This window comes from Macaca nemestrina, chromosome 12 (genome assembly GCF_043159975.1).
Source record: "Macaca nemestrina isolate mMacNem1 chromosome 12, mMacNem.hap1, whole genome shotgun sequence".
Classification (NCBI taxonomy): domain Eukaryota; kingdom Metazoa; phylum Chordata; class Mammalia; order Primates; family Cercopithecidae; genus Macaca; species Macaca nemestrina.
In genome coordinates, this window is record NC_092136.1 from 82,122,594 (window position 1) to 82,266,772 (window position 144,179).

General features: G+C 39.4%; 2 protein-coding genes and 1 non-coding gene across 9 annotated transcripts; 2 read left to right on the forward strand and 1 right to left on the reverse strand.

Moving 5' to 3' along the window:
* Positions 1-3,925: 3,925 nt before the first annotated feature.
* Positions 3,926-86,913, reverse strand: PRC (prolylcarboxypeptidase). 3 transcript variants are annotated; one of them, XM_011719217.2, is made up of 9 exons: positions 86,816-86,913; positions 39,250-39,390; positions 32,769-32,870; positions 29,875-30,056; positions 29,454-29,611; positions 28,602-28,771; positions 18,730-18,894; positions 17,851-18,038; positions 3,926-4,681 (listed from the first exon to the last, which is right to left on the reverse strand). In XM_011719217.2, the coding sequence occupies exons 3-9, from the start codon at positions 32,862-32,864 to the stop codon at positions 4,465-4,467; spliced, it is 1,176 nt and encodes a 391-aa protein (XP_011717519.1). In that variant the 5' UTR covers positions 32,865-32,870; positions 39,250-39,390; positions 86,816-86,913; the 3' UTR covers positions 3,926-4,464. The 3 variants fall into 3 exon arrangements, with proteins under 3 accessions (XP_011717519.1, XP_024644580.1, XP_011717518.2); XM_024788812.2 differs by having other exon boundaries at positions 86,791-86,893; XM_011719216.2 differs by lacking the exon at positions 86,816-86,913 and adding an exon at positions 85,474-85,710.
* Positions 23,395-23,495, forward strand: LOC112424484 (small nucleolar RNA U13). Its single transcript, XR_003015236.1, has one exon. It is a non-coding gene; the product is annotated as a small nucleolar RNA U13 (small nucleolar RNA).
* On the forward strand, positions 86,780-119,330 carry LOC105468828 (DNA damage induced apoptosis suppressor). 5 transcript variants are annotated; one of them, XM_011719221.3, is made up of 6 exons: positions 86,780-87,044; positions 98,722-98,825; positions 100,469-100,597; positions 113,721-113,882; positions 114,801-114,918; positions 116,391-119,330. In XM_011719221.3, the coding sequence occupies exons 3-6, from the start codon at positions 100,485-100,487 to the stop codon at positions 119,010-119,012; spliced, it is 3,015 nt and encodes a 1,004-aa protein (XP_011717523.2). In that variant the 5' UTR covers positions 86,780-87,044; positions 98,722-98,825; positions 100,469-100,484; the 3' UTR covers positions 119,013-119,330. The 5 variants fall into 5 exon arrangements, with proteins under 5 accessions (XP_011717523.2, XP_011717521.2, XP_011717522.2 ...); XM_011719219.2 differs by having other exon boundaries at positions 98,726-98,825; XM_011719220.3 differs by lacking the exon at positions 98,722-98,825.
* The last annotated feature ends 24,849 nt before the right edge of the window (positions 119,331-144,179 follow it).

Here is a 144,179-nt window from a genome sequence, read left to right on the forward strand (position 1 = left end):
CTCTATAGCCAGAGTAGTCCTTTTAAATGAAAATCTGTTCGTGTCACTCCCCCGATTAAAGCCCATCAAAGGTTTTGCAACTGTATAATTCTACTTGAATGAGCATTCCCCCTGCCCATGTCTTCATATTCATCTTACGTTACATTCTCTGTGGTTGTTTGCCTTCCCATTGCAGTGGCCTTCTTCAAGTTTCTTGAATATGCTACACTCAGGGCTTTTGGACATGTCATTTTCTGCACTCCTCTTCCTAGTATAGTTCCCATTCATCATTTAGATCACAGTTAAAATGTAGCATATCAAAAAGACACTGCTATTACCCCAGACTACCTCACATTGTTAAATGCTAAACATTTAACATTTAGTGTTATGACGAGTCGAGGCCATTAGATTAGAACATTTAGCAATTAATCTCTATTTTCCTATTAAATTGCAATTAATGTCCTAATAGCCTCAACTCTTCATAACATTTATAGTTGTACCAATTCACTGTATAATTGACATTTTGTGTCTTTCTCCCACCAGAACATAAACCTTATTAAATTAGGTGCTGTGTTTGCTTTTTTGCCATTGTATTTTTCAGGTTTTAGACCAATGCCTTATGCCTAGGAGATGCTCTGTTAAGAACAGAAAAAGTTGGCCAGGCACAGTGGCTCACGCCTATAATCCCAACACTTTGGGAGGCTGAGGCGGGTGGATCACGAGGTCAGGAGATCGAGATCATCCTTGCTAACATGGTGAAACCACGTCTGTACTAAAAAAAATAATAATAAATTAGCCGGGCGTGGTGGCGGGTGCCTGCAGTCCCAGCTACTCTGGGGGCTGAGGCAGGAGAATGGCGTGAACCCAGGAGGCGGGGCTTGCAGTGAGCAGAGATCACACCACTGCACTCCAGCTTGGGCAACAGAGCGAGACTCCGTCTCCAAAAAAAAAAGAAAAGAAAGAGTTGTATTCTCATCACCATTTCAGAGAGTCACATACTATTTACAGATAAACAAAGCAACTATTCAACTTCATTTGTCCCATTATTTTCCACACTTGTTCAACTATGGGTATAGGTCTTTCTACTACACAAGTTATTGGCATTTTGTTGGATACCTGTGCTCCAAGAAACACTGTGTGATAGATGTCGTGTGATTGAGTTGCCTGAACTGCTTCCCCAGTCCTAAGAAGTACACTTTTGTAACCATGTTTTCATGACCCTGTCCTTCCCTAACCACCTGAGAGTTGTGCATTTGTGAAGCATTGCTCCCTCAGGGGGTTGAGGACACCATTCTAAGAAGTCCTTATGGGCCTTGTGAGTACAGAAAAGGAAGCTGGTCTGTAGGGGGAGAATAAAGCAGTCATGGGAAGAGATGCACTAGGCAGGGCTCCCACACTCAAATGAGTCAGGCAGGATGACAGAAGTGAGATGAACTGAATTCAAATTCAAATTCCGGATTCTTTCAACTAGGGGCTCTCAAAGTGGGATGCTCCAGCATCACCTGGGAACTTGTTAGAAATGCAACTTCCCAAGATCCATCCCAAGACATGTTAGAAACTCTGGGATGGGGCTCAGGAATCAGCATTTTTACAAGCCCTTTTGGGTAATTCTGATGCACGCTTTAGACTGCCTACCAAACTGTAGACATCTGACGAACAAATCCAAACCAGTCTGACAACAGGTCACCTCTGTTGAAAGTGAAACAGAACACAGCAGTACTGATTTTTAACGACCTTCCAGACCCCAGTTCTAGTTCCCCATGATTCCTAGTAACCCAAGTCCTGGAGCTGATCTTGCAGTTTTTTTTTTTTTTTTTTTTTTGAGACGGAGTCTCGCTCTGTCGCCCAGGCTGGAGTGCAGTGGCGCGATCTCGGCTCACTGCAAGCTCCGCCTCCCGGGTTCACGCCATTCTCCTGCCTCAGCCTCCCGAGTAGCTGGGACTACATGCGCCCACAACCGCGCCCGGCTAATTTTTTGTATTTTTAGTAGAGACGGGGTTTCACCGTGGTCTCGATCTCCTGACCTTGTGATCCGCCCACCTCGGCCTCCCAAAGTGCTGGGATTACAGGCGTGAGCCACCGCGCCCGGCTGATCTTGCAGTTTCAAAAAATTTCTTTTCCTTAAGCTGGTTTTGTGGGCTTTTGTTGCTTGAATCCAAACAAAAATAAAACTGTACGAGTAAAATGAAGCAAACAAACAAAATCTGCCAAAAAGGAGCCCCAGTTCTGTCGCAATTTTGCCAAAAAGGAGTTGTGAGGCCTTAGACAAGTTCCTTCTCTCTAGGCTACAATTCTATCCCTTACAAAATGATGCAGTTGAACTGGATATCTCAGGGGCCTTCGCCCTCTACAATGCTGGCTTAGACACTGGCTCCTCTGGATAACCTCTTGGGGCTACAGATTCCCTAAGAAGGTTTTCCTAAATTTCTTTAGGAGAAATTCTTTCTAAGCTCTTGGGAGCTGAAAAAAATAAAAATAGAAAGCACTCAAGTCTCCATGTCTCTCTTTCCCTGTCGGTAAAAAGTGCAGTTTTATTAGAGGGATGCTTTAAATAATGAGGCTTATCTGACACTCCAATTCTTTTTCATTTTAAAATTAAACTTTAGCATATTATAACTGTACTCACTTCAATTAAGGCTGCCATCTATATCCCTAAAATGCGTACAGTAATAGGATACAATTATGCTTGCCAAAAAATTCTATTTTTTGCAGTTTGTTTCTTCAGAATAATGTAACTCATCTAAACAATCAATATTAAATAAAATGGCAAAGTATTTTAAAGATTTGACACAAGGAAAAAACCCTAAAATTGTAAAATAAATTGTAAGAATATCCTCTATTAAGCCCATAAACCCTGCATTATATAATTTCTTAGTTGACAAAGAAAAAAACCCAGTATTGTTTTGGCCCTTAAATTCCCACCCAAAGAGATTGTTCTCTGATGCTGAAACAAAAATGGTAACCAAATGCTTTGATAGACAACTCATTACAATGAGAACTAAAGCCTTCCAAAATAAGACAAAGATTTTCCTGTATCTCCCAGATGCCAGGGAAAGTAAAGGAAATATTTCAGCCTTCCATCCCAAGAACGAACTCTGTATCTGTACTTAAAAAAAAAAAAAAAAAAAAAAAAGTGCCTTAAAAATGATCAAGCTCAAGGTACAGTTTTTTAAAAGCAGAAAATGTTCCCAAGGCAGTGTGAAGAAAAAAAAATTATTGAGAGAAAATGAAAAGAAACAAGGAGGAAGAAATCTTTCAACAGAGTAGAAACTGTTAGTCTCTCTGTCTCTCTGTGTCCCTGAAAGGTTTTGATCCAACCCTATTTGTTATCCTAGAAAAGCCCTTCTGAAGAAAGGTCTCAGTGTAAGAACTGCTTGAAAGAAGCCAACCCCTTGGAAATAGGAATGGCTTGGCCATTTATTAATGTCAAATATGCTGCCTGCATGAATTAGTCAGCTTGTCTTTTGGGAGTCATACAGAAAAGTTCTCGTGCACCTGCCTGTTAGTGTCTAACACTTCTGGTTTTAATGACAGCAGTAACAACTATCAGAAAATAAAATTTAAAAAATTTAAAAGCTAAATATTACTATATTCTACTTTGGGAACAGCTGATTCATCAATTTTTAAAGGCTTCTTACTGAAATATAATTAGTGACTACAGCATAAAGCTTGCTCAGATTTAAAAAGACAAAACAGAGTCATTTTCCTAAACTGGCAGAATTCAACCAAATTACCACAAAACTGACCTTAGAAACAAAGAGAAATGGAGCAGAAAAAGGCCAGATTTTTTACTGGCAGTACCACAGTGGCCAACATCCCAGAACTAAGAAAAGCTGCCAAGTGGAAGAGAAAAAATTAAAGGACTTTCCAAAACCAGCTAAGCCCAGTGCACACAGCATTCCCAACAGCCGGAGCCGGAGTGAGCTTCAGAAGCAACACACAGGTATAAGGTCCAGCTGTATTCTTTATTTACAGCACAGTTCAAAGTCATTAAATCCAGTACAAAAGAAATGGCTCTCACTTCCTGGATTGGCACCAGACATCCTACCAGCTGCAATTACATCATTTTCTAATCTATCTTCTGCTTTTACTTTGTGTAGGGTAGGGATGGGGACTTACAAATGGGCTAAAGAGACTTCAACCTCAAAGCCAAAAAGAAATCTCTGCTTGCAGAGATACAAAGAAAGTAACTCTCCCTCTTATGAAAAGCAATCAGGAGCTCTGCTCCAGTTATGAAGGCCACTGATGGTGTGGGAGAGTTATCAAGAAGATTCTTCCTAGACATGGTGCAAAGACAGTGAGAACCCAGGAAATCACATTCATGGGACAGTTGCTCTTACCGTCATCACCCTCTATTCTATCTCAACCTTGGCCCATCAAATCTAATGATACACAAGAGAAGGTAATTACACGTAGAAAACCAAAGTGAATGGGAATGTGGTGGTGAGAACATAAAAGAAGAAACTGAAAACAATCAAAAGTTTCTCAGTGCTGCTTTCCTGCACGGTCATAGAAATCTCTGATCCAATTCTTCATATGTCTGACTTCCAAGGCACGGGCTAACAGCACAGACGTGGGATCTAAGGCATTCTTGGCGCGCAGATCTAAGTGGTGGGCCCCCTCTGAGATGGTGACTGCAACCAGAGTGTCTGTGATATCCTTAGTTACTCCACCTCCTGACCAGGGGTCTAGTTCACCATTGCTGCAAGTAAAAAACAGAAGAAAAAATAAAGGTGTTAGTTTTTCATACTGACACGCAGATAAGCTAGGAGAAACCTATTATATGTTTAACACTTAAAATTATAAACTTGTAACCTGGGGGATTTGATCTGAGGACCTAATTTATCATATGGAGAGATGATTCATACTGGAGTTTTGCAATATTCCTGCAACCAGGTGCAAAAAAAAAAAAAGGAACCAGAGATGATTGAAGGAGGTGTTCCCATAAATCAACCTAGATTGTACTGGGATATGAAATTTAGAAACCTGAATCTCAATCCTGATTTCATCATTCAAAAGTTATATAATGCAAGTTACCTGACTCAGTTTCCTCATCTGTAAAATGGAGATAACAGGCCGGGCACAGTGGCTCATGTCTGTAATCTTTGCTCTTTGGAGGCCAAGATGGTGAATCACTTGAGCCCAGCTAGCCTAGGGAACATGGTGAAACCCCATTTTCTTAAGGAAGGGAGGAAGGGAGAAAGGGAGGAAAGAAGAAAGGGAGGGAGGAAGGGAGGAAAGAAGAAAGGGAGGGAGGGAGGAAAGGAGGAGGCTGCATTTTTTATCCAATACAGTACAGTACTTTGGGAAACAGGATAGTAGATCTGAAAAATGTCACCGGGATCTGGAATCCAAAAATTTGGGCATTACACAAAAATCTTCATTTTACATTAGCTTTAAAGTTAAGGAAATGCTACTAGGTTATTAGTCTCGACTGGTTCACACAACACAATTCAGAATAATGTAAAGATAATCAGTCACTAAAACTGAGTATTTAGTTTAACTGAGTAAAAAATCCAATACAACCACAGACAGCATCCCTAATAATATTTCTGAATAGTTTTGTTGAGATATAATTCATCTACCACAGAATTTGTCCATTTAAAATACACAATTCAATGGTTTTTAGTATACTCAGAGTTGTGCAACCAGCACCACAATCCATTTTAGAACATTTTCATCACCCCAAATAGAAACCGATACTCATTAGCAGTCATTCCCCACCTTCCTGCCTTGCTCTCAGCCCCAGGAAACCATGAGTCTATTTTCTATAGACTATTATCTATAGATTTGCCTATTCTGGACACTTCGTACAAATGGAATTAAATAGTAGGTGGTCTTTTGCAACAGGTCTCTTTCACCCAGTGTAATGTTTTCAAGTTTCACCCATGTTGCGGCATGAATCAGTATGTGTTCCTTTTTATTGCCAAATAATATTTCATTGTATGAATACATCATATTTTACTTATCTCTTCATCATTTGATGGACATTTGTATTGTTTGCACTTTTTGGCTAATGAGTATTGCTCCTTTGAACATTCACATACAAGTTTTTGTGTGGATGTATGATTTCACTTCTCTTAGGCATATACTTAGGAATTTCTAGGACATATGGTAACAGCCTATTGATTAGCTGCCAGACTACTTTCCAAAGGGGCTACACCATTTTATATTCCCAGTAGCAACATTTGAGGGTTCCACTTTCTCTACATCTTCAACACTTATTATTATCTGTCTATTTTAGACATCCTAGGCTAGTAAGTATTAAACGATATTTCACTATGGTTTTAATTTGCATTTCGCAAGAGACTGATGGTGTTTAAACATCTTATGTGCTGATTGGCCATTTTTATATCTTCTTTGGGAAAATGCCCAGTCATATCTTTGCTCATTTTTTAACTAGAGTTATGTATCTTTTTATTTTTGACTGAGAGCTCACACTCTCTTAACTTGTGTGTTGCAGAGTAAGAAAAGCATGAGCTTTGGGATCAGACACACTTTGGTTCCAGTCTCAGGTCTGCCTCTCATCTACCTAATCTCATGGAAACAGATTCCTAAGGGAAAAAACTGGCACTGAAATACCTGGATCTAAGTACTCAGCCCATTGCAAACATTAGATCACTTTCCCCTTGTATGGCACCTCTTGGCATATCTTTATCCACATACCACTTGAAATAACTTACAGAACATTTTTATGTGTGTTCTGATATTTGTTTAATGCAAACTCCATTTTGCTGGTATTGTTTATAAAGCCTTACCTATTCTGGATACAAGTCCCTTATTAAATATATGACTTGCAAATATTTTCTCCCATTCTGTAGACTATCTTCTAACTTTCTTGATAGTATCATTTGCAGCACAAGTTTTTCATTTTCATGAAGTTGATTTATCTATTTTTTCTCATTGTTTGTGTTTTTGGTATGGTAACCAAGAAACTGCTGTCTAACCCACAGTCATGAAGATTTATTCTTATGTTTTCCTTTATAAGATTCATCATTTTAGCCCTTACATTTAAGCCTTTGATCTATTCTGAGTTGATTTTTCTTGTTATGGTATGAAATAGGGAGCCAACCTCATTCTTCTGCATGCGAATCTCCAGTTTTCCCATCATCATTTGTTGAAAAAACTTCTTTTCTCAATGAATTGTCTTGCTACTTTTGTTGAAAATCAATAAGCCATACATGTAAGGTTTGACTTCTGGACACTTGATTCTCTTCCACTTGTCTATATGTCTATCCTTATGCCAGTATCACACTGTATTGACTGTAGCTTTGTAGTAAGTTGGAAATCAGGAAGTGTGAGTTCTTCAAGTTCATTCTTCCTTTTCAAGATTGTTTTGGCTATTCTGGGTCCCATATATCCCTATATGAATTTCAGGATCAGCTTGTCAATTTCTAATTAAAAAAAAAAAAAAAAAGGCCAGCTGGAAATTCGATAGAGATCACATTGAATCTGTGGATCAACTTGAGGAGTAATAGTCACCTTAATAGTATTAATTCTTCTAATACATAAACATGAGAGGTCTTTCCATTTAAAGGAAGCAATTTTTAATTTGTTTCCAATGTATACATCTTGCACTTCTTTTGTTAAATTTATTCCAAAGCATTTTATTCTTGATACTATTTAAATCAAATTTTTCCCTAGTATAACATATTATGCATAGATTGCATTCGTGTTTACAAAGCCTTTCACATGTGTTCATTGTAACAACCCTATGAAGTAGGTTTAATTACAATTCTTTTATAAAAGAGAAAACTAATGCCCAGAGAATTTAAAAGGCTTGCCAAAATCATTTGACTTAGCAAATCTGAGATTCAAACACAGCTCTAAAAACCTCAAACACAGCTCTAAAAACCCTAGTCCAATGCTTAATTTTATACTATGTTGCAATTCAGTGGAACCGTGACTACTGTTGAAAGTCGACAGCTCACGCTGTCTTGTGTGCTGCAAAGTAAGAAGAGCATGAGCTTTGGGATCAGACATACTTTGCTTCTAGTCCCAGGTCTGCCTTTCATCTACCTAATCTCATGGAAACAGATTCCCCAGGGGAAAAACTGTCACTGAACTACCTGGATCTGAGTATTCTGCCCATGGCATGTATTAGATCACTTTCCCCTCGAATGGTACCTCTTGGCATATCTTTACTACATACCACTTGAAATCACTTATAGGACATTTTTATGTGTGTCCTGATATTTGTTTAATACAAACTCCATTTTGCTGGTATTGTTTACAACAAAGCCTGAAATAAAAAGTCTTCAAGCTCACATTATCAAAGACATGAAATTATTCCCATAATTTGCATAATCATCAAAAAACTTCTCAACTATAAGTACAACCTATATATAGATGACTACCAAATAATGTATCTAGCTGGGATTGTTCCCCTAAACTTCAGAACCAAAGTTCAAATGTGAACTTCACATTTTTACATGGAAGTCAAATTAGACACTTGGCAGTTCCTGATGCTTCCCAAATGCCAACCAGCTCCTCCTGCCATCTTCCCCAATCTCTGTCAATGGGAAGTCTATCCTTTTCATTGTTCAGGTCAAAAAGTTTGATGTCACTCTTTAATCTTTTTGGTTTCACTCTTTAATTTTCTCATTGTTTAACACACAATCTGTCAACAAATCCTGTCATCTATATCTTCAAATATATCCATAATCTGACCATTTTGCATTACCTCCACTGCACAACCCTAATCTAAGTCACCATTATCTCTAGCCTGAGTTACTACAATAGCCTTTTAACTGACCTTCCTGCCTCTACCCTTGTCTCCCTGCAATTTAATATCAATAGAGCTGCCAACTTGATCCTGTTAAAACCTGAACCAGATAATGTCATTCCTTTTCTCAAAAAGCTCCAAGTTTTCCCATCTCATTCACAGTAAAAACCTAAGTCCTTACTAGAACCAACAAGTTTCCACATAATTCGGGCCCTCTGCTCCCTCCCTGATTTCACCTCCTATTACTCTCTCACTTATTAACCCCACTCCAGCCACACTGACCTTACTCCACCTGAAGAATAGGCTGGGGACACTTCTCTTTCAAGGCCTTTGCCTTCAGTTAATCCTCTTACTCCACCAACTTCATGGCTAGCTCCTTTACTTCCTCTGTATCATTTTTTTAAAGTCACTCCTTGATGAAGTCTTCCCTGGTCACTCTAATAAAGTATTTCAACTGTTTTCCCTCCCTGTGACATTTTACAGTCCCCTTCCTGGTTTACTTTTTTCTCCTTGTCACTTATATCCTTCTAACATATTTATAAGTTCTATCTTGTTTCATTTCCTATCTCTCAAACTAGAACTCCATGAGAGCAGAGATTTTCGTCCATATTGTTTATTTCTACATCTCCAAGTTCCTAGAAGCAGACCTGGCTCACAATAGGAGGCCCAAAAAATTTACTGAATGAACTTAAAAAGTGTCTAGTTGGCTGTGGCCACATACTGGATGCCCATCATAGACATCTATAAATACACATATGCAAGTTCATAAACACGCTGTAAATCACTTTGGTACTTTTTACGTGGGAAAGAAAAGTTCATATAAATGATTAATACAAATATAAAGAGACTGACCTTCAGCTGTGTGTTAATAGTGGAAAGAACAATGAATTCATTCAGTAGATCTAAGTTGTACATTTTTACTAGCTGCATGACTTTGGGTAAGTTACTGACCCCTGTGAACCTCAATTCTCATGTGGATTATAGAAAAAAAATGTTTTTTAAGAAAGATAATACCCTTCTCAGACAGAACTATTGTGAGGCCCAAGTCAAATAATATATGTGAAAATAAATAAACTACTACATGAACGTGTGATGTCATTATAGTTATTACCATATTCTGTAAGCATAATAAGTATTACCACTACCAAGAAGTAAATAAATCATGAAAATGTAAATGTACAAATTATATGAGAAAAAAAATTAGGTACATTAAGTATATGTGTGTTTGAAATACAATTTAAAATTGCCTGTCCTGGCCAGGCATGGTGGCTCACACCTGTAATCCCAGCACTTCGGGAGGCCAAGATGGATGGATCACTTGAGGTCAGGAGTTTGAGATCAGCCTGCCCAACATGGTGAAACCCTGCCTCTACTAAAAATACAAAAATTAGCCAGGTGTGGTGGCGCATGCATGCAGTCCCAACTACTTAGGAGGCTGAGGCAGGAGAATGGCTTGAACCCGGGAGGTAGAGGCTGCAGTGAGCTGAGATCATGCCACTGCAATCCAGCCTGGATAACAGAGCAAGACTCTGTTTCAAAACTGTTTCAAAAAAATAAAATAAAATAAAAATTGTCCTCTGTTCAATTGCAACTTAACATCATCCTTGGAAAAAAAAAAAAAAACCTACACTCCAGAAGTGTACTTTTTTGGTTTTATTAAAAACAAAAAGAAAAACTCATGTTAAATACAAGCCTCAGTTTTCAACTACCAGGTAAACTTTTAAAGAAAACTACATAAGGAGTTGGGTTCTCTTAAATTAATAAATCGCCTTTGTCATTATTCCAAATTGACAAGCCCAACCCAGATAGGAAACTCTCCATTATTTGCAAAACAAAAAAGCTATCCCAACAGCCACATAATAAGCAAACTGCATTTGATTTAAAAGGTCATCTGAAATAGCCTAGTGGCTTAGCAACAGTGTTTGGAGTTGCTGAGAGACCTAAGATGCACATGGACTTGAATTTCTTGGTCCTAGATGTGTGAAAGCTAAACCAGTCATTGGGAAATCTACAAAAAAAAAAAAAAAAAAAAAACTGGCATTCATGAGAGGATCTAGATGCCTGGGTAAAATTTCCCCAACAGGGAGCTTCACTTAGTCACTGGCAACAATTAATTTGCCTGAGAAATGATGTTAAACTAACCAGCTCCTCAGGGACTCCCTTTTGGATTTATACTAAAATAACTGAGAATGACTGTTGGTAAAATTATGTCTACAAGTTGGGAAAGAAAATAAACCTCCCCCCAAAAAACAATTGTGGAATAAAAAAAGAATTGCTGTAATGAGACTATTAACAGGTAAACAAATGTTTACTGAGTGCCTACTACATATCAGGCACCGACCGGGCACGGGACTCCACAGTGAACAAAACAGACAAAATCTCTGTTGCTTATTTCCATGATAATTTGTTCCTTGAAATAACCCTGTTAGGTACTCATTCTTATTCCTAAGTAATATGAAATGGCAATTTGCCCAAGGTCATGCAGCTAATTCAGGGAAGAAGAAAAATGGCATCAAGGTCTACCTGACTTCAAAGCCTTAACTGAAAAATCTCCAATCCAACAATTAAAGATTAAACTTCCCAACCAGAAAAGCAATCACACCTGGATTCGTGTGAGGCAGACTAAGGAGAGAAACCTGGAAATGAAGAATAAGATACTTTCCACAGGGCTCTTTGGACACTTTCTTTTTTTTTTCTTTCTTTTTTTTTTTAACTATACTTTAAGTTCTGGGATACATGTGCAGAATGTGCAAGTCTGTTACATAGGTATACACGTGCCACGGTGGTTTGCTGCACCCATCAACCCGTCATCTACATTAGGTATTTTCTCCTAATGCTATCCCTCCCCAATCCCTGCCCCACTGACAGATCCCAGTGTGTGATGTTTCCCTCCCTGAGTCCATGTGTTCTCATTGTTCAACTCACACTTATGAGTGAGAACATGCAGTGTTTGATTTTCTGTTCCTGTGTTAGTTTGCTGAGAATGATGGTTTCCAGTTTCATCCATGGCCCTGCAAAGGACATGAACTCATCCTTTTTTATGGCGCATAGTATTCCATGGTGTATATGTGCCACATTTTCCTTATCCAGTCGATCATTGATGGGCATTTGAGTTGGTTCCATGTCTTTGCTATTGTAAATAGTGCTGCAATAAACATACGTGTGCATGTGTCTTTATAGTAGAACGATTCATAATCCTCTGAGTATATACCCAGGAATGGGATTGCTGGGTTAAATGGTATTTCTGGCTCTAGATCCTTGAGGAATTGCCACACTGTCTTCCACAATGGTTGAACTAATTTATACACCCACCAACAGTGTAAAATCGTTCCTATTTCTCCATACCCTCTCCAGTATCGGTTGTTTCCTGACTTTTTAATAATTGCCATTCCAACTGGCATGAGATGGTATCTCACTGTGGTTTTGAGTTGCATTTCTCTAATCATCAGTGATGATGAGCTTTTTTCATGTTTGTTGGCCACATAAAGGTCTTCTTTTGAGAACTGTCTTTGCCCACTTCCTGATGGGGTTGTTGTTTTCTTGTAAATTTGTTTAAGTTCCTTGTAGAGTCTAGATATTAGCCCTTTGTCAGATGGACAGATTGCAAAAATTTTCTCCTATTCTGTAGGTTGCCTGTTCACTCTGATGATAATTTATTTTGCTGTGCAGAAGTCTTTAGTTTAATTAGACCCCATTTGTCAATGTTGGCTTTTGTTGCCATTGCTTTTGGTGTTTTAGTCATGAAGTCTTTGCCCATGCCTATGCTTGGACACCTTCTTACTCAGCAACCAGAAACATTTTATAGCTAGTGGCCATGAAGTACACAGAACAGACACACCTGTGGCTGTTCCTTTACTTTGGGAGTGCTCTTTCTTCAGAAAAGTAGGAGAATTTTGAATTTTTTAATAACTTAAAAATTTTTGCATTGTATTTCTCATACCTAGCAAACTATAGAAAAAGATTTCTTTGTAAAAGTAGACTTGCCACTGCAAAAAGATAAACCAGCATCTTTACACAGTCTTGCCTTTAAACTTTCACATGCTTCTGAAGCCTTCCTGAGCTGTGTATTTCATTCATCATCCTTATCAACAACAGGCATATTTACTGGGCATTCATTATGTGCCAGTCACTGTAGCAAACGCTAAAGATACAGAGATGGTTAAGATGAAGTTCCTGCCAGTGATAAATTCACAATCTCATGGGGCAGATAGAAACACAAACAAATAACTACCACATGGAGTGATAAGCGGTACTTATAGGTGCTACTAGAAGTAAGGGGGAGGTAGAAACCTATCCTCCCTTACGGAATATTTCTTGGAGAAGGTATGAGACTTAAGGAAAAAGGAAAAAGAGGATGAGAAAGGACATTCAGAGATAAGTATACAGTTCCCTGTGGCTAGAACATAAAGGGCAAGGTGGAGAGTGTACTTTCATTTATTCATTCAACAAATATATTTTGAGTGTAGATATTTGCCAGATCTGGGCCAAGTACTTTGATGAGCTCTTTTGATGCACCACAACAACTTTATGGGGTGAGTGGTATTATTATTCTCACTTCACAAAGGATAAAACTGAGAATCAAAAAAGCTTACGAAATTTTACTCAAGACAGCTCACTCTACCTTTGAACAGCTCTTCCTGCAAGTCCTTTCTTACACTGAGCTAACAGTTTCTTACATGGAGCTCTAATTCCTACCCACTGACTTTTCTCACAAAATATGCCCCCTTCTCCAATGATGATAATGATGGTGATGATGACGATTATTATTATTATTATCATTTTGACAGTCTGAGAAAGATAACATAAAAAAGCAATGGATAACTAAAATACTTACAAAAGGGCTGAAGGAAACTAGCTTACGTCCCTTTTGGCCTTCCACCTCCCGCCATGTGAGGATGCTGCCTTAAGGTGCCATCTTGAAAGCAGAGACTGGGCCCTCAACAGACACCAAACCTGCCAGCATCCTCATCTTGGGCTTCCCAGCCTCCATGACTGTGAGCAATACATTTGTGCTGTTTATATATTACCCTCTCTCAGGTTTTTTACTATAGCAGCACTAGTGGACTAAGACAAACTCAAAGGCTTATGTTTAGGTCTTTTTCAACCCTCTCAGTTCTTTCAAGTTTTCCTGATTTCAAATAACCTAAATTTGGCACAGTTTCCTTAAACATCCTAAGCAGACTTATTTGCTTAACTGTCACTTTGTAAGACTGAGCTTAAGAGTATAGTTTTGAAGAATCCTGTTGAGAACAAGGAACACAACAGAAGAAAATTAAACAAAAAGTAGTTTCAAGTTTTCCATTAAAGTGTCTTGCCTTATATTTGGGGAAAGGTATACTGCTGGGTGGAATACTATGTAGCCATAACAAGGAATGAGATCATGTCCTTTCCAGGGACATGGATGGAGCTGGAAGCCATTATCTTCAGCAAACTAATGCAGGAACGGAAAACCAAACACTGCATGTTCTCATTTTTAAGTGGGAGCTGAGAGAATACACAGATACAGGGAGGGAAAAAACACACACTGGAGCCTGTCAGTGGATGGAGTTGGGGGAAAGAGAGCATTAAGAAAAATAGCTAAGGCCGGGTGCAGTGGCTCACGCCTGTAATCTCAGCACTTTGGGAGGCTGAGGCAGGCGGATCACCTGAGGTCAGGAGTTTGGGACCAGCCTGGCCAACGTGGTGAAACTCCATCTCTACTAAAAATACAAAAATTAGCCAGGTGAGCTGTAGTCCCAGCTACTTGGGAAGCTGAGGCAAGAATAGCTTGAACCCAGGAGGCAGAGGTTGCAGTGAGCCAAAATTGTGCCATTGCACTCCAGCCTGCACAAAAAGAGCAAAACTCCATCTCAAAAGAAAAAGAAAAATAGCTAATGCCTGCTGGATTTAATATCTAGGTGATGGGTTGATAGGTGCAGCAAACCACCATGGCACATGTTTACCTATGTAACAAACCTGCACATCTTGCACATATACCCCGGAACTTAAAAATAAAAATTAAAAATTAAAAGAGAAAATAGAATGAGTCTAATGAGTCAGAGACCTTTTTTTGCAAAGTGGGCAGTGCTACCAGCCTAAACTCAGAGTCAACGTACAGGCAAACAGCTCTCCTCATCCCTAAAAACTTTTGACTACATACCAAAGGCCAAATTTGACTCTTATTTAAAAGAATTTGTAGAGTACAGTGGTCGGAGAGGTACTGGCAGGAGCAGCAATGCTCCCAGGGGCCTGGGGCTGAGCTGTCCGAGTTCCCATGTGCTGAGCCCACTTGAGCCACAGCCATGTCTGGGGATGAGACAGTTTTTGATCCTACTATGAGCAAGAAGAAAAAGAAAAACCCCTTTATGTTAGATGAGGAAGGGGATACACAAACAGAGAAAAACTAGCCCAAGAAGAGGAACCGGAGCCAGCTGAGGACAAAGATGTAGAAGCCAATGAAGATGACAGTAGGAAAAAAGACGTTTCTGATGTTCTAGATGACCTGAACTTCTTTATTCAGAAGAAAAAGGAGAAAAAAAAAGATATTTGATATTGATAAAACTGAAGAAGTTGTAAAGGATCTTAAGATTGAAAGTGATGTTCAAGAACCAGATGAACCAGAGGAGGACCTTGACATTATGCTTGGCAATAGAAAGAAGAATGTCAAGTTCCCAGATGAGGATGGAATACTAAAGACACAGCTCTAGCCAGGAGTGGTGGCTCATGCCTGTAATCCCAGCACTTTGGGAGGCCGAGTTACGTGGCTCACGAGGTCAGGAGATCGAGACCATCCTGGCTAACATGGTTGAAACTCTGTCTCTACTAAACATACAAAAAATCAGCTGGGAATGCTGGCGGGAGCCTGTAGTCCCAGCTACTTGGGAGGCTGAGGCAGGAGAATGGTGTGAACCTGGGAGGTGGAGGTTGCAGTGAGCCAAGATCATGCCACTGCACTCCAGCCTGAGTGACAGAGCAAGACTCTGTCTCAAAAATAAAAAAGATATAGCTCTAGAAGATGAAGATAGCAAAAAGACGATGTTGTCTCATTCAGTAATCAGATAGGCCCTGTGAGGTAGGCTCAGAAAGAGACTGCACATATGAGGAGCTGCTGGATCATGTGTTCAACATCATAAGGGGAAAGAATCCAGATACGGTTGCTTGAAAGAAAAGGAAATTCACCATGAAACCTCCACAGGTCATCCAAGTAGGAACGAAGAAAACTCCTTTTGTCAACTTTATGGATATCTATAAACTATTACATAATCAGCCCAAACATTTCCTTGCATTTTTTCATTTATTTTGTTTTGTTTTGTTTTCATGTTTCTTGGTTTTTCTTTTGTTATTGTTTTTGTTTTTGTTTTTTGAGACAATATCTGGCTCTATTGCCCAGGCTAGAGTGTAGTGGTGCAATCTCAGCTCACTATAACCTCCACCTCCTGGGCTCAAGCCATCCTCCCACCTCAGGCTCCCGAGTAGCTGAGACTGCAGGCACATGCCACCATGACAACTAATTTTTGTATATTTTCTAGAGATGGGGTTTCACCATGTTGCCCAGACTGGTCTCGAACTCCTGGGCTCAAGCAAGCCATTTGCCTTGGCCTCCCAAAGTGCTGGGATTACAGGAGTGAGTCACTGCACCCAGCCTCCTTGCATTTTTGTTGGCTGAATTGGGTACAAGTGGTTCTATAGATGGTAATAACCAACTTGTAATCAAAGGGAGATTCCAACAGAAACAGAAAATGTCTTGAGGTGATACATCAAGGAATATGTCATTTAAGTTATGGGGCTGCACCCTTATGAACAGAGTAGTGCCTCATAAAAGGGCTGGAGGAAACTAGCCCTTGATACATCAAGGAATTGTCAAGGTGATGTCACACATGCTGATCACCAGACACAATCCTGCAGAAGGGTACCCGACTCTGTTTCTTATAGTGCGAAAGTTCTGTTGCCAGTATCAACACCAGGCTGTCACGGGCAAATAAGCACAGCTGCATGCCAAAGCCAACCAATTTGCTAATCACTGATTTTGCAGTGTGTTGTAGAGATTTGGCTGGATAAGTATGCCATCAGAGTGGACCTACCATTGTATTAAAAACAAGATTAAAAAGCTGCCACGTTCTTTGGTGAGTGGTTGGTTGGTCTGAAATCCTTGCAAGATGCCGATGCTCAAGCTGGTGATATACTCATTGCCTACTTTAACAACTGTCAGAGAAATGTGATATGGGGTAAGGAGGTACCTTTTAAAAATCATTCATAGACTTCTGTAAAATGCAAGATAAAGTTTTAACAGATTTTTTTTTCAAAGAGTAAAAATTAAAACAAATAAAAGAACTTGTAAAAGAATGACATTTACAATTTAAAAAATAGCTCTGGTTAACAGGTATGTAGTGGTATCTCCTATTTCTATATAGACTTGGGGAAATTCTTGAATAACTCGTTGCTATTTTAATAGCTGACAACCTAATGTTCAACTCAAAACATGGAAATTTTGAAGGCCCAGTCAGATACACATAGAGTCTGCTCAATTAACTCCAATGTGAACCAGTGGCAAATATGTGACTTCTTAAGGAGCAGTGTAATGTAGAAAAACAAACATGGGATTTGTAGTCAGGCCATAATAGAAAGCTGGCTTTATCACTTAGTAACTAAAACAAAGCTGGATGAGCTTTGGCAAGTGATTGAACACAGCAACTTTCAGTTTCCTTCACAGTGAAAAAGGGCCTAGAAGAACTACTTCACAGGGTTGTTGTGAGGATTTAACCAGGTAATTTATTTAAAGTGCCTCATTTAGTACTTGGAACAGAATGCAGTGGGCACTTCAAAAGTGTTGAATACTGAAATTTTTTATTATCATCAACAGCATAACAATAATAAGACAAATTGAGAACAGCGGATGATGCTTTATTTTGTGCTGGAGAGTTTTTTTTTAATATTTTAAAAATTTTGTTGCTGTTGATTTTTAAGACTTTAATAAAGCACATTGGTAATAGAGCAAAAAATTCTATCTCTTCTCAGCATCCTATCTTTCAAGGCATAGGAAAACATGACGGGTACCACTGTTGTATTCTATATTGTTCTATTGTCCAGGATTTTCCTGGTTCTATTTTTTCAGATATTCTATAAATGTTCCACCAACTGAAGTTTATCTTTGGACAGTAAAAACTCACCTGAAAACAATGTTTGAGTGTGAACTGATGTTTTTGCCTCCATACATAGTAGTGATCCAGGAGGGCCTTGGTCTCACACCCCACTGTTCAAAACACTCATCAGAAAGTTCCTTTAAGTTCCATGAGTGAGGTTCAAACATGTCATCGACACCATTAGTACAAAACGGCATGACTACTTCTGTACAGGCCTAAAAAGCAAACCAAGAGAGAATCCAATTAGAAAAATGAGGCAAAAAGAGGTTAAATAAATAATACAAAGTCATAATGCTGGTAAGTAGTAAAGGCAGGGTTTGAACTCAGGCAAGGCCGCTTCAAAGCCCCATTCTTTACTTGTGTGCCCTATAATCTCTCATTATTCTTAAAAAGACTTGGTCAAGAAGCCACAGAAGTCAGGATTATATCCCTTCACTGCAAACTGCTTGATTTCACATTTATTATCATATTTAACCCTCAAAACAACTCTGGAAGGAAAGTATTATTATTATTACTGTCTTATTGTGCAGATGAAGGACAAATTAGACTCCCTTTCTCTTATATGTCTATAAAATGCTCCCTTTGTAGGACTTATCAAGATCTATTGAAATACTAATTACTTACTTTTTCACTATACTATATTTGATCATGTACTATTTATCTTTGTATCTTTGAAACCTAGAGGAGTGCCTGATGCATGGTAAGAACTCAATATATATTTGGTGATTATTAAATGAACAAATGAATGAACAAGAAAACTTGTCCATAGTATCACAGCATAAAGTAACAGAAGCCAAAACTGGATCCAGGTTAGGTGACAAAATCTTGTGTACCCTGATTTTTTCTTTACAGCACAGCTGTATCAGTGAAAAGTAAGTTCCACTTGGGGAAATTATACATATTTACCTGATAGCTCCAACCCAGTGTTCCCAGACTGCTAGTTGCTGTCTCTGAAATATTCAGGCATTTCACCTGGCCCGAATAATTGTAATATACATTCAGAGCTTGGAAAATATTCTGCAGCAGTAGTGAATCAGATACATTGGGATTTTTCAAATACTGGCACACTACCTGTCATTTTAGAAAGATAAATGGGGAAAGAGTCAGAATATGAATATAAAATTACAGTTTAATAACACAAAGAAGAAATATGATTTTCATCTGATCATAAAATATTCTTAAGCTACTAACTGCATTGTTTAACAATTTCTCTCTTGAGTTTAATCCCCTCCATAAATGACTAAATATCTTCAATTACTCCCTAAGCTATAAAAATAAACCAAAGTCATTTGCATCTACCATCTTAGCTTCCTCTTTGCTGCCTTTGCTCCAGCCTAGGAAAACCATTCCCCACCACACAGGCTCCTTCTTCCCCTTTGCCCTTGCTCACCCTAAAACACTGTTTTCCAACTGCTCTCCCACTCCACTAATGCCTTCAAACACCAACTCATCTTTTACAACACTCAGCTCAAATATCACCTCCTCTTTTCAAGGCTATCCTTGCCTATGTTTCCGAGTTGGGAAGAACTCAACCTCTCCCTTCTTGGTGCCTCCATTATACCCTGTACCTATTTTTATTAGAGCCTCTGTAATGCTCTACTTCACTCACTTGATTCCAGAATGTCTCCCTCAATACTTAGCAAGGTATCTGGTACGTAAATGTTTGCTGAATGAATTACTATACTTTTATAAAAATGCAAAATTTATAAAATCTCGTATGGAAAAACTATACCAAGGTCCAGCATCCATGGTGTGATAAAAAGCATATGCTGCAACTCCCCAGCTCCCAAATATTCCTATCACTATCCTACAAAACATGCCTGGAATCCTAGCTATAAAAATCAGACAATATTCAGGGTTAGGAGTAAAGGTGAGGACTGACTAAACAGAGCCAGTGCAAACTTTCTCGGGCACAGAAATATTCTATACCTTAATAGGGTTACATGAAAAATGATATAATTTGTGCATTTCATGGTATCTAGATTTTACCCCTCCACCACCGAAAGAACCATACACAAATATTGAACTCTCATTAATGATAATAAAGCTGAAGTATTTAAGAGGAAGATGTCTGCAATTTACTTTAAAATTCATCTTAAAATAAGACAAAAGATACATGAAGTGATGGATAGGTGAATATATATGTGACAAATCAAATATAATAAAATATTATTTATTGAATTTAGATGTTAGGTTTATGAGTGTTCACTATCCAATTATTTTAACTTTCCATATGTTTAAAATTTTTCATAATAAAATGTTGGAGAAAAATAACAGGCAATGGAATCATAGCTGAATAATATTAACAACAACAACAGCTAGTAATTATTAAGCCCTGGGTTTCCAACCAATACACCATGTAATCCTATCAGGTAGATGATTGTCCATTATTTTACATGAAAAAAAAACCCTGATTCTTAGGTTAAGTCATCTTCAAGGTCACTCAGTTAGTAAATAATAGGGCCTAGATTTGTCCCCAGCTGTCTCTGGTTATGAAATATTCATCTTATCCATTATGTCACACAGCTTAGGAAGTGTCCACCTGAAAAACCACAAATAGCCCCAGTGGCAAGGAAAACCTGGTAAGCTTGAATCTCTATTGACTCTGACATGAATTCAGTAACCTGGTCCTTTCCCATTTCATATGGAAAAGATTATGTATATAATAGACTAGTCCTGACAAAAAAGAGACTAGTCCAGAGAAGAAGCCAGGAAAGGAGCCCAGTTACCCCACCTCAGGGAGAGAGATTCTGGGCAGCAGGCGTAACAAGGCCTGGGCTGGGGGCATGCTCCCAGTCAGGAAAGGAGGATATTGAGAAAGGATGCAACCAAACCCAGCCCTTCATCACAGTTCTGCCTGGCACCAGCTGCCAGTGAAAAAAAAAAAAAAAAGGAAAATTGTAAACGAGAAAATGAATTTTCAGGAAAATTCAATGCCTCTCCCCAGGTATATTCTGCACAACAATATTTCCATGGAATGTTAATTGGTACTTTGTGGAAAAATGTTTCCTAGTCAAATAGCTTTGAGAAACTGTATATTAGCAAATGTGAACAGTTTTTCTGGCTGGTTGTTATTATTATATAATTTCAGAGGATTTCTCAGAACCTTTAACATGCTCCAATGTAATATGACTTTTCAAAGGAAGACGGAGTATGCATCATTGCCAAAAGTTTTTAGAACTATTGAATGTGAGAAAAGTCAGAAATTAAGATGTTCAAATAATTGCATATACCTTTACAAAGTAACTGTGAGGTCATAAGAATAAGGAATACCAGGGTTTAGGATGTACATGAAGAGACAGAATTGAGCTAAACTGAGAGCTTCACAAACCTATGAAGACTAAAGCAATAAGGAAATGCAAACTGACGAAAAATTAAAAGTCAAAACAGTGTTTTATTATTTTGACAACTCTTGATTTTTCATGGTAAGTCAAAAAATACCTAACATTTGCATGGCACTTTTCTCAGAAAACATTCCTAGGAAATATGCCAATAAGATATAACTCAAGACAATATGGAAATCAAGAAACAATCATAAGTTATATTAAACCATCTACTGCCAAAAGTTGATCAGCATTCTTTCCTGAACCTGGACACCAACAGCCGATTCAGCTCTTTCAAAATGCAGCACAAAAGTACAAAGTAGACACACGGAATGCAGAGAAGCACCTTATGTACAAGCACAGCATGGTAGATAGGGCAGGGCGACAATGCAAGCTGGGCAGGGGGAGAGGAGGTAGTGATGTGGAGCAACAAGTGGCCCAAAACTCTGGAAAAGAACAGTAGCAAGTGAGTGTGACTCACATGCTGGCATCAGAGCCCCTCTTAGAGCTTAGAACACTGGGCCTCTGTCAGGCAAAGAAAAGGAGTCCCTATGAATAGCCATCTCCACAAATAGCAGTTACTGTCACTTCTTAAAAGACACAAGCATGGCTGGAGACCGGCACTGGCTGACAATACTTGGGTTTCAGCAGCCCCAGTTACACAGAGAGAACACCATGGTCAGAGACTTGGCCTCTGTATGATGGGATTCCAAGTCCAGATTAAGGGCACTCCCCAGGCACTGTGTTCTGTGAGGTCAGATCACCCTTGGAGTACTGGATCCAGCTTTGTATACAAGTTATGAAGGGCACCGATCAACATTAGAAAATCTAGAAGACAGCAATCGGGATGGGGAGCTGAAAAACAGCTGAAGCAACCCTAAAACTGGGTCATTCCCAACCTTTCTTCATTACAAATAAGGCTACAATAAATATCCTTGGGGCTAAATCTTTACATATATTCTTAATTGTTTTCTTGAGATAAATTCTTAAATTACTGGCTCAAAATAGATCAATATTTTTAAGGCCCTTGGTACATCATGTCAAACTGTCTTATAGAAAGGAAGTGTTGATTTTTAATTCTACTAGTATGCTAGATAGAAAGCCTGAAAAACGTCACTTAAAATTTTTTTTGCAAAATATTTGCGAATTTACTATGGAAATTTTATTTTAGGTAACTCTAAAGTTCCTTTCTAACTCAAAGATTTTGTGAGTCCAAGCATCATCCTCTAGCATTAAAAAACAGAATCTCTAATATCTCTTTGCACTTCCTTAACAATTTCGGTAGCACAGTGAATGAAGTTTCAAAAAAATACTGAAGTCATATTAGCAAGACCTCGGCACTATTCGCATGCTTATTTAAAGACTATAGTAACTCAAGACCAGGCACAGTGGTTCATGCCTGTAATCCCACCACTTTGGGAGGCCCAGGCAGTAGGATCGCTTGAGGCCAGGAGTGCAAGACCAGCCTGGGCAATATATCAAGACCTCATCTTTACAAAACATCAAAAAATTAGCCAGGCATGATGGCACATGCCTGTAGTCCCAGCTACTCAGGAAGCTGAGGTGGGAGAATTGCTTCAGTCAGTAGTTCTAGGCTCCAGTGCTATGATCACACCACTGCACTCTAGCTTGGGTGACAGAGCAAGACTCCATCTCTTAAAAAAAAAAAAAGACGAGTACTTTAAAAGGAGATATTCACATACTTTTATCAAAGAACTGTAGGATGCACAAAATACATAAATATTAAATTGAACCATATGAAATTCTCACATGTATAAATCAAAAACTGTCAAATATCAACAATTTTGTCTCAACCTCATATAATACTTTAGCTTAACACTGATAATTTGCAGATATTACCCACGTGATAAAAGCAAGCACTTGGCCTGTTGATTGTTTACATAGAGGCTGTGATATAATCAGACAACAAGGAAAGAGTCTTGGCCAACCATCTCTGTCCAAAATACTCAACACCCAGGTACCCCTGAACTATACTTTCTATTTATTTTGTGAGCCCTAGCAAACGGCTTCTTCTAAACAATTTCTACATAAGGCGTGTCATTCCTACACATACTGTAAATGCACTGAAACGTGAACAGCTGGGACTGAGGTTGCTCATACAACTCATATATTCTTTGAGGGCAGGTTCTTTCCTCACAGTAACCCAGAGAGCACCATATAATGATCATTCCCATTTCACAGAAGAAAAAACAAGCTCAGAGGTCTGGCTACAGAAATACAATTTTAAAACTATGAATGTAGAAAGCATATGTTTGGGTTTTCATGCTCACGTGTGAAATGGACCGCCCTCAAACCTGGTTATGCTGTCGGCACATTACCTATCTGATGTGGGGGGAAAAAATAGTACTATGAATATAGGTCTCAATCAAGATGTTGACCACAAAGTCCTGGTATAATCATCTGGTTTCCCAATATTACATAATAAAAATAGCTATTGTTATTACTTATAACTAGCATCAATTTAGTGCTTTTACTAAATAGTATGAAATACTTATAACAACCCTAATAAGCATTACAATTGTTATTATACACATTTTGTAAATGAGGAAACTACAGCACAGAGAGGTTAAGAAACTTGCCCAAAACCACACAGCAAGGAAGTGGCAGAACTGGGATTCAAATACAGTAATCCCAGTTACTGAGGAGGCTTAAGTGGGAGGATCCCTTGAGCCCAGGAGTTCGAGGCTGCAGTGAGCTATAATCTTGCCATTGCACTCCAGCCTTGGTGACAGAATGAGACCTTCTCTCTTAAAAAAATAAATAAATAAAAGAAAGAAAGAGGCCAAGTGTGGTGGCTCATGCCTGTAATCCCAGCACTTTGGGAGGCCGAGGCGGGTGGATGACCTGAGACCAGGAGTTCGAAACCAGCCTGGCCAACAGAGTGAAACACCGTATCTACTAAAAATACAGAAATTGGGCACAGTGGTGGGCGCCTGTGATCCCAGCTACTCGGGAGGCTAAGGCAGGAGAATCACTTGAACCTGGGAGGCAAAGGTTGCAGTGAGCCAAGATCGTGCCATTGCACTCCAGCCTGGGAGACAGAGCGAGACTCCTTCTCAAAAAAAAAAAAATAATAAAATAGAATAAAATAAAATAAAAGAAAGAAAGAAAGAAAGAAAGAAAGAAAGAAAGAAAGAAAGAAAGAAAGAAAGAAAGAAAGAAAGAAAAGAAAAAAACACAAATGCAGACTCTCTGGAGCTTCCAACCACTGTAACTATATTACACATATTCAACTAAAAGCTGAAAGAAAAATAACAACACATACAATGCTTAAATATACCTGCTGTCTCATGCTTAACTTTTTAAAACAATTTTTCTGATTCTTAGATCATCTTCATATTTTTCTAGGTTTATTTGTTTTGGCAAAAACTTAGAATGAATTTTGTGGCAATATGAAATCATAAAACCTTAAAAGTATGTAATAGTAAAAAAAAAAAAAAACAAAAAAAACCAAAACTGTAAAATAGTAGAGTGATATGGGGCATTTCCTGGAATAAAGATGAACATTCAGGAAACAGAAAGAACATTAGAAAGTCCATTTTACTCATTCCAGTTTTAAAGTGTATAGAAATAGTTGAGAAAATAGAACATTCATGCAACCTTAGTACCAAACTAATCATATCTGCAACCAAATATTTCCATTCTGCCCTTTAATCCCACATACACCAGACAAAGTAAAGATAATGATTTGTTTAAAAGTTTTAAGTGTTCCTACCTATGACAGTACACATTTAAATAAGAGAAGGAAAAGAGGGTCAAAGAAAATTTTTTAACAGAGGAAGGAAAGAAGACAAGTTGGGGGGAAAAAAAAAAAAAAAGACCAATCTCCTCTCAGAGCATGGTCCATCCACATTAGAGAAAGGATTAAGCAGATACATTCAGCTTTTCTAACAGATTTTCTTTCTCTAAGGCTTCAATACCCCTCTCACACTCACTCAGATAATCACATTAGTTTTGTCATTAAAAGCTCCCTTTTCATAGAATGCACCTAAACCGCTTAAACCACCCAGAGAGGTCGCATACATTACCAAACACCAAGACAAACGGAAGAGATTTTTCCATCTTATGTCATTATTTCACTATATCTATCTACATTCACAGAAGGCTACGCTGAAATATTTGAGAAGCTATCAGCTGAAATGTGATTCCAAAATTAACAAATGACAGCATCCTTTAAAATTGCTCTTTAAGCTAAGAAGAGACCTAGTAGTTTTCATGCTGACAGAACAGTCAAATGACAGAGGGGTTTTCTGTTTCTCTTTTCTCTTCTTCCTTGTGTTCTACCAGCCAAGTCCATGATTATTTCTGCATGAATGTTGCAGCTTCTGTTAACAGTAAACAAAAGCAAATGGAGTCTGAGTGTGCAAAGCCCAAAGACAAATTAAAAGGAACGATACTTGAATTGACACGGAAAATGGCATTTAGTCGCTGCCCATGGATCCTTCAGAACTGTACAAGGTCCCAGACAGAATTGGAAATCACCTGCTTTTTTTCATAACCCAACTGTTACATATTATCTCACCATCCTAAGCCTGAGTTACAGACTCAGAAAAGGACGCCTGTTTGTCAGCCCTTTAAAAAGGAGGAAGTGTATCAGAGGGAGGAGGAGTTCTGGTTAAATGGAACTATCCAAGTGAAAGAGCGGTCCCCAACTGGGTAGTGTTCCAGGGATTAGTGGGTTGGGAGAACACAGAGGGGGTCAAAAAAGGAGAAATAGAATGAACAGTGAAAGAAAGTGATCTGAAGCTACAAGTTTGGGAGGGAGACGTAGTGGAAAAATTCTGAAAATCAGATGGGTAACTAACTATAGGATGAAATTGGAAACAGAGGCAATGGAATTTCTCAAGCAAGGGGCAAGAGATAAGATTATTTCTGGTGGGGGTGCAGACTGGAAACAGAATCATAAATACAAGCAATAAAGAATTCCTTGATCTGTCAAAAGAAAGGATAATGTCAGTAAGAAATAACTGAAGAGAATGATAAGAATTAATCCTGGATAAAAGAAGTAAAGCGTGCTTGTGAGGGAAAGACCTAAAGATATCTTACCTTAAAAATAAACTTTTATATTGCATATATATAAAGGATAAAAGGATTGCAGTAAATCAAAAATAGATGACAAAATATTTGAGGTATACTCTGCTGGTTTTGAGTAATTATTTAGAAGAACAAAGGATAAAGTATTTATTCACATGTAAGACTGAACAGCAAAATATCCCAGAATGAACATTAAAGAGGTAGGGAGAAAACCAGTTAGACTGCTCACTATTCCAAATTGTGCTACACCAACTAACATTAAACAGCTATATTTCTCCAGCCTTTTTCTAGATAAGTGGTTGGGAAAGTACAACTCCCAGGCCAAATCCAGCCCACTGCCTATTTTTATAAATAAGTTATTATTGGAGACAGCCATCCTCATTTGCTTATTTATTATCTATGGCTACTTTCATGCTACAGCGGCAGAGTTGAGTAATTGTGACAGAAACCATACGGCTCGCAAAGCCTAAAAATATAGCCCTTTAAATGGAGAAAGTTTGTCAACCTCTGTTCTAAATAATGAGAGAATTCCCCATATGTTTTTATCATCTGACAACTCATTTATTCTTCAAGTGAGAATAAAGATGCAAATGTAATTCTCACCTTGTACACAGTTAGATATCGAGTTAAATCTGATAGATGTCTCACTGTGAGCAATGGCCCCCTCAACCCTCAGTCAAGTTTCCTCCTAATCCAGTGCAATGCAGTAGATGAGCATAGGCTTGGAACAGTGAAGACCCAAGTTCAAATCCTACTTCTACCACCTCTTAGTTGAGCTTTAATTTCCTCTCCAAAAATCTTGGATTATACCTCTTTTTCTATACAGTACTTTTATAAGAATTGAGACAGCATACATGAAAGTGCTTTGTAGATAGTAAATAATATGGACAGATAAGGCATTATTAGCACATAGATGTTTATGAAGATGAACTAGTTTAGATTTCGTTTTTCCTTGTCATTTTGATCCAGGTTTTCTTTTTTTCACTTTTCTTTTTTTGAGGCAGGATCCAGCTCTGTCACCCAGGCTGGAGTACAGTGGCATGATCACAGCTCACTGCAGCCCCAAGCAATCATCCTGCCTGAGCCTTCCAAGTAGCTGGAACTACAGGCAGGTACCACTATGCCCTGCTAATTTTTTTGATTTTTAGTAGAGATGAGGTCTCACTATGTTGCCCAGGTGGGTCTCAAACTTCTAGCCTCAAGCAATCCTCCCACTTCCACCTCCCAAAGTGCTGGATTTGATTTAGGTTTTCTAACATAAAACATGATCTGCTCTTTTCAACAACTTTGTATTATCAAAATTCAATCTAATTCAATATATATTTACCTCCAGCCTACTATATGCAAGACATTCACTGGTCATTCTACTTTTTAAATTAAGAAAAATAATAGCAAGTGAACTTGTTTTAGTTACAAAATTTTAAGCAAGGTATACATGTAATAATTCAAAGGGGTGGTTAAATTAAAAGTGAATTTGAAACCCGAATCTATATCACCAATTCTATTTTCATTTCCAACACTCATTCTAGCTGAAGAGTCAGTTATATTCTCTAAATTTAACCATCAAGTTGGCCAGCCTTTGTTTTTAAAACTAAGAGGAATGTTCTTTACAAAGAAATGCTTAAAATGAACATACACAATAAAGAATTTTGCCATGAAAAGAACCTTAAAATTTATACTGTAATGTGTCCTTATATTTCCAAAGTGTTTCACATCCAACATTTTATTTGATTCTCAGCACAACCCTATTTGGTATGTAAGTGCTGTTATTCCATTCCACAGAGGAAGACAGAGGATAAGGAGAGAAAAGCACCTTGCCCAGGATCACACAGGTGGTAAGTGAAGCGGCAGTTCTGGACCAAAACCTCACTTTCAGAGTCTAATTTGATGTTCTTTCCACTCTACTGTGATGCATGGGGGTCACTCTTCACACTGTGGGCAGCACTTACAATGCTTTCGCAGCTGACTAGATCATAGTACTATCATAATGACTGCCATTTATTAAGCATCAACCAGGTATTACACAGATGGAAGTTACACACATATCACAGAGATTAAATAAATTGCACAGGCAAAGTATACAGCCCAGGATTTGGCACATAGTAATTATTCCATTAACAGCAACTTTCGGTATTATTTCTAATTCATACAACTCTATAATCAATGAATTTTATCTCCATTTTTCAAATGAGGAAATTGAGGCTCAAAAAAGCTAGGTAACATGTCCAAGCCCACATAATCAGAAAGCAGCAGAACCCAGGATTCCAGCTCAAGTTTGACCAACTCCAGAGCCCCTTTGTCACTGGGACTTTCTCTGATGCAGAAAGTCAGAGTATGCACATTAAAAAAAAAAAAGAGAAGTATGTTATTAAAAATTATGAGAGGACATTTTCCTATTACCTTAATAGGCCAAGCGGGCAAAGGCTGTAAAAAGTTAGATGCATAAGGATAGTCCACCATTGCCAGATTCACCCAGGTTTCAGAGATCCAGTCTTTCAAATGTTGGATGTCCTGAGAAGTTAATGGGCTGCATAAGTGAAGGGCTCCAGTAAGCCACTGCAAACCACTGCCTGGGAATAGAATCACATTGTTGGAATCTAAAAAGTACTGGTCAACAGATGGCTTTACAGATAATGTATTCTTCACATAGTATTTTAGAAAACTCAATCTTTTATACCCCTTCTCCCAGGATATTTTTAGAGCAACTGGAGAATCCCATGACAGACAAGTTGCCTATCCTCATAGAGTTTACCAGAATTAGTATGCAGAATTATTCTCCGTTTTTAAGATACTACTAAAATGAATAAATAGGAACACCATAGAACAAGAATATATAAACTACAACTAAGTAAGACAAATGGATGTATCTATCAAACAGTGCTGAGTAAAAGAGAGTAGACACAAAAAAAGACATGCTATGTAATTCCAATTACTAAAACATTTAAGAACAAGTAAAAATTAACCTATGGTTCTAGAAGTGAGGATGTTTTTGCTGGATAGGTATGGAGGTTGTGACTGAAAAGGCACAAGGAGATTTCTGAGATGCTGGCAATGCCCTTTATTGATTTAAATGCTAATTACACTGTGTCCTTGTTTTGTGAAAATTCATCAAGCTATGTATTTTGATTTGTATAATTTTCTGTATGTACATTATGCTTTAATAAAATGTTTACTTAAAAAGTGACAACTACTGAATTTAACAAATGAAAGGCTAAATAAACACACAATTCCATTCTCTTAATTAAAGCTTACCAGTACTTGAGAGTCGATTAATGGCATCCCAGGACCTGCGGATGCTCTCTGAACAATGTGGACCACTTTTCCTAAAATCTGTAGTTACAATCTTCATAAATACACCACAAGGTACTAAATCCTCAAACTGCCAGATAGGGGCAGAAGCTGCAAGAGCTCTAAATGACAAGAAAATCAAAGAAGGAAAAAAGAAAAGAAAAAAAAAAAATATATATATATATATATATGTGTGTGTCATCTAAATCAAGTTTTAAAGTTGAAACTTATAATAAAAATAGTGAGAAAAATAACACAGCTGTTAATGAGACAGAAGCCAGAAATCTCAGTGCAGTAGAATGGAACATGTTTTACCCAAAATGAACCTCTACGTTTGCCTTGATAATCATTAAGAAACACTCATGTCCAGTATAAATGCACTTACCCAACTGCCATATGAGGATATTTCATCCTAAACCAGGCTGCAAGCATGCCACCATAGGAGCCTCCTATGGCAATGACAGGTTGATTTTCAGCTCCTGGGATTGTTCTTTTCAAGTGTTTGATTAACTCTGCAAAATCAGCCAGAGCTTGTTCTGATGTCAGAAAATTCAAGTGTCTGGAATCCTAAAGAAAAATAACAAAGAACATGGGTATAAATGTGCACATAATAGCAGCTTAGGAATAGCATGGATCCAGAAGAGAGCCAGTGTCAGATAAGCTTTTCTCCAAATAGAATTTCTAGGCAATTGTACTAAAACGCCTAGTCAAAGCAATAGCTGTGTGGATTTAAACTCAGGAAAATTATTTTAAGTTTGTGGAAGAACATAATGTACTTCGCATGCAAGTGTAATTTCTATTAAATGCTATTTACCAAAGACTTTGTTTAAGGTTGTAGAAACAACAGAACAAATTGTAGGTAAAATTTAATAGCAAATATGATAGAATATAAACTAAGTTTAATAGATAACTGTTATAACTTTTGTTTTAAATCTTGGCACATTTAAAATGTCTACCACATAGGCAAATATAAACTAAATCTAGTGGACAATTGAGGGAAGAATCACCAGTAAAAATAAAACTCACCCTTCTTTATCGGAAAGATTATGTATGACCTCGGCCATATCAACAACTGAAACAAAGTAGCCTACCTATTTTAAACAACTATAAAATTGGAAAGAAAAAAACTATTTTCAGGTATTGGAAAACAGGCAACACAAGACATTGATCTTTGAGAAAAGGAAAACTCATAATGTTAAGTTTCATAATCGTCCTGCTCTCTACATGAAGACAATTTCCCTATTGCAGAAGGTGAAGCTTAGTGTCCTGCTGAGCTGAGAAGGCTAAGAAGGTCTTTTAAAATATGTCTGCAAATTTTTGACACTCCTTCCTTTAAAAGGTGAAGCTTAATTCCACTCCCTTTGAATTTGGATGGGATTTAATGACTTCCTTCTAATTAATAGAATGGGGCAGAAATAATGATACGTGACTATGAAGGTTAGGTCATTAAAAATACGCTGCAGCTTCCACCTTGCTCTCCTGCACTGCCAACTTTGAGGGAAATTAGTTGCCTTGTAATGAACTCAAGTAGGCCCTTAACTGCAGCCTCTTGTCAACATCCAGTACCAGTTTTATCTCTTATGTGAGTGATCCTCCATATGAGTAGAAAGGCTCTCCAGCCCCAGTCAAGCCTTCAGATGACTGCAGCATCAGCTGACATCCTAACCTCATGAGACCCCCTGAAGCAGAACCACCTAGCTAAACCACTCCTAATTCTTCACCCATGGGAACTATAAAGTAATAGATATTTATTGCTGTTTTAAGCCATGAGGTTTGAGGTACATCTTTACATAGCAATAGATAACTACCATAATACATACCTCTATTAGGCTACCCTGTTTGACTTTCATGCTTTGGTCTCACCATTCTGATTCCTTCCGTCATCTGGCATATTACTGAATCACACAGATCCCATCATTCCTATCTCCTATATATGCCTCCTACTCCTTTAGCTTTCCCCCCTCTTCCAAGATATATGCCTTCTTACCTCCTCTCTCCCTGTCTGTCACTATCCTTTACTTCTAGTTTTTATGGCACTCTGTACAGTTGAGTGCATTTTTTTTTCTAATCCTGCATAATATCTGTAATATCTCTCATGCTACTGACATATTCTGTGAGCACACAAAGGGAAAGACGTATATCAAAAAGAGCCCCTGGCTCCATTTTGCTAACACAGTATCAATCACAGAAACCTAGAAGAAGTTATGTTTCTATCTACAACAAGCTAACTGCCTCCCAAGGTTTCAGGACCTGTCAAGTCCCCTAATCAGATATTTATGCAAAATATCAAGCTAAAGAATGAATTTCCCATACAGCCCAACAAATACCAGCAAATTATCCCACTTTCTATTTATAGCACAACACTTTTACTTATTTTTACTCATGCATTTATTTATAATATGAGATAGTAAAACCTCCCTTTTAAAAATAAAAAACTCCTTTCAAAACAGGCAGCCTAGTAAAGGACTGGCCCCAAGTCCTTACAGCTGAGAGTTCCCAAAAGCATTTGTATATACTGGTGGTCTTAGGAAGCACACAAACATTTTTAATGGAACATTTATTGCTTTATTTTAGTGTAATTTGGAAAGAATAACCAGTACATAGAGCCCTTGGTTAAGATAATGCTAAGTTTAAAAAGTGAGTTGGTTAAAGAAAAACATTAAGTAAATAATAGTACATGTGGCAAATTAATGTAGCCAAAGTCACAAGGGTAGAAGTACATGAATGACTCCGTTGAAGAAAAAGTGTCCTGGTTTATTAGGTAGAGAGTCTGTGACAAAGGCCAAAGCTCCTGTGAGAACAGGAAACGTTCAAAGGGAATCCAAGAGGCCAGTTGACCTTAATGCATCATACAGCTTATTTGTCCTTATTTTATTGATTTTATTTTATTAAAAACATCAGATAAATTTGTTATGCTCATTGTATTTTTTCCAGTGGCAGGCTCAATAATTTAAGTGTACAATTTATAAAGCGGAATTGTTTACTGATATTTTTGAAATAGTAAAAAGTTCCTTGTACTGTCTCTGCAGCCACAGAGTAAAATTTAACTTCCTGAGGCACACCAAGTTAAAAACTGATTAACATTAAGAATTATAATAAAATGGCTTAAAAAAAACCTCAATCTGTTCAAATTGTATCTAAAAAGAAACTACTAAATATAAACTATTGAGCTTTCAGGCATTTCAAATTAAAGTTATCTCACAGTGGGGCATGTAATTTAGAAACTATTCTAAATTGAAAAGAAAAAACTTGTAACTTAAAAGTAAAAAGTATCTTTACCTTGAATGAGTTGTCACCAAAGGGGAGAGACTCTCCATAGTATCGATGTTCAGCAAACACCAACATAGCTTTCAGTTCCTCAGCCACATCCCACATGAACCCCTAAGAAGAGTTTACAAAATCACAGGATAAAATCAGGATGTGAAAGTCACTGAACCGTTTGGCAAACCATATGAAATACATGTTAAGCCAGACCAAAAAGAGCACTCTAAAAAGTTGCACAATTTATGTTTGTGCTACAAATAAATGACATAATTGCTGTCTTATTGTTGCATATAAATCTCACACTTTATGAGTGAAACAATTAAAAATAATCCCAAGTTGCTCATCCGCTAGTCATCCATGTCTTTTTATCCTGACACTCTAGCCCTAGAATCAACATTATGTCTAAAATGGTCTTCACGTACAAAGAGCCAGTACAAATCCTACTGAAATTATTTTTAAATAAGGAGGAGGGACTCTTCCCTAACTCATTCTATAAAGCTAGCATCATTATGATACAAACGTGGCAGGGACACAATGAAACAAGAAAACTTCAGGCCAATATCCCTGATGAAAATAGATGTAAAAACCCGCAACCAAAAACTAGCAAACAAAAATCCAGCAGCATCAAGAAGTTAATTTACCAGAATCATATAGGCTTTATTCCTGGATGCAAGGTTGGTTCAACATACACAAATCAATAAATGGAATTCACCACATAAACAGAATTTAAAAATAAAAACCATGTGATCATCCCAATAGATGCAGAAAAGGCCTTCGATAAAATTCAACATTCCTTCATGGTAAAAATTCTCAATAAACTAGGTATTGAAGGAACATACCGCAACATAAGAAGAGCCATTTACAACAAACCCATACTGAATGGGCGAAAGCTGGAAGTATTCCCCTTGAGAACTAAGACAAGGCAAGGATGTTCTGTCTTAGCACTCCTATTCAACATAGGACTGGAAGTTCTAGCCAGTGCAATCAGGCAAGAGAAAGAAATAAAAGGCACCCAAAGAGGAAAAGAGGACATCAAACTATCTTTTTTCACAGATGAGATGATGCTACACCTAGAAAACCCCCACAGACTCCGCCAAAAGGCTTCTAGAAGTGACAAAACAACTTCAGTAAAGTTTCAGTATCAAATTCAGTGTATAAAAATCAGTAGCATGTCTATACACCAATAACAATCAAGCTAACAGCCAAATCAAAAACACAATCCCATTTACAATAGCCATAAAAAGAATGAAATATCCAGGAATACAGCTAACCAAGGAAGTGAAACATCTCTACAATGAGAATTACAAACCACTGCTGAAAGGCATCAGAGACAACACAAACAAATGGAAAGACATTCCATGTTCATACATAGGAAGAATCAATATTGTTAAAATGGCTATACTCCCCAAAGTAATTTACAGATTCAATACTATTGCTATCAAACTACCAACATTTTTCACGGAGTCAGGAAAAAAAAAAATAAACTCTTGAAATCCATATACAACAACAACAACAACAACAAAAACTTGAATCGCCAAAGCAATCCTAAGCAAGAAAAACGAAGCCAGAGGCATCACACTACCTGACTTCAAACTATACTGCAAGGCTACAATAACCAAAACATCACGTACTAGTACAAAAATAGGCATGCAGACCAATGTAACAGGATAGAGAATCCAGAAATAAAGCCACACACCTGCAACCACCTGATCTTAAATAAAGTCAACAATAACAAGCAATGGGAAAAGGACTCCCTATTCAATAAAATGGTGCTTGGATAACTGGCAAGCCATACGCAGAAGATTGAAACTGGACCCCTTCCTTTCACCATATACAAAAATCAACTCAAGATGGATAAAAGACTTAAATATAAAACTGGAAACTATAAAAAGCCCAAAAGCCCTAGAAGAAAACCTAGGAAATATCATTCTGGACATCAGCCTTGGCAAAGAATTTATGACTAAGTCCCAAAAAGCAACTGCAACAAAAACAAAAACTGACAAGTGAGACCTAATTAAACTAAAGAGCTCCTGCACGGCAAAAGACACTATCAACAGGGTAAACAGAAAACCTACAGAATAAGAGAAAATATTTGCAAACTATGCATGTGACAAAGGCCTAATGTCTAGAATCTATAAGGAACTTAAATTTACAATAAAAGGGTCGGGCGTGGTGTCTCATGCCTGTAATCCCAGCACTTTGGGAGGCTGAGGCAGGCGGATCACGAGGTCAGGAGATCGAGACCATTCTGGCTAACACGGTGAAACCCTGTCTCTACTAAAAATGCAAAAAAATTAGCCAGGCGTGGTGGCGGGCGCCTGTAGTCCCAGCTACTCGGAGGCTGAGGCAGGAGAATGGCGTGAACCCGGGAAGCGGAGCTTGCAGTGAGCCGAGATCCGGCCACTGCACTCCAGCCTAGGCAACAGAGCGAGACTCCGTCTCAAAAAAAAATAAATAAAATAAATAAATTTACAAGAAAAAACAAACAACCCCATTAAAAAGTGGGCAAAAGACATGAACATAAACACTTTTCAAAAGAAGACATACACAAGGCCAACAAACATGAACAAATGCTCAACATCATTAATCATCAGAGAAATGCAAATTAAAACCACAATGAGATACCATCTCATACCAGTTAGAATGGCTATTATTTAAAAAGAGTCAAAAAATAACAAGATATTGGTGAGGTTGTGGAGAAAAGGGAACGCTTACAAACTGTTAGTAGGATATAAATTAGTTCAGCCACTATGGAAAGCAGTTTGGAGATTTCCCAAAGAACTTGAAATAGAACTATCAGTCAGCCCACCAATCCTCACTAGTGGGTAAATAGAACTATCACTCAGCCCACCAATCCTCACTACCTGAAGAAAAATAGGCCAGGTGTGGTGGCTCATGCATGTAATCCCAGCACTTTGGGAGGCCAAGGCAGGTGGATCACTTGAGTCCAGGAGTTCGAGACCAGCCTGGGCAACATAGTGAAACCCTTTTCTCTACAAAAAATAAAATTAAAAAATAAATAAAAATTTAAAATAAACCATTCTACCAAAAAGACACATGCACTTGCATGTTCATCTTAGCACTGTTTGCAATATCAAAGACACAGAATCAACCTAGATACCCTTCAACAGTGGACTGGATAAAGACAATGTGGTCTATATACACCACAGAATACTACATAGTCATTAAAAAGAACAAAATCATATCCTTTGTGGTAACATGGATGTAGCTGGAAGTCATTATCCTAAGTGACCTAATAGAGCAACAGAAAACCAAACACTGCATGTTCTCACTTACAAGCAGGAGCTAAACACTGAATAAACATGGCCACAAAGATGGGAACAATAGACACTGCATGACTACTAGAGGGGCTGGGGGCTAACAGCGCAGGGGGTGTGGGTGTGGAGCATGAATTCAACAACTATGTATCAGGTACTATGCTTACTACCTAGGTGATGGGATCATTCATACACCAAATCTCAGCACACACAATTTACCCAAGTTAACAAACCTGCACATGTACCCCCTAAACCTAAAAGTCAAGAAAAAAAAACTACAATGGAGAGAAAACAAATTAAATAAAAATAAAAAGTAACTTCAACTTTAAAAAAAAATTATCTTCAAATTGCACTGTTTGCCAAATCTTCTAGGAAAGAGCTAAAGATATCGAAAGCAGCTGTCTACTCACAGGCATTGACAACATAAAAGAGAAAACAAAACAAACAAGCATACTAAACTCCCTAAGGGTTTTCAATTAATAAATAGTAGCTCACAATGGCTAAAATAACTCAGTGTTTATAATGTGCCAGGCACTGTTCTAAGCATTTTATATGTATTAGTTCACTTAAATATTACAGCAATCTCTGAAATAGGCACTTTGATTAACTCCATTTTATAGACAAGAGCATTGAGGCACAAGAGTTTAAATAACCTTCAACATTCACACAGCTAGCAAGCAGCAGAGCCATGATTCAAACATAGGTATCTGGCTCCAGAGCACCATCATCAAGAACTGTTAGATCTCCTTGCTAGAATCATCTATATCTGGTCATTAGCCAATCATTTCATTTTTTCACTTACTCAGTTGTGGCCTCAGAATCTTTTCTCAACAAAGCATTCTAGGTAATCAACATCAAAGGATTAGATTTAGATTTAGCACAGATTAAAACTATTTGTCAATCCTAGTGCACACTGTTGCTATTTAGTGAGTTCCTACTGCCTAACAAAGACTAAGAACCTCAAGTGTTTTTGTTTGTTTTGATCAATAAATGAACAATTAGAAGAGTCATACACATGTAAGAATAGAGAATTTAACCAGATATTTGTGATGGTTTCAATAACCTCCACTTTCTCTCTTAAGAATCTACTCATCCCCTGCCATTTAACTACAAATCCTGCAAACACCCAGCTCAAGCATGCCCACCTCTGCCGGCCCCACCTTGGCAGTGCTGATCACTCCCCCTTCTCAACACCACTGTGCTAGGTATATGTCCCTGGTACTGTGCCGCAAATTTTGCTTACATGTAGGTCACACACACACCAGACCATGAGTATCTTAAGAGTAAAGATCATCCATTAAAATGTCCAGACCTCTGTGCAGTTGACTTCAGGCTTTGAGAGGAGGCAACTTCATTGAACTAGTTCAAAAAGTAATAAGTGATCCATTTCAGGAGTATTCTTATTTTTCAAAAGAGGTTCATGTAATATATCAACATCTTTTAACATTATGTGCTTGCAAGTCCCTTAATCTTCTTTAAGTCTTTACACAACTCCATGAACTATTATTACTGCATCCATTTAACAGATGAGACAACTGAGGCACAGAACAAGAAACTTACCCAAAGTCACACAGCAAAGTGGCGAAATCAGCATTCAAACCTTGTCAGTCTGGCTGAAGCCTTCACTCTTGACCACTGTGTGATTGCTGCCTCTGAACAAATTAATGTCCAGAAGTGAATGTGCACTGGAACGTTTTGGTATGTAAAGGAAGGTCTCTGGGCCTGGGGATGGGCCAGGATCTGCTACTTTATGATCTGCCTCTAGTCAGTTCTTTGGAACTGTTCCTACACTGAATATCTCTTCCTTTCCACCACTTCCTGAGAACAGAGATACCCCAGCAAACCTTAAGTTCTGCCACAGTGTCTGTCAAAGTAGTGCCTAGTGAAGGCAGGAACAGCTACCTACCTATAATAAAAGAGAATGGAAACTGGAAAAATCACTGGAGAGGAGAAGTTACCCTATGGCCTTCACATAAAACGAAAGTCACACCAAAAGGAGAAAAGAGACAAGGCAGCCTCTGTTATTTCACAGAATAACAGAACGGGAATCTGATGGAAAGGAGGTCCTGATTTCACTTGCCACTGATCTAAAAGCAATAGGCATCCTAGGATCTCATGTCTCTGGGAATTATTTTATTTCAACTAACTTACTTAGATTCTTAACATTCCTAAGGAAATAATCAGAAATGAGAAATACAATAACAACGTAATTGGGTTCATATCTTTACTTTAAATTCATATACCCGTTCAACAAACATTTACTGAGACCTCCTGATACCAAGCATCATGCCAGATGTTGGCATTGGGGATAAGACATAATTCATTCCCCACTTTAAGGTAGTTCACAACTAGTTTTTTGGTAAAAAGTTGACATTTTCTCATCACAGCACTGACACGTTGAAAAGGGGCATTTCTTCCTTTCACATATCTTTTGAAATTAAGTTTTGTTCATGGATTTCAGCATTATAAAAGGCGATAGAAAATATAGTCAGGGAAGCAAGCTAACAGGCTATATACTATTTTTAACCCTCACAAATAAAAGAAAATGGTAGAACAGGAAAGCTAAACTAAAATGTAGCTACAACTTTACCTTTTCCCATCCTTATTTGTATATTTTTTTCTCATTTGCATTGGCTTTGTTTAGGTTTTATTCATTCATTCATTTAACAGATGTTTATCACCTTCTATATGTCCCGGACACTGACAATATAACACTAAACATAGAAAAATTCCTGCCCTTGCTTTCACCTTCTAGAGACCATAATCAAAATAAACTGTACTCAGTAACATTCTTATCCCTGTTTCCCTTATATCCTTGTTCACTCTAGAAATAAGCTGGGATTTTAAAAACAAAGCAAAGCAAAACAAAAAACAAAAAACTTGCAAAATTCAATTCTCTGGGATGTTCAGGCAGTCCATGAAAAATAAAATGAAATAATTCAATTATCCAAAAATTGTACATTATCCTTTTCATTTGTAATTCTTGAAGGCTGAATATGCAGACTTATTGGATATCTGTATTTAATTCTTTTATGAACTTTCTATTCATGTACTTTTGCTATTTTTCTATTATTAGTGAGTTAATTTTTTTGTTATTTTTAATAGAACTTTACAATTAAGAACAGTAATGCTTGGTCATATATACTGCAAAACATTTCTTCCAAGTTATCATAATAAAAGTCAAATTGAGCACTGGAATTTCATGAATCTGCACATACCGTGTTATTACAAAACCAGATGATGTCCCCTTCATTACCAGTGTAGAAAAGTATCGATCCACCATTTTTCTTCCAGTATTTATCAGCTACTAGGTACCGCTGATTAAAAGTTTTCACAGTATTAAATCCAAAATGATCAACCTGTGATAAAAACAAAATAAACAAAACATATTTCAAAGGAAAGTAATAAAATGAGATCAACACAAAGGTAATTAATTCTTCCATTAAAATCAATCTATACTACAAAAATAATCAGAAGAAATTTTAAACTTCATTGTTTTATTATTAATAGTAATATTGATAATATTATTTTGAAATCATTTTCTTTGTATTATAAAATAAAGCAATGTTTGCTATTGGTAGTCAAGATTTTCAATGTGAAAGAAAAAATACAATTATAAAGTCAAGTAGCTACTTAAAAACATAATGTTAAAATTGAATCGTTAATACAATGTGAACCCTTTTTTAATTTTTTAATGCATTTTTTAATTGGCAAATAAAATTTTACATATGGTGTATATAACATGATGTTCTGAAATAGGTATACACTGTCGAATGGCCAAATTGAGCTAATTAACATAAGCATTACCTCACATATTTATCATTTTCTGTGGTAAGAACACTTAAAATCTACTCCCTTAACAATTTTTAAGTATATAATACATCCTATTATTTTTCAAAATACAGTTTTCCCCTACTATCTGAATTTTCATTATACACAGTTTCAATATTAAAAATTCATGAACTAAGCAGACTACTGAAAAGGTCCATAAACCTTGTCATCCCAGCACACCACAGACATTCTAAGTTATAAGATTTTCATGTCTATACCATTCCCACCAAAAGAAACTAGGGCTTATTAGTGAAGTGGCTGAGTGACATTTGGGACAAGAAAGCTGCAAGATAAGCCTATGCATTTTGCTGTGCAAGGAAGCAAGAAAGTGCTCAGAATTAATGGAGAGTTACATTTAAAGAACATAGGAACCAACTACAAGGGACTATCACTGGCAATCGTTTTAATAAATTGAATGTAAAACAAAAACAAATTAAACATAAAGAGAATAATCACTGTAGTTAATTGAAACATTCAATTCATGAAACTCCATTCATCCACAAAAATATTTTTAAAAAGGAAAGAAAGGAAAAAGTTAATTTGCCACCATTGAAGTTGTCTATTAAATCAACTCCTTACTTTGAAATTGGGAATTAAAAAGTAAAAAATTCAACATTTAACCTGCCTGTCCAACAGAACTGTATTTGATGGCAGCGAATAGTCCCAGTTAGTAAAGAAGAGCTGTGTTTAGTCAAATGTCAGCTAATGTAGAAGGAATGACAGAGTTAGAATAATGACAGTTCTGTAAATTTACTGATTCAGGCAAGAATTACCAATTGGTGTTAAAAGCATTAGGAAAACGGATAATATGAAAATGAACATTCACATAGTATCAGAGTAATACCATAGAGAATACTCTCTTGTCACAAGGGGAAAACATAACTACAATGGAAGGATCAGGCTGTCATCACTTTAATCTAGTAATCAATTTTGTTAGCATCATCAATGGTAGAGCAGGCAAGGATTATGTATCTCCTCATGTGGCACAACTTGAAGCCCATATCACCTATGATGTGTTCCTGCCAAAAATGTTCCATTTTATCTTAATCCAGCCTTTAGATCTAATTTCCAGGTTCCAGGAAATATAAAGGTAAAAGAGCAAGTTGAAGATACTTTAAACGGACAACAGATACTGAAGGCAGGACATTTTACAAGACAATTGACAAGGCAATATCATGAGAAAGCACTATTTTAGATTAAATGAATTTTAAGGAACATAAGATCCAGACATAATACATGACCCTGGATTGGATCCTAGTTTGAACAAACAATATTAAATAAAGATGTAGGGACAAATGTGTAATTTTAATACGGACTAGTTATTAAATGATACAGGTTGAGCATCCCTAATCCAAAACTCCAAAACCCAAATGCTCCAAATCTGAAACTTTTGAACACCAACATGATACTCAAGGGAAAGGCTCATTAGAGCATTTCAAATTTTGGATTTTCAGATTAGTTATATTCAATCAGTAACTATAATATGACTATTACATAATCAAAAAAAAAATCCAAAATCTGAAATGCTTCTGTTCCTAAGCATTTCAGAGAACAAATACTCAATTTGTACTAAAGACTTGTTCATTTTGTCAAAAGTGATCATATTGTTTTGGCTACATATGAAAATGATTTCTTAAACTGAACTTTAAATATATTTTCGAGATTTTTTTTACCCTTTGAGATTTTTTAACTTAATATTTAAAATGTAATTATCAAATACTACAACATGGTAAGATTCATGTACAACTATCTGAATTTACAGAGTTACCCTGCAGTACAGTCTCACTGAGCCTTTAGCATCATGGAGGCTGAATTCCTCAGTGCTTTGGAAGGACAGAAATGAGAATGCAGCACCAAGTCTGGATCAGACATATGCTGTTCCAGTGCTGCTCCAGTCTCCCAGGAACAGTGCTTAGTTCTGACCTAAACCAGACTGTAAACCCTGTAAGACTTTCCTAGGTCATTCTAAAACAGATGAGACTTCCTGCACCCAGCTCTATCTACATACACAGTTACCATTCACACCACAGGTTCCAAAACGCAAGTGTCTCAAAACTTTACCTAACTGCATACTTCCTGGTATCTATGATCATCACCATATGTAGTCCTAAAACATAATATTCTGATCTAAAGACTGTCTACTTTTCAGGAAAATAAGCAGTTTTTATGGACTAGGTATGTAATAATGATGTCCATGTGCTATAAACCCTTCCATTATACATGTTAATTTACTCAATCTTTCACTCCACAAGAATCTATTGAACTCCTATTCTGGGCCAAATACTAAGCTAAGCAGTGGGATAAAGAGTTGGCTGAGCTACAGTCCCTGAATTTAACTTAAACGAACTCAACTATATCCACTCAGCCTAAAAATGAAAGGGCAAGAAAGGAAGACAGAGAGTGAAAGGAAGACGGACAAGTGATTCCACCTGCTTCCATTCAGTTAGTACAGTAGTTCTCCATGTGAGGTCCCCGGACCAGCAGTATCAGCTTCACCTGGGAACTTGTTGGAAATGCAATCACAGAAACTGTGGGGGTAAAACCCAGTAAACTGTGCTTTAACAAGCCCTACAGGTGATTCTGTAAAGTTTTGAAAATGACTGAGTTAGCATAAGCACCACAATAAGACATTAATTTGTTATTCCTTCTCTTGTTCTAGGTTTTAGAATAGCTAAAATACTGTAAGCATCTCACCATGCTGAATGAGACTCTGGTGTCTAAAGATTTGAATTACCACTGAACATACCCCCAAATATAAGCTAACTGTATCATTTGAAACTCAACATGAGAAACCACCACAGGAACACCTTTTGAAGCTCAGCAGGTTTCAACAGGGGAGGAAAAACTGACTGTGTTGGACTTAAAGAAAGGAAGCTCATGGCTCTCTAACAAGACACCTTCCCATGAGATTCTTGAAGATAATTTTGCCCTAATGATTTTCACCTCACCCACTGACTACAGAACTGAGTCTTCATGTAAACTGAGATATTGCTGTAGCCTTTAAAAGCATCCCACAGGCCGGGCGCGGTGGCTCAAGCCTGTAATCCCAGCACTTTGGGAGGCCGAGACGGGTGGATCATGAGGTCAGGAGATCGAGACCATCCTGGCTAATACGGTGAAACCCCGTCTCTACTAAAAAATACAAAAAACTAGCCGGGCGAAGTGGCGGGTGCCTGTAGTCCCAGCTACTCGGGAGGCTGAGGCAGGAGAATGGCGTGAACCCGAGAGGAGGAGCTTGCAGTGAGCTGAGATCTGGCCACTGCACTCCAGCCTGGGTGACAGAGCAAGACTCCGTCAAAAAAAAAAAAAAAAAAAAAAAAAAAAAAAAAAAAAAAGCATCCCACAAAGAAAAACATTAATAATCCAGTCTAAAATTTTCAAATTTGAAAACATGGGTATGTGTTTGTATATGTCATGCTAAATATAACTGATAAAAAGTTCTTGCCAGAGAAACACTTCCATCTAGAATCACAAGGGTCACAAGAACTTCAGAACCAGAGAAAGCCAAATTCCCTTGTGTGACCGTGCCCAAGGTACTCCTGCTCCTAGCAATAGCCTTGATCGTTAAGACTGGGGAAAAGAGAGGGGAACCCTGGCAAGAAAGCAGACTTGGGAGTTAACAGACCTGAACTTGAATCTCTTCTAACTGTGAAGCCTCGGGCAAATCACTTAACCTCTCTGAACCTTAGTGTCTTCCTGTATAAAATAAGGATAACCACGTATAATTCAAAGGATTGCTGTGAGGATAGGGAAAATGTACCTAAAGTACTAGGCATAGTTCCTGATATATACATGCTTAAAAGATGTTAGTTCTCTCCATCCCATCTGCACACCAATCCTAAGCACGGAGTACTTAGATGGGAGACAGATTAAGTTCTTCACAGAATTACAGGACCTTAGAATGTCAAAATCTCCCATTTTTTTAGTGCTTCACCTAGGTACTAAACAACTGGAAATATGTAGTGAAATGTCCTTTGCACAACTTGAATTTACAGATTTTCCTTGGCTCCTTCCTATCATCAAGGATATCAACTTCTGGCTAGATAACTAGATAGTTTTCAATACCTAATGGCCAGACACACTAGGGGCAGTATGCCCTCTGCTGTTGAGAAGTGGGACCCACATGCCACTTCCTGTTCTGGGCTCCTGAATAAAAATTTTATGAATCACAACACGAAAAGGTGACAAGGGCCTTAGAAACTATTGCATCTGTGTTTCTCAACTGAAGAAATTAGGCTCGAAGAGGTCACGTGACTTGGCCATGGTCACAAGGCAGAGGCAGAGCTAGAACTTTATTTTTGCAATTTGGTTTATTGAGCCAATTAAAATAAATAATAGCACTGTAAAGACAACACAGTATGACTTCGGAAAGGAAACAAACCTCTCTAGTCATGCACAGCAGTTCTTTCTAGCATATGGCTCAAGAAATTTCATTTTTTTTTTTAATTTTTTGTATGGTCCAAGAAATTTCAAAGCATGCTTCCCCACTTTACCACGTGGAGGAGAAATAGATCTGTGAGAATGGGTAGGCAAGAAGAAAAGAGACCATTCTTCAGATGATGTTTATTATACAAAAGTAATTATTTGGACTTTAAAACTGCTCAAGAATAAAGTTTGCATACAGAAAAATCAGTAGCAACATTACATCTGTTAGTTTTGCTGGCAACTTGGGGACAGCGTGTGTGGAAGAGGTGGGGATGGGAGGGAATAACACAGAGCACCTACCACGTGTCTGCCACTGCACTGTTGCTTTACACATATCCCTTCACCATCTCAGCAGTTACCCTCTGGGGCACTTTCATCACCCAGTTGTAAAATAAGAAGGCTGATGCTCAGAGAGGTCAGATAGCTTGCCCAAGGGAATGTAACTAATAATTAGGAATCAAATGTAATTCTTTTCATGTGCTTTTAACCCCTACCCAATCCCACCTCCAAGAAAACCCAGATCTTTATACTCATTGCATTATAACATGCTCATGCAGATAAAGCTGACTATAAACTTCAACGCTCAGTAGGGGACACTCAGAGTGAGTATCTTTCTCCTAAATTTGCAAAATGAAGGACAAATCTCCCAGCCATTTACTAACAGTTACATTGCAGAATATGTGGAATGTTGGTCTTTTCACTGACCTGACAATAATTGTTACTACACTACTATTGCTAACTCCATTAGGCCACTGATAAAACCAAAATCACATTGGCTCCTTCTCAGCAGCCTTCGGTTTTAGAAAATTCAGTATGCGGTTGGATTTATTCAGGCACCCAGATGTCTAATAACAGTTAACTAAAATTTTACTAAAGATACAAAAAGTATACCCAGAGATATACATGACCAAAAAAATTAACTAATGCCTCCAATAAATCAAAGCACCTTAAAGGAGTTTTTCATGTGCTCTGGTTTTCAACTCTAATGCAGAGACGCTAAAATAAAATAAGACCTTCTTTCTCCCATTTGATGTGTGTGTCCTATATTAATTTGGGGATTGTGGGGTTACATTCCATTAGAGTTCTTAAATGGATACTGACAACTTTCTGGGCAAGCTCAATTGATATCCCCTGAAAGGATGGACACCTTTATGTTAGAAGAACACAGGTTCCCAAAGAAGGACTAAAACGTGGCAGGAAGGTGGAGTTTAGACAAGCCCTAGATCTACAGTTGGAGAAGGATGGATGTCTAGGAGTGGGTTCCTACTAAGTTGTCCCTCACACACGGGCACCCTAGAGCTAGGACAAGATCAGAGAGCAAGCCACATCCTATGATTCAGATCTCTGGCTCTTGGATGACTCCTGGTTTATTTCTTCTTTATTATGTCAAGGCCTTTCAAAAACCCTGCTTAAATGTTCTAGCTTTACTCATCCGTACAATGAGGATACCAGAAAGTATTGGAGATTAAATTTGACTTAAAGAATTAAAGGGGAAACAGTATCCCCCAGAAAGTGTGGTGGTGGCAAAGGAAATGCTAACAAGTCCCTCCAAGAGGAAGGAGAGTCCAAGAAGGAACTGTCCTCCCTTCCCACAAAGATGCTCTCGTCATTGCCAATCTTAACGGGTCGAGCTTCCATCTTAACAAAAAGGGTGGAAGTCCTCGCCGAGATATCTTTCAAAGGCAATCATCTTTGTACGTAATAAGACACTGCTCCTCTTTACACGCCCTTCTATAAGTGTTAACCAGGAGAGAGAACTGCATTCCCTGACTCCTATGCTTTTTTTTCCTAACATGCCTCTAATCTTAAAAATGAGACTCTTAGAAATAAATTTATTTAAAGAGAAAATGGTAAATGAGAAAGGGAAGAAAATAAATGATAATGGGAGAATCCATCATGGGGAAAATTTGGTGCCCCAGCCTCCTATACTCAGATAGTTTGAAAGGCAAAAACACAATAGCTACCGCAGTGCCCTTGTACATGGCAGATACTTTATAGATAATTGTTTTTATTTTATTTTATTTTTTGAGCCAGAGTCTTGCTCTGTCGCCCAGGCTGGAGTGCAGTGGCGTGATCTCAGCTCTCTGCAACCCCCGCCTCCTGGGTTCAAGTAATTCTCCTGCCTCAGCCTCGCTAGTGGCTGGGATTACAGGTGTCCACCACCACACCCGGCTAATTTTTGTATGTTTAGCAGAGACAGGGTTTCACTATGTTGGCCAGGCTGGTCTCGAACTCCTGACCTCAAGTGATCCGCCTGCCTCAGTCTCCCAAAGTGCTGGGATTACAGGCATGAACCACTGTGCCCAGCCATAGATAATTGTTCAATTGATGCAGTTCAAACCTTCTAAGTAAGTGGTTCTTGTGTTTCTGATTATGAGGTTCCCTTGTTAATGTTAAAATTATCATAGATGTGTTATATATTAGTAGCCAGTGCTTGAGAAAATATGAGAAACTATTATAAATTCAATAATGGTATAAATAAATATCACAACAGCATCTATCTAAGTGAAAAAAAAAATGTGCTCAGTAACACCCTCTCGAAAAATTCTGCAGTGCTTAATAACCTTTCCTTCCTCAAACCAAGAACTCTGTGCCCCAGAGGCGGAATCACTAAGTCATCAAAATGCTGTGAAACCAAAACACTCTTTGCTTTACTGCTAAAACAGAGGTGAAAATATCCTGCCCTTGAGAATACCTAAAATGCTCCAGTAAATCAAGAAATAGCATGTTGTATCAAATAACAGTTAAGTGTTTCATTAGAGGGAGATTCTATCTGTTGGCCAAACAGCTCTGTGAAAGCACCACATAATCACTGCCTTCCCATGGCTCAGGAAGCTTTGTACTAAGAGAATTAGCTGGCCACAGCTCAAGCTCCCAAATTAGAGAAAAAGTGCTGCTGTAATCAAGTACTGCATATAAATTTTAGGAAATCTTACACCACTAGAGGGCGCCCTTATATAAGTAGTAAAGTCGGAAAGACCATTAGGGTTTTTTTGTTTGTTCTTTAAGAGACGGGGTCTCCCTCTGTGGCCCAGGCAAAGTGGAGTGGTCCGATCACAGCTCACTGCAGCCTCGAACTCCTGGGCTCAGGCGATCCTCCTTCCTAGGCTCAAGAGTAGCTGGAACTAAAGGCGCACACCACCACACCCGGCTCGTTAAGTTTTAAATTAAGTTTCGTAAAATCTTAGGACAGAAAGGGAACTTAGATCTCAAGTCCAAACTCTTGGATAAAAAACAGATGAGGAGATGCCAGTTATTTTAAATCTTTCTTTTCTAAATAAATATATGTTCACATAATTGAAACATAGCAATCATCTCCCTTCTTTTTAAAGTCAGGATTCAAAATCTGTGCTGTCAGAAACCAGGATATTGGTTACCATTGCAGGAGAAAAGTGACTGTAAAAGAGAATAAGGGGATTCTGGAGTTAGGATAGTGCATTGTTCTGTACGTATAATAAGATAATTCAAAAGCATATTGATAAACATTTAAAATCTTATTGAAGATATATATTATTTAACAAGGTACATATTTATATTTCTATTTCACTATAGAGTCATATGTAAATTATATTGCACTAAATCACATTAATATTAAATTTTTCTTTCATTTAAAAATACTTATTGAGTACTCACTAAAAGGTAGGTATTAAGAAAAAAAAAACTAAGATACAATTCCATTTCTCAAGTTCTGGGGAATCTAAGAGAAATGATTCATGTGCTAGTAAACAACCAAGCAGTGGTGTGGTTAAGTTCTGTATACAAAGCGCTGTGGGAGCTCAGAAGCCAAAGCCACTACTCTGCCGGTGGAAATTACAGAGGGCTGCACCAAGGAGGTAATATTTGAGCTGAACTTTGACACACAGAAGAATTTTTTTTTTCAGGTACAAAAGAGCATTTCAAGCAAAGGAAGAAAAACATGTGCTATGATGAGCTATACAGAATGAGCATAAATTAGGAGCTGTTGTTTTACGCCAAGACATATATGAGGGGAAGACATGGGAGATGAGATTAGACTCACCGGGTGCCACGGTGGCTCTCACCTGTAATCCCAGCGCTTTGGGAGGCTGAGGTGGGAGGATCAAATTGAGGCCAGGAGTTTGAGACTAGCCTGGCCAACATGCAAAACCTCTTCTCTATAAAAACACAAAAAAATTAGCTGGGTGTGGTGATGCATGCCTATAATCCCAGCTACTTGGGAGTCTGAGGCCTGAGAATCACTTGAACCTGGGAGGCAGAGGTTGCAGTAAGCCAAGATCACACCACTGCATTCCTACTTGGGTGACAGAGCAAGACTCTGTCTCAAAAAAAAAAAAAAAAAAAAAAAGGAAAAAGAAAAACCCAGGCCAGGCTCACTGGCTCACACCTGTAATTCCAATACTTCAGGAGGCCAAGGCAGTAGGATCACTTGAGCCCAGGAGTTCAAGACCAGCCTGGGCAACATAGCAAGACCCTGTCTCTACAAAAAATAAAAATATTACCTGGGTGTGGTGGTACATGCCTGTAGTCCTAGCTACTCAGGATGCTGAGATCAGAGGATCCCTTGAGCCCAGAAGTTTGAGGTTACAGTGAACTATGATCATGCCACTGCACTCCAGCCTGGGTGACAGAGCGAGACCCCATCTCAAAAAAAGAAGAAGAAAGAAGAAAGAAAAAGAAGAAGAAGAAGAAAAGAAGGAAGAAGAAGAAGAGAAAGAAGGAAGAAAGGAAGGAAGGAAAGAAAAAAAGCAGTATAGAGAGACAGAAGAAAGAGAAGGGAAGGGAAAGGAGGAAGGAAAGAAGGAAGAAAGAGAGGAAGGGAGGGAGAAAGGGAGGAAAGAAACCTAGCTGAAATCCAAGATTGTTTCTCTAAACCAACAGTGAATGAAAAACATCCACTGGAAATAGACTCAACTAGGCAGGGACTTTTTTCTGTTTTGTCCAGTGACTGGAATAAAGCCTGGCATATAGTAGAAGACCAGTGAATATATAGAGAGTAAATGAATGCATGCATGTATCGTGGCTGTGCAGTTGGTATACAAACAAAACTGAGAATGGAAAGCAAAGTTCCCAAGAAGGTCAAGTTTGTGCAGGTTCATTTATTGGGTGGGTCTGTTCCCAGCTTTGGAAGAGTTGCCCAACACTGTAGTTGGATGTGCCTTTTGCCCCGTGGCAAATCACATGCCTAAGGGAGAACCCAAGCCTCAAATCTAAGGGCAACGCACAACAGTTTGGTCTGCTGAGGAAGTAGGAAATGCATGCCTACTGCTGGGTGGAGAAACAGTTATAAATAACTACAAATAATACAGACAGAAGGCCATCTTTGCAGGGGGTGCAAGAGAAGGGCTAATTAGCATTTTACCAAAGTATATTACCTAAAACATAATTAATCTTGGTGACAGGGTTATAAGTCAAAGTTTTTAAGACTGGAAAGGACTTTAAAGTCATGGCTGTCAGCCAGGACACAATAACTTTACCTGAGAAACAGCTTTCTGTAAAATGTACAACATAGTAGCTCGTTCAGCAGCATACTAGTGTTTGGTGAACCATATGTGCTGCAAAATGTTGATTTGATCAATGTGTAAAATATGTGTTTCCAACAACAGAGTTTTAAGGAAGAAACAGGGGAGAGGTGAAATGCCCTAGGACAAAAAGTAACTGGAGGGAATAGTTGAGACTATAAGTAAGTGAAGGATATGTGATGCAGCCAGATCCCAAGGAGGGAATGGGGTCAATAGCACCAACAGAAGGACCTGACTTGGGCCGAACAAGGAACCGCTTCTCCACTGGGAAACAGATGGATGCAGGAGTTATCTTTCTAATTATCGAGGGAGGAAACTAAAAGGGTTCTAGTTAAAATGCCTGTCATATAACACCTTAGTTTTTAGTCAATGAAGTAAAGAGACAAGGTAATCTATTAAAAAAGATAGTAAAAGAGAACCCAGGATGGCAATGATTTAAAGACAGGTAAAAGTGCAGCATGGAAGAAAAAACTGATGCCTAAGACTCCATAAAGTTCCTGAGGTTGGAGACTGCACAATAATCTGCCTATGTATGGGCTTGCTTAGCAGATATTCACAACCCAGGAGCAGGAGCAGAGAAGTTCGATGGTTGGATAAAACCAGGATGAGAATGTCATAAAGGGGTTGTGAGAGAGGACAGGGGGCAAGAGAATTAAGGTCATTCCTGTCTTCATGCAGCCCGAATATACCCAGAGCTATGAGGTCCTGTCCACCACAGACAAATGCTGCCATAATCTGTTAGCTGATTTGCAAGGTAATCTAAACTATGCTGTATTTATTCTATTTTAAGGAGTAAATAATCTTGCCAGAACTCATATATATGATATATAAGCATTTCAATAATAATCTTATAAAAATAATGTAAGGCTGCATATCATCAAGGCCTTACAAGTTTATATTCTTCTGTTTTGCTAAACATAAGATGATGTGTTACTGTTTTTCTTCCTTTATAATCTACTGTTCTAAATCTTTTTCTTTTTTTTTTTCTTTTTTTTTTTTTTTTTTGAGACAGAATCTGACTCTGTCGCCCAGGCTGGAGTGCCGTGGCATGATTTGGCTCCTGCAACCTTCACCTCCTGGGTTCAAGCGATTCTCCTGCCTCAGCCTCCCGAGTAGCTGGGACTATGGGTGTGCCCTGCCATGCCCAGCTACTTTTTGTATTTTTAGTAGACACGGGGTTTTGCCATGTTGCCCAGGCTGGTCTTGAACTCCTGACCTCAAGTGATCCACCCACCTGGGCCTCCCAAAGTGCTGGGATTATAGGCATAAGCCATTGCACCTGGCCTGTTCTGAATGTTTCTTCTCTACATGCAAAATGTTCTCCTGATACCACTGATATAACTACATCACATCTTCTGAGAGATAGAGGCTGGTATCTGATAGTATAATGTAAAAGGACAAAGACCCTTCAACCTCCCAAAAAGGGCAAAAATCACATTTCTCATGAACAGGAGTTCAGACCTGTGATCTATGTAACTCACAATCCAATCTTGCATACTACCTCTCCTGCAAAGAGCTGTGATGACCTCACAAATCTTCTGTTCTCCAACTGAGCAACCCCAGTTCTTACTATTTCCCATATAACACTATATTCTAAAGTCCTCCTAACCCTGCTCACACTCTGGATTAATTAACATTCCCTCTTACAGATGGTGTGCCCAGAGCTGAGTACAATATGTAACATGTGGTCTAATAAAGTGCCTTGCTCATCACTGGCCAGGAATAAATAACCTGTGAGTGTGTTTATAGACCTTATCCATGGTTTTGCTTTCTGCAGTTTCAGTTACCCATGGTCAACCATCGTCAGAAAATAGGTGAGTACAGTACAAGATATTTTGAGAGAGAGAAAGAGACTACATGTTCATATAATGTGTCATAATTATTTATTATTCATTATAACGAATCTCTTATTAATCTCTTATTGTGCCTAATTTATAAATAAAACTTTATCATAGGTATGTATGTATAGGAAAAAAACATAGTATATATAGTGTTCAGTACTAACCAATGTCTCTGGCATCCACTGGGGGTCTTGGAACTTATCCCCCATGAAGAAGGGAGGACTACTGTATAGCTCCAATAACACAGCCTACTTTTAATTGAAAGTCATGTGGGTATACTGGGTTGAATAGCATCCCCCCAAAATTTATGTCCTTCCTAGAACCTCAGAATGTGACTTTATTTAGAAATAGGATCATTGCAGATGTCATTAGTTAAGATAAGGTCATGCTGGAGAGGGGTGGGCCCTTAATCCAATATGACTGGTGTTCTTGTAAGAAAAGAAGAGACAAAGAGGCACAGAGAGAAGAATGCCATATTAAGACACAGATGCACAAAAGCAAGATGGCCCACGTGACAATGGAAGCAGAGATTGGAATCAAGCAGCTTCCAGCAAAAGAATGCCAAGGACTGCCAACAGCCAGCAGAAGCTTAGCAAAGGACACAGACCAGACTCTTCCTCGGAGCCCGGACCAGGCTCTCCCTCGGAGTCCCCAAGAAGTAACTAATCCTGCTGACACCCTGACTTTGGACTTCGGGTCTCTGGAAGTGAGAGGATAAATTTCTGTTGTTTTAAGCCTCATAGTTTGTGATACTCTGCAGCCCAAAGCAACTAATACAGAAGGTCTCTCTATGGAGGTGGCAATGGAACTGAAGCCTGAAGGAGGCAGACAAGGAAAGAACTCTAGAAAGAAGAAACAGAAGATACAAAGAGCTAGAGGCCAGAAAGAGCTTAATGTGGAAACAATAAGACCAGTGGTGAACAAGACAGAGAATGGTACTGGATGAGGCTTAGAGCTAAGTGGGCTATGATAGGGAGTCTGAAAGTCTGAACTTAAGGGCAATACGAAGCCTTCAAGAGTTTTAAAACTTATTCTGATTTAAAAAAAAAAAAAGATCAGTTTACCTGTTCTGTGGAAGATGGCCTAGAGGAAATTTTTTTAAAAGAAAAAAGAAAGAAAGTGAGAAGAAAGCAGAAGGCTATTGAAAGGTTCACATGGCACATGATTATGAGAACAAGTCAGGCTTCAAGCCAAGGTAGGTCACTCTTAAATTGCTACATATTCAACATATATAATAATGTTTACTCTCCAAAGTCGTAATACACCCAAGAAAGATCTCAATGAAGAAGGACTCAATATATGACATCAGCAGTATTCGTTTAACAACAATCAACAAAAGGAAGTCTTTTGAACAGTTGTAGTCACCACCATAGCCCATGTATAACAGATTCTGCACTGGTCCTGACTATGGGCATTGTAAACACTAAACACCCCACTAAATTAGCAAAAGAGTTCCAAGGCCATCAGGCTCCCCCCAGCATTTAATAGAAGTCAATAAAGCATATTCTATTGCTACCCTTTTCTCCAAAACCTATTAAAGAAATTGATAGAAGGTAATAAACTAATTGTTCTCAAACGTTTCGGTCCTGTTCCACCCTGGTGAGATAAAAGACATCAACCAGCCACAATCTTCACTGGTTACCTCTGATGAATTAATAAACTACATTTTAAAAAAATAAAAAGCACATATAAACATAGTATTACAACATAATGCTAAAATACAACTCTTCTTCCTAAATGGAGAATCTTCTGTGAATGATACCGTGAGAACCACTGAAACAGAAAACTTACAACCTCTTTTCAGAGACTGCTTTAAAATAATTTTTTTATCACATTGAAAAATACATGATATTAAAGCATTCTGGAAAATTAAACTTTACAAAATCCCCACATGAATAGCATCCACAAAAGGAAGCAGCTGAGGAAAGTAATGTCTAAGTTTTTTCCTCCTGGAAACTCCAACATCAAATTTGCAGTCCTGATTTCACTATAAAATGTCCTCCAGGGACTTTTTATCATTATCTTAAAGACACACTCTACAGACTACTCATTGTTTTGCACATTCATCCGGTCTAAATGATAACGGCGCTGTAAAAAAGATAAAGGAAGGGAAAAGGATATCCTCAGCAGAAACCAAAAAGCTCAGAACAATAACAGCAAGTTCAAATGTAACCAAGTGGCTTCCTTTGATTACTTTCAGGTGGTTTTGCCACCACATCACCAGATAATCAACAACTTCCCAGAGCTGGTAGGATGTGTAAGTATTTCTTGAGTGCCTACCATGGGATAAGTACTAGAGTTACAACAGTGAACAAGCTAGATATGGTCACTGCCTCACAGGGCTTATAGTCTGGCGACAGACAACAAGAAACAGAAAACAAACAAGCAAACACACAAATAAGAACTTAGAAACTAATTGTACAGGTTTTACCTGGGTGTGGTGGCTCACACCTGTGATCCCAGGACTTTGGGAGGCCAAGGCTGGCAGATCACTTGAGCCAAGGAGTTCGAGACCAGCCTGGGAAACGTGGCAAAACCCCGTCTCTTCAAAAAATATAAAAATTAGCATGGCATAATGGCATGCACCTGTGCTACCAGGCACTCAGGAGGATGAAGTGGGAAGATCACCCGAGCCCAGGAGGTCGCGGCTGCAATGAGCTGTGATCACACCACTGGGCTCCAGCCTGGGCAACAGAGTGACATCCTGTTTCAAAAAAAAAAAAAAGAAAAAAAGGAAACTAGTTGTACAGGTTTTATTTTGATAGAGAATAACAGAGGCAGATCGACTTTTAATAGGGTGGTCAGAAAAGAAGTCTTGGAGCAGGCAATAGTTAAGCCTTTAATCCACACAGCTGTCTACCCTGTGAAAGGTCCTGGGGGTTCTATTCAACGCCACTCCCTTCATGAAGCATTCCTGCCTTCTTTGTGCTTTCAGGGTATTTTAGCTATATTATAATCTTTTCAAATGTAGCCTTGCACTGTAGTTATTTATACATGCGTGTCTTATAACCTTCATACTACTATAAACTGTGAAACTGTAAAAAACCCAGATAAAAAAAGTTAGAATCTATTGAACACACCACAGGAGGTATGTTATTTCCTCCTGCCCCTGTGAATAGTGTAAGGGCTGAACTAGGGCTATAGGTAAATAATCTCAACTGTTCTTCAGAGGAACCCTATGGAGTAGAGAGGCTGTGTTTTCCCCCTCCATGCCCTACTGCCTCTCCCTTTCTGGCTAATCTCTGTACCCACAAAGCACAAAGCACAATGTGCACAGGCCTTGCTACATCAATGACTCCTGAGTTGAACTGGGAGAAGTGAGATGTGTGATGTGACACCTGAAGACCAAGTGACCTCACCCAAACTTAGACTACACCAGTTAACTCTGCTCTAGGCCTGTGGGGCTACCAGCAAGACCGTTTTCTTTCTATCAGAGGTGTGTTAGCCTCAGGAAATGTGAACAGATACTACAATTATCCAGTTCAAATCCAACTCAACCTTGAAAAGTAGAAAAGTTGTAAACACATAGGTGACTATAATTAATAGTGAGACTCCTCAGCAAAGACAAGGCTCTTTCACCGTCCCACCATTTCCTGAGTGCTTACTCTGTGTGCCTGGCTACACTGAATACAAGGATAAAAGCCTTATTTTTTGCTCTCAAGGAGGCCACAGTCTACCAGAGGAGACAAGCAAGCCAAGAAATTATTTCCACACAAGGAATGCACATTATGAATGTGGGTGAGAACAAGGTGATTGTTACGGCAGCAAAGAGGAGACACCACCCAACTAACCAGTGGTACACAAGGCCATAGTGAAGGCAAGCTCAGAGAAGCTGATAATGTCCATCATGGCACCCTGCTCCCCTCTTTTCCAGCTTCATCTTCTACCACATGGCCCTCTCCCACTTCATATTCCAGAAATGCTCTGGACATATGCTTTCTCAAGTCTCCAGGCTTCTCTACATGGATTTCCTCCTGCCCGGAATGCCTTCCTGTCTCGCATCATTACAAAAAAAAACTACTACTTCATCCTCAAAATGTTCATTCAAGTGCTGTCCCCTCTGCAGAGTTTTCTAGGACAACCCCAAGCCCAAAGGAGAATGCTCTTTCTCTGATTCTATGACAGCTTCCAGAACAGTCACCACCACACTGTGCTATCACTGTTTTGAAGGTTGGCTCAGCACAGTGAAAACAGCCCAGCTCTATAACCTGAAAGTTCCACATTGAAATGCTGACTGTGCCACTTTCCAGCTAGGTGATTTCCAGAAAACTCTTTCATATCTCAGTACCTCAGTTGCTTCATCTATAAAAGGGAAAACTAATAACTTACTTACAAGGTTGCAAGGATTCAAGGTGGTGTGTGTACAAGCCCCTGACCACAGCAAAGACTGAAAAAATAATCCCAATGACTGATAACCAACAACAATTTTATATTGTGGTATTAAACAAAAAACACACAAAAGCATATTACAACCATATGTGTATTTTTACATTTGGCACGTGATATGGTTTTGCTATGTCCCCACCCAAATCTCAACTTGAATTGTATCTCCTAGAATTCCCACGTGTTGTGGGAGACACCCAGGGGGAGGTTATTGAATCATGGGGGCCAGTCTTTCTTGTGCTGGTCTCATGATAGTGAATAAGTCTCACAAGATCTGATAGGTTTATCAGGGGTTTCCACTTTTGCTTCTTCCTCATTTTCTCTTGCCACCACCTTGTAAGAAGTGCCTTTCACCTCCTGCCATGATTCTGAGGGCCCCCAGCCCTGTAGATCTGTAAGTCCAATTAAACCTCTTCTTCTTCCCAGTCTCGGGTATGTCTCAATCAGTTGCATGAAAACGAACTAATACAGTAAATTGGTACGAGTAGAGTGGGGCATTGCTGAAAGGATACCTGAAAATGTGAAAGCAACTTTGGAACTGGGTAACAGACAGAGGTTGGAACAGTTTGGAGGGCTGAGGATAAGACAGGAAAATGTGGAAAAGTTTGGAACCTCCTAGAGACTTGTTCAGTGGCTTTGACAAAAATGTTGACAGTGATATGAACAACAAGGTCCAGGCTCAGGTACTCTCAGATGGAGATGAGGAACTTGTTGGGAACTGAAGCAAGGGTGACTCTTGCTATGTTTTAGCAAGAGACTGGTGGCATTTTGCTCCACCCTAGAGATTTGTGGAGCTTTGAACTTGAGAGAGATGATTTAGGGTATCTGGCGGAAGAAATTTCTAAGCAGCAAAGTATTCAAAATGTGACTTGGGTGCTGTTAAAACATTCCATTTTAAAAGGGAAACAGCATAAAAGTTCAGAAAATTTGTAGCCTGATGATGCAGTAGAAAAGAAAAACCTACTTTCTAAGGAGAAATTCAAGCTGACTGCAGAAATTTGCATAAGTAGCAAGGAGCCTGATGTTAATCCCCAAGGCCATGGGGAAAATGTCTCCAGGCCATGTCAGAGACCGCAGGGCAGCCCCTCCCATCACAGGCCTGGAGCCCCAGGAGGAAAAAGTGGTTTCATGGGCTGAGCCCAGGGTCCCCATGCTGTGTGCAGCCTAGGGACTGGGTGCCCCATGTCCCAGCCACTCTAGCCATGGCTTAAATGGGCCAACATAGAGCTCAGGCTGTGACTTCAGAGGGTGGGAGCCCCAAGCCTTAGCAGCTTCCACATGGTGTTGAGCCTGCAGGTGCATAGAAGTCAAGAATTGAGGTTTGGGAACCTCTGTCTAGATTTCAGAAGATGTATGGAAATGCCTGGATGCCCAGGCAAAAGTTTGCTGCAGGGATTGAGCCCTCATGGAGAACCTCTGCTAGGACAGTCTGGAAGGGAATGTGGGGTCAGAGCTCCAACACAAGAGTCTCTACTGGGGCAATGCCTAGTAGAGCTGTGAGATGAGGGCCACCATCCTCCAGACCCCATAATAGTAGACCCATCGACAGCTTGTACTGTGAGCCTGGAAAAGCCACAGACACTCAATGCCAGCCACTGGAAGCAGCTGGGAGGGAGGCTGTAACCTGCAAAGCCACAGGGGTGGAGCTGCCTAAGACCATGTGAACCCATCTCTTGCATCAGTGTGACCTGGATGTGAGACCTGAAGTCAAAGGAGATAATTTGGACCTTTAAAATTTGACTGCCTGCTGGATTTCAGACTTGCATGGGGCCTGTAACCCCTTTGTTTTGGCCATTTTCTCCCATTTGGAATGGCTGTATTTACCCAATACCTGAACATACACTGTATCTAGGAAGTAACTAACTTGCTTTTGATTTTATAGGCTCATAAGCAGAAAGGACTTGCCTTGTCTCAGATGAGACTTTGGACTGTGGACTTTTGGGTTAATGCTGAAATGAGTTAAAACTTTGGGGGATTGCTAGGAAGGCATGATTGTTTTTGAAATGTAAGGACATGAAATTTGGTGGGGCCGGGGTGGTATGATATGGTTTGGCTGTGTCCCCACTCAAATCTCAACTTGAATTGTATCTCCCAGAATTCCCACATGTTGTGGGAGGGACCCATGGGGAGGTAATTGAATCATGGGGGTCGTTTACCATGCTATTCTCATGATAGTGAATAAGTCTCAAGAGATCTGATGGGTTTATCAGGGATTTCCACTTTTGCTTCTTCCCCATTTTCTCTTGCTGCCCCCATGTAAGAAGTGCCATTCACGTCCCACCACGATTCTGTGGCCTCCCCAGCCATGTGGAACTGTAAGTCCAATTAAACCTCCTTTTCTTCCTAGTCTCAGGTATGTTCTTTATCAGCTGCATGAAAACAGACTAATACAGCATGTTACCCTGAAGAATGTAAAAAGCTGTTTGATGATCCATTTTCCCCAGGTACAATTCTGTCCTGATTTAAGCAATAAAAACAATTTCATACAGCCTTTAAATAAAGGATCTTCTGCAAGGGAAAATTGCCACAAAGAATATAACTGAGAAAAGATTTACCACAAAGGCTCATTTCACTAAGAAAAAAAATAATCAGTGGAAAACCAAGCAGCACATTTGGAGAGAAACTGACTCAGGGGTAATAATTATAATCTGCCACTACTATTTACTACAGGACATTCCTTCCCTTTAAAACCATAATGTTAGCAGCCTACAATTAAAAGATAATTATAACCATTTGCAAGTGATGGTGTTTTCATCCCATAGCCTAGTACCTTCTAGAACTCCCTATTTTTAAATTGTTCTTTTTTGATCATCCCAAAATGGATGAATATTAAACAAAAGATAAATCTCCTTTATGTTATCTCACTTTGCTCTTTTTATTATTATTATTATACTTTAACTTCTAGGGCACATGTGCACAACATGCAGGTTACACATGTATACATGAGCCATGTTGGTGTGCTGCACCCGTTATCTCGTCATTTACATTAGTTATATCTCCTAATGCTATCCCTCCCCCTCCCCCCACCTCACGACAGGCCCGGGTGTGTGATGTTCCCCACCCCATGTCCAAGTGTTCTCATTGTTCAGTTCCCACCTATGAGTGAGAATATGTGGTGTTTGGTTTTCTGTCCTTGCGATGATGGTTTGCTCAGAATTATGGTTTCCAGCTTCATCCATGTCCCTACAAAGGACATGAACTCACCCTTTTTTATGGCTGCGTAGAATTCCATGGTGTATATGTGCCACATTTTCTTAATCCAGTCTATCATTGATGGACATTTGGTTTGGTTCCAAGTCTTTGCTATTGTGAATAGTGCCACAATAAACATACGTGTGCCTGTGTCTTTATAGCAGCATGATTTATAATCCTTTGGGTATATACCCAGTAATGGAATGGCTGGGTCAAATGGTATTTCTAGTTCTAGATCCTTGAGGAATCACCACACTGTCTTCCACAATGGTTGAACTAGTTTACAGTCCCACCAACAGTGTAAAAGTGTTCCTATTTCTCCACATCCTCTCCAGCACCTGTTGTTTCCTGACTTTTTAATGATTGTGATTCTAACTCGTGTAAGATGGTATCTCATTGTGGTTTTGATTTGCATTTCTCTGATAGCCAGTGATGACGAGCATTTTTTAATGTGTCTGTTGGCTGCATAAATGTCTTCTTGGCCAGGCGTGGTGGCTCACGCCTGTAATCCCAGCACTTTGGGAGGCCGAAGCAGGTGGATCACAAGGTCAGGAGATCGAGACCATCCTGGCTAACACAGTGAAACCACGTCTCTACTAAAAAAATACAAAAAATCAGCCAGGCGTGGTGGCAGGTGCCTGTAGTCCCAGCTACTAGGGAGGCTGAGGCAGGAGAATGGTGTGCACCCAGGAGGCAGAGCTTGCAGTGAGCGAGATCATGCCACTGCACTCCAGCCTGGGCGAAAGAACAAGACTCTGCCTAAAAAAAAAAAAAAAAAAAAAAAAAAAAAAAAAAAAACTTCTTTTAAGAAATGTCTGTTCATATCCCTTGCCCACTTTTTGATGGGGTTTTTTGATTTTTTTCTTGTAAATTTGTTTAAGTTCTTTGTAGATTCTGAATATTAGCCCTTTGTCAGACAGTTAGATTGCAAAAATTTTCTCCCGTTCTATACGGTGCCTGTTCACTCTGATGGCAGTTTCTTTTGCCGTGCAGAAGCTCTTTAGTTTAATTAGATCCCATTTGTCTATTTTGACTTTTGTTGCCATTGCTTTTAGTGTTTTAGTCATGAAGTCCTTGGCCATGCCTATATCCTGAATAGTATTGCCTAGGTTTTCTTCTAGGGTTTTTATGGTTTTATGGCTAACATTTAAATCTTTAATCCATCTTGAATTAATTTTTGTATAAGGTGTAAGGAAGGGATCCAGTTTCACCTTTCTACATATGGCTACCCAATTTTCCCAGCACCATTTATTAAATAGGGAATCCTTTCCCCATTGTTTGTTTTTGTCAGGTTTGTCAAAGATCAGATGGTTGTAAATGTGTGGTATTATTTCTGAGGGCTCTGTTCTATTCCATTGGTCTATATCTCTGTTTTGGTACAAGTACCATGCTGTTTTGATTACTGTAGCCTTGTAGTATAGTTGGAAGTCAGGTAGCATGATGCCTCCAGCTTTGTTCTTTTGGCTTAGGATTGTCTTGGCAATGCAGGCTCTTTTTTGGTTCCATATGAACTTTAAAGTAGTATTTTCCAATTCTGTGAAGAAAGTCATTGGTAGCTTGATGGGGATGGCGTTGAATCTATCAATTACCTTGGGCAGTGTGGCCATTTTCACAATACTGATTCTTCCTATCCATGAGCATGGAATGTTCTTCCATTTGTTTGTGTCCTCTTTTATTTCACTGAGCAGTGGTTTGTAGTTCTCCCTGAAGAGGTCCTTCACATCCCTTGTAAGTTGAAGTCGTAGGTATTTTATTCTTTTTGAAGCAATTGTGAATGGAAGTTCACTCATGATTTGGCTCTCTGTTTGTCTGTTATTGGTGTATATGAATGTTTGTGATTTTTGCACATTGATTTTGTATCCTGAGACTTTGCTGAAGTTGTTTATCAGCTTAAGGGGATTTTGGGCTGAGACAATTGGGTTTTCCAAATATACAATCTGCAAACAGGGACTTCCTCTTTTCCTAACTGAATATCCTTTATTTCTTTCTCCTGCCTGATTGCCCTGGCCAGAAATTCCAACACTATGTTGAATGGGAGTGGTGAGAGAGTGCACCCCTGTCTTGTGCCAGTTTTCAAAGGGAATGCCTCCGGTTTTTGCCCATTCAGTACAATATTGGCTGTGGGTTTGTCATAAATAGCTCTTACTATCTTGAGACATGTCCCATCAATACCTAGTTTATTGAGAATTTTTATCATGAAGGGCTGTTGAATTTTGTTGAAGGCCTTTTCTCCATCTATTGAGATAATCATGTGGTTTTTGTCTTTGGTTCTGTTTATATGTTGGATTACGTTTATTGATTTGCATATGTTGAACCAGCCTTGCATCCCAGGGATGAAGCCAACTTGATCGTGGTGGATAAGCTTTTTGATGTGCTGCTGGATTTGGTTTGCCAGTATTTCATTCAGGATTTTTGCATCGAGGTTCATCAGGGATATTGGTCTTAGATCTCTTTTTTGTGTGTGTCTCTGCCAGGCTTTGATATCAGGATGATGCTGGCCTCATAAAATGAGTTAGGGAGGATTCCCTCTTCTTTTATTGATTGGAATAGTTTCAGAAGTAATGGTACCGGGTCCTCTTTGTACCTCTGGTAGAATTCGGCTGTGAATCCGTCTGGTCCTTGACTTTTTTGGCTGGTAGGCTATTAACTATTGCCTCAATTTCAGAGCTGTTATTGGTCAATTCAGGGATTCAACTTCTTCCTGGTTTACTCTTGGGAGGGTGTATGTGTCCAGGAATTTATCCATTTCTTCCACATTTTCTAGTTTATTTGCGTAGAGGTGTTTATAGTATTCTCTGATAGTAGTTTGTATTTCTGTGGGATCGGTGGTGATATCCACTTTATCATTTTTTATGGCATCTATTTGATTCTTCTCTCTTTTCTTCTTTATTAATCTTGCTAGCGGTCTATCAATTTTGTTGATCTTTTCAAAAAACCAGCTCCTGGATTCATTGATGTTTTGAAGGGTTTTTTTGTGTCCCTATCTCCTTCAGTTCTGCTCTGATCTTACTTATTTCTTGCCTTCTGCTAGCTTTTGAAGGTGTTTGCTTTTGCTTCTCTAGTTCTTTTAATTGTGATGTTAGGGTGTCACTTTTGGATCTTTCCTGCTTTCTCTTGTGGACATTTAGTGCTATAAATTTCCCTCTACACTCTGCTTTAAATGTGTCCCAGAGATTCTGGTATGTTGTGTCTTTGTTCTCATTGGTTTCAAAGAACATCTTTATTTCTGCCTTCACTTCGTTATGTACCCAGGAGTCATTCAGGAGCAGGTTTTTCAGTTTCCATGTAGTTGAGCAGTTCTGAGTGAGTTTCTTAATCCTGAGCTCTAGTTTGATTGCACTGTGGTCTGAGAGACAGTTTGCTATAATTTCTGTTATTTTCCATTTGCTGAGGAGTGCTTTACTTCCAGTTATGTAGTCAGTTTTGGAATAAGTGTGATGTGGTGCTGAAAAGAATGTATATTCTGTTGATTTGTGGTTGAGAGTCCTGTAGATGTCTTAGGTGCGCTTGGTGCAGAGCTGAGTTCAATTCCTGGATATCCTTGTTAACTTCCTGTCTCATTGATCTGTCTAATGTTGACAGTGGGGTGTTAAAGTCTCCCGTTATTATTGTGTGGTAGTCTAAATCTCCTTGTAGGTCCCTAAGGACTTACTTTATGAATCTGGGTTCTCCGGTATTGGGTGCATATATATTTAGGACAGTTAGCTCTTCTTGTTGAATTGATCCCTTTACCATTATGTAATGGCCTTGTCTCTTTTGATCTTTGTTGTTTTAAAGTCTGTTTTATCAGAGGCTAGGATTGCAACCCCAGCTTTTTTTTGTTTTGTTCTCCATTTGCTTGGTAGATCTTCCTCCATTCCTTTATTTTGAACCTATGTGTGCCTCTGCACGTGACATGGGTGTCCTGAATACAGCAGACTGATGGGTCTTGACTCTTTATCCAATTTGCCAGTCTGTGTATTTTAATTGGAGCATTTAGCCCATTTACATTTAAGGTTAATATTGTTAAGTTTGAATTTGATGCTGTCTTTATGATATTAGCTGGTTATTTTGCTCATTAGTTGATGTAGTTTCTTCCTAGCATCGATGGTCTTTACAATTTGGCATGTTTCTGCAGTTGCGGGTCCAGTTGTTCCTTTCCATGTTTAGTGCTTCCTTCAGGAGCTCCTGTAAGGCAGGCCTGGTGGTGACAAAATCTCTCAGCATTTGCCTGTCTGTAAAGGATTTTATTTCTCCTTCACTTATGAAGCTTAGTTTCACTGGATATGAAATTCTGGGTTGAAAATTCTTTTCTTTAAGAATGTTGAATATTGGCCCCCACTCTTGCAGGGTTTCTGCTGAGAGATCCGCTGTTAGTCTGATGGGCTTCCCTTTGTGGGTTACCCAACCTTTCTCTCAGGCTGCCCTTAATACTTTTTCCTTCATTTCAACTTTGGTGAATCTGACAAGTATGTGTCTTGGAGTTGCTCTTCTCGAAGAGTATCTTTTTGGTGTTCTCTGTATTTCCTAAATTTGAATGTTGGCCTGCCTTGCTAGGTTGGGGAAGTTCTCCCGGATAATATCCTGAAGAGTGTTTTCCAACTTGGTCCCATTCTCCCCATCACTTTCAGGTACACCAATCAGACATAGATTTGGTCTTTTCACGTAGTCCCCTATTTCTTGGAGGCTTTGTTCACTTCTTTCTACTCTTTTTTCTCTAAACTTCTCACTTCATTCCATTCATTTGATCTTCAATCACTGATGCCCTTTCTTCCACTTGATCGACTCGGCTGCTGAAGCTTGTGCATGTGTCACATAGTTCTTGTGCCATCGTTTTCAGCTCCATCAGGTCATTTCAGGTCTTCTCTATGCTGTTTATCCTAGTTAGCCATTCATCCAATTCCTTTTTCAAGGTTTTCAGCTTCTTTGCAATGGGTTTGAACATCCTCCTTTAGCTCAGAGAATTTTGTTATTACCAATCATCTGAAGCCTTCTTCTCTCAACTTGTCAAAGTCATTCTCCATCCAGTTTTGTTCCATTGCTGGCAAGGAGCTGCATTCCTTTGGATGAGAAGAGGCACTCTGATTTTTAGAATTTTCAGCTTTTCTGCTCTGGTTTCTCCCCATCTTTGTGGTTTTATCTACCTTTGGTCTTTGATGATGGTGAGGTACAGATGGGGTTTTGGTGTGGATGTCCTTTCTGTTTGTTAGTTTTCCTTCTAACAGTCAGGACCCTCAGCTGCAGGTCTGTTGCATTTTGCTGGAGGTCCACTCCAGACCCTGTTTGCCTGGGTATCACCAGCAGAGGCTGCAGCACAGCAAATATTGCAGAACAGAAAATGTTGCTGCCTGATCCTTCCTCTGGAAGCTTCATCTCAAAGGGGCACCCAGTTGTATGAGATGTCAGTTGGTCCCTACTGGGAGGTGTCTCCCAGTTAGGCTACTCGGGTCAGGGACCCACTTGAGGAGGCATTCTGTCTATTCTCAGATCTCAAACCCCATGCTGGGAGAACCACTACTCTCTTCAAAGCTGTCAGACAGGGATGTTTAAGTCTGCAGAAGTTTCTGCTGCCTTTTGTTCAGCTATACCCTGCCCCAAGAGGTGGAGTCTACAGAGGCAGGCAGGCCTCCTTGAGCTGCGGTGGGCTCCACCCAGTTCAAGTTTCCTGGTCACTTTGTTTACCTACTCAAGCCTCAGCCATGGTGGACGCCCCTCCCCCCACCTCGCTGCCACCTTGCAGTTCCATCTCAGACTGCTGTGCTAGCAGTGAGCAAGGCTCTGTGGGCGTGGGACCCTCCGAGCCAGGCACGGGATATAATCTCCTGGTGTACCATTTGCTAAGACTGTTGGAAAAGCCCAGTATTAGGGTGGGAGTGTCCCAATTTTCCAGGTACCATCTGTCATGGCTTCCCTTGGCTAGGAAAGGGAATTCCCCAACCCTTTGCACTTCCCGGGTAAGGCCTGCTCCATGGGCTGCACCCACTGTCTGACAAGCCCCAGTGAGATGAACCTGGTACCTCAGTTGGAAATGCAGAAATCACCCATCTTCTGCATCACTTACACTGGGAGCTGTAGACTGGAGTTGTTCCTATTTGGCCATCTTGGAACCTCCTCACTTTGCTCATTTTAGTGTTTAGAAACACAGTCCAAATCAGAAAATCTTACCAAGCCCTGCTATTAGGCAAGAGCAAAAATATTGAGAAGGAAAACAAAATGGTGAATAAATAAAAGCCTAAGGAAAACTAGAGAGGAGGAAATGCGTGTTTTTCCCATCTGCCCTTATGGAGGAAAAAAAAAAAAAAAAACCCTCTGCAATGAATGACTTAATTTTCAAGGGAAAATCTATAAACTGCTAAGCCACTGCCAAGTCCCTTCTCCCACAAACAGAATCATCTTCCTACAATAGGAAGTCATTTTCACCGTGCAATTTTGCCTCCTCTAAACTTGCATACTTTATGCCTCTCTTGCAATACTTTATACTCATAGTAAAGGCTTTTGCTTCCAGGTCTTACCTTTCCATTATGAGAGAAACATTCTTCTTTTTAAGGCCTTTGTGGTCTAGACCAGGGTTTTATAAAATGGAGGTTGTGATCCATTTGTAGGTTAGGAATTCATTTAGTGGGTCATAGTATTTTTCTTTTAACAAAATTTCATGCTATTCAGCAACCAAGCTACAAAATTTGAAATTATTTCTATTAAGAAATCTTAAAAATCTAAGTGGCCTGAACCATTATGCCCCGGTGAGTGTCTTAATTCTCACTTAACGGCAGTGTGTGTTCTCTACTTGAGGGACAACCACCTATTCAATGTCATTTGAAGATGTAATTACAGTTCAGGCAGTCTCACAAAGTAGAGCACAGTTAACAACCAAATGTGTGCTACAGACAGTAAGTACTAGGGCATCTGGGGGTAGGACAGCCCCTGCTGGGCTGAGTCAGCAGAGGAAGGTTTCTCTGAAGATGTGGGGTTTACGCAGGGCCCTGTAAAGCCTGGATTGGACAAAAGGAGAGGAGAAAAAAACCATGGTGCCAGCTGGCCTGGACTGAAGCTAAAAGAACAGAGGGACTGAAGGGGGTATTATAATAAGTTAGCCTGAAATTATATGGTACAAACTGGTAACCCTGGGAAAGCAAAGAGGGGGCAGAAACTAGGAAGGAATCTTGGAAAGGTCTTGGCTACTGACTGGATTTTGGTTTGAATGTGAAGGTGAGAGAACCAGAAAATTCCAAAGTTTTCTATCCCATGTGAACAGGAGAGTACAACTGACCCTTGAACAACAGGGTGATTAGGGGCACTGACCCACCCTCCACAACCTACAAACAGTCAAAAACCTGCCTATATCCTTTGACTTCCAAAAACTTAGTAGAGCATACTATTGACCAGAAGCCTTACAGATAACATAAAGTCAATTAACACATATTTTGTATATGTATTATATTCTGTACTCTTACAATAAAATAAGCTAGGTAAAAATGTTATTAAGAAAATCTTAAGGCAGAGAAAATACATTTATTATTCATTAAAGTGGAAGCGGATCATCATAAAGGTCTTTATCCTCATCTTCACTTTGAGAAGGCTGAACAGGAGGAGGAGAAAGAGGAGGGGTTGGTCTTGCTGTCTCAGGGGTGGCAGAGGCAGACGAAGTGAAGGAGATTAAAGGGGAGACAGAAGAGATGTATTAAAAATAAAAATGTGTATAAGTGGACACGTGCAGTTCAAACCCACATTGTTCCAGGGTCAACTGTTGTACCATTAACAGTAATGGGAAAAATTTGGAGAAATTTTAAAAAGAAGTGTTATGTAATAACATTAACATTTGCTGTAGAAGTTTAACCTGTTTTGGACACCTGAGTTGCATTGAGATATCCATATTAGGGACACTAAGTAGTACAGGCCGAATCCCATTCTTTAGGCACTCACTACCTGGGAGGACCAAAGCTGATATTGAGCCAGTTATTAAAATACTGAAATATTTCATACGAGTTGGAGAAAAACTACCTGTGCAACACCCCCATACATACACACACACACACACACACACACACACACACACACACACACAGACTCTGCCCTACTGCCCCAGACCCTTTTTTAGATCTCCAGACCTAAAGAACCATGGTACTTCAAAAGGCCTCAACTCCATGACTAGCTTCTGTTCTGACTGGCCAGTGTCTATGCCATATTGGTAGTACAATACTGGCAGACTGTTGACAAAACCAAGTACTAATGATAGAAGAATAACTTGAGCTTGAGCCAGTTATTTGTCTGAAGAGCTGACGAAAGCACACACTGAGATACACTGATGGGTGTAGTCCCAGCACTCAGGCTGCTCACAGTCCCAACAGGATACCAACATATAAATAAAGCAATGCAATCCAGAGTAGCAGCATCGAAGTAGCTATAAAGTGCAGTAAGAGGCACAAAGAGGAAAGTAGTCAGTTACCTAGCCCATGGAAGGGAGGCAAAGCAGTTCCTAACAAGAAAAGGTGATACAAAACCTGAGCAGTGAAAGATGAACAGGAGTTTGCTAGGGAGAGAAAGGAGGAAGACAAACCATTCCAAGCTGACAGATAGCAGCACTATGTAAGCCACAACTCAATATACTGTGTACAAAATAATGAGATGACGAATGTATAATGTCTGGCACACAGTGTCAATAATAAATCATAATAAATAATAAATATTAGAGTTTTTCTGGCAGATTTATTTATCTGATGATGTTTTTAAAGGTTGATCCTAAAATATATTTGCATTGTCTAAGCCTACACTAGCTAAGCAAGGGATGGGCATTCAAGATATCCTGGGAGGCAGGGGTCAGTCAGTTTGGAATTTAAAACTAAAGCACGTAAAAATAAATTCACAACATCAGTGTTGACTGCACTTGTTAGATGTGCGTAAGCAAAGATGAGACTTGGTGCTGCTGCAGGCCTCTCAGATGCACAGATAAGTGTGACCCAAGGTTGCTTAATGAAATCACAGAGAGGCGGTTGGTAAGTATAAATTCCCACCTCTTTTAAAGGATTGTTATTTTTTAGAAATTAGACTACATAAAAAGGCAAACCAACAGCCTGTTTTAGTCTGCACTGGTCACTGTCATCTAGAGCCAATTGTTCAAGAGGAAGGAACCACTCAACGCCAAGGAGAAGGGAGTCATCACCGCTGCTTTCCAAAATTGTTGTATGAGCTGCTCCCTCAAAGGAAGAGGCCATCAGTGCTCAGGAAGAGGCAGAGATTTCCGACAGTTTTAAAGGACAGTGTCTGCAGCGTGACCCACAGTTCAAACTGCATAAAAATATAAATTCACTGACAAATGATAACAAGTACTTCCTTACTTTCCTATCTGCTGAATCACAGCCATTGTTTGGGTTGTAGTTCCTGGTTTAAATTAGGTTATTCAATCACAATGATGCTGGCCAAACATGCTAGTCATATGCCATCAGGAAAACTTATCAAAAATGTCATTCGTGCTGGGAACGGTGGCTCAGGCTTGTAATCCCAGAACTTTGGGAAGCTGAGATAGGAGGATCACTTGAGCCCAGAAATTTGAGACCAACTGGGCAACCTGTAGAAACCCCATCTCTAGAAAAAAATACAAAAATTAGCCAGGCATGATGGGCATACCTGGAGTGAAACTACTCAGGAAGCTGAGATGGGAGAATCGATTGAGCCCGGGACGTCGAGGCTGCAGTGGGCCATGATCACACCACTGCACTCCCACCTGGGAGACACAGTGAGACCCTGTCTCAACAACAACTACAAAAAATCCAGTTGTATCAAGTCTTAAGCACATAAACACACATACTTTTGCACTAATAAAATTTAATCTGTACCAAGGACACCTTTTAAAACCCTGTTTTTCCTCCTTCTGAAGATCACAAATGTTCTGATGTAGTGGGAAGAGAAGGGAATTTGCAGACAGATCTAACTTTCAGTGCCATCTTGGCCATTTATTAGCTACTTAACCAAGCTCATGGCTTTGGGCTTCCTTTCTCAAATGCAGAATGAAAAAAATAACACCTACCAGAGGAGTCTTGTAATGATTTAGTTGGAAAATACATATGTGCAAGTGCCTAGCAAGGGCCTGCAAGAAGTAAGGGCTTGATTTATTACTAATATATTTTGCAAGGTATTACTAGCACACATCTCCCTGTTCAAACAATGTATGTCATCAGTGCCCAATATTGTCATGTGAAAGAAAAAATATGATATAAAACTTCAGCAATTTGTTCTGAGTGGTCACTTAAGAAACTATGACTTGCAAAGTAAAATTACTTTTTTAATGGCAGCTATCTTAGAACAGGTAACAGAAACAGGGTAGTGTCTTGGTGACAGTAAGAACCTCTTATACACCAAATATGATGTAGCCTGGTAAATGACATGCTTTTCTTTTTCCTTTCTGTTCAGTTACAGTCACCAATGCTGTGACATGTGTAATATATATTTAATACTGTGGGGAAAAGAGAGATCAGACTGTTACTTTGTCTATGTTGAAAGAAGTAGACATAAGAGACTCCATTTCATTCTGTACTAAGAATTCCTCTGCCTTGACATGCTGTTAATCTGTAACCCTACCCCCAACCCTGTCCTTGAAGGGACATGTGCTGTGTCTACTCAAGGTTTAATGGATTCAGGGCTGTGCAGCATGTGCTTTGTTAAACAAGTGCCTGAAGGCAGTATGCTTGTTAAAAGTCATCACCATTCTCTAATCTCAAGTATCCAAGGACACAAACACTGCGGAAGGCCGCAGAGACCTCTGCCTAGGAAAGCTAGGTATTGTCCAAGGTTTCTCCCCATGTGATAGTCTGAAATATGGCCTCGTGGGAAGGGAAAGACCTGATCATCCCCTAGCCCGACACCCGTAAAGGGTCTGTGCTGAGGAGGATTAGTAAAAGAGGAAGGAAGGCTTCTTTGCAGTTGAGATAGAGGAAGGCATCTGTCTCCTGCCCATCCCTGGGCAATGGAATGTCTTGGTGTAAAATCCGATTGTATGTTCTGTTTACTGAGATAGGAGAGGGAGGTGGGACATGCTAGCGGTAATTCAGCTCTTTATGCACTGAAAATGTTTATGGAGATGTTTGCATATATGTACATCAAAGCACAGCACTTTTCCTTAAACTTATTCATGACACAGAGATCTTTATTCATATGTCTTCTTGCTGACCTTCTCCCTACTATGACCCTATTGTCCTGCCACTTCCCCGTCTCTGAGATGGTAAAGACAATGATCAATAAATACTGAGGGAACTCAGTGACCGGTGCTGACGCAGGTCCTCCGTATGCTGAGCGCCAGTCCCCGGGGCCCACTTTTCTTTCTCTATACTTTGTCTCTGTGTCTCTTTCTTTTCTCAAGTTTCTCATTCCACACCTGATGAGAAACGCCCACAGGTGTGAGGGGCAGGCCACCCCTTCATATATACATTTATCATTGTATAAATAACTGAGCTATGAGGAATGGTACATATTGCAGAAATATAACATGAGTGCTTTGGATATTTTATTTTTTAAATAATGTGTGACATCACTTTCGTTGTTCCATATTACTGAAGATTATAAATCCACTTCTCAAGGGACTATTTATTTCCCCTTAGATGGCAGAATAATACAACTACAATCATGGTCCAAACAGGCAGTCTTCTCATAAATGTGGTTAAGGAGACTAGCTTAAATTTTCAGTCTAATATCCCTTTAAATTATATACTTTATTAAATAGAATAATGTATTTTTATTCTAAACAACATGCTAAAAATAAGACCAGTCTCCAGGCTTTTAAAGAAAATAAAATGCTTAGGTACAGTTTACTAGATTTGACTCCCTAATCGAAGAGCTGGTAGACTTTCAAAAGCAGAATGCAAGAGAGGGACATGCAAGGACCTTCCACTCTTCCAAGAGTGAAAGATGAATACATGTCAGTGACCAGTCCAGCAGCTTGAATTAGAGACTTTTACACAAACTCTACAACTTATTCCAAACCAAATTTTATACACAAACTGTTGGGAAAGCTTAAAATGGATAATTTGCTCATGGACTGAGCACCAAGCTTCAGGAGACAAAGTTCGATAGTAGTGACTTCACTCCTGCCTCACCAATGATGCATCCTCCTTTATTCCCTTGAATAGGACCTTTTTGTGATAGTCAATGGAGGTCTCTTAACATCCTTTACTCAATGAATTTATAGAGCTACCCAAAATAACTCATAGTGTTATTTTAGAAGTTTTCATAGTCCCCTTCTGATGCTAACATAGTTCCCATTAATTTAAACCTCTTCTTTCTGTAACACAAAGTCAAAGTCAGAAGAAAGTTCTGTATAATTGAAATCTCCATTATATTTTTGCTGTCCAAAATTACCCAACCCGGTATTAGGAGAATTAAAATTCTGCTTATTCTTCAACTTTATTACTGTCTAATATGGGTTAATATCTCTAAATCAGCCATGAACTACCTGAATTTTTTTAATTCTTAAATTTTTTGACAGGGTCTCCTTCTGTCGCCCATGCTGGAGTATAGTGGTGCAATCAGCTCACTGCAGCCTTGACCTCCAAAGCTCAAGTGATCCTCCTGCCCCAGCCTCCCAAGTAGCTGAGACCACAGGTGCACACCACCATGCCTGGCTAATTTTTGTATTTTTTTTAAAGACAGGGTCTTGCTTTCTTCCTCATGCTAGTCTGAAACTCCTGGTCTCAAGTTATCCTCCTAGTTCAGCCTCTCAAAGTGCTGTAATTTTAGGTGTGAACCATCACGCTTGGTTGAACTACATGAATTAAATATAAGCCATGAACTGTAAAACCTTCTATTTCTGAAATATAGAGGCAACATGGTACAAGGGCTGTGATGTTGACAGAGACAGGTTTAAATCCTGGCTCTATCACTTATCAGCTATGCAATCATGCATAAATCACTTCAGCCTCTGAGCCCTTTTTCCTCTGTAAAATTGTAGTAACTCCCTACAGGGTAAAAGATAAACGTGCATTTATTCAGTGCCATCACAAGATGAATACAAAACAACCATACTCTGATCAACTGTGTTCTATCCCACACCATCTCAACACCAAGCTATGCTCTTAAAGTCAATGAAAGCTGCAGAGAAGGAATATCCACACCGCGTGTATGTAAATGGACATAATGACAATACTGACCTCACAGTGTTGGAAGCCCACCTCCAAGGTCATCATCTTTGACGCCCCCATCTCGGTCTTACCGATCTCTTTTCAGTTCCTCCAACACAGCCTGGTCTTTCCTACCTTAGGATCTTGTACATGATATACCTTCTACCTTGACAGAAATCTTTATCATCTCCCTTCTTCTAGTTCACTCCTAATCATCTTTCTGGTCTCTTTTAACATCATTGCCATCTACAGGATTCCCTAATACTCCAGACTCAGGACCTCATTATAGACATCTCGTACTTCCTTAAAGCATACATCACACTTATAATTACTTATGACTATCTTCTTTCTCAATAAACTGTAAGCCACATGAGGCCTATGTTTGCTTTCCATTTATCCCTAGCTATTAACTCGGAGTATGGCACAAAGGAAGAGTTCAACAAATATTTTTAAATGAATGTATGACTGTGGTGTTTCACTGTGTAACTGTTATATCAACTATCATAGAGTAATACTTCATTGTTATGTGTTGGGGCTCAGAAAACAATACCCCAAAGTATTGATATTATGTCAACTATCATAGGGTGATACTTCATTGTTATCAAAGTATTGTTCCTTGGGAGTACTTTGAACTGAAGAACACTGGAAGAGTCTCAGAAGCAGTCTTCTTCTGGCCCTCTTCTGTCTTTCTCTCTCCTGCTCCTCTTTCTCCACCAAGGCAGGTAATAGAAACTAGGACCCTTCTTCCCGAAAGCCAGTCATGAAGCCTAGAAATATTAAATTTAACCTTCCCCTTCCTTTCTGTGTAGGAGCTGGCTAAAAAGAAATTATCTGACCTACCTTGTCTCATAGTTGATCTTAAGACCTTCATTCCAAAAGGGGTCTGACACTACATCCAGGGAGAAAGAATGCCACACAGAGAGACCAAGAAGAATCAGAACAGATAGACCTTGCTGAGTTTCCCCATTCAGACTATTACCACTAGGATCATTCCCTTTTTGTTCCATCACATTTCTACAGGACTGTCCATTCTTCATCAAACGTAAGCCTAAAAATGAAGATTTTTCCCTGAGTTTTTTGGGTCTTCATTTCTGAAGACTCCCATGTCACATAAAATTGTGCTTAAATAAACTTGTTATGCTTTTCTCTTGTTAACCTGTATTTTATTATAGGAATGTTGACCATGACCCTTATGATGGGTGAGAAAAAGTATTGCACCTTTCTGCCCATACATATCATACAACCAAATTGCAGGGCTGCTCAGAGAAAGCTTCCAAGGAAATCTGCCTTTAACAAATCTGTTTTTTCCTAACCCATATGGGCAATCTGCACAACATGAGCAGCAGGGAAGATAGCATCGTGGGCTTGACAGAGACACAGCTGCTGCTTCTCTCCAGCCGCAGCACCACAGGGCAACTTGAACTAACATGTATGCCATAAAAGTAAGGATTTACAAATATACACAGTTAAGTGGCTTCCATTTGCAAATGAAAAACCGAAATCATAAAAAGCTTACTGTAACACTCTAATAATAAATACAGGTGGTACACAATTACCACAAAAGTGGCCTGTAAGGAACATTTTTCTCATTGTGTTCATTCTTCATCCCAGCCCTCACCCATATACAAAACAAAGAAAAAGCAAGATAGGCAGCATTCCCTCCCTTAATCCTGTCTCTGTATATATGTTGGAAGAAGGAAAAGCACAAACTTCTAGCCACAGCTTCCAAACCACCAAAATAAGAAAAGTAAAACAGGTAGGTCTGTCTTTATCTGACATTCTATCGTGCTCTCCAAAGGATGTGAGACAGCTAGGATTCAAGTTTCCTTACCCTTCCCCTCCTCCATATACACATACTTTCCTTACCTCAGTGCGTAGAAAAGTGGGAGAGAAGGAGGGGGAAAGATAGAGATTCATCAGATTTGTGAAAACAATACTCTAGGAAAAACAATGTCGCATGTGCTATGGAGAAGTATGGATGTTTACAAGACAGGATTCCTGCTTTAAATGTAGAATAAGAGAGGAGTATAAAAGATTATATATAACACAAGGCTAGAATAAGACCTGTGCCATAAAAGTATAAAAAAAGATTTGACCGGCCGGGCGCGGTGGCTCAAGCCTGTAATCCCAGCACTTTGGGAGGCCGAGACGGGCGGATCACGAGGTCAGGAGATCGAGAGACGATCCCGGCTAACACGGTGAAACCCCGTCTCTACTAAAAAATACAAAAAAAATAGCCGGGCGAGGTGGCGGGCGCCTGTAGTCCCAGCTACTCGGGAGGCTGAGGCAGGAGAATGGCGTAAACCCGGGAGGCGGAGCTTGCAGTGAGCTGAGATCCGGCCACTGCACTCCAGCCTGGGTGACAGAGCAAGGCTCCGTCTCAAAAAAAAAAAAAAAAGATTTGACCAATCACACACTGTCCAGGAGATTTAAAAACGGGCTGGATGCAGTGGCTCCCACCTGTAATCCCAACACTTTGTGAGGTAGAGATGGAAAGATCACTTGAGGCCGGAAGTTCAAGACCAGCCTGGGCAACATAGCAAGACCCCATTTCTTTAAAAAAAAAAAAAAAATAGCCAGGCATGGTGGCACACGCCTTTAGTCTCAGCTACTCAAGAGCCTGAGGCAGAAGGTTCACCTGAGCCCAGGAGTTTCAGGCCAAGTCTGCAATGAGCTATGATCACACCACTGCACTGCAGCCTGGGTGACAGAGCAAGACTCTGTCTCAAAAAAAAAAAAAAAGAGGAAGAAGAGGGAGGAGGAGGGGGGAAGGAGGAAGGACGGGGAGGAAGAGAAAGAAAGAAGAGGAAGTGAGAAGTAGAAGAAGGAGGAGGAGGAGGATAAGGAGAAGGAGAATGACGCCAGCTCCTGGAGGAGGCAGAAGCAGAAGCAGAGGCAGAAGCAGCAGAAGAAGCTGCAGAAGCAGCCAAAGACAACGCAGCAGCAGGAGCAGCAGAAGCAGAAGAAAAAAAAAAAAACAGCTCCTGAAGGAGGCAGTGTTAGAGGCAGGGGTTAAAAAATGGAATGGGGTTGATAAAAGAGGTAAGACCCATGGGAGAGAGAGAGATTCCAGGCAAAGGGAACAATGTGGATTAACTCATAGAAAGGAAAGAAATGGGCATATGTGGTGAATAGATTAGCAACATGGAAAGGCAGTTAGGGCCATAGATTGAAAGGCCTTAAATGCTACAGGATTTTGTTCTTAATAAAGCAAACAATAAAAAGTTGTTGCAGTTTCTGAACAGAACAGTGATTCAACTGGAGGAGAGGTGATTTATGTGACAACCCATGGGAGCTGTACTGGAGGGGGAACTGCAGGAAGCTAGGAGGACCAACTGTTTTACTCTTCTAGCTGTCAGGGGAGGCAGTAACAGGGGCTACAACAAGGGGCTTTAATCACTCCCTTGCATGCAATTCTCACTATCCAGGCCTCTCTCACCTTGTTCTCCACTTGGCAAAAAGTGAAATTCACCAACTCCACAACCATACCCAAGAAACTGAATGTAGCTAGAGAAACATACAGCCACATCAAATGGCTTTACTAACTTACATGACAGTTACATCAAATGGCCTTACAAAGTTACAAAAGCTGCCCTGCAATCAAACCGTATGTCCCTAGTGCATTTACTTTCCTTCTCTGCTAGAGGAGCATTTTTGTTCTCTCCCTTTCTCATTCTCGGCTGATGACCTTCCATCTTATTTCACTGGGAAAAGAGAAGCATTCTGAAAAACAGCACACAAGCTCTCACTACCATACCACTTTCTTACCTTCATCTGTGCATATATGATGTGCCTAACCCAGTTTGACTATGGTCAAACTGTTCATGCTCTTGTTTTTTCAACTAGATCCCATTTCCTCTTGCCTAAGATCTCCCACTAGCAATTCTATTTCTTTCTTGTTCCATCACTTTCTCACTCTCTCGGCTCATTTCCCTTAGCATACATTCCATTATTTCTCCTGTCTTAAAAATGGGAACCCTCTTCCCCTCCATCTACCACACCATATTTCTGCTCCCCTTCGCAGCAAAATTCCTCAAAAGATTACCACACCCGTGGTCTCAATACAGCTTCTCCCACTCTCTCTTGCATGCACTCCAATGAGGCTTTCGCCTCCACCCACCCTCCAAGGAAATTGCTGTCAAGGTCACCATAACCTCCACATTGCTAAATCAAGTGGCCAATTCCCAGTCATTTATTTAGGCACTATTGGTTACCTTCTTATTGAAATGCTTTCTTCATTAAGTAATCAGGGTATCATAGCCTCCTGGTTTTCCTCCTCCAACTGTTCCTTCTCAGTCTCCTTAACTGGTTCCCCATTTCCCTGACTTCTAAATATGCAGTGTTGAGAAGATCACCTTTAAAAGAAAAGACCATCTTCATTAACTCCTTTGTTGCTCTCTTCAATCTCATGGTTTTACATATCATCTGTATACTGACAGCTTCAAATTTATATTACTTGCCCCACCTTTTTTCTAAATTCTTCATTCAATATCATTTCTGAAACCAAGTTCCTCTTCTCCTTGCTTCCCCAAACCTACTCCTTCTGCAGCCTTCCCCATCTTAGTAAATGACAACTCCAACCTTCTAACTGCTCAGGACAAAAACCTTGGAGTCATCTTCGACTCTTTATCTCATACCCTACATCTACTTCATCAACTACACCTCAGCTACACCTTCAAAAATATCCAGAATCTGAGCACTTCTCAGCCTCCACCGCTACCACACTAATCCAAACCACCATCGTCTCTAATCTGAACTTTTCCAACAACCTGGTCTGTTTTCCCCCTTTCTCCTCCATAGTCTATTCTCAACACAATAGCCAAAGTGTTTCTTAAGACTTATTAATCAGAGTATGTCATTCTTCTGCCCCTAAAGCTCCAAAGGCTTCTCATCTCATTCTGATTTGTGGCCAAATTCCTTACAATGGCCCAGATGTCCTCGCATTATCTGGCTCCCTGAACCTCCTTTCTGTGCTCCTCTATTACTTTCTCCCTTGGGCATGTCCCTCCAGACATACCGTCCTCCCTACAGTTCCTCCCACTGGGCGCACACCTACCTCAGGGTTTTTGCACTTGATCTTCCCTGCCTAGACATTTACTGTGCCTAGAATGTTTTTCCCCATGCCTAGAATGCTCTTTCCCCAATGCCTCGAATATAGTAGGCACCTAATAAAAAATTTGGTAAATGAATTTAGACACACATTGAACATTCATTTTCTATTTTGCTTTTTTCATTTATTATTAATGCATAAACATTTTGTCACATTGTCAAAATACTTTAAGACCATAATTTTTTGGGCTAACAATATTCCATTTTACAGACATACCACAAGTTATTTACAGTTTGGGACTGAAAAACCAGGATATTTACAAATGGGTATTTTTGGATGTTTCTTCCTTTGATATTTCTGTAAGAATATACACCTCACAGGATTGCTGTAAAGGCTGAATATGAACTAATAAGTGGACACAGAGACATCAGTTTTGTTACTACTGCTTACATTACAGACGCATCATGATGTCAATGAAGATCATAGATCTTGAAAGAAACAGATAAAAACGTGACTCACAATATTGTTGTTTAATAGCTTAATTAAGACACCTAACCTCTATGAGCTTCAATTAAACCATCTATTTCAAAAAGCAATTATATTAATCATAATTTTAAAACGATGTAAAAGAGTTTAGCATAATATTGAGCTCAGAGTAGATAATCAATAAATGCTCATTCATTCGCTTCTCATAAACAATACCTAGGATTTTTTAAATTATGAACCAGAAAGAAAAAATATTTTTACAAAATTATAATTATAAATTATCCAATTACATACATATTTTAAAACAGATTTTAAATACATAATAAAAATTTTCAACATTGAATTATTCTTTTTAATTAAAAATTACGCAACCCTTACCAAAATTTTCAGTGCTAGATATAAGTTTCAGTATACGCAATTGGAATGGTCAACAAGTACAATTTGAGCTCCTTCAGGATATAGTCATCTCTGCCTGGCCAGGACCTAGCCCAGTGCCTGATATATAAAAGATGCTGGATTGGCACACTTACCAAAGCACACTTAAGATTACAAAAATCTCTAAATCAATTTTGTTTCTTTTATTATAATAAAGATAGGCAAAATAATTATTTTTAATTACTGAATGATGGAATTAATAAATAAGTTCCTTTTTATCATGTGCTTTAATGTATATACACAACAGGTCAGTAAACTATTATAATGATGACAAGTTAAGCAAGAAAACATTTTAAAAATTCACCTCACTTCAGGGCTATTTCTTGAAGCAATCTGTGTGTTGGAGTCAGATGAATGCCAAGACATTACAAAATCTTCAGTGCTAGATATAAGTTGGAGTATATGCAATTGGAATGGTCAACAGGTACAATTTGAGCTCCTTCAGGATATAGTCATCTCTGCCTGGCCAGGACCTAGCCCAGTGCCTGACATATAAAAGATACCGGATCAGCACTGAGTAGGTAGGTGGGTGGGTGGGTAGGTGGGTGGGTAAGTGACTGATTGAGTATGGTAGTCATTAGTCCTGTCTGTCTAGGCACTACAAAGCCAAGACTTTTTTTCTCCTTATCCTGTGATTGGGTACAGTCATTTAACCAGTTCTAGCCAAGGAATTGTGAGAAGTGACATAAGTAATTTAATTTCCATTTTGGAGCATTTATATGAGATCTTCCATGTTCTTTTTCCACTGTTAAATGTTCATGAAAGCATCTGATAAAAAGGAAACCCCGCACAACCACTTAGTCCCTGAGTGAAAGCAGGAGCACAGCCCCCCTGCTCATTCAATTGGAAGTTTATGACAGTAAGGGTCATATACTTTGTTAGGTTAAGTGACCAAAATTCATACATTTTACTATAGCAGCAAAACCTAACCTATCCTGGATAATGCAAACAAGGTAATGACATTCATTTCAGAACTAGAAATTCATCAGAGTTTAATTTCAGAAAAACAAAATGGTACAGATAAGCAGTATAGCTCAGTAAAATAATTTAACCTCTCTATATGATAGTTCTCTTGCTCACTGAGTTTGATGGCACATGCCTGTAATCCTAGCACTTTGGGACACCAAGCTAGGAGGACAGCTTGAGAACAAGAGTTCAAGACCAGCCTGGGCAATATAATGAGATCCCATCTCTACAAAAAGATTCAAAAATTAGCCAGGCATTGCGGTGTACACCTGTAGTCCCAGCTACCCAGGATGCTGAAGTGGAAGGATCACTTGAGCCCAGAGGTTCAAGGCTGTAGTGAGCTATGATCGCATGGCTGCACTCCATCCTGAGTGACAGAGCAAGATCCTGTCTAAAAACAAATGAACAAAAAGGATAGTTCTCTTGCTTACAAAATGGAATAATAGCATCTACCTCACAGAACAGTAATAGGGATTAAATAAGTGAATGTCTATTAGGTACTTAGGATAATATTTAGGTTATTTGAAGCTTTCAATAAATTGTAGTAAATTATTATCATTAATAATGCATTAGACACATTTACACTACATATGTCATTTTACTTTCATCTCTTACTCCTTATTCATTTTAATTTACAGTCAATTTTTTCAATTCATAATATCTTTATTAAGAAGTACCATATTCTGTCAGAACCACATAAAAAAAAGTAAAAAGAAGTACCATCCAAGGCACTAGAAACGAAGACAAACAATATCTACCATCAAGGTATTCTCCTTACCTATGATGCTCCTTTCTTCTCCAATAGACCCACAACCAAGCAAACTTCAAAATCATAAACACAATGTTCTGTTATATTATAAAATAGATCAACTATGCAGTGTTATAAATATTGTAGCAATTTAAGAGGTGACTACTTTTTAATTTAAAAATACTTTATATGTTATGGGTCTGTGTCCTATTCAAAGTCAAGACAGTAAAGTTGTTTAGGTCCAATTCACCAAAGACAATTAATGTTCTGGCAAAAAACAAAACTTGTACCCGCATTGCCACTGCTCCTAATGCAGTGTCCAATAAACAGGAGGCACTCAGTGAACAGAATACTAGGTATATCAGAGATTAGCAGATCCAATCCATTTATCTTACAAATTAGTACAATGAGATCTAGAGGGTTAAGCAACTTGCCCAAGAGTATGATGTGAATTACTGGCAGGGCTGATCCTAGAACCCAAACTTTGAAAATGTTTTAAAAGTCTAAATTCTCTAAAGCACAAAGTCCTTGCAATGTGCTGACAGAGGAATATAAACAAGACAGTGAAAAACTTAAAGTTAATTTTTACTGAACTTAGATTTTAGCATTAGTTAGTAAGAAATTTAAAACTCAGCTATCAGAAAGACAGTGTTAGATTTACTATTATTATCAAGAGAAGAAGCTACTTCCAAAAACCTGAAAGGGTAAATTCATTACCACATTTCCCCCCAACACTTTATCAACACTTAAAATAGCATAGAAAGAAAGATAGAAATAGTTTCATATCCTTCTTTTTATGTACAGAATTTTGTGTGAAAAGAATGATTTCAAGCAAGAAAAAAGGTTAATTCCTAGGCCACAAGTGTGTTAAAGTATTGATTATTTTAATCCTATTGATTTAAAAAAAGTGAAGGGGTTAATTAAAACCATGTACATTAGGAAACGGCAAGATAAAAATGTTTACCATTTATAGTTTACTAAGTGTTATGCACTGTGCTAAATAAGCACTTTACACATACCACCTCTTTTTACAACAAACTTATGGGATAGGTAATATAATTATCTCCATTTTGCTGATTATGAAAATAGGAGCTGCCTCTGAGTAACTTACTCAGGTAGTGGCAGAAACAGAACTTGTTCTCAAACCTGTTTGCCTCTAAGTGATATGCTTTGGATTTTGTTGTTGTTGTTTATTTTTTTGTAGAGATAGGGTCTCACTATGTTGCCCAACCTGGTCGCTAGCTCCTGGCCTCATGTGATCCTTCCAGCCTCTCAAAATGCTAGGATTTCAGGGGTGAGCCACCACACCCAACACTAAAAGCTGTGCTTTGAACCACTCTCCTATTCAAGCTCTATCAAGTTTCTGATGCTTTATAATTTAGATCAAGGTCAATCCATCATATCTAAGGGGGAGGCTACATGATCACCAAGGCCCCTTCTAAAAATGATTCTGTATCACCAAACACATAAATCGGTTCTGAATTCACATAATATTTCTGACAGGATACTCCAGGCCTAAGGGGAAGGCCATCAGTAGATGAACAGATACGAAGAGGAGAAACGGGAAGAAAAATTTAAAGAAGGAGAACAAGATCTTTATCAACATGGCCTTCCAAGGTGCCTAACATAGCTAGACATAACATTTTACTAGACATCAGGATCACTGTGACAAAAGTGGGAAAGGGGAACCTAGAACAGGAATTGAAAGCAGAACTATAAAGGACGTATGTAAATTTAAATAGCTTAGCCCACTGATGTGATTCCCTCACAGCAGATGAGGAAGGAGCTGCAAGAGCCAGTGACCATGAGCTCAATGCTGGGCCAAAACACAGACTTCTAACAGAAACAATGATCAGCAGTTAAATAGGAATGGTGGGGTACTAAGTTTTCAGAAGAGCCTTTACCACTATCGCCATGCATTTGGATGAGAGTGAATTTTCAGGACAGAGTTGTAAAGGAACTAGCATTTGTTCCATTAAGTTGTTTAAATTCCTACCATGTTCTATGCACCATCCATGTGGCTTTCATGTGTTATCACACTGAACTCTGACAACAACCTTGGTGGATGTGATGATTAATTTTACATGCCAACTTTATAGGCCATGGTGCCCGGCTATTTGGTCAACCATCATTCTAGATGTTTTAGTGAAGGTATTTTTTGGATGAGATTAACATTTAAATCAGCGGACTTTAAATCAATGGACTTTACCCTCCATAATTTGAGTGGGCCTTATCTAATCAGTTTAAGGCTTTAATAGAACAAAGTTTGACTTCCCCTGACTTTGGGAGGCCGAGGCAGGTGGATCACTTGAGGTCAGGGGGTCAAGACCAGCCTGGCCAACATGGTAAAACCCTGTCTGTATTTTTAAAACTGCAAAAATTAGCCAGCCGTGGTGGCAAGCACCTGTAATCCTAGCTACTCGGGACGCTAAGGCAGGAGAATTGCTTGAACCCGGGAGGCAGAGGCTGCAGTGAGCCGAGATCTCGCCACTGCACCCCAGCCTGGGCAACAGAGCGAAACTCCAACTCAAAAAAAAAAAAAAAAGACTGACTTCTCCTAAGCAAGAAGAAATTCTGCCAGCAGAATGCCTGTGCATCCAAACTGCAAACTCTCTCCTAGGTTTCCAGCCTACCAACCTTCCCTGAAGATTTTGGACTTACTAAGCCTCCACAACTGCATGAGCCAATTCCTTAATAAAAATCTCTCTTGTAGAGAGAGAAACACACAGACACACACCCTGACAATATAATAGATATTGCTCCCAATTTTACCACTGAGAAAAATGATGGCCTGACAAGGACCCATTCTCCCTCTTGACTATATCACACACTAAAATGTGTGATTCGGGACTCACATTCTAGCCTGAGGGGCTCAGGTGGGAGGTACACGGTAATAAGCATGCAACACTGTAACCACAAGCCACACATTCCAGAGAGCCCTTTATGACACTGATACCACACATACTACACATGTACCCAGAGCCTTGATGTGCCCAAGTGATGTACTATCCTTTCTCTGGTCTCCTAATTCAGTTATTTCAGGTAAAAGAAATCAAATATTCCTACCTAAATCAATATTTGAAGGCTTTGAAAAAGGAGGAAAAAATAATTAATAAAGAACTAAAGTAAAAGATAAAAAGAAAAATAAAAAATGATTTGTGACAATTAAATGATGGTAGCCTTTGTTTAGGTTCTTTTTGGATAATCATGCATTCACTCTCTCAACAGCTATTTTGTGCTTTATACTTTTTTATAGGCTCTTCTAGGTATTGTAGAGTACTAACTAGCTAGAGGGACACGTACAATATAGAAATGAGCAGGATGAAAAAAGACCAACTAAATTGCCTTAAAAAAGTCAGATTCACAGAAGAGGTGACATTTCTGCAGGAATAGAAGTATGAGTTTAAATAGTGGAGAAGAGGGATGTTATTCCAGGCAGAATTTCTGACACAGTAAAAGTCATCTGAGTCTGTTAGGTTGCTAAAAGTAGGAGCTGGGATGGAGGATTATGGCAGAATGTAAAGTTGGAATGACCAGCTAGGGTTTCATAGTAAGGAACAATGGATTCCCATGCCAAGGTGTTTGAATTGTATTTCTAAGGAGTGTAGTGGCCAAGAAAGGAATCTACAATAAAGGAACATAAAGTAGGAACTAAGGTACTAACAAATAATTTGTTCCCTTCCACTCTTTCACTCTTTCACTCTCTCCTTTTCTGCTGATAGTTCTCTTTTTCATCGATCCCAATGGGATTTTAGAGATCTTCCATTCCAATAGTCCTCTCCCCATTTTACTTTAGCAGTTGAGCTCTGCAAATAGTTGTATATAAAATCCCAGCATATAAAACAGATAAAAGCTGAAAGAGATCCAAGAGAGGGGTATTGGAGCACCTAATTTGGCCTCCACTTCAGGCTTCATCCACTTTCCCTCTGAAACAGCTCCCCAAAGAGCCCTTAATTTTCCTCAGTAAAGTGTGAAACACATTGGTCTTTGTCCCAACCCTCCCAATTTACAAATGAGGGAATTATGCCTAGAGAATTAATTTAAGGGAGTTGCCTGAGAAAAAAGACTATTTCCTGGTATCCCTGGTAAAATTAAAATGTTTTATCTTCCTCATAAACTTGAACTCAAATGTCTGAGTTAAAAATTGTTTCTTGGCTGCACACAGTGGCACACGCCTGCAATCCCAGCCCTTTGGGACATTGCTTGAGCCCAGGAGTTCAAGACCAGCCTAGGCAACATGGCAAAACCCCATCTCTATTTTTAAAAATAAAAAAAAAAATTTAAATTATTTCTAAGTTATTCTGGAAGTCTATGACATCCCTCTACCACAAATTCCCATTCAAAATTCATATAAGGGCTGGGCTCAGTGGCTCAAGCCTGTAATCCCAACACTTTGGGAGGCTGATGCAGAAGGATTATTGAGTCCACAAGTTTAAGACTAGCCTGGGCAACATAGTGAGCCTTGTCTCTATACAATCAACAACAACAAAATTTCACGTAGGTCTATAACCACATATTATATGAGTGCCTACTTGAGGCCAGATACTCTGCTAGGAACACGTTATCTGCTCTCACTTAACCATCACCACAAACCCCAAGAGATCAAGGAACTAGGCTCAGAGAAGTACTGTAACCTGCCCAAGGTCATAGAGCTAGCAGGGTAGAATCTGGTTCTACCTGACTCCTAAAGCCAAGCTTCAGACCCTTGCACTCTTTCTAATCCCAACCCTTTCCAAATCTTTTCCTATTTTTACCAGGCTTTCAGAAATGCTGAACTGTAAGGAATCCTCGTCATTTCACAAAGGATGTACTTTTCCATCAAGACCTGTGGGGGAATGCCTCATGCTGCAGCCAAGCACAAAGGCATCAAGCCTAAAAAGCTCTAAAATCATGTTACAAACCATAGAAAGGCTAATCCCCAACCCCACCACAAGCTCCTACAACTCCTTTTACAACCATAGGCTACACACGTTCAGTCTTATGGGGAATAGGGATTTCAACAATTCTTAATAATAGGGCTACAAAATCAGCTCTGAGCTGACCCCTTATAAGAGGCTGGTTTTTAGGATGGATAACTATCCAATATTATCTAATAGGTAAAGATACTAGAATTTGTATTTAGGGCTGCCTTGGGGCAAAGGATGACTATCACCGCAGACTAGGTAGCAGAGCTGGTATTTAATAATTTGAATTTGAGGGAAGGTCAAGGGAGTTCGGATTGGGGCACCCTATGGGAGCAGGCGGAGTTGAAGTGACTGCCGTGTCCAATTGCAGAACAGCCTGAATCAAGAGTACGGAGCCAGAAGTACTACCAAATTATTGGTAATGGGAGGAGAAAAATTCAACAAAACTGGGATTTGAGACCACCTTCTGGAAGACATGAGCCAAAGACCGAAGAGATCCCAGGCATCAAGGGGTGTGAATTTCGAGGTGGGCTCCGTTGCCCGGGCTCTGAGGGTTCCCGGCGGTTGGGCCGGGGACGGCGAAGCCCCCACTCCCCCTTACCTTCTGTTGGAAGTAGAGAACCGAATAGTTCTTGGCTACAGCTGGGAGGGATGTGGGGTTTGTTGGCAAGTGTAGGCTGCCGAGGGCCCTTAAGGCCGGCCGGAGGGCCTTGGTGGCCCAGGGCGCCAGAAAAGACAGAAGCAGGAGCAGGAGGGCTCGGCGGCCCATGGCTCAGGCTGGCGGCTGCAGTGCGGGTGGGAGGGCGAAAAGGAGGCCAGCAGCAGCGCACGGGCTAAGCCCTGCCCAGTCTGCAGCTCCGCCCGCCGCAAAACGGCTCCTCCCGGGGGAAACCCAAAGCCAGCCAGCTCCTCAGACACCGCCCAAACCAGGTCACCACAGCCACTCCGCCCCCATCCCCGAGGGCACCGCCTCCACTCCACTTTACTCTCGTGCCGTCTGCTTCTTAGCACTCACCTTCATTGCGGTCACATCCCAAGTTTGCCTTTATCATGCTAGGGCCTCTTCCTACCTCATCGCTGTAGCCCATGCTTTATCTATAGCGCCCCCGAAGCCCACCTGTCCTTCAGGTCATCCTATATCCCCACCATTATAATCACCGCCAAACTCTGCCCTGGCTGCCTCAATTCCATTGCTACACCTCCTGCCCTCCGCAAATCCCACATAAAGGCAGTAACAGCTTCCATGACAATTTATTGAAGGTTCACTACAGGCCAGTGTATCAGGAGGCAGGGAGGCACAGGCATCATCTCCTCTAACTCAATCGTCACAGCAATCTTGTGCGTCGTATTCGATTGTTATTCCCATCTACAGATGTGGAAACGGAGGCTCAGAGAGGTGCGGGAACTTGCACTAGATCACTCAGCAGTAAGCGGAGCACGTCGTCGCAGACCGCTGGGTCCAGCTCCAAAGACTGTGCTCCTTGCACCCACCTCCATCATGGAGCCTAAACACTCCCTATGATACTCCGTTCTTTGGTAACCCCAAAACTGTGTTGCTTGCACAACCCATCCATTACAGAGGTCGCCCCGGGTCCACATCGTCCCTAAATCCCGCCAGGTCCCGGTCCCTTCTTTCAAGTAACGCCCCCTTTCTTCTTCGGCACCCGAAAACCCACTCCGCGCTCCACCTCCCTCCTGCCTCCTGCCAAAGCCCCCTTCCCCCCTCCGCCCCTGGGTAGTGCTAGCCCCTAGGACAGCGCCGGGTCTGGCTTCCAAAGCTCCCTCAACCCTCTTCATCCGGCTTCCATTCCCTCTTTCAGTCACCCCGCCAGACCCCAGGACGCCCAGGCTTGCTCCACACTTTCCGGGGATCCCTACGCCCAGGAGGCTTAGCGCAGCCAAAACCAACTTTACTGACTGTACTACTGATCCACCGACTCTACCCGCAGTTTGACGAAAATGGTCGTTCCCACAAGCTTGTAGGATTTCTTGGCTAAGCGCCACCCTCTGCGGCGCTTTCTTCTGATTGGCTCTGAGTGAACGCAGCCAAAGCGTTACTTCCGGCGGAAAAGGACGCGGGAGATTCGATTGGAAGGCTCCCGGCGAACTACTGATCCGGCCGGTCTGAGTCACTGTGTGTCGCCTGGGCCCGCTACTGGTCTTCTCCCTCAGGTGAGCTGGGTAAAGGGGTTCTCGGGAAGCCTAAGGGCCGGAGACTCCCAAGGAGGCTCTTAACTTCATTATGAATGAGACCCACCCAGAGCCCGGCACTTGTTTTTTCACGAGTTATTCTCTGTAAACGGGCGGACATGAGGGTAAAAGATATAAACGTCAGTTATTTTATTTTAGACTCAGTGCAGTTGCAATCACCTAACGAACGTTTATTGAACGCTTTCAGTGGCATCGAGCTAGACTCCGAGTGAGCTTTTAGAATCGGAGATAGAGTGGAAAAGGCGCGACTCTTGCTTCTGTGATGTGCAAATACGTATTCAGCGGGCCACTGTGCAGAGTAGTACGTGCTAAAAGGGAATCTGCCAAACTGGTATCATGGCTTAGAGGGAACATACTTTAACTGAGCCAGGTGCTTAAACCAGAACTTGAAAGTTTTCTTCCTTTTCGCATCCAGCCAGTCCCTAACAGCCTCTTGAATATCTCAGATCTGTTCACGTCTCTCCGTTTTTTACTGACATTATTTTGGTTCGACCCTATGACTGCTACATAGCTGTGGCAGTACCCCCACCTGGCCCAGCTGGTTCTCCTGCTTTCAATCTTGCCACATTCCAGTCCAGTCTCCACATTGCTGGGCTGATAAAGATAATTGCCCGAGGCACTCCCCATTGAAAACCTTTCAGTCCCTCCTATTTGCCCTCAGGTTTAAGCCCAAACTCTTTAACATGACTTACAGGCTCTTTCCTGTCTGACTTTTGCCTGCCTCTTCAGCCCCAGTGGTTTTCCACCGCTCCAGCCATATAGAATGTCTTCTGTGTTCCTGAAGTGTACTATCCTCTTTCTCACCCCAAACCGTCTTCTGACCCTGTCCGTGACCTGGCTAATTCTTACCCAGTTTGCAAAGCCTTTTAAATCAGAAACCCTTTCCTGACCCCACAAGACTGGATCACAGAGCAACAAGTAATTATTTGTTTATTCTGCAGATAGTTAAGTGCTTCTTTGGTCTCTGCCAAGAACTGCTAGGTACTGAGATCCGATGATGAACAAGGTAGATTCCTGTTCTAATGGAACTTACCTTGTATGGATAGAATTAAGGAGAATTTACAAGGAAACTATGTGAATTAGACTGGTCTAAGAAGACCTTTCCGAGGAGTTGATATTGATGCCTAAAAGATGAGCATGATCCAACTGTGCAAGAGAGGAAAAGAACAACATTCTAAACAGAGTGAACAGGTTGTGCAAAGGTCCTGAGGCAGGAAAGAGCTTGACATGTTAATGTTCAAGAATCTAAGGAAAGACCAGTATTGCTGGAATATATTCAGAAAGGACAGTTGTATGAGATGAATCTGGAAAGATGGGCAGAGACCGAATCATGATAAGGAGGTTAATCCAGCACCATAAACAGGAGATAATGGTGGTTTGGATTAAGATGATGGCAGAATATATAAGGGAAAGGTGAATGATGGTTTCTAAGTATGGAAGTAAATTCAAGTACCTTCTGATGAGTGTGATGTGGGATGTGAAAGAAAGGGAGGAATGACAAATGACTCCCAGGTACTGGCCTGAGTTACTGGTTAGTGAGTGGTACCATTTACTTAGATGGAGCAAAATTGCAAAAAAAGAGGTTTGAGAGGAAACTAAGAATTCAGGTTTTTTAAATATTAAACCGTGAGATCCCTATGAGACATCGAATACAGTTGGCTCTCAGGTAAGCAGTTAAGGTATAGAAGTCTGGAGCTTGCATATATTATTTCATTGATAGTTATATATTGCCTGTCTTAGCCAATAGATTATAAATTCCTTGAACACAAGAGCCTGTTTTTTCTCTCTTTAACCCTATTACCTTCTCCATCCCTGTAATAAATATCCCATAAATGACAGTCAACAGAAAAACCGTATTGTACTAAAATTTTCCTGGTTCATGTTTTTAAAGTATTTTTCATCAGTATTTCTCCTTTCACTGGGTTTTGTCTCTTTGTTTTTTTGCTTACTTAATTTTCACTGTCCTGCCTGCCTCTCTTACTTTTCTAGAGTTTTCGTGTTAATGTCACTAAATTATGTTTTAGAGACTAATTATGACTGCCTTTAGAAAAATTAAACAAGTATGTGCCCTTGGAGGAAACCATTAGATAGTGTTAAGAAGACAGTTCAAAATAGCCACCCTTCCCATAACTGAGGCCTCTTGGCCTGTAAATTATGAAATAGAAAATTGGATAATTACAAGGTGACAAAGATTTTCATGCAAGGCAAGAACAGTTTGGAGAGGAATGAAGAAAGGGAGAAAAGTTAGTCATACTTTCTTTTCTTTATGCCATTAGAACTAAGACTAGTTTTTTAAAGGAGTAATTTCATCCTTTGGGCACAGTCTTGAAGCAAATACACATAGTTTCTTTCAAGTGTGAAGCTTGAACAAAGAGAGTGATGTACTAGAAAGACTAGTAAGCTACTCATCAGAAGGCATGAGTTCCAGACCTGATTTCTCCTAATTCCTATTCTTTAATTAGTTATTTAACTTCTCTAAGTGGATCAGATAATGATGCAAAAGCACTTTGCAAACTGTAAAGCAGTCAAATGAACTCAAACTGGATTATGAACTTTAAGATAGGATTCATATCTTATACTTTTATGTTCTCTTCAGCCCCATCCCCAGATGCCAATTTACACTAAATACTTCACTGAACTTTTTCTCTAGGATCTAACATAGAATAAGAATTAGTTTAGATTTTCTAATCCAACCCAGTTATTCTAGATCTTCTAGTCTAGCCCGAAGAAGAAAAAAAGTTGTGTTGGTATGTGCATGTATGGGCACAGTTTTCCATAAATGATTAAGATGCCTTCTGAGAACTTGATTATGAAGTAGTTAAGCTGAAAGGTCACCAAATAATGGATTAGAGCAAAGAACTGCAAAATAATTTAAATGAGACTGAGATGCTGTCAGGCCTTGGGAATTTAACTATAACCATATTTATCACAAGTGTTATTCACCATGAGATAGTCTCAATGACTAAGCTACTGGTTTTCCAGTGTGGACAATTTGGCCATTACCTGGGAACTTATGAAAATGCAGATTCTCAGACACTTATCCCAGACTTACTGAATCAAACTCTGGAGTTGGAGTCCAGCAATCTGTTTTATCAAGCCTTCTGGGTGATTTTGATGTATGATAAAGGTTGAGAAATACTTGTCTAGTATGAAAATGGGATGCAGAGGTTGTAATCAGTGAGTTTATATATCTGGTACCACTGAAAAAATCATCTCTAGAATGAAAGATGCATCAGGCATTAGCTTGATTCCATTAAATAGTCGATTCACCACACAGCTCTTCTTCAAGCAACTTTCTGTTTGTAATTTGAGTATAATATATAGTTATACCAAATATTTAAATACAGGCTTCTGATATATCCCTTCCCTGTGATGGTAATTTTTCATGGTAAATTAGTAAAACATCTTTGGATTACGGTTCAGCTCCCCATAATGGCTTGTCTAAAAGGAGAGAAAGCATTCCAGAATATTCCATGGTAAATTAGATATGTACTATAGTGTGTCCACATGGACCCCACATATTTTAATAAGCATAAGTCTATCAGAGCCTTCATTCCTGGACATTGACCTGGGTTATCCCTGGGCTTTCAAAACAAAGGCCAACTGAGGCCTTAATTAGTTCTGCCCCAACACTTATACTTTTATCCCTTTCTACCCTCCTTATTTCTACTTTTATGTGTGAGAGATTTAAAGAAAGCAAGCTTTTCTTTGTATATTATTGCTAATGTCCCTCTCCAGTATTTTTATTGTATTTATTGATTTTTTCTGATTATGAAAGCCATACACTTAGAAAATATCTTAAATATATAAAGGAAATAAAAATTGCTCTTAACACTACTACCCTGAGAAAATACTTTTTAAAAATAAGATTATGTATTTTCCTAAGTATCCTCTTCTCTTTCCCCATTCCTTCCATCAAAAACTAAATTAGTCCCCCTGTTATATCTTCTCATGGCACTATGCATTTCCGAAATAGAATTTGCCAGATTGCAGGTAAATTTTTTGTGTGATTATTTAATGTCTGTGTCTTACACTAGACAGTAAGTCTACTGACTAGGTAGGGACCTTGTCTGTTTGTCCATCAATCACGCTCTTCCCCCCAGCATTTAGCAGCCGCACAATTAATAACTGATGAATAAATAAATATGTTAGCATATTAAATTGGGATATGGTTTGCTGTGATGGAGCTGAAAGAAATGTAATACGATATCACCATCCTTCCCAATAAATATTAGAAGAAAGATAAACTCCAAAAGATACCACATATGAAATTGTTCCCAAGTGTGTCATCCTGTCTTCCTAATTTTAGTGTTTACTTATTCCTGGTGTTTCATTCAATTATTCATCAGACATGCATCCACTATACTGCAAGTCATGCAGTAGAGAGAGACAGAAAAATAAAACAAACTCTAAAAACACCCCAGAGCCTAGGCAAATAAATAAATAAATAAATACAATAATAAACTAGGTGGCAAGTATGAAGGAAATACTATGAAAACAGCAAAGGAAATTAATTAATATTAACTGTCTGAAAGCATCTTATTCTGTTATTGTCCAACAAACAATAAATGGGAAGCCTTTTCGCCAATTTCTGGGGTTTACCAGGTGAAATACAAATAGTAAAAATACTAATGACCCCTTTCATTACAGTTCTCAAATTTGCTGTTTTTATAGATTTTTAGACTTACTCATTTGATCCACTAGAGGGCAATAAACCCTTAAATAAAAACAATGTAACCAACCTTCCTTTAAAAGTATAGTAATAAGTGCTGGCACAATTAATTTAGAAATGAATCCAAAATTTCCTGCTTATTTAAGTTTTTCACTTATTGATGAGTTGTCTGCCCAATTAACAAATTTTTTTAGGACAGACAGTATGTTATTTTCACTTAGCCCAGTGTACGAGTCATATTACAAGTTTATTCCATTTCCTAAAGTTTGAATAGCAATTGTGTAAAGAATATGATTTGATGAATGCCCATATTGTTGTGGTACAATATAAAATTCTGTTTTAGAGCCCTAAAGAAAATAGTCTCTGCTCACAATATGAACACAAGTAAAAATATTAGAAGTGAGGAGAAGACATAAGTAATGATTAAAATAAGTATTAAATAAGGTACTATATATGAAACTAGTCTGTGTACTTCGTATACAAATATAAGATAATTTTATGATTTGGTAAAATTGTGTTTTTAACGCTAAGTGACAAAATTGTGGCTTAGGAAGAGGAACTGCAACTCATGAAGAAGATTAATATCTGAAGTTCAGATTAACAATTTCTGAGCTTGGCACTGAAGATATAAACAGATAGTCCTTCTAAGATCTTACTCTAGGTCCAGGAAAAACAAACCATATTTAACAGATAATTTTAATATAATGTGGCATGTGATGAATTAAAGAGTAATTTAACTTCTGGGAAAATGTTCTAGAAAAGAAGACTTCTAAGAAGGATCTTAAAGAAGAATAAGCATTACCAGGAGAATGAAAGAGCATTTTAAAGAGAAGAATGGAAAAAAACAAAGGCATAGAAATGTGAAACATACTGTGGGAGTGGGGAAGCAAGGAACACAACTCAGATTGTTTCCCTTGGCATAAATTACTAGCACATAAAGAGCAAAAAGAAAGTTAAGAGAATAGGCATTAGGGAGAATAAAACCAAATAGACAATACACTACAATAGACAAAACAAATGGTAGGACTACAGAGGTACAATAGTATATGGTGTAGAAAAAAAGAAAAGCCATTCTCTTTGTTAATAAAGAAAGATTTTTTAGGGGAACTTCAAATGAAATAGGAAGAAAATTATGGTATCATATGGCATATGCCTACTCTGTTATAAAAATTTTCTTGAATTGCAAAATTCTGCTTATAGTTCTTCATTCATGCAATAAATTTTGTTTTGAGACTAGTCTCTGTTGCTCAGGCTGGAGTGCAGTGGCACAATCACTGTGCACTGCAGCCTCAATCTCCCAGGCTCAAGTGACCCTCCCACCTCCGCCTCCTGAGTAGCTGGAATACAAGAGTGCACCACCATGCCCAGCTAATATTTTTTATTACTTGCAGAGTTCTTACCGTGTTGCCCAGGCTGGTCTCAAACTGGTGGGCTCAAGCAATCCTCCCAGCTTGGCCTCCCAAAGTGCTGGGATTATAGGCCTGATCCACCACACCTGGCCCTATTCAATAAATATTTATTGTGAACTTACTGTGTGCTGAGCACTGTTCTAAGCACTGGGGTTACAGTAGAGAACAGGGTAGACTAGGCTAGTGATGGGTAGAACGAACAAAAATAAGTAAGCAAAGACATATACAAGATGACTATCCAGCACGATTAGTACCATGAAGGATAAAACAGGTGATGCCATAGAAACTAAGAGGAAGGAGGATTCTACTTGAGCTAAAGTGGGGCTCTCTGAGGGGATAACAGAGTTACAGATTGAAGGATGATAAAGAACCGACTGTTGCAAGACCTAAGGGAAGAATATCCTAGCCAAAGAGAACAGTAAGCACAAAAGCCTGAGAAGGGAATTGTTTGGTATGCTTGAGGAGCAGAAAGAAGGCCAGCATGGCTTGAAATACAGTGATTAAGAAGGAGAGTGGTATTAAGTGAGGTCAGGGATTGGCAAGATCTAGCTAACCCAGGGCTGCACAGACCATTGTGAGATATTGAGGCTTCATTCTAAATAACAGGATTTTAAGCAGGTAAGAGACAGCATGTTCAGGAGTGAGCTTTATGCTATTTTAGCTCCTCTAACTCACAGGTAGGTATACCTCTATACTAAACCCTACGCTAAATTGGATTTTAGAATGTGGAGGGATGATGCCCTTGTTGACATTACACCATTGTTGTGTTAACTAAAAGTTATAGGAGGCCTTTGTTTTGGACTAAGCTCGTGCACTAGGCCCCAGTAGACCTGACTAAAAATCAAAATAGAGACATTTATACTTAAAGTTCCACCTCACCAAATCAAAACTGCATTGTTATCTGATCTTCCTAGAACTCAGTAGAGAGAAATAACCAAATTTCCCACACATGCCAGTTTCAGTTGTCATGACAATGAAGTTTGCTCTGCCTTTGATGCTTACAACAAAAAGTAGGCTTATATCAACCAATTATTCCTGTATTTTTCTGTCCCTCTGTTCCCACTTTAGGAGGAAAGTACCTCTGAAATGACTAAGCTGCTTTTTGTTCTTTGTTTCTACTTTCTTCAGCCCTTCTCTGTCTATAAAACCAAACTTCTCTGTTCTGCCCCTTGGAACACTTACTGTATTTTATGGAATAAAGTATTTCCCGATTCTAGAACTGTTACAGGAAAGAGGTCCCAATCCAGACCCCCAGAGAGGGTTCTTCAATCTCGCGCAAGAAAGAATTCAGGGCGAGTCCATAAAGTGAAAGCAAGTTTACTAGGAAAGTAAAGGAATAAAAGACATAGAACAGTCCCGAGGGCTGCTGGCTGCCCATTTTTATGGTTATTTCTTGATGGTATGCTAAACAAGATGGGATTATTTGTGTCTCCTCCTTTTAGACCATATATGGTAACTTCCTGATGTTGCCATGGTGTTTGTGAACTGTCATGGCGCTGGTGGCTGCGTAGCAATGAGGACAACCAGAGGTCACCTTCGTCACCATCTTGGTTTTGGTGGGTTTTAGCTGTCTTCTTTACTGCAACCTGTTTTATCGGCAAGGTCTTTATAATCTGTATTTTGTGTCGACCTCATATCTCATCCTATGACTTAGAATGCCTTAAGCATCTGGGAATTCAGCCCAGTATGTCTCAGCTTCATTGTACCCGCCCTCTAGACAAGATGGAGTTGCTTTTGTTCAAACACCTCTGACAGAATCATAAATAAAGCCAATTAAGATCTTTCGCAAAATTGTTGTAATTTTGTCTTTTGACAGTTGCAATGGCAAGGAATTTGAGATTTTAGCATTCATAATGGCACTTTTCTTTGACCTTTCTTTCTGCCTTTCATTTGTATCCTATATTCCCTACCCTACCGTGTCCTTTGAGATTGCCATGTAGCCTAAGGTGATAACCAAATCTAGGAATACATAATCGGCTTTTGGCAGAACCTTACTAATGTATACATAAGAATCCCAACAAGGATAGCAAAAAATTAGGATTAGCCTTCTCTTTTCTATGCTCGCTTTAATTTATACGGATCAGTGACTTATGTAAATTATTATCTTTCATCTTTGCAAATTTCCATCTTATTAACTTAGGTGGCAAGATTTTATTTTTATAGACATGTTATTTTGATTGACTAACAGGATTAGTATCACTTTAACATCTCCCTTACATAGTCACCACATTTCTATGTTTGTGATCATCTTTATGGAGTACTATACCAAAAAGATTCTACTCTTTTAAAACGAGTGACCTCCACTTTGTCAGTTTGCTGATGCCAGTGTCAAAAACAGTATCACCCATTTCAGAATTGAAAGCTTTTGCCATGTGCTTAAAAATGAAAGTTTCTTAATACAGCTTTATCTCAAACAGTTACAAAGACCTTTGTTGTGAGGTGTGTATTTTATGTTATAAATAAGCTAATCCATTTAAAAAATTAGTAAACCAACCAACCTTTTTTTTTTTTTTTGAGACAGAGCCTCAAAGAGATCTATCGCCCAAGCTGGAGTGCAGTGGCATGATCTTGGCTCACTACAACCTCTGCCTCCCAGGTTCAAGCAATTCTGCCTCAGCCTCCTGAGTAGCTGGGATTACAGGTGCACACCACCACACCGGGCTAATTTTTTATATTTTTGGTAGAGACAGGGTTTCACCATTTTGGCGAGGCTGGCTCAAACTCTTGACCTCAGTTGATGTGCCCACCTTGGCCTCCCAAAGTGCTGGGATTATAAGCGTGAGCCACCACACTCTGCCACATATCAACCTTTTAATTTTTTTTTTTCTTTTTTTCTTTTTCTTTTTTTTTGAGGAAAAGTCTCACTATGTCACCCAGACTGGAGTGCAATGCCATGAATACAGCTCACTGCAGTCTTCACCTCCTGGGCTCAAGCGATCCTCCCAGCTCAGCCTCCCAAGTAGCAGGGACCACAAGCTCATACCACCATGCCCGACTAACCTTTTTTTTGTTTTTTGGAGAGATGAGGTCTCATCATGTTGCCCAGGCTGAATTTTTAAAAAGAAAGTATAAAGAGAACATCGCTACAGGCATACCTCGGAGATATTGTGGGTTGGGTTTCTGACCCCTGCAATAAAGTAAATATTGCAGTAAAGTGAGTCACAAATTTTTTGGTTTCCCAGTGTATATATTAATAAAAGTTATGTTTACACTATACTATAGTCTAAGTATGCGATAGCATTATGTCTAAAAAATACATATCTTAATTTAAAAACACTTTATTATTGAAAAATGTTAATGATCATCTGAGCCTTCAATGAGTCATAATTTTTTGTAGTGGAGGGTCTTGCCTCAGTGTTGATGGTTGCTGACTGCTTGGGGTGGTGGTTGCTGAAAGTTGGGGTTACAGAGGCAATTTCTTAAAATAAGACAACATTGAAGTTTGCTGCATTGACTCTTCCTTTCACAAAAGATTTTTCTATACCATGTAGTGCTGTTTGATAGCGTTTTACCCACAGTAGAACTTCTTTCAGAATTGGAGTCAGTCTTCTCAAACCCTGCCACTGCTTATCAACTAAGCTTATGGAATATTCTAAATCCTTTGTTGTCATTTCAACAATGTTCACAGCACCCTCACCAGGAGTAGGTTCCATCTCAAGAAACTACTCTCTTGTTTATCCATAAAAAGCAACTCCTCATAAGTTCATGCCTTATCATGAGATTGCAGCAATTAAGTCACATCTTCAGGCTCCACTTTTTAATTCTAGATTTCTTGCTGTTCCACCACATCTGCAGTCACTTCCTCCATTGAAAGCTTGAACCCCTCAAAGTCATCCATGAGGACTGGAATCAGCTTCTTCCAAACTCCAATTAGTGTTGATATTTTGACTTCCTCCCATAAATCATGAATGTTCTTATTAGCGTCTAGCGTAGTGAAACCTTTCCAGAAGATTTTCAACTTACTTTGCCCAGATCCATCAGAAGAAGCATTATCTATGGCAGCTATGGCCTTAGGAAATGTGTTTCTGAAATAATAAGACTTGAAAGTCAAAATGACTCCTTGATCCATGGGTAGAGAATGGATGTGTTAATAGGCAAGAAAATAATATCAGTCTCCTTGTGCATCTCCATCAGAGCTCTTGGGTGACCAGGTGCGTTGTCAATGATCATTAATATTTTGAAAGAAATCTTTTTTTCTGAGCAATAGGTCTCAACAGTGGGCTTAAAATATTCAGTAAATCATGCTATAAACAGATGTGCTGTCATCCAGGCTTTATTCTTCCATTTCTAGAGCACAAGCAGAGTAGATTCAGCATAATCCTTAAGGCCTGCAGGATTTTTGGAATGGCAAATGAGCACTGGCATCAATATCAGGTCACCAGCTGCATTTGCCCCTAACAAGAGAGTTAGCTTGTTCTTTGAAGCCTTGCAGCCAGGTGCTGACAAGCCGTGAAGCCAGGCGCTGACTTCTCTAGCTATGAAAGTCCTAGGTGTCATTTTCTTCCCATATAAGCCTGTTGTGTCTACATTTAAAATCTGTTGTTTAGTGTAGCCACCATCATCAACTAGTTAAGATCTAGTTATCTTAGCTAGATCTTTTGGATAAATTTCCGCAGCTTCTACATCAGCGCTTGCTGCTTTACCTTGCAGCAAGTTATGTTTTATGTTTTGGAGATGGCTTCTTTTCCTAAACTTCAAGAGCCAGCCTTTGCTAGCTTCAAGCATTTTTTTCCTGCAGCTTCCTCACCTCTCTCAGCCTTCATAGAATTGAAGAGCATTAGAGTATTACTCTGGATTAGGCTTTCATTTAAGGGAATGTTGTGGCTCGTTTGATCTTCTATCCAGACCACTAAAATTTTCTCCATATCAAAAAAAGGCTGTTTTACATTCTTACTTATGTGTTCACTGGAGTAGCACTTTTAATTTCCTTCAGTAACATTTCCTTTGCATTCCCACCTTAGCTGTTTGGCACGAGAAACCTAACTTTTGGTCTATCTCGGCTATCAACATGCTTTCCTCACTAACCTTAATTTTTATTTCTGTCTTTTGTTTTAAAGTGAGAGATGTGTGACTCTTCCTTTCACCTGAACACTTAGAGGTCATTGTAGGGTTAATAACTGGCCTTATTTCAATATTGTTGTATCTCAGAATAGGGAGACCCAACAAGAGGGAGAGAGATGGTGGGGCAGTCAAATACACATTTATAGATTAAATTCGTCTTATACAGGTGCAGTTTGTGGTGCCCCAAAACAATTACAATAGTAGCATCAAAGATCACTGATCACAAGTCACCATCAGATATAATAAAAATGAAAACTTTTGAAATATTGTGAGAATTACCAAAATGTGACAGGTGGAAAGTGAGCACATGCCGCTGGAAAAATTGACTTGCTTGAGACAGGGTTACCATAAACCTTCAATTTGTAAAAAAAAAAAAAAAAAAAAAAAGAAAGAAAGAAATGCAATATCTGTGAAGCTTAATAAAGTGAAGCATAATAAAATGAGGTATGTCTGTATTTTATTATTTTACTCCTCTGATTTCTTTGTTTATTTGGAGATAGGGTCTTGCTCTATCACCCAGGCTGGAGTGCCATGGCATCATCATAGCTTACTATGGCCTTGATCCTCTTGCCTTAGCCTCCCAAGCAGCTGGTACTACAGGTACGTGCCACCACACTCAGCTAATTCTCTTATATTTTTTGTAGAGACAGTGTCTCCCTATATTTCCCAGGCTGATCTCAAACTCCTGGGCTCAAGTGATCGCCCCCCACCTCAGTCTTCCAAAGTGCTGAGATTGCAGACATGAGCCACCACCCTTGGCCTTCCTGGTGTGTTTTATACAAGGATATTAAAACACTTTGAGCTATCGTTTGACATGTAACATTTTGCTTTTTCTGTTTACAAAATCTGAAGTCTTATTTTCTCTTCAAGATGTATAAAATGAGCACACTGGAATCTAATAAAACGATATTTCAGCTAAAAAAGTACCATTTCCACCAATTTAGGTTCTTTAAAAGATTCATGTAAGTTCGTGTACAGATTGAATATACCTTATCTGAAATGTTTGGGTCCAGAAGTCTTGTGAATTTTGCATTTTTTAATATTTGCATACAATTAATGAGATACAGGAATGAGACCCAAATCTAAACATAAAAGTTGTTTATGTTTTATATACATCTTTTACACATAGCCTGAAGGTAATTTTATACAATACTTTTTTTTTTTTTTTTTTTTAGATGGAGTTTTGCTCTTGTCGCACAGGCTGGAGTGCCATGGTGCAATCTCGGCTCACTGCAACCTCCGCCTCCTAGGTTCAAGCAATTCTCCTGCTGCAACCTCCTAAGTAGCTGGGATTACAGGCACTCACCACCATGCCCGGCTAATTTTTGTATTTTTCTTTTTCTTTTTTTTTTTTTTTTTTTGAGACGGAGTCTCGCTCTGTCGCCCAGGCTGGAGTGCAGTGGCGCGATCTCGGCTCACTGCAAGCTCCGCCTCCCGGGTTCACGCCATTCTCCTGCCTCAGCCTCCCGAGTAGCTGGGACTACAGGCGCCCACAACCGCGCCCGGCTAATCTTTTGTATTTTTAGTAGAGACGGGGTTTCACCGTGGTCTCGATCTCCTGACCTTGTGATCCGCCTGCCTCGGCCTCCCAAAGTGCTGGGATTACAGGCGTGAGCCACCGCGCCCGGCTAATTTTTGTATTTTTCGTAGAGAAAACATGTTGGCCAGGCTGGTCTCGAACTCCTGACCTCAGGTGATCCACCCGCCTCGGCCTCCCAAAGTGCTGGGATTATAGGCATGAGCCACTGCGCCCAGTCACAATTATTTTAATAATTTAGTGCATGAAACAAAGTTTGTGTTAAGTACTTACGTGTGGAATTTTTATTTGTGCCATCATGGTGGCACTCAAAACATTTCAGATTTTGGGTTTTGGACTTTCAGATTCAAGATGCTCAACCTGTAGTTTCCTTTGTATTGATGGCAGACACAAGTTTTGTATCTTCTTGTAAAGGTGTGAAGAAGCTAAATGACATCTTTCCTGAATTACTGGGATAGAGCATTTATTAAGAAACAGGATACAAGAATTTGCTTAAACCACACTGTTTTAAATCTGATTTTCTTCCTGTTAATATTTTAAGTAGAAAAAGAATTAATTTTCCAATACATTGACACCACCTTCACTTTGAAAGTGAAACACATGACATCTATTAGCTTTGCAGTAGAGGTTGTGATTTTCCTAAGAAATGAATATGCGCTGTAATGAAAGATTTGCCAGTCATCCCAATGACTATTTTGTTTTGCAGGCCACGGTGTGAACACATGAATAGAAGAAGAAAATTTCTTCTAGCCTCAGTACTTGCTCTCCAGAATTCAAGTTTTATATATCCATCATGTCAGAAGTGCTTCTCTAGGATAATCCTGGTCTCCAAAAGGTAAAAGTAAAGTCTGTACGGGTGAGAGAGGAAATACAAGTGCACACTGTAGATTTCCTATGGCTCAAGGGCAAGGACCAGATTTACCAAACCAGGACAACTCTCAGGAGTTGGTTCTTCTGTAAATCCCAGAACAGATTTCACTGCTAATCATCTATTACTAGAGAAAAGTTTTAAGTTACTGTCAAGTCCTTTGCTAAATGCTTGCCTCATTGAAGAAAAATAACTTCTCAGTAAGTCCCAATACTGGGTACAAAACTTAACCCATTTCTGGGATATCCCTGGGAATAATACAGCAGGCTTTTGTTTATTGTTTGTTTATTTTTGCATGATCCTTAGAATACTTTTTAATGTAAATAAATAAACTCCTTGAGACCAGGGACTATGTTATAGTAATTTCTATCCTTTAGCAACTAGAAAGGTATTTGGCATATAATTCTTTATTATGGTGCTCAGATGCAAGCCAACTATACCTGAGAGCCTAAGGTATTCCTCTTATCTTTATAGAGTAGAAATGAGAGGTTAGGTTTGAAGTTTCTCCAGAACACTGTCTCTCTGCATGGAAGAGAGGATAAGAATAACTAGTAAGTAGCTAGAACTATGTAAGAAAGAGTAGTGTGCCAGCAATATTCTTAACTAGTCTTTTTGTCTAGTTAGCATTGAATGGGGAGGCACAAAGGGAGATGGGCAGTTCTAACTCATATCTAGACTCTAAGTAATCCTTGAAGTAGTTATCACACTGTTCCTTTATTAAGCCAGTCTCTCAAGTACTCATTTGTAAGCTCTGAGAGAAAGACCCTGTTTGTGTTATTCATCATTAAATCCTTGGCATCCATCTTCAGGCTTAGTTCATAGAAAATGTTCAACAAGTGTTCGTTAGACGAATGAATAAGTGATAGCATGATAGTGTTTAGATTGTCTTAGGTTCACCCATTTTCAGGTTCCTGCCTGTCATTTGAAACAACTAAAACCCATGGGCTATTTGCCTTTCATCAGAATCTATACTTAGAAGCAGTGTGGTATACAGTCCTTACTTAATGTTGTCGGATTCTAAGACACCGCAACTTTAAGCAAAATGATGTATAGTGAAACAAATTTTTTTCTCATCAACGTTATAGTGATGTTATTTGAGAACCGCTATAAGTAGTTTTGCTTAAAGTCACAGTATCCAAGAACCTATCACTAATGTTAAATGAGGACTTACTGTAATGGAACAATTTCAAGCTTCAGAGAACACAACAGAGTTGCATGTAGGCTCTGGCTCTCATTAACTTTGTGACCTAGGGCAAGATATTTAACTTCTGTGAGTCTAATTACTCATTTGTAAGGTGGGATCATGGTACCCACAATATGGGATCATTGTAAATTAGAGATAATGCACAGAAATGTTCTAGTAGAATACATAATATATATTAGAATTTCCAAAGTGGCAGCTATTATTATTATAATCTATTATAAGTATACTTTACCTTATTGCAGTATGTTATCATGATTAAAAGCATAATTCTCTGGAGCTGACTGCCTGGATTCAAATCATAACCCTGCCATTACAGCTGTGTGGCCTTGGGCAAGTCACTGTAATTATCTGAGCCTCAAAATGGGGAAAGTGATATCTGCCTCATAAGGTTCTTGTAAGGATCAAATAGGTTAATATGCATAACATGCCTAGAACATTGTGTGATACATTATCAGTAATATATAGATATAAAATATTTTTAAAACTCTTTCCGGTCATTTATTTTAAAGATAATCTGCAACAAAAATTTAGGTTGAACAATAATGCCATTGTTGCTTATTTAGACTGGTAATACCAATAGATAACATTAGTGAGTGTTTACTGTACAGTAGGCACTGTGCTAGGAGCTTTGTGGGCATTATATCTTTTAATACAACAGCCCTATAAAGTGAATGCTGTTGTTAATGCCAGCCTTTAAAGGAGACAACTGAAGCTTGGAAAAGTTAAGTAACTTACTGCAAATCATCACACAGCCAGCTAGTTAGGGGCAGAAACATATTCAAGCCTACACAATCTGAATTCTGTCTACCTTCATAATCACCATACTACTTCCAAATTGGCAGTGAAATTTGTATTCAGAATGATTCCTCTCTCTTTCTTAGAGCTTAAAATGCCCTGGGAAAGGACTTGTGACGGGACTCTTTTGGAATATAAAACCCATGGCACATAGTCCTTGCCTGTGGAAACATAGTCCATGGAAATATAACCTGTTTTCTGCACATACTATATTGACACAAAAATTTTTTTAAACTATATCCGTAATTTCTGGTGCTTATCTTTTTTTCCCCATAGGTTATTGGGGTACAGGTGGTATTTGGCTACATGAGTAAGTTCTTCAGTGGTGCTTTGTGAGATTTTGGTGCACCCATCACCCGAGCAGTATACACTGCACCCTATTTGTAGTCTTTTATCCCTCACCCCCTCCCACCCTTCCCCCCAAGTCGCCAAAGTCCATTGTATCATTCTTATGCCTTTGTGTCCTCATAGCGTAGCTCCCACACATCAGTGAGAACATATGGTGTTTGGTTTTCCATTCCTGAGTTACTTCATTTAGAATAATAGTCTCTAGTCTCATCCAGGTCACTGCAAATGCCATTAATTCATTCCTTTTTATGACTGAGTAGTAGTTCATCATATACACACACACACACACACACACACACACCACAGTTTCTTTATCCACTCATTGATTGATGGACATTTGGGTTGGTTCCACGATTTTGCAATTCTGAACTGTGCTGCTATAAACATGCGTGTGCAAGTATCTTCTTCACATAATGACTTATTTTCCTGTGGGTAGATACCCAGTAGTGGGATTGCTGGATCAAATGGTAGTTCTACTTTTAGTTCTTTAAGGAGTCTCCACAGTGTTTTCCGTAGTGGCTGTACTAGTTTACATTTCTGCCAGCAATGTAGAAGTGTTCCCTGATCGCTGTATCCACACCAGCATCTACTGTTTTTTGATTTTTTGATTATGGCCATTCTTGCAGGAATAGGCGGTATTGCATTGTGATTTTGATTTGCATTTCCCTGGTCATTAGTGATGTTGAGCATTTTTTCATATGTTTTGTTGGCCATTTGAGAATTGTCTATTTATGTCCTTAGCCTACTGTTTGATGGGATTGTTTGTTTTTTTCTTACTGATTTGTTTGGGTTCATTGTAGATTCTGGATATTAGTCCTTTGTCAGACGTATAGGTTGTGAAGATTTTCTCTCACTCTGTGGGTTGTCTGTTTACTCTGCTGACTGTTCTTTGGCCATGCAAAAGCTCTTTGGTTTAATTAAGTCCCAGCTATTTATCTTTGTTTTTATTGCGTTTGCTTTTGGGTATGCCAGTGTCTAGAAGAGTTTTTACAATGTTATCTTCTGGAATTTTTATAGTTTCAGGTCTTAGATTTTTAATCCATTTTGAGTTGCTTTTGTATAAGGTTCATTCTCCTACATGTGGCTAACCAATGATCCCAGCACCGTTTGTTGAAAAGGGTGTCCTTTCCCCACTATTGTTTGCTTTGTCAAAGATCAGTTGGCTGTAAGTATTTGAGTTTATTTCTGGGTTCTCTATTCTGTTCCATTGGCCTGTGTGCCTATTTTTATACCAGTACCATGGTGTTTTGGTGACTATGGCCTTATAGTATAGTTTGAAATCAGGTAATGTGATGCCTCCAGGTTTGTTCTTTTTGCTTAGTCTTTCTTTGGCTATGCCAGCTATGTCTTGGTTCCATATGCATTTTAAAATTGTTTTTTTCTAATTCTTTGAAGAATAGTGGTAGTAGGGATTGCATTGAATTTGCAGATTGCTTTTGGCAGCATGGTCATTTTCACAATATTGATTCTACCTATCCACGAGCATGGGATGTGTTTCCATTCGTTTGTGCTGTCCATGATTTCTTTCAGCAGTGTTTTGGGGTTTTTCTTGTAGAGGTCTTTTGCCTCCTTGGTTAGGTATATTCCTAAATTTATTTGTCTGGTTTTTTGTCTTTGGTTTTGTTTTTTTGCAGCTATTGTAAAAGGAGTTAAATTCTTGATTTGACTCTCTGCTTAGTCACTGTTGGTGTATAGAAGAGCTGCTGATTTGTGTACATTAATCTTGTATCCAGAAACTTTGCTGAATTCTTTTATCAGTTCTAGCAGCTTTCTGGAGGAGTCTTCAGGGTTTCCAAGGTAAACAATCATATCGTCAGCAAACAGTGACAGTTTGACTTCCTCTTTACTGATTTAGATGCCCTTTCTTTCTTTCTCTTGTCTGATTGCATTGGCTAGGACTTCCAGTAGTATGTTGAAGAAGAATAGTGAGAGTGGGCATCCTTGTCTTGTTCCAGTTCTCAGAGGGAATGCTTTCAATTTTTCCCCATTCATTGTTATGTTGGCTGTGGGTTTGTTATAGATGGCTTTTATTACATTGAGGTATGTCCCTTGTATGCCACTTTTGCTGAGAGTTTTAATCATAAAGGGATGCTGGCTTTTGTTGAATGCTTTTTCTGCATCTATTGAGATGATCATGTGATTTTTGTTTTTAAAATTCTGTTTATGTGGTATATCACATTTATTGACTTATGTATGCTAAACTGTCCCTGCATCCCTGGTATGAAACCCATTTAATCATGGTGGATTATCTTTTTGATATGTTGTTTGATTCAGTTAACTAGTATTTTGTTAAGGATTTTAGCGTCTGTGTTCATCAAGGATATCGGGCAGTAATTTTCTTTTTTGCTTATGTCCTTTCCTGATTTGGGTATTAGGGTGATGCTGCCTTCATAGAATGAATTAGAGAGGATTCCCTCTTTATCTCGTGGAATAGCGTCAAAAGGATTGGTACCAAATCTTCTTTGAATGTCTGGTAGAATTCTGCTGTGAATCCATGTGGTCCTGGACTTTTTTTTGTTGGTAATTTTTTTTTTTTTCTTTTTTTTTTTGAGACGAAGTCTCACTCTGTCGCCCAGGTTGGAGTGCAGTGGCATGATCTCGGCTCACTGCAAGCTCCACCTCCCTTGCCATTCTCCCACCTCAACCTCCTGAGTAGCTGGTACTACAGGCGCCCGCCACCATGCCCGGCTAATTTTGTTTTTGTATTTTTAGTAGAGACAGGATTTCACGGTGTCAGCCAGGATGGTCTCGATCTCCTGACCTCGTGATCCGCCCGTCTCGGCCTCCCAAAGTGCTGGGATTACAGGCTTGAGCCACCGCGCCCAGCCCTATCTCATTTCTTAAGTCTATTAGTAATTGTTTTATAAATTTGGGAGCTCCAGTGTTAGGTGCATAAATGTTTAGGATTGTGATATTTTTCTGTTGCACGATGCCTTTTATCATTATATAATGTCCTTTATCTCTTTTAACTGCTGTTGCTTTAAAGTTTGTTTTTGTCTGATATAAAAATAGCTACCCCTGCTTGCTTTTGGTGTCCATTTGCATGAACTGCCTTTTTCCACTCCTTTACTTGAAGTTTATGTGAGTCCTTATATGTTAGGTGAGTCTTCTGAAGGCAGCAGATAGTTGGTTGGTGAGTTCTTATCCATTCTGCTATTCTTTATCTTTTAAGTGGAACATTTATGCCATTTACATTCCATGTTAGTATTAAGATTTGAGGTACCATTGCATTCATCGTGGTATTTGTTGCCTGTGTATCTTGGGTTTTTTTGTTTTTGCTTTTTAAATTGTATTTTTGTTTTATAGGCCCTTCATGATTTATGCTTTAAAGAGATTCTGTTTTTGATGTGTTTCCAGGACTTGTTTCAAGATTTAGAGCTCCTTTTCACAGTTTTTCTTTTTCTTTTTTTTTTTTTTTTTTTTTTTTTTGAGACACAGTTTCGCTCTTTCGCCTAGACTGGAATGAAGTGGCGCAATCTCGGCTCATTGCACCCTCCGTCCCCCGGGTTCAGGCAATTCTCCTATCTCAGCCTTCCGAGTAGCTGGGATTACAGGCACCCGCCATAACGTCTGGCTAATTTTTATATTTGTAGTAGAGATGGGGTTTTGCCATGTTGGCCAGGCTGGTCTCAAACTCCTGACCTCAGATGATCCACCCACCTCGGCCTCCCAAAGGGCTAGGATTACAGGTGTGAGCCACTGTGTCCAGCCTAGCAGTTCTCGTGATGGTGGCTTGGTAGTAGCAAATTCTCTCAGCATTTGTTTGTCTGAGAAAGACTGTTATGTTTCCTTCGCATATGATGTTTAGTTTCGCTGGGTACAAAATTCTTGGCTGATAATTGCTTTGTTTGAGGAGGCTTAAGATAGGACCCTAATCCCTTCTAGCTTGCAGGGTTTCTGCTGAGAATCTGCTGTTAATCTGATGGGTTTTCCTTTACAGATTACCTGGTGCTTCTGTCTCACAACTCCTAAAGATTCTTTCCTTTGTCTTTACTTTAGTGTGCCTAGGTGATGATCTTTTTTTGATGAATTTCCCAGATGCTCTTGTGCTTCTTATATTTAGATGCCTAGATCTCTAGCAAAGCCAGGGAAGTTTTCCTCAATTATTCACCCAAATATGTTTTCCAGACTTTTAGATTTCTCTCCTTCCTCAGGAACACTGATTATTCTTAGGTTTGGCTGTTTAACATAATCCCAGACTTCTTGGAGGCTTAGTTTGTAATTTCTTATTCCTTTGTCTTTGTGTTTGTTGGATTGGGTTAATTCAAAGACCTCGTCTTCAAGCTCTGAATTTCTTTCTTCTGCTTGTTCAATTCTATTGCTGAGATTTTCCAGAGCATTTTGCATTTCTGTAAGTGTGTCCAATGTTTCCTCAGGTTTTTATTGTTTTTCTTTATGCTCTCTATTTCCTTGAATGTTTCTCCCTTCAATTCTTGTATTGTTTTTTGGATTTCCTTCCATTGGGCTTCACTTTTCTCTGGTGCCTCACTGAATTCTTTTTCAGGTAAATCACGGATTTCTTATTGGTTTGGATCCATTGCTGGTGAGCTAGTGTGATTTTTTTTGAAGGTGTTAAAGAGCCTTATTTTGTCATATCACCAGAGTTGGTTTTCTGGTTCCCTCTCATTTGGGTAGGCTCTGTCAGAGGCAAGGTCTAGAGCTGAAGGCTGTTGTTCAGATTCTTTTGTCCCACAGGATGTTTCCTTGATGTAATACTCTCCCCCTTTTCCTATGGATGTGGCTTCCTGTGAGCCGAGCTGCAGTGATTATCTCTCTTCTGGGTCTAGCCATCCAGCAAGTCTATCTGGCTCCAGGGTGGTACTCAGGGTCTGTCTGCACAGAGTCCTGTGATGTGAATTGTCTTTGGGTCTCTCAGCCATGAATACCACACAGTATTTGGGGTATCTCCCAGGTCCTGCAGGAGCAGTCTACTTCCTTCAGAGGGTCTGTGGGTCCTCTTGGGATTCCTGTTTGTTCTTGCAGTTGTTCTGGAGCTAAAATTCATGACGCGAGCCCCTACATGCTGCTCTGTCCATCCAAGTTGGAGCTGCAATCTAATCCTGCCTCCCATTCGCCATGATGATCTAAATCCTGGTACTTATCTTTTCTACTGTTGTTTTTGCTTCCCTCTTTTCTTACTTGAAATCAGTTGTATGCCAACATAGGAAACAGAAATTCTTTATGTTCATTTCCCCATTGCTGTAGCACAGCAAGTTTATGACAGAGGAGTTCCATGCTCTTGCCTTTGCAGAAGATCTTAGAGATGCTGAAGAACAGAGAGACCTCCGTAAATATTTTCTTTGAACCTGAAATTTTTAGTGACTGTAATCATAATAAGTATTTTGTGCTTTATGGAATTAACTTTTTTCTTTTCTTAACCTCCAAGATAAGATCAGTAGATTGAAAGTAGTTTTCAATCTATAGGTATTCTGCAGAGCCTTGGCGCTCCATGGAAGTGCTTCTGGAGAGAGATGGGATTAGAGTAGTAATAGTGCATAGTGCTGAGTAGTAGGAAGGACTCCAGGGCCCCCAGGTTAGTTTCAGCAAGATCTCTATTCTCATCCTTATATTAGTGTTCCAAGTTACATTTCATTCGAAAGGGGGTGTCATTATATAAATATACAAACATAGACATACATCTATAAAACAAAGTGTACAAAGTTAGTTCAGTCCTTCATGAGAAGCAGTAACTACACATATACACACAATAGTGTATGTCTGTACTCTCCCCAAAATTATAAGCTGGAGAAGGAATTTATTTATCCAGACAAGCTATCCATCTAGCCCAAACAGATAGAAATTGCCCTTCTGGGTGACTAATGGGACCCATAATCCCTTTTAGCCTAGAAATCCGTCTCTAACACTAATAACTTTCTTTTCCTGTCTTAAAATAGGACTCATCGCTCAGAGACTACCTATCCTCTCCCCCATTCCCAAGTACCCAAAGAGCTTATATCATTTACTTAAGCAAGTCAAATTTAATTTCACACATATAGATCATAGTTTTCTTATTTTGTGGGGGAAGTGATATGTGGAAGCATTAAGAGATATGTTTTTTAAAATATGTCTCATTACTTTGTGTATATTTAATCTGGGTCTATAAACTCGGAAAGGGATATTATATAATCATATAGTCAGGATATTCTTAAACTGGAATCTGTGGATACATTATAGGTGTGTATGACTCCTCCAGTCCCTAAAATATGTAGAATATTGTGTTCATATATGTTTTTTGAGGGGAGAGAGTGAGTCCATTGCTTTCATCTGATTTTTTAATCAAAACTAAGAAAACATTAATCCAGTTCTTCTACATCTGGGCTAAATATCAGGACACTAGAAAAATAAATCAGGCTGGGCGTAGTAGCTCATGCCTGTAATCCCAGCATTTGGGAGGCCAAGGTGGGAGCATTGCTTGAGTCCAGGAGTTTGAGACCAGTCTGGGCAATGTAGTGAGACCCCGTCTCTACAAAAAAAAAAAAAAAAATTAAAATTAGGCTGGGCTCAGTGTCTCACACCTGTAATCCCAGCACTTTGGGATGCCAAGATAGGCTTGAGTCCAGGATTTTGAGACCAGCCTAGGCAACATAGTGAGACCTATCCTCTACCAAAAATAAACAAAATTAGCCAGGCATCATGGCATGTGCCTGTAGTTCCAGCTGCTCAGGATTCTGAGGTGGGAGGATCACTTGAGCCTGAGGGGTCAAGGCTTCAGTGAGCTGAGATCATACCATTGCACTCCAGCCTGGGCAACAAAGCAAGACCCTGTCTCAAAAAAAAAATGAATAAAAATAAAAAATAAACAAATGAAACTCGGTGTTTTAACTGGGATCAAACAAAAAAGATAGCAAATTATAGCCATTATTTCAGATAGATCCTTTCAGAGGCTCCTTGAACTCAAATCTGTTTTCATAATTCTAAGGCATTATTTGCCTTTTCACTCTCAGTCTCTCATGAGTGCATAATGGAGTTTCCCACAGGCTACACAACATGTACTATCACAACAGATTGAGCAGAGAAGCAGATATGAGAATCCAGCTGTCTTTTTATGAAACCAGACATTAAAGAGATTTGCAAAATGTGAAACAATGCTGGTCTCTTCTTACTAATTTTTAAAATTTGAAAAATGTAACTTTTTCATAAAAGTGTGTTTTTGTGTTAACCATGTAATGGGTCTGTTTTTAATGAATTAATATTTTTTTGATTTCTCAGTTTTAATTTCTCACTTTCATTTAATTTCTCATTTCATGAGAAATATAGATAGAGGCCAGGTGTGATGGCTCACGCCTATAATCCCAACACTCTGGGAGGCTGAGACAAGAGAATCACTTAAGCCTAGGAGTTCAAGAGTAGTCTGGGCAACACAGTGAGACCCCCCCATCTCTAAAAAAAATTTTTAATTAGCCACACATGGTGGCATGTGCCTGTGGTCCCAGCTACTCAGAAGGCTGAGGCAGGAGGATCTCTTGAGCCCAGAAGTTTGAGGTTACAGTAAGCCATGATAGTACCACTGCACTCCAGCCTGGGCAGCAGAGTGAGACCCTGTCTCAAAACAAACCAAAAAAGAAATATAGACAGATACAAGAAAAACAAGTTCTGTGGATCTAGTGTACAGTGTGAGTGGTAATGCATGATGTGTTAAATAATTTGACTATAGTAGCCGGGTGCGGTGGCTCACGCCTGTAATCCCAGCACTTTGGGAGGCTGAGGCAGGCGGATCATGAGGTCAGGAGAGTGAGACCATCCTGGCTAACACGGTGAAACCCTGTCTCTACTAAAAATACAAAAAAATTAGCTGGGTGTGCTGGCGGGCGCCTCTAGTCTCAGCTACTCGGGAGGCTGAGGCAGGAGAATCACTTGAACCCAAGAGGCAGAGGCTGCAGTGAGCTGAGATCGCACCACTGCACTCCAGCCTGACCAATAGCAAGACTCTGTCTCAAAAAAAAAAAAATTGACTATGGTAATCATTACACAGTGTATACGTATTTCAAATCATAATGTATACCTTGAATATATTCAATCTTTGGCAAGTAAATTATTTTATTTTATTTTATTTTATTTTTTTGAGACAAGGTCTGACTCTGTCACCTCCAGACTGGAGTTAAGTGGCACAATCTCAGCTCACCACAACCTCTGCCTCCTGAGCTCAAGCAATTCTCCCACCCCAGCTTCCCAAGTAGCTGGGGCTACAGGCGCATGCCACCACGCTCGTTAATTTTTGTGTTTTTTGTAGAGATGCAGTTTTGCCATGTTTCCCAGACTGGACTCGAGCTCCTGAGCTTGAGCGGTCTGCCCGCCACAGCCTCCCAAAGTGCTGGGATTACAGGTGTGAGCCATCACACCTGGCCCAAGTAAATATTTTTGAATAAAAAAAGATAGATACTATTCACATAAACAAAAGCTCTTTGATATTCTCAATAATGTTTTAAGAGTATAAAGGAGTGTGAAATCAAAAAGTTTGAAAACTGCTATTCTGTATCAAATGACATTTTAGAAATAGGGGTGCCTCTGGAAGTTAAATTAGGGGACAGTGATGTGAATATGTTGTCTATGTCCTTGTTTCTCGAAGTATGGCCTAAGGTACATCTGCATCAGCATCACCTGGGAGCTTATTAAAAATGCAGGATCTTGGGCCTCATCCCAGACTTCCTGAATCAGAATCTTCATTTTAACAGGATCTCTGGATGATTTGTATACATATTAATGTTTGAGAAACTCTGATCTATATTACACCACACTAACATTTATTTCAATCCAGCATCGTTCCTAAAAGGATTAAAGCAAACTATATAAATAAATATCTTCATTATACATATGTACTTTATAAAAACATATATAGTTTAATATGTAAATGCATTAACACTAACAGACATAGTTTTTTGAGGCTATTATTGATATTGTCATTGCAAGCGATTCTTTATTTTAACCATTTGGTCCCACTGTTACCATATCATAATATCAGAACTTCATGATACGAGTTCGCAGCCTTGGGTTTGGGTCATATATTTACCAACTTTGTCATCTTAGATAAAAATTCAAACTAATTTCTCCACTTGTAAATTTTACCTATAAAAATGAAATAATGCATGTTGAAAACATTTGTAAACTTAATGCTAATGCATATTAATTAGTCTAAGTTTTGCTAGGAATTTTACATTAGACATGTATGTGTTATTATTGCATAGCCTTTAAAGAAATTCCAATAAATATTTTAAACAGTTCATTTCACTAGAGTTTGGTACTAATGGAGTTTTATCCCCTAGTGAGTCAATTACCTTTAATTCATTCTATGGCTAACCTACAGCACAAACTCCAGCAGATTTGTGTAGGATTATATGAATGGGTTGGTATAGATCCATCCTCAGTATGGCAGAAGAATCATAGCACAGATCTAATAAAGGTGAGTCACTTTGAGAGCTACAGATTTTAGACTCCCCCTAGTGGCTATCTGGCAACAATCAAATTTATACAACCATCTTTCACCTTGCTTTCTGTTTGCCTTTTGCCACTCTTTTTTAAGATCTTTAGCAACCTGAAGAAAAAACAAAATTCTAGTATTAGCCATTACCAGAAAATGTTTTTAGGTGCTTGTTGTATTTCAAAAAATTTTTTAGACTATTCTGTCTATTAAATAAAGTTAACATAACTGAGGGGGTGGAAATTAACATGAAAGATAGAAATCAGAGTTATAATACATTGCAAACTAGAAAAGAAGGAAACAGTATAAGTGACAGTAATTATCACAATACTTAATATAATTATGAGGGCAAAGCAGACTAACACTAATTTCACAGTATTTGCACTAGACCCTTTATTTGTCTATTTTAATCCTTCTTCAGCCCTGGACTTTATAGATGAGGAACACAAGAATTTTGTAACTGTCAGACAATGAGTACATGGAAATAGAGTTACACTGCCATGTAGATGTACACTTTTTCTACTAGAAAGCCTTTAGCCACCATTACATATTGTCTTAAAAAAACAAGTTAAATTGCATGGTTTTCATATCCAGTTTTATAATCTGGTAAGTTATCAACATATTCTAATGAATTAAAGAAAGTAATTTTCATTATGGTGAGAAAAACGCAATTAAGTGCTTTGTGTATAAATAGGTATTAAATATTTTGAGATTATTTATTGTTTGTCCTCTCTCTCTCTTTTTTTTTTTTTTTTTTTTTTTTTTTTTGAGATGGAGTGTAACTCTGTCCCCCAGGCTGGAGTGCAGTGGTGCGATCTTGGCTCACTGCAAGATCCGCCTCCCGGGTTCACATCATTCTTCTGCCTCAGCCTCCTGAGTAGCTGGGATTACAGGCGCCCACCACCATGCCTGGCTAATTTTTTTGTATTTTTAGTAGAGACGGGGTTTTACCGTGTTAGCCAGGATGGTCTAAATCTCCTGACCTCATGATCCACCCACCTCGGCCTCCCAAAGTGCTGGAATTACAGGCATGAGCCACCGCGCCCGGCCTTTTTGTCCTCTCTTTCACGTACAGTTCTCCTTTAGTTTTCTATCAATTTGGTATGTATTTCTATCAACTTGGGGCTATTTAATTTAAATCAGTAAAGCTGACTATTCTGAATAGAGAAATTTAAAAGAAGTTGATCTGAAAGAGTTTAAGAAGAATTTGAGTTGTGTAGGAGCGTTTATACACAAAATGTTATTTTAAATTTTTACTCTTCTGGAGTTTTCATCATATGAAAAACATTTAATGAACATCTCCACACTTTTTTCCACCACTTTTCTAGGTCTAATTGTCCGAAATGTGGCTGTACTGGTGAATCTGGAAATGCCAATTACAGATACAAACTTTCCTTAAAAGTTGCAGAATCAAACAAATTGTTTGTTATTACTGTATTTGGAAGTTGCTTAGATACATTTTTTGGTCTTACTGCCACTGGTTTGCACAGGTAAGAATACTTAAAACATCGTTTTTTTCCTGACTGCCCTTAGAATTTGAAGATACAAGTTTATAAGGCAATATGCATTTTTGTAAAAAGATGTTCATTCAACCCCAGATCGTCAATTCCTTTAAAGGACAAGCAAGTTAGAAAGATGTTTATTTCCTGAATACATATTATGATGATGTTAAAACAGTCTCCTTTTATTTAGGGTAATTAATGTGTAATTAGAATATTAAATTATAAATCTCTAATCCAAGTTACAGAAATAGAGGCTAAGAAAGTAACATAATTTCAAATTGAAGAATTATCCAAATTGAGGTTAGCATTCAAACAGTTAAGTTCCCCCTAAGGCAGGAGAATCTATTTGAGGGAATATTTGCATATCAGAAATTGAAGTTTTGTTATTTTTTTATCTGTATTGCAACTTTATTTGCATAGTTTGACCTTTTATGACATTGTCCTGAGAATATAAGGATAAACAATTAAAGCTTTTCTTCTCCTTCAATCTTCTGCCCTCCTCCCCTAATCACTTACAAGAAATCTATGTCCATGTTTTTGTGCTTGAGACAATAAAGGGACCACAACCAGGATTATCAGAGAAAAGGGAAGACTTTTTCCTGCTTTGAAGTGAAGGACTAGAGATCCCACCACTATTTGCACTGCCACTTTTATTTTTCCCTATAATTATTGCCGGGCCTGATGGTTAGTCAGGTAACTACTTTACTCACACTTGATCAATTGGTTTTGTTGGTTTTTCTGTGCTGTGAGAAACTAGAGAGAACAAACTGCCTGGCTCTTAAAGTCACTTTTTTTCCCTCTATAAAAGATTCATGCTGCATTTTCAAATTAATTGTGTCTCTGACTTTATGGCAAGTTAAAATTTCAAAGTTTATTTCTTCACATTTTTTTTTTTTCCCAATCAAGGTACATTCAGGATCCTAATAAAATTCCAGAAACACTCGACAATGATACAACTCAGAATCTATTAACTAAAGCAGTTGAAACTTGCTTTGTTGGACAAAGCTTTATTTTTGGAGTGACGGTAATTGAGACTAACTTTCTTTTTAATAATCTGTTAACATTTCCATTATAATGAATTATGTGAATTTTCTAAATAGTTGTTAGGAGTTCTATAAATGTGAAGGCCTGTGGAAACACTTTAAACTACTTAAAAATAGCCTATAGGTGGTCTGTTAAAACACCATGTGTAACAACTTCCTCTTTCAAAAGTCAGGGGAGCCTACTTCAAATGCTTTCAGAGCTTAAAAATATATATTTATTATATATTTAGAAATTATATATTTAGAAATTATATATTTAGATATTTGTTTTTGGTTGTTAGTATTTATTTTGCCCTCCAGATTTTGTTCAAATTATATAGTAAAACTTCCATCAATTCTCTAGCTTTTTAATTCTGTCATCTATAAAAAGAGAATAATGGAACACTGAAGGCAAAGTATCTGAGTATTGATAAGAATACTAAAACTAGATTAAGAAATATGGTCTTAAATAATTATAAAAGTGACTGTAGAAGAAGTTAAAAAATGTATTGACTTTGAAGGAGTAATAGTTTTCTGTCTCATCTATGCTAAAGGGAACAAAGAGACATTTTTTTCCACACTGAAATCAGGGTTTTAAAAGAGGAAATAGAGCACTCCACAACAGAAGAGTGAGAAAAATCCAAAGGGAAAGTAGAATCAGCAGCTACAGAGCTTTACTTTGTTAAAATCATAGACAATCCTTTTCTCTCCTCTCTTCTTTTTCCCCCTCCCCTTTTTTCCCCTCCTCTCCCTTCCTCTCTTTCCTTATTTAATGAGAACTATGATAGTTGCCATTTATTTAACCACTACTATTTTCTAGGCACTGTGCGGTTTTCCATTTTATTACTAAACAGTACTCTGCATTTTTATTTTTATTTTATAAATGAGAAAACTAAGACCCCGAGAGGTTAAATAAATTGTCCAGTCTCAACACTATTAGTAAATGCTGGAACTAGGATTTCTTCAAATCAGTTTAAACAAGCTCTTTACTCTAAGGTTTATATTCTCTTACATATGCTACTTTGCCTATAACTCTAACAGAATCGAAATTGGAATTAGGGGGTGGGGGTAATAGTTGTGTCTGTTTTAACCTTTTAAATCTGTTTATTTATTTTATTTTTGAGACAGGGTCGTACTCTGTCACCCAGGGTGGAGTGCAGTAGCAAGATCATGGCTCACTGCAGCCTTGACCTCCCTAGGCTCTGGAGATCCTCCCACCTCCGCCTCCTGAGTAGCATGGCATACACCCACCATGCCCAGCTAATTTTTGTGGGGGTATTTTTTTGCAGAGACGGGGTCTTACCATGTTGCCCAGTCTGGTCTTAAATTCCTAAGGCTCAAGTGATCTGCCTGCCTCGGCCTCTCAAAGTGCTGGGATTACAGGCATGAGCCACTGTGCCTGGCTAAATCTCTGTTTCATGTTTTAAGTAAAAGGAAGACAATTTTATTCTTACTTAAATTTCTTCTTTCACAGAATTTTGAAAGCCACTCTGGAAAAGGTGCAGATGCCAGTAACTTCTTACAGCAATGCTCTGACCACAAAAGAAAAGCCAGAGCACTAGTGGCTTGCCAGATTGTTCTACCGGACCCAGGTGTTGCAGGCTTTACTGTCATTGACTACTTCTGTCAACTTTTGCAGACTTTTAATTTCAGGAAACTTCAGTGTGACTCTAACGCACCTAACAATCACTTACTTTCTTTAGATCACTCAAATAGTGATCTCAGCAGCATATATACTTCTGACAGCACTTCTTATTTTTTCAAGTCCTGCAGCAAGGATACTTTTTCAAAATTCTGGCAGCCATCACTTGAGTTCACTTCCATTGTTTCAAAACTAACAGATAATGATGATTTTTCAGCTTCAGAACAAAGTAAGGCCTTTGGTACTCTTCAGCAGAACAGAAATTCCATCTCCATTGCAGAGGCCACTGGTTCCAGTAGCTGCCATGATCCCATTCAGGATTCATGGAGCCTTGTTTCATATATGGATAAAAAGATTACAGCAGAAAAGTTGGGTAAAGAACTTGGCTTACAAGCTAAGGAGCTGAGTGCAGTTCACAGCAGTCATCATGAAATTGGAGTTAATGACTCTAATTTATTCTCTTTGGAAATGCGAGAGCCCCTTGAGTCAAGTAATACAAAATCCTTCCACAGTGCAGTGGAAATTAAAAATAGGTCCCAGCATGAGCCACCATGTTTCCAGCATCATGGTATAGATACCCCCACTAGCCTTCAAAAGAGGTCTACATGTTGCCCACCTTCGTTAGTCAGACTTGAAGAGACAGCCAGCAATTCCCAGGATGGCAACCCTCAAATTTGGGATGATCTACCATTCTCTGAAAGCTTGAACAAATTTCTGGCAGTTCTTGAAAGTGAGATTGCTATAACCCAGGCAGATGTCAGTAGTAGGAAGCATCATGTAGATAATGACATTGATATATTTCATGCAGACCACAGCAGGTTATCTGTGACTCCCCAGAGAACTACTGGAGCCCTGCATATACCACCTATAGCTTTAAGATCATCACAAGCAATAGTCAAAGCAAACTGTAGCAAAGATGACTTCCTTTTCAACTGTAAAGTAAATCTAAGTCCTAGTGTTGAAAAGGAGTCACAACCAGATAACAAAGTAGAGGCTGTCTCTGTAAATCATAATGGAAGAGGTATGTCAGAGTATTTTCTACCAAATCCTTACCTGTCAGCTCTGTTTTCATCTTCAAAAGATTCAGAAACAATAGTTACTCTTAAGAAGACTATCAGAATCTCACCACCCAGGGATGAAATTCTATTTAGGCCCAGTACTTCAGAGAGTGACCATTTTAGTCCAAATAACAAATATTTGAATGGATGTGGAGAAAAATCACTTTCAGAAATGAATGAAAAGTTGACAACTCTATGTTCTAGGAAGTATAATGATGTCTCTGATCTTTGCAAATTAGAAAATAAACAATATTATAGGTGGTCCAAGAACCAAGATGACAGTTTTACAATTTGCAGGAAACTTACATATCCTTTAGAAACTCTTTGCAATAGTCCAAATAGAAGTACAAATGCATTGAAAGAAATGCCTTGGGGACATATCAATAACAACTTAACGCAGAGCTATTCTATTGGTTATGAAGGTAGCTATGATGCCTCTGCTGATCTCTTTGATGATATTGCTAAAGAAATGGACATTGCAACAGAGATTACCAAAAAATCACAGGAAATTTTGTTACAACGGGGAACGTCTTTGGCAGAAAGTCATCCTTCAGAGTCTGATTTTTCACTGAGATCACTTTCTGAAGACTTCATGCAGCCTTCACAAAAATTATCCTTGCAAAGCATTTCTGGCTCTAGGCGTTCAAGAACCTGCTCTCCAACACCTCAATTTCAATCAGATTCAGAATATAATGTTGAAAATAGTCAAGACTTTGTTCCGTGTTCACAGTCAACTCCAATTTCAGGATTCCACCAAACAAGAATTCATGGGATAAACAGAGCTTTTAAAAAACCTGTATTTTATTCAGATCTTGATGCTAACTATGAAAAAATAAGGATTTTCCCGGAAAATGACAAACAGCAAGCCAGCCCAAGCTGTCCAAAAAATATAAAAACACCTAGCCAGAAAATCAGAAGCCCTGTTGTATCTGGTATTTCACAACCAGAAGTTTTCAATCCCTCTCCTTTTGCTGAGTGCCATGAAACTGATAGTGATGAATGGGTCCCTCCTACCGCACAAAAAATATTTCCTTCAGATATGCTTGGATTCCAAGTCATAGGTCTAGGGAAATGCCTTGCTGCCCATCATTTCCCTGATCAAGAGTTACCAAGAAAGAAACTGAAACATATTAGACAAGGAACCAATAAAGGTTTAATTAAGAAGAAATTAAAGAATATGCTTACAGCAGTTGTTATGAAAGAGAAAACTCCTAAATATAACTGTAAAAGTTCAGGCTGGATTTCCAAATGTCCAGACATTCAAGTCTTAGCAGCACCTCAGCTGCACCCTATTCTTAGACCTGATTCTTGTTTAGAATGTTGCCTTCCATTTTCAGAAAAAGGCCCACCTTCAGTGTGTGATACTCAAAGTGCTTGGTCACCTGAATTGTTTTAACAAAAAGTCACCTGAACCCAATTCCTGAACTTTTAAATCTGTTTGGAAATGTTTGCCTTCAGGGGTATGGAAAGCATTCCTTACATTTTGAACACTTGGAGAGAAGCAAATTGAAAAAGAGGACTGTGCTGGGTGCTACTGGGCCTTTTAAAATATAAAGCCATTGTTTTCCCCAGGTTTTATCTAGAATACTATGATTAGGTAATTGAGCACTTTATCCTATACTGTTTATTTTACTTTAATAATATTGTTAAGATTGTTTTTGAAAGTATTATTTGTTAAAATCACCTATACATCCAGAAATAAAGCCTTTGCAAACCAAAACTTAATCTTTTTTAATTGTTCAGCTCAGACCAGAAAATGCCTGTTATATTATAGGCCAATAAGTGTGCTGAGTTTGGGATAGAAAGCTACAAGATCACTGATCTCAAGTACAGACAGATAAACAGGTAATTTCATACAGTGCAGAAAATGCAATGATATGGGTTTGTAATGGGCATGACAAACATTTATGTTGCTGCGGGAGCATGGAAGAAAAGCAGCTAACCCATCAGTGAGCTGAGGGTAAGAAGAAACGTTAAAAAAAAAAAAAAAAAAACTATTTACAAGTTATGTGTGAAACTGTTGCTATTTTATTTAATACGTATACACTGAATGCCTACTCTACATGTCAAGGGCTGTGCTTAGTGCTGGAAACTGAAGATAAAAATCAAGCTCCTTCCCTCAAACTCATGATCTATTGGAATAATCAGGCAATTAGAATCTGGTGGGTTCTATGATAGGAGCTAAGCTTGGGATGCTAATAGGAACAAAAATGAGAAGCAATTTTCAGACACTCAAGTCTTAGCAGCAGCTCTGCTGCACCCTGTGAAATCTTTCACATATCCCTGGTCAGCTTCCTTTGCCATTCCCCACAGCAACCATTCCAAAACAACTTTCTTCATGCCACAAAGCAACTGCTACTCTCCTTGCCTCCTGTCTCTTGAAGAATATTGAGATCACTTGATATTTTCTCAAATTCCCACACCCATACCTACCCACATGACTACCTGTACTCCTCTAGTCTCAGAAAATGATACACACCATCTAAGTGCTAATCTTTCCATTTAGACTATTGATCTATTACACCCATCTTTGAAGTCTTATACCAAATATTCCCCCTATATTTTTACCTTCTTGCCCTACTGTGTCTTCCCCTCTCTCCAATTTTTTATTTTGAAAATTTGCAAACAGAAAAGTTGAAAGCGGCCAGACGTGGTGTCTCACGCCTGTAATCCCAACACTTTGGGAGGCCGAGGTGGGCAAATTACCTAAGGTCAGTAGTTCAAGACCAACCTGGCCAACATGGTGAAATCCTGTCTCTACTAAAAATACAAAAATTAGCCAGGCATGGTGGTGCATGCCTGTAATCCCAGCTACCCAGGAAGCTGAGACACGAGAATCACTTGAACCCTGGAGGCAGAAGTTGCAGTGAGTCAAGATTGCACCACTCCACTCCAGCCTGGGCGACAGATCAAGGCTCTGTCTCAAAAAAAAAAAAAAGGTTGAAAGAATAGCACGATGATACGGTATCTGTACATACCATTTAGATTCAGTCATTTTAAAGATTTTGCCTTGTGTGTATGTGTTTGGTTTCTGTGTGTCTATATAGATACAGTTTTGCTTTGCTAAGCCATTTAAAGGTAAGCTGCGGACAGGACATTTCACCCCTAAATTCTTCAGTGTAAATTTTCTTAAAGGTTTCTTTCTACATAGCCACAGTATCATTATCACACCAAGGAAAAATAACAGTAATTCCCCAATATCATCTAATATTCAGCCCATAATCAAATTTTTCTACTTGTCCCCAAATTATAATTGTTATTTAACCAGAATTTCATCATGGTTCATCCACAGTGTTTGCTTGTCTCTTTTTCTAGAACCTCACCTCTTATTTCACATAATAGTAACTTTTTGAGAAAAAAAATCAAACCAGTGTTCTGTAGAATGTCCCACATTCTTGACTGGTATGTTTGCTTCCTTATACTATCAGTACTTTGTTCCTCTACCCCACCCCAGTCCCCACATTTCCTGAAAATTAGGCCTAAAGACTAGATGCGATTCAGGTTTTGGCAGGGATATTTCATGGCTCATGTTGTGTACTTTATGTTGTAACACGAGGAGACACAATATCAAGTTATTCCACTACTAGTAATGCTAAGTTAGATTGCTTGGTTAAAATGTTGCCCACCAGATCTCGATGTTAAACATACTTTATTTTTCTTTTTTTTTTTTTTGAGACGGAGTCTCGCTCTGTCGCCCAGGCTGGAGTGCAGTGGCCGGATCTCAGCTCCCTGCAAGCTCCGCCTTCCGGGTTTACGCCATTCTCCTGCCTCACCCTCCAGAGTAGCTGGGACTACAGGCGCCCGCTACCTCGCCCATCTAGTTCCTTGTATTTTTTTTAGTAGAGACGGGGTTTCACCGTGTTAGCCAGGATGGTCTCGATTTCCTGACCTCGTGATCCGCCCGTCTCGACCTCCCAAAGTGCTGGGATTACAGGCTTGAGCCACCACGCCCGGCCTATTTTTCATTTTTAAGAATAAAGAGTCAGTGATGGTAAATGAGTTTGCTTTTCCTTCTATCACTACAGACTCAAGAATGTTTATTTTTCCTATGAAAAGAACAATCAGCCAAACCCAGTAGCTTGTGCCTGTAATCCCAGCACTTTGGGAGGCCAAAGCAGGAGGCTTGCTTGAGTCTAGGAATTCAAGACCAGCCTGGGCAACACGGCAAAATCTCACCTCTACAAAAAATTAGCTAGGTGTACTGGCACACGCCTGTAGTCCCAGCTACTTGGGAGGCTAAGGTGCACCCAAGAGGTGCAGCTTGCAGTGAACTGAGATTGTGCCACTGCATTCCAGCCTGGGTGACCCTGTCTCAAAAAAACTGGTGCATATTTATTGTCCAACCAGTTCATACAAAGATTCTTAATTCTTTCTAGACTGTTCCCTAGTCTTTGGGACTAGGAAATAGTCTGTGTTCTTTTTGTCAGATGTGCTATTCCTGGCTAATTTCATATCTCCCTCTGTGATAAAAGAGTAACGATGCTGTTAGGATTTACAATGTCATGACTTCAGAAACTGTTTTGTGTTGAGCTGTATAGATCTTGACTCAGCAGCTCCCTAATGTCATTTGTTTAATGCTACTTCCTCCTTTATGATGCAGCATTCGTTGTGCTACTGTGAATACTGGTTTCCAATGATCTCTCAAAGGTTGTTACCGTACTTCACTGGCGATTACCGAAAAGCAAGCAAATCCTACCCAGAGTGTACAGGAAAATAAATAACAATCCATTTTTTGGTCCTATTTACCATTTGGACTAAATATTGCTTTCCAACCACGCAGTCTTTAGAACATTTTAGGCTGCAGTTACTGCATTCCTATACTGTGATCTCTTTCAATGTTGGCTGCACCCTGGAAGGATAGGCATCCTTGCTTCATGGTTGGAGCAAGAAGAGTGGTTCCATTTGTGCAAAGAATGTCTATTCCTCCATCAGTATGGCTTAACGCCTAATCTGGAAAGCACAGTGTAACTATCAATTGGAAATGAGAGGACATTGATTGGAATTGCCCACTGGCATTGGGGACCAACAGTCTTAAAGGCCTCAGAGGAGATAGGCATGGCCTGCAGAAGTGGGAAGGGTAACCTTCCTGGTGTCAGTGGCTGGAGGCAGACAGGGTAAATAACAGCTGCCACTACCCTCGCAGACCAGGAAGACCCACTGCATAGGCCTACACACACAACTCAGTCCCGAGGACCAGTGGTGACCTTTGGTAGCCACAACCCTGAACTTGTGAGAGTCACCTAAATGAATATGAGAGTCTTCTAAAAATATGTCAGCACCATTCTGGCAACCCAATCTTGTACTATCTTATGAAAGCACTATTGCCTCAGCCAACGGGAATGACCCATTCTCTTAAGACCCAGGTTTGATTTCATAGGCGCAAGTCCCAAGCTCCTCAGGGCATTTGGTACACACCAAACACGATGTAGAGGGTTGGTTAAATGGCACTGTCACAAGCACAAAAGTGAGACTTAGAAAATTTCAAGGGAGGCACTTCTGGCAACTAGCTCCCACATGGGACCAGGTCCAGGCTCAGGGTGCACCTCTACCAGGCGCTAGAGCATTTAGAAGGAACCTTAAGGGAGGCATTCCAAAGCCTTAGTCTCCCTGAAGCGTAGGGGCTGTGACAGGATCCCCACTCACCCAGGCCTCAGAGGTACTTTCTTATCATCCCTCCTTATTGTCCTTTTGTGCCTCCTTATTTGCCTGTTTTAAAAAAATAGTGCCTCTTTTTTTTTAGGCAGGATCTCACTCTGTTACCCAGGCTGGAGTGCAGTGGTGCAGTCCTGGCTTACTGCAACCTCCACCTCCCGGACTCAAGCAATCCTCCCACCTCAGCCTCTTGAGTAGCTGGGACTACAAGCGTGCATCACCATACCCAACTAATTTTTTTTTATTATTATTTGTAGAGACAGAGTCTCGCTGTATTGCCCAGGCTGGTCTCAAACTCCTGAGCTCAAGTGATCTGCCCGCCTTGGCCACCCAAAGTGCTGAGATTACAGGCATGAGCCACCGTTCCTGGCCAATTTTTAAAAATATTTTGTTGGAGCCAGGGTCTCCCTATGTTGTCCAGGCTGCTCTCAAACTCCTGGGCTCAAGTAATCCTCCCACCGCAACCTCCCAACATGCCAGGATTAGAGGGATGAGCTGCCATGCCCAGCCCAATGATGGTGCCTCTTATAGAGTGAATGGATAGAGAAACAAGGGCTAACTACAGGAAACCCACTTCACCTATAAAGACATATGTAGATTAAAAGTGAATGGGTGGAAAAAGATATTCCATGCAACTGAAAGCCAAAAAAAGAACAAGAGTAGCTGTATTTACATCAGATAAAGTAGAATACAAATCAAGGAATGTGAAAAGAGACCCAAAAAAGTCACTATATAACGATGAATAGGTCAATTCAGCCAGAGGATATAACCTTTAAAAATATGTATGCACCCAACACCAGAACTTTCAAGTATATAAAGCAAACATTAATACAGCTAAAGGAAGGATATACTGTAATGCAATAATAGTAGGGGGCTGGGCACAGTGGCTTATGCCTACAATCTCAGTGCTTTGGGAGGCTGAAGTAGAGGATCACCTGAAGCCAGGAGTTCATGACCAGCGTGGTCAACATAAGAAGACCCCATCTCCACAAAAAAATTGTAAAAGTTAGCTGGGCATGGTGGTGTGCACCTGTAGGATAAGGTGGGAGGATCACTTGAGCCCAGGAGTTCATGGTTACAATGAGCTACCACTGGAGTTCACGGTTACTGTGAGCTACCACACCACTGCACTCCAGCCTGGGCAACAGAGTGAAACCCTGTCTCTAAAAATAATAATAGTAGAGGACTTTAATGCCCCATTCTCAGGAATGAACAGATCATCTAGACAGAAAACACCTAATAAGGCCTATCTGACACATACTGAACATTTCACCCAGGTGCTGCAGAATACACATACTTTTCAACATCACATAAAACATTTTCAAGAACAGACCATATCTTAAGCCACAAAACAAGTCTGAACAAATTCAAAAGAAGGTAAAAACCATATTAAGTATCTTTTCTCACCACTATGGAATAAAACAAGAAATCAGTATCAGAGGAACCTCAGAAACTTTACAAAATTAATTTCCATGGAAATTAAACATCCTCCTGAACAGCCAACAGGTCAATAAAGAAATTAAGAAAGAAGCTTTAGGCCAGGCATGGTGGCTCATGCCTGTAATTTCCCAGCATTTTGGGAGACCAAGGTGGGCAGATCACGAGATCAGGAGTTCAAGACCAGCCTAGCCAACATGGTAAAACGTTGTCTCTACTAAAAATACAAAAATTAGCCAGGTGTGGTGGCACATGCCTGTAATCCCAGCTACTCAGGAGGCTGAGGCAGGAGAATTGCTTGGACCCGGGAGGCAGAGGTTGCAGCGAGCAAAGATCATGCCATTGCACTCCATCCTGGGCAATAGAGTAAGACTCTGTCTCAAAAAAAAAAAAAAAGAAGAAAGAAACTTAAAAATTTTTTTAAACAAATGGAAGTGGGTATACAATATATGAAAATCTATGGGACATAGCAAAAGCAGTACTAAAAAGTTTATAGCAATAAACACCTGTATAAAAAAAAAGTCAAAAGACTTCAAATAAATGACCTAATGATGTACCTCAAGGAACTAGGAGAGCAAGAACAAACCCAAAATTAGTAGAAGAAAGAAATAATAAAGATCAGAGCAGAAATAAATGAAATTGAGACTTAAAGAAAGCCCAAAAGATCAATGAAAAAAAATTGGTTTGTTGAAAAGAAACAAAACTGACAAACCTTTAGCTAGACTAATTGTATTAGTCCGTTCTTACACTGCTGTAAAGAAATACCTGAGCCTGGGTAATTTGTAAGAAAAGAGGCTTAATTGGCTCATGGTTCTCAGACTTTACAGGAAGCATGGCAGCATCTGCTTCTAGGGAGGCCTCAGGGAGCTTTTGTTTATGGCAGAAGGTAGACATGGTGGGAGCAGGAGCAAGAGTAGGGGGCAGGAGTGCTACACACTTTTAAACAACCAGATCTCATGATAACTCACCATCATGAGAACAGCACCAAGCGGATGGTGGTAAACCACTCATGAAGGATCCACCCCCATGAGCCAATCACCTTCCAGCAGTCCCTATCTCCAATACTGGAGATTACAATTCAACATGAGATTTGGTGGGACATGGATCCATATCATATCACTAACAACAAAAAAGAGAGAGAAAGAAGAACCAGACAAATAATATTAGAAACAGAAGACAACGGAGACCACAGAAATACAGAGAATCAGACTATTATGAACAACTACACACTAACAAACTGAAAAACCAAGAAGAAATGGGTAAATTCCTGGACATATATAACTTACCAAGACTGAGTCATGAAAAAATAGAAAACCTCAACAAACCAATAAAAAGTAATGAGATCAAAGCTGTAATAAAAAGTCTACCATCAAAGAAAAGCCCAGAACCAAGAGCTTCATTGCTGAATTCTACCAAGCATTTTAAAAAGAACAAATACAAATTCTACTCAAACTCTTCAAAAAAAATAAAGATTGAAGAAAAGGAAATACTTCCAAAGTCATTCCACAAGGCCAGTGTTACCCCAATACCAAACCAGATAAGGACACAAAGATAAAACTCCAGGCCAATATCACTGATGAACATAGATGCAAAACTCCTCAACAAAATACTAGCAAACCTAATTTAAGAATACGAAAGATCATTCATCACATTTGAAAGATCATTCACCATTCAAGTAGAATTTATCACAGGGATTTAAGTATGGCTCAATATACACAAATCAATAAACATAACACATCACATTAATAGAACCAAGAACAAAAACCATGATTATTTCAATAGATGTCAAAAAGCATTTGATAAAATTCATGTCCTTTATGATAAAAAAAATCCCCATCAAACTGAGTATAGAAGGAACATACCTCAAAATAAAGGCCACATATGACAAACCCACAGCTAACATTGTACTAAAAGGGGGAAAAGTAAAGGCCTTTCCTCTAAAGTCTATAACAAGAAGAGGATGCCAATTTTCACCATTTTCACTCAACATAGTACTGGAAGTCCTGACCACAACACTAAGGCAAGAGAAAGAAATAAAACCTAAAGACTTACCAAAAAAAAAAAACAAAACAAAAAAAAACCAAAAAAAACCCAACTATTCAAGCTGATAAACATTCAGTAAAGTTGCAGGATACAAAATCAATATACAAAAATCAGTAGGATTTATGTATGCCAAGAGCAAACAATCTGAAATAGAAATCAAGAAAGCAATCCCTTTTACAGTAGCTACAAAGAATAGAAAATACCTAGGAATCAATTTAAACAAAGAAGCTAACAATCCATACAAGGAAAACTATAAAACATTGATAAAAAAAATTGAAGAGACCACAAAAAAAAGGAAAGATATTCCATGCTCATGGGTTGGAAGAATTAATGTTGTTAAACTGACAATACTGCCCAATGCAATTTACAGATTCAATGCAATCCCTATCAAAATACCAATGACATTCTTCAAAGAAATAGAAAAACAATCCTAAAATTTATATGGAACCATGGAAGACCCCAAATAGCCAAAGCAATACTGAAAAAAAAAACAAAAAAAAAAAAAACCTTTTAGCTTATCACACTTCCTGACTTCAAAATTTACTGCAAAGCTATAGTAACCAAATCAGCATGGTACTCTTATGGGATCCTTGGGGTGTTGCTTCACCAACCAGAAACCTCTGTGGCCAATGGTGCCTTTACCAGAGTTTTTCTCAGGCCCACTGGGCCCACTCAGCTTGGCAGACTGCACTTGGTTCACGCTACCCAGCCTGGATCTCATGCCTGTCAAGGGTGAAAGGAGCAGCAGGGGCTGTGTGAGTGAGCGAGTGAGCATGAGGTCCAGCCACTGCGCACAGCCAGGCATGCTAACTGCAGCAGGATGGGCAGCTCCAGGAACCAGCAAAAGCACCAGCTCCCTGCAAGGCTGTGGCTGGACCAGGCATCCCACAAGCTACTTCCACAGCTGACATTGGGGAATGTGGTGGGGCCCAGAAGCTTGGAGATGCCAGGCACCGCAGAGCCCCAAAGAGGATGTCACAGCCCTGGTTGAAGGAGCTACTAGGTCTGGGATCCCCAAAGGGCTGCAGCTTTTCTTTCCTTTTTGATGTCTGCAATATGCTGAGCAAAGGGCATGTATCAGCCCTGTTTGTGTTAGAGCTCTTTCATCCCCGCCATTTGGTGGGTCCTGAGTTCTTGTCCTGCGCCCAGGAAGAACAAGGTACACAGACAAGCGGAGGGTGGGCAAAGTGAATAGGAGCTTTACTGAGTGATAGAACAGCCCAGAAGAGACTCACAGTAGATAGCTTCTCTCCACAGCCATGGTGTCCTGATGAGTGTTCAGCTCTCAGCAGAGAGGAGACCCTGGAATGGGTAGTTCCTCTCTGCAATTGGTTGCCCCATTGTCTGCTCAGCTCTCAGCAGAGAGGAGATCCTGGAGTGGGTAGCTATATTAGTCTGTTCTCACACTGCTGATAAAGGCATACCCAAGACTGGGTAATTTATACAGAAAAAGAGATTTAATGGAATCACAGTTCCACATGGCTGGGGAGGCCTCACAATCATGGTGGAAGGCTAAAGGCATGTCTTACATGGCAGCAGCAAGACAGAATGAGAGTCAGGTGAAAGGGGTTTTCCCTTATAAAACCATGAGAGAACAGTATGGGGAAACTGCCCCCATTATTCAATTATCTCCCACCAAGTCCCTCCCACAATATGTGGGAATTCTGGGAGATACAATTAAAGATGACATTTGGGTGGGGACATATCATTCCGTACCTGGCCCTTTCCAAATCTCATGTTATCACATTTCGAAACCAATCATACCTTCCCAACAGTACCCCAAAGTCTTAACTCATTTCAGCATTAATCTAAAAGTCCATAGTCCAAAGTTTGATCTGAGACAAGGCAAGTCCCTTCCACCTATGAGCCTATAAAATCCCAAAGCATGTTACTTCCTAGATACAATGAGAGTACAGGCATTGGGTAAATACAGCCATTCCAAATGGGAGAAATTGGCAAAAACAAAGGGCTACAGGCCCCATGCAAGTCCAAAATTCAATGGGGCAGTCAAATCTTAAAGCTCTGAAATGATCACCTTTGACTCCATGTCTCACATTCAGGTCATGCTAATGCAAGAGGTGGGTTCCATGGTGTTGAGCAGCTCCACCCCTGTGGCTTTTGAGGGTACAGCAGCCCTCCTGGCTGCTTTCACAGGCTTGTGCTGAGTGTCTGTGACCCTTCCAGGCACACAGTGCAAGTTATTGGTGGATCCACAATTCTGGGGTCTGGAGGATGGTAGCCCTCTTCTCACAGCTCCACTAGGCAGTGCCCCAGTGAGGACTGTGTGGGGGGACTTCAACCCCACATTTCCCTTCTGCACTGCTGTAGCAGAGGTTCCCCATGAGGGCTCCACCCTGCAGCACACCTCTGGCCTGGACATCGAAGTGTTTCCATACATCCTCTGAAATTTAAGTGGAAGTTCTCAAACCACGATTATGACTTCCGTGCACCCACAGGCTCAACACCACATGGAAGCTGCCAAGGCTTGGGGTTTGCGCTGTCTGAAGCCATGGCCCAAGCTGTACCTTCATCACTTTTAGCCATGGCTAGAGTAGCTGTAACACAGGGCACTGTCCACAAAACTATTTTTTCCCTCCTAGGCCTCTGATCCTGTGATGGGAGGGGCTGCCGTGAAGACCTCTGACATGTCTTAGAGATATTTTTCCCATTGTCTTGGGAATTAACATTTGGCTCCCTTTTACTTATGCAAATTTCTGGAGCCAGCTTGACTTTATCCTCAGAAAATGGGTTTTTCTTTTCTATCGCATTGTCAGGCTGCAAATTTTCTGAACTTTTATGCTTTGTTTCTTTTTTAAAACTGAATGCTTTTAACAACACCCAAATCGCCTCTTGAGTGCTTTGCTGCTTAGAAATGTATTCTTCCAGATACCCTAAATCATCTCTGTCAAGTTCAAAGTTCCACAAATCTCTAGGGCAGGGGCAAAATGCTGCCAGTCGCTTTGCTAAAACATAGCAAAAGTCACCTCTACTTCAGTTCCCAAAAAGTTCCTCATCTCCATCTGAGACCACCCCAGCCTGGATTTCATTGTCTATATCATTATCAGCATTTTGGACAAAGCCATTCAACAAGTCTCTAGGAGGTTCCAAACTTTCCCACATTTACTTGTCTTCTTCTGAGCCTTCCAAACTGTTCCAACCTCTGCCTGTTACCCAGTTCCAAAATCGCTTCCACATTTTGGGATATCTTTACAGCAGCGCCCCACTCCCAGTACCAACTCACTGTATTCATCCATTCTCACATTACTGGTAAAGACATACCCCAGACTGAGTAATTTATAAAGTAATTTATAAAGAAAAAATAGGTTTAATGGACTCACAGTTCCACGTGGCTGGGGAGGCCTCACAATCATGGTGGAAGATGGCGGTGGCAAGACAGAATGAGAGCCAAGTGAAAGGGGTTTCCCCTTATAAAACCATCAGATCTCATGAGACGTATTCACTGCCACAAAAACAGTATGGGGGAACCACCCCCAAGATTTAATAATCTCCCACTGGGTCCCTCCCACAATATGAGAGCTACAATTCAAGATGAGATTTGGGTGGGGACACAGCCAAACCATATCAGTAGCTCCTCTCTACAATTGGTTGTCCTGACATCTCTTCAGCTGTCAGCAGAGAGGAGCCCCCGGGGTGGGTAGCTCCTCTCTGTGACTAGTCATCCTGTCATCTCCCTGAGGCTGGCTGACTACAGGGTTTTTATGGACTTCAGAGAGGAGAAAGTGCATGCTGAATGGTCCATAGGCGGCCATGGGAGGGTCTGGAAAAAGCACCATAAGTTCCCACTTTGGTCTGTGGGACTGGCAGCCTGACCCCCATGCTTCAGGCCTTCCCCAGCTTGAAAGTGAGGCTTCACTGGGGACCCACCCCTTTCTGCCCCAGGCCCTGTCTGCCTCCTGCCACTGTTCATGGCACCCAGGCTGTTCAGGCCAGGGGGCACCTGCAAATCAGTGCTGAGCTGCCCTCAGCTCCCCCTCAGCCTCCCTCCCATGCTCATTGGTGCCCAAAGTCCAGAGGGGGTTAGGGTGGCAGGGAGCTAGCATGTCAGCACTGCCCCAAGCATGCAAATACCCAGCTGGGTTATGACAGCCCCTGGGCTTAGCTTTAACTTTGCTCCAAAATTTGAGCAGGCACCAGGAGCAGGGAGAGGCCAGGCAGCAGGAGCAGGCATTTCTGAGTTTTCAGGGACAGGGGTGCTTTCCGGGGCCCCCAAGAGCACAGGGATGCCCAGGTGCACAGCTGCAGTTTGGGTGGCTGCAGCTGCACCTGGGAGGGCAGGGTTCCTGCCTGCTCCCAGCCCCCAAAAGCACAGGGATGCCTGGGTCCATAGCTACAGCTGGGCAGCTGCAGCTGCACCCTGGGAGCATGAAGCTCCTGCCCTGTCAACTCAGAAGTGGGTAGGGCTTCTGCCTGTTCCCAGTTCCTGCAGCTCCATGGAGCATGCAGCCCCAGCCATGCCTCCCTCACTGCAGCCAGTGTCATGGCAGTGGTCACTCTAGACAGGCCGCCACTGCCATCAGTACTGACATAAAAACAGACATGTAGACCGATAGAACAAAATAGAGAATCCAGATATAAATCCATGCATTTACAGTAGCTCATTTTCAACAAAGACACCAAGAACATACAATTGGAAAAGGGCAGTCTCATCAATATATGGTGCTGGGAAAACTGGATAACAGATGCAGAAGAAAGAAACTAGACACCTAATTTCTCACCATACCACAAAAAAATAAAAATGGATTAAAGACATAAACTTAAGACCTCAAACTATGAAAATACTAGAAGAAAACATTGGAGAAATGCTCCAGAAAATTGGTCTTGGCAAAGATTTTTGGGGTAAGACCTCAAAATCACAGGCAGCCAAAGCAAAAATAGATTAATGGGATTACATCAAGCTGAAAAGCTTCCACAGAGCAAAACAAAAACAAAAACAAAAAAACAATTAACAAAGTGAAGAGACAATCCACAGAATAGGAAAAAGTTTTTGCAAACTACCCATCTGACAAGGGATTAGTAATCAGATTATATAAGGAGCTCAAACAACTCAGCAAAAAAAAAAAAAAAAAAGGCAAAAGATCTGAGTAGACTACTCAAAAGAAGACCTATAAATGGCAAACAGGTATATGAAAACATGCTCAACATCACTAATCTTAGAGAAATGCAAATTAAAACTATAAGGAGATAGCTCACCCCAGTTAAAATGGCTTTTATCTAAAAGACAGGCAATAACAGGTGCCAGCAAGGATCTGGAGAAAGGGGAACCCTCATACACTGTTGGTGGGAATGTAAATCAGTACCACAGCTATGGAGAACACTATAGAGGTGCCTCAAAAAACTGAAAATACAACTACCATATGATCCAACAATACCACTACTTGCTATATAGCCAAAAATAAATAAATAAATAAGAAATCAGTGTTTCCAAAAGACATCTGCACTCCCATGTTTGCAGCACTATTCACAGTAGCCAAAATATGGAATGAACCTAAGGGCCCATCAATGGATGAATGGATAAAGAAAATGTGGTACATATACATAATGGACTACTATTCAGCTATAAAAAAAAAGAATGAAATGATGTCATTTGCAGCAACATGGATGGAATTGAAGGCCATTATGTTCAGTGAAATAACCCAAGCACAGAAAGACAAATATCTCATCCATATGTAATAGCTTAAAAAGTGGATCTCATGAAAATGGAGAATAGATTGGTGGTTACCAGAGGCTGAGAGGGGTAAGGGGGAAGGAGGATGAATAGAAGTTAGTTAATGGGTACAAATATACAGCTTGATAGAAGAAGTAAGACCTAGTGTTAGATCAGCAGAGTGACTATAGTTTATAGTAATCCATTGTATATTTCAAAACAGCTAGAAGAGAAGGATTGGAATTGTTCTAGCATAAAGAAAAGACAAATATTTAAGGTGATGGATATCCCAAGGATATTGATTTGATCTTTACAAATTATGTGAATGTATTAAATTGCCACATGTTGCCCAAAAAAAGGACATCTATTATGCATCAATTTTAAAGAAAGAGAAGTAAAAGATGGTGCCTTTTAATGTTCTAGAATTGGCCTTTTTCTACAAGTACTCGCTGGTGGAATTCACCTGCTTATTTACAGTTACCACCTGTAGGCTGTTTAATCCAAAGTCTGTCTTCTATCGAAATTTTTTTCTGAGACCAAACTTGTATGTTAATTTGTTTATTTTCATTCAGTTCAAAATGTTTTATAATTTTCCTGTGGTTTCTTTGACACATGAATTATTTTAAAATGTGTTTCTTAATTTCTAAACAGAAAGGATTTTTTTCTAGTTATGTTTTTGGGAACGCTTTGTACCTAAATTACATTATGGTCAGAGTATTTTTTTGGCATATGTTAGATATATTAATTATACTGTTCAAATCATCTATATCTGTACTGATTTTTCCCCTTGTTCTATCAATTACTGAAAGATGTTAAAATCTCCGTCTCTAGGCAACAATTGTTCTGCAAACACACACACACACATCAAATAAACTCTCTATGACTGTGAATGTGTTTATTTATCCTTTTAGTTCTGTCCATTTTAATTTATTTTGAGGGTATATTATTAGGCACAGATTCAATCTTATGTCTTCCTGATTTCATCACAAAAGTTGTTTTCCATCACTACTAATGCTTTTTGTCCTAAAATCTAATTATTATGACTGTACTAGAGGACTGAGTACAGGGTTTTTATGGACTTCAGAGAGGAGAAAGTGCTTTATTTTAGTTAGTGTTTGTGAGAGGTCCCACTACTCTTTTTTCAATCTTTCTATATCTTTATGTCTTCAGTGTTTATTTTGTAAACCTATAATTGGGCTTTGTTTTATTGTCCAGTTTGACAATCTTTGTCCTCTAACTGGAACATTTAGTCCATTAACAATGTAATAATTAAAATATATTTGTGTTTATGTTTATTATCTTATTTCATATATATATATATATATATATATATATTTTTTTTTTTTTTTTTTTTTTTTTTTTGAGACAGAGTCTCGCTCTGTCACCCAGGCTGGAGTACAGTGGCGCGATCTCGGTTCACTGCAAGCTCCGCCTCCCGGGTTCACGCCATTCTTCTACCTCAGCCTCAAGAGTAGCTGGGACTACAGGCACCCACCACCATGCCCGGCTAAACTTCTTTGTATTTTTAGTAGAGACGGGGTTTCACCATGTTAGCCAGGATGGTCTCGATCTCCTGACCTCGTGATCCGCCCGCCTCGGCCTCCCAAAGTGCTGAGATTACAGGCGTGAGCCACCGTGCCCAGCCTTATTTCATATTTTCTATTTGTCCTGCCTATTCAATGTTTCTTCTTTCTTCTTTTCTTTTTCTGTTACTTTTATTATTTGTTATTGGTTTTTCTCCTAGGTTTAAAAGTCAAATGCTATTTCTTTTGGTTTTACCTTAGGAATTACAACATGTAAACTTAGCTTATCAAGGTATAAAGCTAATCACTACTTACAGTCTTTTCCCAAAGACCTTAAATTATTTTATTTCATTTACTCTTCTCTTGAATTATGTTTGTCATGTAATTCTATATTTTTTTAGCTTCAAAGAATACCAATTTCTACCATTTTTCTTTTTCTTTCTTTTAGATTTACCCACATATTTACTATTTTCTTTACTCTTTGATGTATCTTTCATTTCAGACCTTATATCATTTTCCTTTGGCCTGAAATATATCTTTTAGAATTTCTTTTGTTGAAGTTCTCTTAGTGACAAACTCAATTTTTGTTTCTTTGCTTGCTTGCTTATTCATTTGTCTGAAAATGTTTTTATTTGGCCTTCAGTCTTAAAATATATTTTATCTGGATGCGGAAGTCTAGGTTGGGAGTTATCTTCTTTCCAACCACAATGCCAATCCCCTGTCCTCTGACTCTCATTGCTGTTAGGAAGCCAGCTTTCTATCTAACTGCTTTTTGCTTTTGAAAGTGAGCTGAATTTTTTTTAGTGTTCCTTAGTTCTACTAATCAAGTGTTGTGATATGGATTTCTTTTCATTCATCTTTCTTGAAATTCATTGTTTACTGAATTTGTAGATTAGCACCTTTCATCAATTCTGAAAAATTCTTAGCCATAATCTTTAAAAATATTGCATCTACCCCATTCTCTCTTTTCTCTCATTCTATAATTACAAGTAAATATTATATGTTTTCACTCTATCTTCCATGTCTCTTTAGCATTCCCTTGATATTTTTCATCTTTATATCTGTTTATGCTTCATTCTATGTGATTTCTTTTCATCTCTTCAGGTATGTCTAATTTACTTTTCTACCTATACATTGAGTTTTTGTTTTAAATATTTTCTTGTATTTTTTATTTTATATGTAAAATTATATGTCTTAGGTCAGGTGCATTGGCTCATGCCTGTAATCCCAGCAGTTTGGGGGGCTGAGGCAGGTGGATTGCTTGACCCCAGGAGCTTCAGACTAGCCTGGGCAAAATGGTGAAACCCAGTCTCTACAAAAAATACAAAAATTAGCTAGGCATGGAGATGCATGCCTGTGGTCCCAACTACATGAGAGGCTGAGGTGGGAGGATGACTTGAGCCTAGGAGGCAGAAGTTGCAGTGAGTTAAGATTGCGCCACTGTCCTCCAGCCTGGGCAACAGAGCAAAACTCTTTTTCAAAAGAAATTATATATGTAATTTCTATATATTTGATTTTTCATTGTGTATATTTTATTTCTAAAAGTTGGATATATTCTTTTTCAAATCTGCTGTATCTTAAAGTTTGCTATTTCATGCAGACATTTTCAAGTTTATCTGTTACTGCTTTAAGCAAAGTAAACATAGCTGTTTTATACTTGTGTATGACAATTCTAGTAATTAAAGTCTTGGCAGGTTTCTATTTTTTTCTTTTTTAAATTATTATCATACTTTAAGCTCTAGGGTACATGTGCACAATGTGCAGGTTTGTTACATATGTATACATGAGCCATGTTGGTTTGCTGCACCCATCAACTCGTCGTTTACATTAGGTATTTCTCCTAATGCTATTCCTCCCCCAGGCCCCCACCCCCTAACAGGACCCACTGTATGATGTTCCCTTCTATGTGTCCATGTGTTCTCATTTTTCAACTCCCACTTATGAGTGAGAACATATGGTGTTTGATTTTCTGTTTTTGTGGTATTTTGCTGACAATGATGGTTTCCAGCTTCATCCATGTCCCTGCAAAGGACACAAACTCATCCTTTTTTATGGCTGCATAATATTCCATGGTGTATATGTGCCACATTTTCTTTATCCAGTCTATTATTGATGGACATTTCAGTTGGTTCCAAGCCTTTGCTATTGTGAGTAGTGCCGCAATAAACACACGTGTGCGTGTGTCTTTATAATAGAATGATTTATAATCCTTTGGGCATATACCCAGTAATGGGATTGCTGGGTCAAATGGCATTTCTAGTTCTAGATCCTTGAGGAATCACCACACTGTCTTCCACAGTGGTTGAACTAATGTACACTCCCACCAACAGTGTAAAAGCATTCCTGTTTCTCCACATCCTCTCCAGCATCTGTTGTTTCCTGACTTTTTAATGATCACCATTCTAACTGACATGAGACAGTATCTCATTGTGGTTTCGATTTGCATTTATCTGATAACCAGTCATGATAACCATTTTTTCATATGTCTGTTGGCTGCATAAATGTCTTCTTTTGAGAAGTGTCTGTTCATATCCTTCACCCACTTTTTGACGGGGTTGTTTTTTGTTTTTTGTTTTTTTTTTCTTGTAAAGGAGAATGCTGCATGAACCCTCATCTCTCAAGCTAGGCATTTCTCTGTGAAACACCTTCCTTCCTGTTGATCAATGTCTGCCACTACTTGAATAACTTAAGGTCAAGCATAGGTTAGGTATTCTGCAATGGTTTTCTCTGATCCACCACTTGCTTTTCAGCCTAAAGTAATTTGTGATGTGATTAAAGAAAGTTGCCTCCAAGGGAGAAACATAAATTCACCTGTAAAAATATCACACCTTTCCTCTAATAGGACCCAGTTTATTTCCTGCAGTTCCCTTTATGTGCCAAGCCAAAGTGCATGACCACTTGGCCCTTCCACACAGCTCCTTCACAGTCTGAAGCATTTTCTGCTAACTAGAGGCATCAGCTGTGCCAAGACAAGTGTTTGTCCCTCCCTTGCCTGCCTTGAGTGGGAAATGATAACATGATATTGTAAAACACAGGGCTGACCAGCAGCCTTTCATTTGGTGAAAGTAACTGCAAGGGCTCAGAGCTGGGTTAATAGATACAACAGTGCCTGTAAGCAGATCCAGGTGCTGTATATACTTGTTATTGATTATGACTTCAATAATTGCAAAATCAACCAACCAAAATAATCATGAAAAAAAAATTACTCAAGATGTCTAAACAGAGGCCCCATAACCAGCAGTTGCTGGAGAAGTGTTTATCACCCTTTTCAAGATCTAAGCTTAGGGTATTGTATGTTTGGCAAAATAGCTATATTTCAGCAGGCCTTAAAGAGATAACTTGTCTCAGGGTTTTCAGTTTGGCTGGTAACAGATGAAGGCAGATTGATCGAAAGCATTTGAACAAATATTAATTTAAACAAGCTGAATGGACATGATTAAGTTAATTAGAGTTGATAAATGCCATTGACAATATGTTATAACTCTTCCTTTATCTTAGAGTATTTCTTTCTTATATAACACAGGGAAAGTGGATATGGTGACTCTAATATTAAACCTGTAACTGAGTAGCCATTTGGCCTAATTAACTAGACACCATCTCTCAATGGCCTGCTAGCTAATTAATGTTTTATTTTATACATGTAATATTACTCATCATTTACTGTATGTCTATCATGTACCAGACGCTATGGCATTTACCCTGTATTTTTTTAATTTAACTTTTATTTTAAGTTCAAGGTCACATGTGCAGGTTCTTTACATAGGTAAACTTGTGTCATGGGGGTTTGCTGTACAGATTATTTTGTCACCCAGGTATTAAGCCTAGTATCCATCAGTTATTTTTCCTGATCCTCTCCCTCCTCCCACCTTCCATCCTCCAATAGGCCCCAGTATGTGTTGTTAACCTCTGTGAGTCCATGTGTTCTTATCATTTAGCTCCCACTTACAAGTGGGAACATGCCATATTTGGTTTACTGTTCCTGAATTAGTTTGTTAAGTATAATGGCCTCCAGCTCCATCCATGTTCCTGCAAAGGACGTGATACAATCTTTGATCTTTGTTGGTTTAAAGTCTGTTTTGTGAGAAACTAGGATTGCAACCCCTGCTTTTTTCTGTTTTTCATTTGCTTAGTAGATTTTTCTCCATCCCTATGATGTGCATCATTGCATGTGAGATGCATCTCTTGAAGACAGCACAGCAATGGGTCTTGGTTCATTATCTAGCTTGCCACTCTGTGCCTTTTAACTGGGGCATTTAGCCCATTTACATTCAAAGTTAGTATTGAAATATGTGGATTTGATCTTGGCATCATGATGCTAGCTGGTTATTTTGCAGACTTGTTTATGAGGTTGCTTTATAGGGTCACTGGTCTGTGTACTTCATTGTGTTTTTGTAGTGGCTGGTAAGGTTCTTTCCTTTCCATATCTAGCGCTTACTTAAGGAGCTCTTGCAAGGCAAGTCTAGTAGTAACAAATTCCCTTGGCATTTGCTTGACTGAAAAGGAACTTCTTTCTCCTTTGCTTATGAAGCTTAGTATGGCCAGATAGGAAATTCTGGGTTAAATATCTTTTCCTTAAGATGGTTAAATATTGGCCCCTAATCTCTTCTGGCTTGTAGGGTTTCTGCTGAGAGTTCCACTCTTAGTCTGATGGGCTTCCTTTTGTGGGTGACTTGGCCTTTTTCTCTATCTACCTTTCACATTATTTTCTTTTATTTTGACCCTGAAGAATCTGATGATTATGTGTCTTCAGAATGATCTTCTTGTAAAGTATCTTACTAGGGTTCTCTGCGTTTTCTGAATTTTAATGTTGGCACCAGTGGTGCATGGCCATAGGGGCTGCCCTGCTGGGGATCTCCACTGGTCAGGCACAGTCTGCCAGTGCAGAAGCTATGGTGCAGGCCCCCAGGGCACCTGAGAATGCCCTATAAGTAGGTATGGCCAGTCTGAGGCCTCAGGAGAGGCCAACAGACCAAGGGGTGCTCAGGTCAGACCAGCCACATCTGATAGCCAAGACAACCCTGCAGAGATCAGGTCCAACAGTCTCCCTAGAGATAAAGTCTCCTGTGAGAAAAAGTTAAGCCTAGGGGAATGGGTGTCCCTGGATGTGCTCTGCTACAGACAATCTGGCACTAAACTCTCTGGGCTCCACATCAGCTGGCTTGCTGCTCCTACCACCTCTCTAAGCAGCTCTTTCTGCCAACTCAAGTGTCCATGGTGGTTGAGGGGTCTCCTCCTGCCAGGGTTCCAGAGGCCTGTAGTGAGGGTGTGAGTTGCTCCTTATCAATTCAACTCACCCATTCCTCTGGAGCCATTGTGGGCCAGGAACAAGTTCCAGTGCACAGTAGACCATGCAGGGTCCCCACCATTCTCCTCCTTCAGCTCAGCTTCTGTGTCTTCCCTCTGTTCACTCTTGGTGCCTTCCCTCTGAAGACCTGTTAGGAGCATGCCAGTCATCTCAGTCCCTCAGTGGGAGCTGTTCCACCTAGCTGTGTCTAGTCAGCCATCTTGCCCACCCCTAAAGATGATTTTGCATGTACAAATATTGACACTCAGTGGCTGGGCAGAAATTCTGTCATTTTAAATATCAATTTGAATGGCTAGCTGAAGTTTAAGTAACAATTTACTTTATAACTGTTCGCTGGTGCTGCGTGCCTCTGTGCGGCACAGCTGGACCATACCCTACAGGTTTCCCACTTCCATTGCACACACTGGGAATGCCTTGTATCATTTCATTTAATCCTCTGAACACTGCATGGTCAGTGGTATTAGCTCAATCTTACAGAGGAAAAAACTGAGGGACAGAGGCAAAATAACTTGTTCAAGGTCACAATCAGTATATGGTAGAATTAGAATTCAGTCTTGTCTATAAAACCATGTTTTCCCACAAATGTTAAGGCAAAAATTGTTAACTGCCTACTCAAATATTCATTCTCTGCTTCCTTCTCTGTAAAAAACACCTATTTTACTCAGGGTAGCATTATTCCCTATTGAAAGAATATATTTTCCATGCTCCCTTGCAGGCCAAGTCCTGGCCAGAGAAATAAAAATGGAAATGTTGAGTGGACAATATCATGAAACCACAATACTAGTCCCAGGCTACCAACCTCTAGACTTTCACATGATGACAAAAAACAAGCAAACAAACAAAAACCGTATTTTGTTGTCTCAGGTTTCAAAAATTATATATAGCCAAATAATCCTAACCAACATTCCACCACATTTTGTTTTTGAGATAGGATCTTGCTCTGTTGCTCAGGTTGAAGCACAATAGCACAATCATAGCTCACTACAGGTAAAAACTTCTGGGCTCAAGTGATCCTCCTACCTTAGCCTTCCAAGTAGCTGGGACTACAGGCACATGCTGCCATTCCTGGTTAATTAAAAAGTTGTGGGGTTTTTTTTGTAGAGATGGGGCACCACTATGTAGCCCAGTCTGGTCTTCTGGTCTTGAACTCTTGGTCTCAAGTGACCCTCCTGACTCAGCCTCCCAAAGTGCTGGGATTATAGGCACACGCCACCATGCCTAGCCCTCACCATGTGTTTTTTGTTATTGTTGTTTTTGAGACAATCTCACTCTATTGCCCAGGCTGTAGTGCAGTAGTGCAATCACAGTTCACTGCAGCCTTGACTTCCCGGGCTCAAGTGATCCTCCCACCTCAGCCTCCTGAGTAGCCGGGACAACAGGCGCACACCACCATGCCAGGCTTTTTTTTTTTTTTTTTTTAAGAAATAGAGTTCCACCATGTGACCCAGGCTGGTTTCAAACTCCTGGGCTCAAGCGATCCGCCTGCCTCGGCCTCCCAAAATGCTGAGATTACAGGCATGTGCCACTGTGCCCAGCCACCACATGGTTGGGTGTTTGTTTTTGTTTTTGCCTTGCACAATTTTCTAAAGCCAAATAATTCTGCTCTTAATGACACGTTGATTAGTAAAACAGCTGTCAGTGTCCAAATTATTAGCATTATCTTAGAAAACAATAAGCCCAGGCCTGGCACAGTACCTCATGTCTGTAATCCCAGCACTTTAGGAGAATGAAGTAGCAGAATTGCTTGAGCGTAGGAGTTCAGGGCTGCAGTGAGCTGTGATTGCACCACCGCATTCCAACCTGGGCAACAGAGAGACACCCTGTTTCTAAAAAAAAATCAACAAATAGACCTATAGGTTCTATCTTTTTAAAAATGCAGAATCCATGCTTGAGGATATCAAAGATATATTCAAAACTTTTCAGATACAATAATGATATTATGGTTGTTTTTAAAACTCTTGTCCTTTAATGATACATACTGAAATATTTCTGGATGAAATCGTGTGATGAGCCAGGTGCAGGGGCTCACATTTGTAATCCCAGCACTTTTGGAGACCAAGGTGGGAGGATTGCTTGAAGCCAGGAGTTCTAGACCAGCCTGGGCAACAAAGCAAGACCCCATCTCTAAAAAAAAGTTATTAAATTAAATTGAAATTTAAAAATTAAGAAACAAATTGTATGACATATGGGCCTTGCTTCAAAATAGTACAGAATGGAGAAAATGGAGGGAATATAGATAGAATAAAATTGACCATGAGTTGATAATTATTGCAGTTATTGACCATGAGTTGATAATTATGTGTACATAAAGTATCATTACACTTTTTGCTTTTATTTATGTTGACATTTTCTGTAATATAATACAAAGTTAAATAAGATATAGCCAGGATCATGAGCACTTTCTACAATCTCCACACTTACTCCTATAGTACAAGTCACCTTCCCTCACCTGCATTGTAGCAGCAGTCTCCCTAGATGGTTTCATTTCTTCTGCCTTTGGCCCTTTATAATCTATCCTCACAGGACAGCAGAGTGACCATGCTAAAATATAAATCCAAATTGCTCCTCTACTCAAAACCCTCCAAGGGCTGCCATTTTACTCTAAGTGAAAACCAAAGTCCTTGCAATGGCCTCCAAGGTGCTGTGATCTATGCCAGTATCCCTCTCAAATCTCATCTATCCTTGCCCCTACTCGTTGATTTTATTTCGCCCATACCAGAATCACTGATGCTCCTAGAGATCCAGGAATTCTTTTGCCTTAATGCCTGTGCACATTCTGTTCCCTCTGCCTACAACACATTTCCTCAAGATGTGTATACTATTCCCTCCCTCACTTCTTTCAGGTCTATTTTCAAATGACACATTATCAATGAAGCCTTCCCTTGACCACCCTACATAAATTAGCAACACTCCACCATCATGGCCTTTTCCTGGTTTGTTTATTCTTTCTTACCCTCACTTAGGCTGGAGTGCCATGGCACGATCACAGCTCACTGCAGCCTAGACCTCCTCCTCAAGCGATCCTTCCACCTCAGCCTCCTGAGTAGCTGGGACTGCAGGTGTACACCAGCATGCCATCTAATTTTTTGTATTTTGTACAGAAGGGATTTCACCATGTTGCCCAAGCTGGTCTCGAACTCCTGGGCCCAAGCAATCTGCCTACCTTGGCCTCCAAAAATGCTGGGATTATAGGTGTGAGCCACCATGCCTGGCCTTATTTTCTTCATAGTAATGATAACCACTTGATGTACTACACATTTCTTTATTTTCTACCCCTCCCATGCTATGATGCAAATTCCACAAAAGTACCTTTTTAAAATTTTGTTCACTGCTATAGTTCCAGTGACTAGAACACTACCTGGCACATAACAGGTAACTGACAAATAAATGAAGACAAGCATTGAGATCCTCATTTAATAAATGAGGAAACTGAGGTGAAAACAGGTTAAATAACTTGTCCAAAGTAATATAGGTTCTTTGGCCTAAAGCCTTTGTACTCTTCATTCCCTTTGCCCAGAATATTTCCATGTTCAAAGCAGTGTCTTAATCTTTGCCTTGCCTCAAAATCTGTATGCATTGTACTTCAGGAACCGAAAGTACTTCACAGGGTTACAATGAAGAATAAATATAAATATGAGCATCAGTAAACTTTGTAGAATGTTAGGCCTCATACAGTTGTTAATTCTTGTGGGTTCATCTCTAAGAACAAAGTCAGAAAGACTGTGTCTTCAAGCTTATTTTGATCTAGATGTGAAAATGCAACCATTCTATGGCCAGAATAAAGTCCAGGCATGAAAATACAGATAAGATGTCTTATATTATTAAACATGTGGTTTCTTGCGAGTAATAGAAATAAGGTATTTCAGTTCCTGAAATGTACTACAGGTCTTGAAATATTCAGATGTGAGCACCTGGCCGAAAGTACACCCATGTGGTTATGGTTTAACTATAGCTCCAGGTTTCATCTCTCAGTTACAGATACATTTTGAGGAATATAGATAGTATATGTCAATTATAGTCTGCCAGGTAACAGACATGGAATAATCGAGTCAATTAATAATACTGATCCTCAATGCTTTTTAAAATACTGATTTCCAATTTGCCAAAGAATTGTGTATCTGTATCATTACACTGCCCATGTGAGAAGCACAATGATCTAAACATTTTGATATTTTAGGAATAAACTGTATTTATGTTTTTCTTCAGTGATCTGTAATGATTTTTATATGAATGAGCATTTTAAAATTCTATGCAAGTTTGCAATTTGTCCCATTTAACTAGTGGAAAAACCAACGTGCAAGGTGAACTAACTTGTCTAAATTCCCTTAGTGGTAAAAACAAAGCAGAATGAAAAAAACTTAAGAGTTTTAATTTTTTTCTACAGCTAGTGGCGTTTGCCTGCCAGTCTTTGCTGCTATGACTTACAAGATCATATGAGAATGATATAAAATTGCCAATATCTGGCTGGTTTTGACTTACAAGAATACCAATTCCATGTGGCTCAAACTAATATTAATAATAGAACGCTTAAAAACCATGACAGATGCAAATTTAGAAAAGAAATTTCTGCAAACATATCCTTTTAGTGAAGGTGGTAAAATAGCAAAATTAAGAGCCTCTTACCAACTGCAGATAAGCTGCCACAGGACAATAACATAAAATTATAGCAGATGGTTTTCAAAGCTCAATACTTTATAAATATTAAATAATAGTGGCAGAAAGGGTTACAGATTGCCTGTGTTCAATCAACTAAAGAACACTATGCTAGAGAGCCCAAGGTCAAAGGTTTGACACCTTTGTCATCCTGTTAACTCTATCATGTTCCATGACCTCCTGTACTCTTAATCTAGGACATTCAACTCTGAAATGCACACTCAAGGCAGAGGGTGAGAGGCGAGGATTGGAGTGGAAATGAATTTCAGGAAAAGGTGCAAATCT

What these genes read in the sequence shown, in the direction of transcription:
- PRC (XM_011719216.2), bottom strand. Translation starts at nt 85,641, where the DNA reads ATGGGCCGCCGAGCCCTCCTGCTCCTGCTTCTGTCTTTTCTGGCGCCC. An exon ending in TTCTCTACTTCCAACAGAAG is followed by an intron (nt 39,391 to 85,473) that starts GTAAGGGGGAGT and finishes TTTTTATCACAG; the next exon opens with GTTGATCATTTTGGATTTAA. An exon ending in TGCCCGCTTGGCCTATTAAG is followed by an intron (nt 18,895 to 28,601) that starts GTAATAGGAAAA and finishes CTAAAATGACAG; the next exon opens with GTAGTGTGCCAGTATTTGAA.
- LOC105468828 (XM_011719218.3), top strand. Translation starts at nt 99,096, where the DNA reads ATGTATAAAATGAGCACACTGGAATCTAATAAAACGATATTTCAGCTA. An exon ending in ATAATCCTGGTCTCCAAAAG is followed by an intron (nt 100,598 to 113,720) that starts GTAAAAGTAAAG and finishes CCACTTTTCTAG; the next exon opens with GTCTAATTGTCCGAAATGTG. An exon ending in ACTGCCACTGGTTTGCACAG is followed by an intron (nt 113,883 to 114,800) that starts GTAAGAATACTT and finishes TTCCCAATCAAG; the next exon opens with GTACATTCAGGATCCTAATA.